Here is a 121896-nt window from a genome sequence, read left to right as displayed (position 1 = left end):
TTATACCGGAGGGCAAACTGGTTTTCTCAAAGGAGGTAGGATGACAAATTCTCTTTTGCTGCAGTAATTTCCAGAATGAACATCTATATCTTGGGTAAAAAGAAGACCCAGTTGAATGAGGATATGGAGTGCAAAAGTATCTTGGAAAGGGGGAAGGAAAGGTCAGGAGAATCTTGTTCCCTTGGGAGAGGTTGTGAACTCCAGAACAGAATGGAAGGAAACCATCTCTGAAAGCTGAACCGAAAGGAACATCAAGGGAAATCCCTCCGGAATCTGCTCCGGAAGCAGCTGTAAAACATGTGACAGAGGAGAAGCTGCCAACCTCTGTGAACAGATACTTTTCTGGCGAACAGAAGAGGTCAGTAAAAGCCTAACTCTCAGCTGGGAATCTCAATTCCAAGTTGAAAAATGTAGCAATAAGCAAACCTAAAAAGCCCACATCAAGCTGAGAAAATAATATTTCAAACTGTATAAAAATATTAATATCCTTAATATACAAAGAGTTATTAGACATCAATAAGAAAAAGATAAACTCCCCAAGAGAAAAATGGGGAAAAGCCATGAATAGGAAATTAACTTAAAAAAAGATATATAAATGACCAATAAATATATTTTTAAGTTCAATTCAGTCATCGAAGAAATTGAAAATAAATTTATTTTGAAATGTAAAAAAAAAATTGAGTTTATTTTGTTTTTTTAGTCAACTCGAGTCTTACAAAAGAGTTTTTTCTTTTATGAAAATTTCTGGTGTTTGGAAAGGATATGGAGAAAACTCACAATTGCTGCTGGTGGGGGAATGAGGTTGTGGGGGTTACAAAAGCTTTGAAATGTTGCATATGCTTTGGCCCAGAAATTCCACTTGCAGACATTTATCCAATGGAAATGAGGGTAGATGTGAGGAAAGATTCAGCTCCAGAATGTTCTCGCAGGAGGTAGTGGGCGGGTTGGCTGGACCTCAGTGCTGGATCCTGGCGGCCTGGGGCAAGTCCATCCCCCTCTATGAGCCTCAGTTTCCTCATCTGTAAAATGGAAAATGTCATGAGAATGATATAAATCAGACATGTCTAATATTTGGCATGTAACAAGTGCTCGAATTCTCAACTTCCATGTGGGAGACTCAAGTTTGATTGAATTCAATGCATAGCCACCACCTGTCTTGCATGTTGCTGGGATGCTTAACAAGTTTCAGCAAAGCTTATAGACTTAAGTAGACCAGAAAGAAAGGCCTGGCAATCTACTTCTAAAAATCAGACAATGAAAATCCTATGGATCACGATTGCCTGATCCATAACCGATCACGGGGATGTGCAGAACCAGGCAGTGTTTCATTCTGTTGTGCATGGGGCTGCCATGAGTTGGAGGCAGTTAGCAACAACCACAATGTAATATAATCAACCAATCAGTTGAGGCCATACCCGTGTACAGTGGATCCTAATCTAATCACTTCTGGGTTATAAAAAGAGCAGAACAGACACAGACACACACATGGGAAAAGACAGATCCATGTGATGACTGTCTACAAGCCAATGAACCAAGGAACATCTGAGGCTACTGAGAAGGAGACAAGGAAGGAATCGACAGAGCCAAGACCCTGATTTGGACTTCTAACTTCCAGAATTGTGAGACACTAAATTTCTGTTCTTTATGTGTGGTATTTCTGTTACAGCAGCCCTAGGAGACAGACGGGCCAAGCTGTGAGCTCTTCTGGACTCCCTGCCTCTGCCCCAGATTTTGAGCACCAGATTATGGACATTCTGCCCATGGGTCTGGCTTCCAGCTGGATCGTTGTTTTCTGCTTGTTTCTGCCTGATGTCCATCTCCAGAGCTGAAGCCTAGGAGCCCAGCCTGGCCTCCCTCAACCTCTTCAATAGGGAGCTCCCTGCAGATTGGAAGCTGGTGAGACCACCCAGGCCCTAAGCCTTTGCCAACTGCAAACCTGAGATTTCCGTTCCTACTCTCTCCCCTTCCAGTGTTGGGAACAGGAACAGCTGCTGGGAGAAGCCCCATCTAGTCTTGGCAAGACAAGATGGGATACAAATTCATCGCCTTCGCAGGTCCTGACAGCTGAGCTCTCATGAATATCAGACCTGGGCTAGAGGGTGCCTCCGTAGCTCAAACATACTCCATGGCTCCCTATTGCCCTTGTTTGCCATGAGCTTGTCCAGCCCAGCCAGAGGAGGGAACAAGGTACATGTCATTCCATCTTCAAATCCACACCCACAACCACCCCATGCCCTCACGCAGGCTCCCAGCCCCCCAGAGATTCACTGGCACAGCCCATGGACATTAGGGTCCTTACCTGCTCCATCCTGGTCCCAAGGAGCATCTAAGAAGCCATCCGGAGCGCAGGACACGTCGCTTGTACCAAGGGCCTTTTTCAATTCTGAAACAAGAGATAAGCCCCTGGACTCACTTGAGGAAGCCCAGGCATCAAAAGGCATACCTGCATTTCCCTAGAGAGCCCACTAGAGGTCAGAGAAAACCAAAACCAAACCTGTTGCTGAAGTGTCAAATGGACTCATAGTGACCCTATAGGACAGAGTAGAATCGCACCATAGGGTTTCCAAGGAGCAGCTGATGGATTCGAACTGCCAACCTTTTGGTTAGCAGCTGAGCTCTTTACCACTGCGCCACCAGGACTCCAGAGGGCAGAGGGTGGCAGCAAATATCTCAACCAAGATTCCAAAAGAAAGGCAGTCTCTCCGCACACCTGCACCCATGGCAGACATTGCAAGTCCATCCCCACACTCTTCACTGAGTTTGGAGACCACTAATCCCTCCTACCAACACAGTGCTAGAGGCAGACATCACAAGTCAATTGAAGATGGCAACTCCCCAGCATACATCAAACCTCTAGGCACGCATCAGGGTTACCTGTTTCTGGATTCACTTTTTCAATCAGAGGATAGGCTTTTTCCATTTAAAATCTACCCTATTCTGGACCATTGAGTTTATGTTAATGGTGGTGGAATGACTTCGAAAAGGAGAGCGAGAATGAGGGCCAGTTTGAAGAATATAAGAAATGTCACTGAATTGTATATGTGGAAATGGTTGAGATAGCATATGTCTTGTTATGCATATTTTCACCACGATAAAATTAAATATATATATATTTTTTAAATCCCCCCAATTCTAAGGGAACTCAGTTAAACTTGCTTGCTTCCTGTCTGCCCCCACAAACCAAGGACACACCCTCATGCTTAGCTCCCTGTCTCTGGGGACCCTTCCATCTCCTGGTTCCTCCTACCTCTCTGACTGCTCCTTCTGCGCTCCTTCTTCCTCTTGTATCCTTCAAATCCAGGCTCTTTGAGGCCCCTTCTGGTGTTTCCTCTCCTTTCTCTACACTCTCCCTGGGTTGCGGCCCCATCTGTGACACCTCCACGCCAACAATTCCGGCACCCACCTCAACCTCACTCCTGGGCTCCGTCCCCATGGCTGTCGCCCCTGCTCAATCCTGTCCTTTGCCCCCAGGACCTTGCCCTCAGCCTCCTCCCTGGCTTCCAGTCTAGCCATGGTCACCCTCTGCTCACACACCCTCCATGGCTCCCCAGTGCCTGCAAGATAAAGTCTAAACTCTTCCTCCCCAACCCCCCATCATTCGAGTCCTTACACACCCACCCTGGATGGCCTCCAGCCTCCTCTCCTCCCTTGGCCCTTCACACCATCTCTGCCTGCTACAGTGTTATGGATTGAATTTGTCCCCCCAAAATATGTGTTGGAATCCTAATCCCTACACCTGTGGAAGGGAGCCCTGGTGGCACAGTGGTTAAGTGCTTTGCTGCGATTCGAGAGGTCAGCGGTTCGAACCACCAGCAGCTCTGTGAGAGAAAGATGTGGTAGTCTGCTTCCACAATACTGAGGAACTTGTCCAAGGTAAGGTCATGGAAGCTCCACAGACACATCCAAACTCCCTGAGTGACCGAAATACCGGGCTGAGGGCTGTGGGGACCATGGTCTCGGGGAACTTCTAGCTGAAGTGGCATAACATAGTTTATAAAGAAAATGCTCTACATTCTACTTTGGTGAGAAGCGTCTGGGGTCTTAAAGCCTTGTGAGCAGCCATCTAAGACATTCCACTGGTCCCACCCCGTCTCAAGCAAGAACGAATGAAGAAAACAAAAGACACAAGGAAAAGATTAGTCCAAAGGACTAAAGGACCACAACTACCCACAGCTTCCACCAGACTGAGTCCAGCACAATTAGATGGTGCCCGGCTACCACCACCAACTGCTCTGACAGGAATCACAATAGACGGTCCTGGACAGAGCTGGGGAAGAATGTAGAAACAAATTCTAACTCACAAAAAAAGATCAGACTTACTGGCCTGACAGAGACTGGAGAAGCCCCTAGAGTATGGCCTCCAGATGCCCTAAACTCAGTAATGAAGTCACTCCTGAGGTTCACCCTTCAGCCAAAGATTAGACAGGTCCATAAAACAAAACAAGACTAAAGGGGCACACCAGCCCAAGGGCAAGGATCAGAGGCAGGAGGGGACAGGAAAGCTGGTAATAGGGAACCCAAGGTTGAGAAGGGAAAGTGTTGACATGTCCTGGGGTTGGTAATCAATGTCACAAAACAACATGTGTACTAAGTGTTTAATGAGAAGCTAGTTTGTTTGGTAAACCTTCATCTAAAGTATAATTTAAAAAAAAAAAAGATTCCAAATCCATTACCATCGAGTCGATTCCAACTCATAGCGACCCCATGTGACAGGGCTGAAATCTTTACGGAAGCAGACTGCCATATCTTTCTCCCGAGGAGCTACTGGCAGGCTTGCACAGCAGACCTTTGGGTTAGCAGCCGAGCACTTTAACAACTGCACCACCAGGGCTCCCCAGTAAAGACTACAGCCTTGGAAACCCTACGGCGTAATTCTACTCTGCCCTATAGGATCCCTATGAGTCAGAATCAAAGAGGGAAACGGGATACCTGTGGATGTGATCCCTTTTGGGATTAGGGTTTTATTTGTTATGTTAATAAGGCCATATCAGTGTAGGGTCTGTCATAAACCAATCACTTTTGAGATATAAAAGGAGCAGATTAGGAAAAGAAGCAAGGAAGCACCTATAAAAAAAACCACACCTATTGCCCTCGAGTAGATTCCAACTCACAGAGACCCTAGAGGACAGAGTAGAACTGCCCGATAGGGTTTCCAAGGAGCGCCTGGTGGATTTGAACTGCCGACCTTCTGGTTAGCAGCCACTGCTCTTAATTCCACTATGCCATCAGGGTTTCACAAAGAAGCACCGATGGGAAAAAATAGATTCCATGTAAAGATCTCCAAGGAACAGAGGAACAGAAGCTGAAAAAAGACAAGGATCTTCCCCTACAGCAGACAGAGAAAGTCTTCCTCTAGAGCCGGTGCCCCAAATTCAGACTTCCAGCCTCCTGAACTGTGAGAAAATATGTTTCTGTTCTTTAAAAACCATCCACGTATGGCATTTCTGTTACAGCAGCTCTCGGGAACTGAGACACGCAGGACACCCTGGGCATTCCCTGAATGGCCACCGCAAGCTGTTTGTCCCTCCCTTAGGGCACACAACATGGCAGCTGCAATTGTTTATTCGTTTGAATGATCTAACATGGCCAGGGAAGAGAAGAGGCATTGTGGGGTCCTCTTCCTAGACTAGGCGCTCCCCTGAGAGGCATGCCCCCTAAGTCCCAAAACTCTCAGGGGCCCCAATGCCAGGCTTGAGAAAAACAGGGAGTGGTTGTTGAATGAATAAATGTAAATTTCTGGCCCCAGTCTATTTTTCTCAACTTTTTTAATTTTTTTGATTTAATTTTGGTTTAAGTAATCCACTTTGGCATCAGCAATTGATTTAGTCCTAAGTATCTCGGCACAGAGCAGTATTCACATGGAGGAATCAAACCACCTTATAATTTTTCTTTCCACCCACCTTTTACGTATCTTCCTAACATTGGCAATGGGTTTTAATATTGTTTTGGCCTTAACAAACATTGTTTTCAAGATTTTAAGCTTCTTAAAAGGAAGAGGCCCCAGTTTTGTAATTCCACCTCCTTCTTGTCATCCCGGGAACTCCTACATACCCTTCACAGCCTCACTCAAATGCTCCCTCCTTCAGGACTCCATCACTGTCCCTCTAGGCTCCCCAACCCTGGGCCCCCTCTGCCCCAGCCCTGACTGGTGGTCAGAGGGCAAGTGTTAACAGGAAGTGAAAGGTGATAACAGCCCTAGTGGGGCTTGGTACACACAGCCAGGGCCCAGGCTCCCCTGAGCCACAGGGGCCCCAGAACTCACCTCGGTCAATCCTCTGCAGCAAGATACCCCGGATGACATCCTCGTAAATGCCCTTGACAGTCAGGGCCTGGCCACACCCAGCAAGGATGTCCCCTTCATCTTCAGGCAGCTCCTGAAACAGAGGCCATTAGAGCTGGGCTGGAGGGCAGGACTCTGGAGGCCTGAGACACAGGTTCGAGCCCCAGACCAGCCCAGATTTGCTGGGGGCCTCGGACAATGGTCTTAACTGTTCTCTCTGAGCCTTGGTTTCCTCATATATAAAATGGACTCCATGATCCATATTTCATAGGCTTGTAGGCTGTGAGGGTTCATTTATGTGTCAACCAGGCCAGGCAGTGGTGCCCAGGTGTTTGGTCAAACACTGGTTTAGCTGTCGCTGTGAAGGTGTTTTCTAGATGTAATAGACATCTGCAATCAACTGACTCTAAGGAGATGACCCTCAAGAATGTGGGCGGGCCTCATCCAATCAGCCGAAGGCGTAAAGAGCAAAATGAATATTTCCTGAAAAGAAGGAATTGTGCCTCAAGACTGCATCATAGAAATCCTGCTGGAGTTTCTAGCCTGCGGCCTGGCCTACAAATTTTGGACTTGCCAACCCTCACCGTTGCATGAGCCAATTCCTTAAAGTAAATATCTCTCTCTCTGTCTATCTACCTACCTACGTACCTATCTACCTACCTACCTACCTATCTATCTAGGTATGAAACCAAAAAAAAAAAACAAAACAAAAAAACCCATTGCCATCAAGTTGATTCCGACTCATAGAGACCCTATAGGACAGAGTAGAACTACTCTATAGGGTTTCCAAAGAGTGCCTGGTGAATTCCAACCACTGACCTTTTGGTTAGCAGCTGAACTCTTAAAGACTACACCGTCAGGGTTTCCTCTATCAAGTATATATATTTACAAAAACAGTTGATATTGAGTCAACTCTGACTCGTGGTGCCCTAGATCTGTGCTCCAAGGGGTTTCAATGGCCGATTTTTCAGAAGTAGATCTCCACGCCTTCCTTCCTAGGCATCTCTGGGTGGACTTGAACCTCAACCTTTCAGCTACCAGCAGAGCACATGAACCGCTTGCATCACCTAGGGACTCCACATTACATACACATACATGTACATACATCATGGGTAACACTGCGAAGGATGGGATTTCCAGAACACTTAACTGTGCTCATGAGGAACCTGTACATAGAAAAAGAGGCAGTCATTCGGACAGAGCAAGGGGATACTGCATGGTTTAAAGTCAGGAACGGTATGCATCAGGTTATTCTTTCACCATACTTATTCAACATGTATGCTGAGCAAATAATCTGAGAAGCTGGACTATATGAAGAACAGGGCATCAGGATTGGAGGAAGACTTATTAACAACCTGAGATATGCAGATGACACAACCTTGCTTGCTAAAAGTGAAGAGGATTTGAAGCACTTACTGAAGAAGATCAAGGACTACAGCCTTCAGTATGGATTACACCTCAACATCAAGAAAACACAAATCCTCACAACTGGACCAATAAGCAACATCATGATAAATGGAGAAAAGATTGCAGCTGTCAAGGATTTTATTTTACTTTGATCCACAATCAACCCCCATGGAAGCAGCAGTCAAGAAATCAAAGACGCGTTGCATTGAGCAAATCTGCTGCAAAAGACCTCTTTAAAGTGTTGAAAAGAAAAGATGTCACCTTGAGGACTAAGGTGCACCTGACCCAAGCTACAGTGTTTTCAATCACCTCATATGCATGCATAAGCTGGACAACGAATAAGCAAGACCCAAGAAGAACTTATGCCTTTGAATTATGCTGTTGGCAAAGAATTGAATATACCATGTATTGCCAAAAGAATGAACAAATCTGTCTTGAAAGAAGTATAGCCAGAATGCTCCTTAGAGGCAAAGATGGCGAGACTTCGTCTCACATACTTTGCACATGTTATCAGGACTGGTCAGTCCCTGCAGGACATCATGCTTGGTGAAGGAGAGGGTCTGGAAAGGAGAGGAAGACCCTCAGTGAGATGGATTGACACAGTGGCTGTAACAATGGGCTCAAGGATAACGATTGTAAGCATGGCACAGGACCAGGAAGTGTTTCATTCTATTGTACACAGGGTCGCTATGAGTCAGAATCAACTCAAGGGCACCTAACAGCAATAAAACAATATACATATACATACATTGGGGCGGATTATGTAATAGGCAAGATAAGCACGGTGCTTACCTTGCTTACTAGATCATCTGTAGTGAACAATTTCACAGTTTTTCACCACATCAAAATTTCTGCTAGATATGGCTGGCATCTGTCTGTCTTCCAACCTCACAGTGCCTTCTTACAGAATCAAAGCCTATTTTCAAATTTATAATCCCTGACAGGGACAGACTATCCAGTAAGCAAGGTAAGCACAGATTTCCTTGTGCTTACTTACTAATCTGTAGTGAACGATTTCATATGCTTTCATAATGAAAAACATGTGAAATTGTTCGTAACAGATAAGTAAGCAGTAAGCACAAGTAAGCCCATGCTTACCTTGCTTATTGGGTAATTCACCCCAATATATGTAGAATATATGTATTGTATATGTGTATGTGCCCTGGTGGCATAGTGGTTAAGAGCTTGGCTGCTAACGAAAAGGTCAGCAGCTCAAATCCACCAGCCACTCCTTGGAAACACTATGGAGCAGTTCTACTCTGTCCTATAGGGTTGCTGAGTTGGAACCAGCTCAATGGCACCTAACAACAACAACATATATATACACACACACACATTCTCTTGGTTCTGTTTCTCTGTAACCTAACACATGGGGTAAAATAACAAAGCAAATCCCCCTTCACTGGGACTAGGGTGGTCGTCTCCACTGTGACGACCCCCCCCTTCCCAGTCACTTCCTTGGTGTCCGGAGATTTCTATGAACACCTAAGTCAAACCCCTCTCTGTGCCCCTGAGCCCCACGTGGCCTGGCCCCCATGATCCCCCTCCTCTTTCCTGCCCTCCCTCTCTCTCACTCTGCTCCAGCCACATCCCCCTCCTCACCATTCCCCCAACACACCAGGCACAGCCCTGCTTTGGGGCCTTTGCACAAGCTGTGCCTGCTCTCTGAATGCCCTTCTCCCCTTCCCAGGATGCGGCTCATGCCTTCAGGTCCCTTCTCAAGCGTCATCTTCTCAATGAGACCCTCTCTAACCACTCGGCACCCTCCACCCACTCCCCATCTGCCTCCTCCATTGTCTCCAAAGCCCATGTCACCCGCTGACACAATGTGTATAAGACCCCACCCCAGGCATCACATGGCAGATGCAGGGTAACAAGTGTGCTCATGGGGGAAGCAGAGGGATTGTGGGAGCCCAGAGGAGCCATCAGCTGAGCCCAGGAGCTCAGGGAACAAAAGTTTCTAATGGTCTATTATGGATTGAATTGTGTCCTCCAAAAATATGTGTTGGAAATCCTAATTCTGATACCTGTGGATAAGGAGTCCCTGGGTGGCACAAACAATTAAGCGATTGACTACTAGCCAAAAGGTTGGCGGTTCAAACTCACCCAGAGGTGCTTCGGAAGACAGGCCTGGTGATCTGTTTCTGAAAGGTTACCACCATTGGAAACTCTATGAATCAGTTCTACTCTGACACACAGGGGTTGCCATGGGTCGGAATCGACTCTATGACAACTAACGACAACATAGTGGTGGATGTAATTCCACTTGGAAATAGAGTTTTCTTTATGTTAATGAGACCGTATCAGCTTAGGGTGTGTTTTAACCCCAATCACTTTTGAGATACACAGCCAGAAGGCTCCTTAGAAGCAAGAAAGGCAAGACTTTGTCTCACATACTTTGGACATGTTATCATGAGGGACCAGTCCCTGGAAAAGGACAACATGCTTGATAAAGTAGAGGGCCAGCAAAAAAGAGAAAGACCCTCAATGAGATGGATTGACACAGTGGCTGCAACAATGGACTCAAACATAGCAACGATTGTGAGCCGCAGGACCGGGCAGTGTTTCGTTCTATTGTACATAGGGTCGCATGAGTCAGAACTGACTCGATGGCACCTGACAACAACAACAACGTTTGAGACGTAAAAGGAACAGATTAGGCAGAGAGACAAGCAAGCACAAATGGGGGAAGATGGATGCCACGTGGAGATTTCCAAGGAACACAAAGAAGAACACTACAGAAGCTGAGACAAGGATTCCCCCCAGAGTGGACAGAGAGAGCCTTCCCCTAGAGCCGGCACCCTGAATTCGGACTTCTAGCCTCCTAAACGCTGAGGAAGAGGCAGTGGTGGTATTCAGTGGTAGAATTCTTGCCTTCCACGCCATTGTGCATGGAGTCACCTCGAGTCAGGGGCTGATTTCGACAGCAGTGAATAACAATAACCACAAACTGTGAAGAAATAAATCTCTGTTCTTTGAAACCAACCACACAGTAATTCTGTTACAGCGGCTCTAGATAACTAAAACAGGGACCCTGAGCTCAGTCACACTCAAGGAACTGCCTGTGCGGCCATCATCAGCTCACCAGTTTGCAGCCTGGCTCCAGCTGGCCCAGCACAAACGGCAGGAATATGCGCACCAGCCACTCACGGGCGAACTGCCTCTTCGCGGAGCCACCGTCTGACTCGAACTTCTGCGGGACACACCCGAGCAGCCCTCCAGCCACCGTCTGACCTCCAGGCCCCACCAGTGTGCCCCACCGGCCTTACCTTCAGTACGCGCCCCCTGACTTTCTCCAGCTGCTTGGTAGCCTGCTGGCAGTCCAGGGCCGCCGTCAGACACTGGTCGGCCAGCTGCAGGAAGGTGGCTGCAGCATCGGCCATGAGCTGTGGGAGGAGGGATGGGTGACCCCAGGATCCATGCTCCGACATTGGGGGACATTCAGTCCACTCAGGGCACATCTGTGCGCACTGGCAGAAAGCACCCTCCCTTTAAGGGATTCCAGGCCAGGGTGCCTGGCTTGGTGAGTGGAGAGCTGGCTGGAGTCCAGCTCCCTCAGACCATGTCCTTGCGCGGTGTGCAAATTGAACAACTCTGCCACTTCCACTCCTGTCCCCAACAGCCCCTGATCCTCATGGCAGGTGGAGCTTTATAAGCCATGAATCACGTATAACTCATTCATGTGGCTCTGTATTGCCACAGGACAGAGCTGGCTCCGTATCCCAGTACTCAAGTCCCTGTGGGATCTACCCTGCCCAGCTCACCAGCCTATCTCCCCCTACTCCAAACCAGGAAAAAAAACAACTTACTATGGAGTCAATTCCAACCTATGGCAATCCCACGTGTTACAGAGTAGAACTGAGCTCCATAGGGTTTTCTTGGTTGTAATCTTTACAGAAGCAGACACCAAGGCTTTCTTTTGAAACACCACTGGGTGGGTTCGAACCTCCAACCTTTAGGTTAGTAGCCAATCTCAAACCATTTGTGCCACCCAGGGACCAAAACCTACAATCCAACCTCTCTAAATTACCTCCAAATGCAACCAAACTCTCACCTCCCAGCACTTATCCTCGATGTTCCCTCTCCCTGGAACATGCTCCACTCTCATCCCCCCCACCACTGTCCCAGCGTGGAAGGCCCCTCCTCAGGAAGCACTTCTGTCCCTGGAGATCAGCCAGGCATCTCCTTAGGGCACATCCTGTGTGAGTGTCCCCCACCACAGCCCTGCCCACTTGGCATGGTCACTGCCTGGTCTTGAGCTCATGATCCTGGGGGATAAAAGGGACGGCCAGATCCCCCTCGGTCATCATGGTGTCCTGAGGTCCCCAGCACACACCTGCCAGTCATGCCCTACCACCCCCCTCCACCATCTTCACCTGCTGAGCGATATCCTGAACTCTAAAGACAAGGCTCCGCGTCCCAAGGAAGCCAAAAGGTGCTGCCAGCTGCTGCAGGCGCTCCCGGTTCCGCTCAGCCTCTCGGTAGCATATCTGCATCAGCTCTGGGTCCCACGGCATCTCCCCGAACGAATAGACCTGTGTGCCAGAGGTGGCTGGTGAGGAAAACAGACGGAAGAGTGGGGCCAGGGACCCCACTGCCAATTCACAGAAATAGAAACCCAAATGGACACATGGCATGCCCAGGTCATCACCAAAGAATGCAAAATCAAGCAAGAGCAAGGGTCCATCGTTGTTGTTGTTGTTAGGTGTCATCGGGTCAATTTTCAACTCATAGAGACCCCATGTGACACAGTAAAACTGCCTTATAGGGTTTTCATGGCTGTAATCTTTACAGAAGCAGATTGCCAGGCCTTTCTTCTGTGGAGCCGCTGGGTGGGTTCAAACCGCCAACCTTTGGGTTAGCAGTGGAGTGCTTAACCATTGCACCACCAGGGGCCATTCTAAAAACCAAACCCAACCCACTACCACCGAGTCCATTCCGACTCAGAGTGACCGTATAGGACAGAGTAGAATTGCCCCATAGGGTTTCCAAGGTTGTAATCTTTACAGGCGCAGACTGCCACATATTTCTCCTATGGAGCAGCTGGTGGGTTCAAACCACCAGCCATTTGGTTAGCAGCTGCGCACTTTAACCACTGTGCCACCAAGGCTCCTGAGGCCATTAGATGGATATAAAAATTTAGACACTGGAACGCAAACAGAAACCTGTCCACCAGTGTTCGTTGCAGCACTTTTCACAATAGCCAAGAGATAAAAACAACTAAAGGTCTATCAGTAGATGAACAGATAGACACGATGTGCTCTGTACATACAATGGACCATTACTCAGCCATAAAGAGAAATGAAGTCCTGATGCATGCTACCACATGAAGGGACCTTGAAAATATTATGCTGAGCCAAATAAGTCAGCTGCAAAAGGACAAGTATTGTATGATCTCACTTATATGAAATAAGTAAAGATATAGAAAACAAAGATTATTCACGGTTACCAGAGATGGGAGGGGGAGTTTTTGTTTGGGGGACACTGAGTTTCTGTTAATGGCAGTGGAATGTTTCAGACGAGGATACTGATAATGACAGCACAACACAAAACGTGGAATCAAGGTCACTGAGTTGTAAATGTGGAAGTTGTTGTGTTGGCAGATGTTGTCATTTGTATGTTTTCATCATAGTAAAAAGAGAAAAAAATTAAAAAATGATAAACACTGAAAAATGATAAAATGCAGTGCTGGTTTGGGTGAGGGAAAAGAGACACACTGAGTCCCTCTGGGACCTATGACGATGGCCTGATGCCTGCTCTGTGCTGGGCCCTGGGGCAACTGAGATGGAGTAATTCCACCCGGTTTTTGCCCACAAGGAGCTCAGGGTCATGTTGGAGGAGACAAACTGCAGGCAGACAACCACAGAAGTGTCTGAACACTGCTATGATGTGGGAGACACGGGCAGCTGGGGTGGCAAAGGGATTCTGGGCAAGTCCCTAGAGAAGGTGATTATGAAATGGAAATCTAACAGTGAATCGAAAGTTGCCTGGCACATAGTTGTTGTTGTTAGGCACCGAGCAGTTGGTTTCCTACTCACAGTGACACTTTGTACAACAGAGTGATACACTGCCTGGTCCTGCACCAATCTCACAACCATTGCTATGTTTGACCCCAGTGTGGCAGCCACTGTGTCAATCTACCTTCTTGAGGGTCTTCCTCTTTTTCACTGACCCTCTACCTTACCAAGCATGATGTCCTTCTCCAGGGACTGGTTCCTCCTGATAACGTGGACTCTACTTTGAGGGGGTAGCTCTTCTCCAGTCATATTTTGAGTGCTTTCCAACTTGAGGAAAGCTTGGTGGCACAGTGGTTAAATGTTACAGTTGCTAACCAAAAGGCTGGCAGTTCGAATCCACCAGGCGCTCCTTGGAAACTCTGGGGCAGTTCTCCTCTGTCCTATAGGGTCGCTATGAGTTGGAATGGACCGAATGGCAATGAGTTTGATTTTTTTTTTTTGGGTCCACCTTGAGGGGCTCATCTTCCAACACTATACAATGTTCCGCTGTTGTTCATAAGGGTTTCGCTGGGCAATTTTTTCAGAAGTAGACTGCCAGGTCCTTCTTCCTAGTCTGTCTTAGTCTGGAAGCTCCGCTGAAACCTGTCCATCATAGGTGACCCTGCTGGTATTTGAAATACCAGTGGCCTATTAGCTTCCAGCATCATAGCAAAAAATACATATATTATTTTTTTATTAGCTTCCAGCATCATAGCAACAGGCAAGCCACCACAGTACCACAAACTGACAGGTGCCTGGTGGTGCCTGGCAGGTAGTAGGGGCCCAATGAATAGCAGATGAACTGAGTTTACTTGCATCGGGCAGAACTTTATGGCTTTGGGTGTAGCCCTGTAACTGAAGCTGGGGACTGGGAGGAAGAGGAGTTTGAGGGGAAGATGACCCCAGAATGGTTTTGCTAAAATGCCTCTCCTTCTCCACCCCCCGCGTTTAAGCGGTGCCCAGTGACATAATAAACATGAACAAGGGGAATGCGCCGAGGTCCTCTATAAGTAAAAAGCAGGCTAAAACAGATTTCCGAGGTTGTTAAACAGGAAAGATACAAGATTCCTGCAACTTTTCAGTCAAGGTAACACACTGCCCCTGCTCGCCAGAGCTCACCTCCTTGCGCAGGCGCGCGCCGGAGGGGCTCCCACGCAGGTGGCGAAATAGGCGGTCCATGCCTTGCGCGAGGAGAGTCCGTACCGCCGCCAGTGCGGCCCCCATGGTGCTCAGCAGCTTCTGCGTGACCCGGGTCAGCTGCGCATCCACCTCCCGGCGCAGGCACGACTCTAAGGGGCCCTGAACTTCGGCTGAGGGCAGAATACACTGGCCTGGGGTCCCCTCCGTGAGGTGCTCCAGCAAATGGCGGGGTGGAACCGCATGGCCTCAACAGGCCAGTGTGGACTGGAACGCAGACTCTGAGCACCCGCCTCTCCCCCATTTTACAGATGAGGAAACCGAGGACCGGCCCAAAGGCTCACAGCTCCGGGGTACAGAGCCGGGATTCAACCGAGTGGCTACCTCCACTTTCTTGACCGGACAACCCAGGGCAGACCCCACCACTACCCGCGCGCCCACCCTCCCTCAGCCCCTCACCCACCCAGCCTCGCCCCTTCCTCCAGCCCGCCCCCTTCCCACAGCCCCGCCCCATCTCCGACTCCGCCTGTAGCCCCGTCGCCACGTCTCAGTCCCCGGCCAGATCCCTTCCTCGTTCAGGCCTTACCCTCCTGCCCCCCTTTTCTCTTCTTTCGCTCCCCCCATCCCCCCGTGTTCCCTTTCTTCCCCTCAGGTTCTCGCAAGGTTCCGCCCCTCCTTTCCCCCCAGGCCCGCCCCTTTCCCTTTCTTTCTCGGCCCCGCCCCTCTGGACCTAGTCCTCTCCAGGCAGGCCCCGCCCCCAGTCCGCCCCTTTCTTCCTCTTGCCCCGCCCCTCCCTTCAGGCGTCCCCCAGCCTCACCCCGCAGCCTCCTCGCCACCCGCGCCCGCAGCCGGAGCGTCTGGTCCACATCGGGACGGATCGTCCTCTCCAGGGTGGCCTGCAGTTCCTCCTTTTCGGGCTGGAAGGCGCGGAGCTCCGCAGAGACCCCGGCCAGGATGGCCGCGTGGACGGCGTCCAGAAACTGCAGGACCAGACACGAGGACCCACATGGGCCAGGGGCGCGGGGGACAGCCGAAGAGAGGGGACAGAGAGACAGAGACGGGAGATGGAGAGACAGGGAACAAGTTAAGGCAGGACAGTCGCGGGTAGGAGATCCTGGGCGGCCCGGCCTGCACCCCCCACCAGCGGCCCTTCACGCGTCCCCCACCCCGCCTTACCTCGGTCCAGGCCCAGGCGCGGGCGCGGCCGACTCCCCGCAGGCCCGGCAGGGTCTGGGAGCGCAGCGCGGGCAGCAGCTCCTGCATCAGCACCGCCGTCAGCACCTGCGGAAGGGGGCTGTTGGGGCCTGGCGGGCCAGGTGGGGCTTGGGTGTCCAGGTGCAGGCGCGCAGGTGAGGACTGACCTCGGCGTCCGAGCCCAGGGTCACGTCGTCGTCGCCAAAGTGGCCTTGGTGTTGCCGGTACAGCCTCACGGCGTCCAGGAAGGCCCGGGCAGCGGGGGCCGGGCTGCGCTGCAGGACTGAGGGGCTCCCTAGTACCCAGAGGAGCCGCCCATCTCCACCCTCCTCCTGCTTCTCCCCACCAGGTCCCTGAACACCCGAGTCTCGCCCACCTGCGGGCCTTTGTGCAGACAGGGCCCCGTGCTGGGACACACGCCCCTAGGACCACCACCCGCCCATAAGGCGCCTCTGTACCAGGTAGGAAAAGGCGCCCCCTTTAGGCAGCTGCCGGAAACCCTGATGTCTTAGTGGTTAAGAGCTACGGCTGCTCACCAAAAGATTGGCAGTTCAAATCCACCAGGCTCTCGTTGGATACCCTATAGAGCAGCTCTATCCCGTCCTACAGGGTCGCTATAAGTTGGAATCACTCCAGGGCAACGGGTTTGGTTTGTTTTTTGTGGGCAACTGCAGGTGGGGTAGGGGAAAGGGGCGTGGTCTAGGAGGGTAGGCGGGACCTTCTGGGGCCGGGCCTAGCGGGGCGGGGCCTAGAAGGAGTGGAGCCCCCAGCCGCCTCTCCAACTGGGCTTGTTTAAACTGTGTAGATAATGTTTACCTTCTTCACCTGGCTGGCCCCTCATCTTCTTCAGGCCCCAGCTTCAACTCCTGAGAAGCCCTCCCTGACCCCCAGGCTGGGCTTCCGCAGCACTGTCCCCGTTACAGTCCTGGCCACTCCTAACTAACTGCCTTCCCCAACAACCAAATTTACAGATAAGGAAACCGAGGTTTGGAGAAGTTCTCACAGGCAGCAGGGGCACGTGTGATCCCGGAGCCTGTGTCGCACCTCTGCCTAGCCTTCCCAGGACCCACCAGTGCCCCGAAGCCGGATGCCACCCTGGAGGGCCAGTTTCCAGGCACGCTGTGCCTCCCCAGTGGTTGCGAAGAAACAGAGGTGCTGGCGAGAGGAGTGCTGCAGGAAGAGGGGGAAACTCTCAGGCATGTCCAGGAGGGGGTCTGGCTCTTCCTGTTCATTGTCTCCTGAAAGCAGACAGAAAATGTCACGCCTTCACTCATTCACCCTACAGTCCATCATTCATTCGCTAGGAGAAAATGTCCATGAAATACCTAGAGCAGCCCCTGGCATGGTCTGTTGCCCCTGGCATGGCATGAGCCATAGTGATTATTGCTGCCACTGTCCTTATTCCAGCAGTACCAGGCTTGAGGGCAGTCCTGGAGAACTGTGGGCTGTCTTCCTAATGAGCCCCGAGCAGACATCACTAATCCATCCCCGCATTGTTTCCCAGCCTCAGCATCCTCCACACAGCTCCCTGGGCAGACATCACCAATCAATCCAAGATAGGGCTGAGCCCTGATTGTTGTCCACCTTTGATGGCTCAAAGGAGTCAGCCAGGCCTGAGTATGAGCTGGCACACCACTTCCTAGCTCTATGCTTAGGAAGAGAGATAGCTGCCATTAAGTTAACTCTAATTCAGGTGACCTTATGTACAACAGAATGGAATGTTGCCCCATCTTGCCTGTCATCCTCAGGTGTCTTGAATGTTTGAGCCCATCTTTGTGGCTATTGTGCCAGCCTGTCTCACCAAGGGTTTCCCTCACCCTCACTGGCCCCCTACTTCACCAGATATGATGTCCTCCTCCAGTGATTGATCCCTGCTAATAATATGTCCAAAGCAAGCAAGTTGGACGATGTTATGTTGTGATCCATAAAGTTTTCATTGGCTGATTTTTGAGAGTAGATAGCCAGGCCTTCCCCACCTCCCCCACCCCCCATCTGTCTTAGTCTGGAAGCTGCACTGAAACCTGTCCACCATGGGTGACCCTGATGGTATTTGAAATACTGGTGGTATAGCCTTCCAGCATCACAGCAATACATCTTTTGATTTCTTGACCACAGCCTTCAGTATAGATTAATCAACACCAAGAAAACAAAAATCCTCACAACTGGACCAATAAGCAACATCGTGATAAACGGAGAAAAGATTGAAGTTGTCAAGGGTTTCATTTTACTGGGATCCACAATGAATGCCCATGGAAGCAGCAGCCAAGAAATCAAAAGACGTATTGCACTGGGCAAATCTGCTGCAAAAGACTTCTTTAAAGTGTTAAAAAAAAAAAAAAAAAATGAAGATCTCACCTTTGAGTCTAAGGTGTGCCTGACCCAAGCCATGGTATTTTCAATTGCAACATATGTATGCAAAAGCTGGACAATGAATAAGGAAGACCGAAGAAGAGTTGACACCTTTGAATTGTGGTGTTGGCGAAGAATATTGAATATACCATGGACTGCCAAAAGGACGAACAATTCTGTCTTGGAAGAACTACAACCAGAATGCTTCCTAGAAGCAAAGATGGCAAGACCAAGTCTCACATACTTTGGACGTGTCATCAGGAGGGATCAGTCCCTGGAGAAGGACATAATGCTTGGTAAAGTAGAGGGTCAGCAAAAAAGAGGGAGACCCTCAGCGAGATAGATTGACACAGTGACTGTAATAATGGGCTCAACCATAACAACGATTGTGAGGATAGCACAGGACCAGGCAGTGTTTCATTGTGTTGTACATAGGGTAGCTATGAGGTACCGACTCAATGGCACCTAGCAACAGCAACTTTGATTCTGGTCAGGTGACCTAACTCTCCCTCTCACGCTGGCGAGAGTGGATGTGGGTGTTTCTAGAGTAATGTCCTCACCCGGGGAGGTTGTGCTCCCAGGGGACACTCAGCCATGTCTGGTGACATTTTCAGTTATCAGGACTTGGGGAGTTGCTACTAGCATCAAGTGGGTGGAAGCCAGGGATGCTGCTCAACACCCTACAGTGCACAGGAGGGCCCCACCACAGAGAACAATCCTCCAAACGTCAGCAGTGCTTCGGTAAGGGAGCCTCCCCACCCCATGTGGTCCCAGGAGACTAACCCGAGGGGTCTGGGCAAAGAGCGTCCAACAGGCGGAGATACTCTTGATGTGAGGTCAGGACCGTGTACCCCGTCAGGGCTGTGGAACCAAGGGGCTTGCCCCCACTTTCATATTCCTACAAAAGCCACCAGAAGAACAGGTTTAGGATTTTAGGGTGAGTCTAACCTGTGACTTCCATGCCCCAGCTTTAGACCTGAGGGAAGGTTTTGGGGAAACTGAGGAAGTTCTCCCTCCTACCTCTACGCAACCCTCATGCCTCTAGCACCCTCTATGTGCCCAGCTGATCCCAAGCACATATGAGATTATCTCACTGAATCCCAGACGCCCCATGTGGCATGGGCAGTCAGCATCCCATTCCACAGAGAGAGAAACTGAGCCCCAGGGAGGTAAGTGACCCACCTGAGCTCCCTGCCTGGGAAGTAGGCACTGCCATGATGAGCAAAGGGCCCCACATGGTTTCACCAGTGACTACGACTGAGTCCCCGCCCCCCACCAAGCCTCAGTTTACCTAGGCACGCACGGGATGAAGCGAGATGGTCGCCCACCCCAGGCCAAGCACCCAGGATGGGACTGAATTCATACTAGATGATTGAGAACAGACAACTGAAGGGCGGGAGGGCTCACTATGCTGGGAGCCGGGACCCCACACCAATGCCAGGGCAGGGCAGGATGGAGAGGTGCGGAGGCTGAGGACCAGGGCCCCGGGCTCACCTCCCTGTGGTTGAACCACTCCAGTCGGCCGTCCCCCCGCAGGACGCAGAAGCTTGGCTGCCACCGGGGCGGTTGGCCACGCAGCTGGGTCAGGCCACCTCGGTGCTCGCGAACACGGGGCAGTTTCTGCCAGGAGGGACGGGCTGACGTCGGGGCGCAGCGGGTGTCCCTCAGTCCCGACAGCGCGGAAAACGCCTGCCTGTCTGGCGCCCCCAAATGTGGGGCTGGGAGCGCTGCGTCGTGTGATTCTTCGTTTCCTAAGCACCTTATAGCGGGCCCTGATTTAAGCCCTTGCAAATGTTACCGGGTGTCACCTGCACCGCGGCCCCGACCCGGGAAGCGGGGCGCACACAGAAGCAGTTCTATGAGTCTGAGTCAATAAACACACAACATGTTCGGGAAAACAAACACTCAAGAGACCTGCCCCGCAATGGAAGTGGCCTCAGAGGCCACCCCAAGAGGTTGGACCGGTCACCGGGCTGAGAACCGGGAGCCCGAGCTCCGGTCACGGACCCCACTGCGCCGCGGACTGGGAACCGCAGCAAGTGCGGAAAATGGCTTCCGGGAAAGCTCGGAAGGGACAGCTTGTCCACTGCGCAGCGCTGAGAATAGACCCACGAGGGAACAGCCGCACCGGTTCTGAGGCTTCCGCCCTGCGCCGCCCGCCCAAGCGCCTGCATAGCATTGACACCTGCTACGACTTGGATGAAATTTGAAACATTAGGCTCAGTGAAAGAAGCCAGACACAAAAGGACAAATATTATATCATCCAACTTATATGAAATAGGCAAATGTAGAGAGAGAAAAACTTATTTGTGGTGACCAGGGCGGGAGGGAAGGGAAAGCGGGAGTCATTGTTGGTGAAGCACTGAGTTTGTTGACTGCGATGGGAAACTTGGCAACGATTGCTGGTGATGGTTGCATATGATTCGTATAATTGGTGTCACTAAGTTGTATACATGAAAAACGTTAAATAGGCAAAAAAAAAAAAAAAGAATGGATGGATGAATGAATATTTTAAAGTCGCCCCAGGTGGTCGCAAAGGTCTGGAGGTTGGAACGTGGCCAGAGAGAAGGCTGCAACTAGCAGATTCCCCCCAGCACCACCCGAGCCCACCACCCAGTTACGCCCACCCACCTTACTGCGAAACAGATGGCACCCTGCAGGCTCCTGGGGGTTCAGCTCGCGGGAGATCTGCCATAGGACGGCGGCGGCCAGCTGCCCACGGTAGCATGGCAGGAAGTTCCTCAGCAGAGTGTCCACCTGACCTGAGGGAACGGGGACAGGAGGATGGTGAGGTAGCTGGATGGGGCCGCAGGCCTGCCTGGGAGAGGGCAGGATAGCAGGGAAGCCACCGTGGCCTCCTACCTCTACCCCAAAACTGTCCAAAAGACTGCTCCAAATGCCATTCACCCAGAACCCTCTGCAGCACTTTTCCCTGTAGTGTGTGGCAACCTGTGAGGGGCGGGGGTTTAGGCGACTCAGCCTAACTTATAATTGATGCGCAACAACCAAATCAAACCTGTGACCATCAAATGGATTCCGACTCATGGTGACTCCATGTGTGTCATAGTAGAACTGCTCCACAGGGTTTTCAATGGCTGATTTTTTCAGGAGTAGATCGCCAGGCCTTTCAAAGTGCCTCTTGGCGGATTCAAACTAGTAGCCAAGCGCTTAACTGTTTGCACCACCCAACCAAACAAACAAAAAAACTAAACCCCTTGCCATCAAATGGATTCCAACTCTTAGTGACCCTATAGGTCAGAGCAGTACTGCCCCACAGGGTTTCCAAGGAGCAGCTGGTGGATTGGAACTGCTGATCTTTTGGTTAGCAGCTGAACGCTTATCCACTGTGCCACCAGGGCTCCTTGCACCACCCAGGGACCCCTTAATGCACACTGGACATCATTTAATTGTGTTTAAAGTGCACGATTTCAAGAACTTTGATGCAATTACACACCCATGAAACCATCACCACAATTGAGCAGATCCATTGCCCCCCAAAATTTCCTTGTGTCCCTTATCTAGGGAGATTTTCAAAAGCTTTCTTTTTTTATTGGTGGTAAAAACATGTATAACAAAACATTTGCCATTTCAACCAATTTTACGTGTACAATTCGGTGACATTAATTACATCCATCATTTGCAACCATCACCACTATTTCCAAATTTCAAATCTTTTAAACACCCGATCCCAGCACATGGGAACTTTCTAGAATGATGAAGTGTTCTGTATCCTGATCTAGGAGGTGACTACCCAGCTGTTAAAGTTCTTTAAATTGTCGCCTTCAGATATGTGCTCTTGACTGCATTTTACTACTTGGACTGTGGACCCGATGGCTGGAGCCACAGCAGCAATCACGTACCACAAAGTGACCTTGAGCCCGGAGGCCAGGCATGGCAGAACCTCAAGATGGAAGGAGCTCAGGCTGTAACTCTACCAGCCTGCCTACCTCAGCACATCTCTGAGAGAGAAACAAATCATTATGTTGTTTCAACTACTAAAGGAAAAAAGTCTTGACACTGGGTAAAGTAATTCGTTGAATTCTTACAATGGCCCTGTGAGGCAGGTATTGTTGCTGTCTCATTATGGGAGAACGATGCCCAGAGAGGGGCAGTCACTTGCCCGTAGTCACAGAGTGGGGGCAGAGCCAGGGTGCAAATTTGGTCAGTCTGACAGTTCTCTGCACATGCTGTTCCCCCAAAGGGAATGCTGTTCCCACATCTCCTACCTGCTGACTCCATTGCACCCCTCCAGCCTCATCTTGACCACCGGCTCCTGGATTGTGACCCAATGACAGTAGAGGTCCCCAGCAGGTGTTCAATTTTTTTTTTTAAAGGGCAGAGGGAATCGTTAGGTACTGAGTCCTTCCCAACCGCTTTTGGTCTCAAATTGGGAACTGAGCTTCAGTTCCTGGGAACCACACAGAGGGACTTACTTGTCCCTGCCCCTCTAGAAGACCACCGGGCTGGGCCTGACTGGGTCTGGGACATCCCCACCTAGGCTCAGGCCCCAACCCCATCCTGAACCCCAGAATAAGGTCATCAGAGTTAAAAACTAAAAGACAGAAACCAGTTAAATTTTAATTTCAGATATATAACAAATACTTATTTTAGCATAAGTATGTCCCTTGCAATATTTGGGATATACTTACACAAAAACACTATTCATTGCTTATCTGGAGTTCACACTGACAGTGCCAGGTTGGTGCAAATGGTTAAGCGCTTGACTACTAGCTGAAATGTTGGCAGTTCGAACCCACCCAGAGGTACCTTGAAAGAAAGGCCTGGTGATCTGCTTCTGAAAGGTCACAGTCTTGAAAACCCCTATGGAGCAGTTCTACTCTGCACACTTGGGGTCGTCATGAGTCAGAGTGGACCCAACAGCAACTTACGGCAACCCGTACTGAGTCTGACAACCCTCGTCCTGACCCCACACGCCCAACTTCTACCCCATCACCCGCCCGGCTCACCCTTCAGATGCTGCTGCTGCCGCTTGTCCAGGGGGCTCGAGGGCCGCCCGCCCATCCTGGCCTGAGCTCTCTGGGCTGTCCTGTGAGTAAAGGCCGACACCCCTATCACTCCCTCAGCCCCAGGTCCCTTGGCACAGAGGCAGCTGGGAGCAGGGCACGGGGGAGGCCCGCCGCTTCGCTCCGGAGACCAGCCTGGTCTGGAGGCAGAGCAGGCCCGGGTGCGGGGCTTCCCCCCTTTCCCCTTTCTTTCCCCACTCCTCCCCCTGCACCTGCACCCTCCCCACTCTCTGGGGGCCCAGGCTGCCTCAAATTGGTCGTTTCTGCCTTCTGTCAAGACCCGGTCTGGGGCTGGGGAGACAGATGTGTTGGCCGTCTGGCCTCAGAGGAGGGATGCCTGAGGGATGCAGAGTAGACATCTGGCAGGACCAGCCAGCAGTCATTGGTGTGTAAGGGCAGGAAAGTGGGGGGGAGGGGTGTGATGGGATCCAAAAAAAACCACTGCAGTGGAGTTGACTCCTACTCATGGCAACTCCATGTGTGACAGAGTAGAATTGGGCTATAGGGTTTCCTTGGCTGTAATCTTAATGCAAGCAGATTGCCAGACCTTTCTTCCACGGCACTGCTGGGTGGGTTCGAACTTACAGTTAGCAGCTAAGCACTTAATAGTTGCACCTTCAGTGCTCCTTTTCTGGGCTAGGATGGGGGGATCTAATTCCTGGTGTCCTTCCCCCACTGTGCTCACCACTTACTGGGCAATGACAGGGATGAGGACCCAGCTCCCACCCAGCCTCCAGGAGTTCCCAGGCAGGAGAGATACCCTCAGCCCCCGGGGTCAGTGCTGGTGTAAAGGGAGTGGGAACTGGGGTCCTTGATGATGGGTGGCGCTGGGGGGCCCTGAAAGGGAGCAGGGACTAGAGGACACTGAGGCTTTGTCCTGGATTCCTTCCTGCCCCCCAACCAACCAATCACCTCCTCCCCATTTCACCTTGTGTCTCTCGGGAGTCCCTTCTCCACAACCCGAGCCCCCCATCTCCATTGTACCCCCCACCCCCCAAACCCAAGGTTTGACCCTGACTTCAAGCACTCTGCAGCTCCCTCTCAGTCTTAGGGAAACACCGGCCTCCTCACTCCACATTCCCTCCCTCTGCAGCCCCTCAGCCACCTGCAGCTCCCTGCAGACCCCATCATCTGCCCTGTGCCCCCTCCAAGTCTTTTTTGCCCTCACAGGGCACCAGGCACCTGGAACACACCTGGACCACACCCTCCTCCCTCAAGTACCTGTCTCTGGTCTTCATCCCTCAGGCCTTGGTTTGGATGCCAGCCTCTTGGGGGGCAGTGCCTGCACCCCTGGACTAGTGGGGTATCCCCTTTGTGCTCCGACTATGCCAGTGCATCCTCCATCACAGTAGCTGTCTCTGGACTGCAGCTGGTGAGTCCTATCTCCCACCTCATCACCTGCTTTTCCAGTCCCTGGTCTTTGCTGAATGAATGGATGAATGAATGGGACTGAGTCTGCTCTCTATGCTGAAATGTGATCTGTGATCTAATGGGGGTCTTCAGGCTTCATTGAGCTGTAAGCAGCACAGGCCCGGTGCCCACCAAAGACAATGAGAGATGAGAAAAAAAGACTCCTTTAAATATCGGGGTTGCCCCAGTGCCAAAGCCTGCAAGCTGAGCCCCCAGCTCTGGCTGAGAGTGGGGTGAGGCTCCTAAGGCCCTCCCTAAGGTAATAGACAATTCCTGGGGTAGGCTCCAGGCTGGAGGAAATCTCAATGGGGGCTAACGATGATGTTGCACCAAGACCTGAAGGAAGTGAGGGGCCATGCCAAGAGGTGGAGAACTCCAGACAGTGGGCATGCAAGGTACAAACGCCGTGGGGTGGGAATGAAAGTGTCTGGTTCCAGGAACAGCAAGGAGGTGGGTGGACTGGACCGGGGTAAGTGAAGGTCAGATGGAAGGGAAAGTGAGTGGGAGGTTACAGGGGTCACACAGGGCCTCCTAGGCTGGGTGGGGAGGGGAGCAGGTTTCACCCTGAGGGCTTTGGGGAGAAGGGTACAGGAAACAGTAACACCCCCAGTGGGATCCCCTGTGTGGAGACCCTTCCCTGGGGTCTCAGTGTCCCATTTCACTTTCCCTCTTTTCGGCCCACTGCCCTGCCTCATATTACTTGGATCCACAATCAACACCCATGGAAGCAGCAGTCAAGAAATCAAAAGACTCATTGCATTGGGCAAATCGGCTGCAAAAGACCGCTTTAAAGTATTGAAAAGCAAAGATGTCACCTTGAGGATTAAAGTGCACCTGACCCAAACCATGGTGTTTTTGCCTCATATGCATGTGAAAGCTGGACAATGAATAAGGAAGACTGAAGAAGAGTTGGCCCCTTTGAACTGTGGTGCTGGCGAAGAATACTGAATATACCATGGACTGCTAAAAGAACGAACAAATCTGTCTCAGAGGACGTACAAACAAAATGCTCCTTAGAAGCAAGGATGGTGAGACTATGTCTCACATACTTTGGACATGTTATCAAGAGGGATCAGTCCCTGGAGAAGGACATCATGCTTGGTAAAACAGAGGGTCAGCAAGGAAGAGAAAGACCCTCAATGAGATGGACTGACACAGTGGCTACAACAACGGGCTCAGGCACGGCAACAGTTGTGAGGATGGCGCAAGACTGGGGAGTATTTTGTTCTGTTGTGCACAGGGTCGCTATGAGTTAGAACCAACTTGACAGCACCTAACAACAGTTCTGCCTCTGCCCATGGTGGGGGGTCGCGGCCACCTGTTACCCAACCCCTCACTGCTTCCCCTCCTACCTCCCCCCACCCCACTGTTTCTCAACCTGTTTTCAGTCCTACTTCCTCACTCTCACTTCTGGGCCTGATGAAACCGTTGGGGGAAACTTTACTTTCAGTGGTTTCAGCCACACCTCTCAGTGGTTTCAATTCCCCCCTCCGGTTCAGCCCCACAGGGCCCGCAGAGCCTGACGTGGGCCTGACATTGAGGCCCTGGGCAGCCACCAGCTGCTCCACCGGCACCTTTGTATATTCAAGGCTTTGAGAAGGCCCGCTCCTCAGGACACAGTGGTCACAAGTGACCCCATGTGTGCAGTGGGAGCTGGCCAAGGGGGTGTGGAGAGGGTGGAGTTGTGTCCCCCAAGAAGATATGCCCATGTCCTAATCCCTGGGACCTGTGAACATGATCTTGTTCGGACATAGGGTCTGTGCAGGTGTGATTAAGGGTCTCAAGGTGAAATCAACCCCGGTTTAAGGTGGACCCTAAATCCGATGGCCAATGTTCTTATAAGAGACAGAAGAAGAGAAGACACAGAGGAGACGGCCATGTGACAGTGGAGGCAGAGACAGGAGTGATGCGCCTCAAGCCCAGGACTGCCTGGAGCCACCAGGAGCTGGAGAAGACAAGGAAGGAGCCTCCAAAGGGGCATAGCCCTGGTGACACTCTTATTTTTGACTGTGGTTCTAAGTGCCCCAGCATGTGGTTCTCTGTTCTAGTGGCCTCAGGACACTCAAATGAGGGGCCCATTCCCCAGGGATGGTGCAGGCTGAGACCTGTGTCCAGGCTGGGAGGAGACACACCGGTCAAGGGTCAGGGCCTCAACTTGGGCACCCCCAGTCCACTGCCCACCAAGGACCAAAAGACAGATGAGACTCCGACCAATGTTTCTTTTAATATCCAGTTTGCTCAAAGTCATGGCCCATGAGTTAAGCCACAACCAAGCCCTCATGGCTTCTGGAAGTGCCACGTGGCTTTGCTCAAACACACTCAGGAGCATGGTGGCGAGTGGTGCCCAGCTCTGGAAGGCCCCTGCCACTCAGGTACATGTGGTCCCAACTGTGGTGTCTGCCCAGTGGGCTACAATGTGGAGTGCTTCTCGAAGGGCACAGTCAGCAGGCGGGCGGCCGCCTCGTCCAGGAACCAGCACAGCTTCCCCGTGTGCGGCTGCACCAGAGCGGCGGGGAGCGGGCTCTCCTCGTGGTCTTCCAGGATGCGCTGCGGTGGGAGGAGCAGGGTCAGGAGTCAGGGCCCTGGTGGCAGCCACCCACTTGGTGCCCCCAGCGCTCCAGAACCCCCAATGGACATGATTCTCGAACCCTGGAGACTGGATACCACCCTACTTGGCTGTCCTTGTTGTTATGTGCCTTAAAGTCAATTCCGACTCATGGCAACCCCATCTATGCCGTGTAGAACTGCTCCATTGAATTTTCAAGGCTGTGACCTTTTGGAAGTAGACTGCCAGGCCTGTCTTCTGAGGCACTTCTAGGTGAGTTTAAACCACCAACCTTTTGGCCAGTAGTTGAGTGCTTAACAATATGCACCACCCAGGGACTCCCCAGCTGTCCCAGCTTCAAATAATTAGAAGGACACAACAGTTTAATTCCAAACCAAAAACTACACCTGTTGCTGTTGGGTTGATTCACGGCGGACCCATGTGTTAGAGCAGAATCACTTCATAAGAGTTTTCTTGGCTGCAACCTTCACAGAAGATTGCCAGGCCTTTATTCTGTGATGCCCCGAGTGGACTTGATCTACCAACCTTATAGCTAGTAACCAAGCACAAACAACTGTTTGTGCCACCCTGGGACGTCTCAGTTTAATTCAGGGGTCGGCAGACCTTTTCTTCAAAGGGCCAGATCGTCAGTATTTTTGGCTCTGCAGACTATATGGCCTCTGTTGTAACCATTCGATACTGCCGTTGTAGTCAAAAGCAGCTGTGGACAATATGTGAACAAATGGTCTTGGCCGTGTGTCAGTGGAACTTTGTTTATCGACACTGAATTTGCCTTTGAGTGCAGCTCTGGCCTCATCTCATCGATTTCATCTCATGATCATTAATTCCTAAATAGCTTGTAATTGCAGTTTTGATCTTCCCTTTGACCTAAGAATTACTGAATTATCTTGAGATCTGATGTTTCTGGCACAATGACACCTGGGGTCATATTCTACCCTAAGGCCCTGGGCCAGGGCCCATGTGTCCATGACATTCTTAGAAACAGGGCCCTCGGCCATTACCTTCAGAACAGCTGCCTTGCCTTCTCCAGTTGCCACAAAGATGACAGTTCGGGCTGCGTTCAGCACAGGAAGTGTGAGGGTCACTCGCTGAGGTGGTGGCTTTGGGGAGTCGCTGATGGGAGCCACAATCTTCTCCTTCTCCTGTGGGAGGGAACCCCGGGATGCAGGCAGAAGCACAGCGTCGCTTCTACTTCCCGGGCATTTTTTCCATGCCAGGCATGGTCCATACATCATCCCCCCACCCCATCTCAACCAGCCATGGTAGCTGATTCAAGGCCGCCATTTTCAGACGGGTAAACAAGGGAGGCTCAGGAGGGTTCAGCGTCTTGTCCTGGGTTGCCCCGTAAGGTTGGCTGGCAGAGACTGGCTCAAACCCCAGCTCAAAGCATCACCCAGCAGGCAGGCAGCCCTCCCTCCAGCAGCCACAGGTGGCCAAGGCTGGGGCTTGGACTTGAGGGGTCTGTGTCATGCTCACCTGCAGGAGTGGGTGGTCTGGGAAGAGTGAGCATGTGTGGCCATCAGGCCCAATCCCCAGGATGAGCAGGTCGAAGACTGGGATGGAGTCTCCTTGGAAGGCCTGGGTTGGGGAGAGGATGGCACAGACAGGGTATTAAGGAGGGGCTCAGAGGGCACCAAGGGACAGTTGTCAGAAACAGAAATGCAAGTGGCTTTAACCCAGTGCAAAAATTGAACTGTATCCCCCCAAAATATGTGCTGGAATCCTAACCCTGTACCTGTGGATGCTATCCCATTTGGAATAGGGTTTTCTTTGTTATATTAATGAGGCCCTATCAGTGTAATCTTAAACCAATCACTTTTGAGATATAAAAGGAGCAGATGAGGTACAGAAGCAAGGAAGCACAGATGGGGGCAGACAGACGCCACCTGGAGATGGTCAAGGAACTGAGGGACAGAAGCTGAAAAGAGACAAGGTCCTTCCCCCAGAGCAAACAAAGAGAACCTTCCCCTAGAGCCAGTGCCCTGAGTACAGACTTCTAGCCTCTTGAACTGTGAGAAAATTAATTTCTGTTCCTTAAAGCCACCCACTTGTGGTATTTCTGTCACAGCAGCACTAGACAACTAAGACACCCAGGAAGGAACGCTCAGCCTCACCTGTGATAAAAGACACTCTAATCTACGAATGGAAATTCTGGTGGCGTAGTGATTAAGTGCTGTGGCTGCTAACCAAGAGGTCAGCAGTTCAAATCTGCCAGGCGCTCCTTAGAAACTCTATGGGGCAGTTCTACCCTGTCCTATAGGGTCGTTATGAGTCAGAATCGATTCGACGGCAGTGGGTTTTTTTTTAATCTATGAACTTCTGCTTTTCACCTGTCGGGCCAGCCAGGAGTCACAGATCTGGGGACACAACTGTTGCAAAGCTAGGGACCCAGGCCCACTACCAGGTCATCAGACCAGCTTGGATGCCCCAGGGCAGGGCTGTGGACTCTGGGAAGGCAGAAGCTTTCCAAGAGGGGAAGCCTCAAAGGGGAAGAGGCCTGCTGATGGCTCCCAGGAGAGTTTCTGCGGGTGACCCCTATACAATGCCACATACAGGTAACCGACATCCTGGGCATGGCTGATGTGGGGGCATGGCTGATGTGTGGGTGTAGCCTCCCTTGGGCCCCCTCAGAACTCACCTCTCTCAGCTTCTTGGCATAGTCCTCGGCTGCCTCCTCCACGGGCAGCAAGGGATTAATGGTGATCACCTGGCCTTCTGGGATAGGCAGCCTGGACAGCAGCTGGGCCTGCCAGACAGAGGGACAAAATCACAGCCACCACTCACCCTCTGTGCAGGAGCCCTCACAGAGGAGCTGCTGGACTCCACCAGGCGCCACCTCGTGGACAGTCTTCCCATTACACCTTTCTACGTGGCTTTGCGTTAATGCGCTGACCGGGTTTTGCTTATTAATTTCACTATCTGGCCTCTCCTCTCTCAGAGCCCTGTGAGGGCGGAGCCCGCTCTGCCAAGCTCCCCACTGCGTCCCCAGCGCCCAGCACGGGGTCCCACCTACAAGGAGTGCTCAACATCTGAGCAACTTTCTCTTTTATTGTTTTGTTGGCTTTTGTTTTTTTCAACCTAAACAAGTACATTTATCTTAAAGTGTTTCTAAAAAAAGTCTTAAAAAGTTGTGCAAAGTGACAAGAAAGGAACAAAATTCTGGTTTTCTAATTTGGCCCTTAGGGAGGTCGCTGAGGAAGTAGGACGCTGAGCATGCTCTGTCTCGATGTGTCCCCAGGTGCGGGTAGGACAGGTTCAAGTCCCAACTCAGTTGTGACTCGCTGAGTGACTTGGGCAGGTGAGCGGTCCTCTCTCAACCTCATAGGGTCCCCATCTGTAAAAATGGCTTGGTGCTGGCGTCTGACCTCCTCTAACTTCACACGGGGAGAGGACAATCAAGATCAACTGCCCAAGGCTGATTCCCATGAGGCCGAGGTCAGACACACCTCTTCTCTCCAACCTTTTTAACCAATACTGACGCCAACCATCACTCCCACACACTCTACTTCTCTGCTGGGTTCGATAATTCATTGCAATGGCCACACAGAACTCACAGACAGTACTCACAATTATGGTTTTTTTCTTGGGGCGGGGGGAAATTAACAGGTTACACTTCAGGATCGGAAACAACTCAGGATACGGTTTTTTGATCAGGACAGCCTCTCCTCAGCCGTGCCTGCAAGCAGGCTTCTCTCCGGCCCTTAGCCCTCAGCCTGGCCTCTGTCCTGATAGGGCAAATGTTACAAAGCTCTTTAGCTCTGCCAAAAAGTGACCAGAGGCATCCTACTCTGCCATTAAGCCTAAAGGCACTCAGCTCTCTAGCTCAGTGGGTCGGCAAGCCTAGCTCCACCAACAAGTAGCCAGAGGCACCCGACTCTGTCAGCAAGTCCCCTGGCCAAAGGCGCTCAGCTCTCTCGCTCTGTGGCCTGGGAAGCCCACCGCACCATCTCCTGCTGGTCTTCTGGTTCTGCTGCCTCTACTGCTGCCATTTCTCTGCTGTTGCTTCTCACCATCTCTGTCTCCAGGGTCTAGGAGGTTCTCAGGGCAGGGATCCTGGGTCCAAAGGATGTGCTCCACTCCTAGATCTTCTTTCTTGGTGGTAGTGAAGTCCCCCCCGCTTCCTGCCTAGTGGGATGGCAAAACTGACCAATCTCCTAATTAGCGTTCCATACCCGCACAAGGGTACCATGCACCTTGTGTGCATTATTAGCAAACTGAACAATCCCTTTGGTGGGCCACAAGCACCTTATTTGCATAGCCCCACCAAATCATTTGGTGAGAGTTACAAAACCATGGAGAAAGGCTGTATAAAAGCCATCTATCACACTGCATCATCTGTGAAACAGGAGTAACAGCAGCCCTGCTTCATAGGCTACAGTGGGGACTCATGAGATGACACGGATGAAGTGATCAGCACCAGGCTGGCATTTGGCAAATGTTCCTTCTTAGGAAAAACAAAAGCACCACTGGGTCACGCCCAGGACAAGGTAAACCCTTGTGGAACCTAGAACTGCTTCAGTGCACGAACACCCAACGTTGCTTCTCCACCAGTTTCCTGGACTCTGAGCTCCTGCCAGGCCCTCTCTACCGGGACCGTGGGTCCCCCTGCATCTACCTGCCTGACACCTCTAAGGGTCCCCTCCATCCTGCCCCCATTTCCTTGCTAGGCTCATCTTTGCTGCCAGGAGCAAGAGAACACCTTCCTCAAGGTCAGTACCAGGGGCAGGGACCATGCCTGGCTCAGGTGACCTGTGGCTCCTGGCCAAGCTCGCCCCTCCCTACCTTCCCCAGGCTATTCTCGTTCCAGACAGGAGGGGGGCTGACTCATATAGCCGGGCACCCAGGGCAGGCCACAGCTCCTCCAGCCTATTTCCCTACTTGTAAAACACGGTAGGTCCCGGACTGTGTTGTTGTTACTGTCATGGAGTCGTTTCCGACTCATAGCCACCTCTGTACAACACAAGGAAACACTGCTCTGTCCCGCGCCATTCTCACAATCTTCGCTATGTTTGGACCCATCGTTGCAGCCACTGTATCAATTTGTCTGACTCTACAGAGGCCAAAATAACAAGACCAGACACCTTAAGAGCAGCAGCCGACTTGACCACCACCGAGAACTCAGGGAAACTGAGGCCCAGGCTGCACGGGGAGGCGTGGCCGGTGGAACACTCGACACCCCCGGCCTTTGACTCCGCACAATGCAAGGCACAGGCTGCAGCAGGACGCCAGACAAACTTCTCCAGGTCGCTGGACCGGCCAATCTGTCTCACCGCCAGCCCTTTCCCACGCCATGCCCTCTTCCTACACATAGGATAAAACAAAGGTGGGATTTCTAAGCCCGCACAGCCCTCCCAGCGAAAGAGGGTGGCGTAGCCTAAGTGGGACTTTACGGCAGCCAGACGACCGCTCCCAGGCTTCTACACAGATGAAAACAGAGGATAAGGTTTGACCCTCGGCAACCCCCGTCGCAAGGATTTAGGCGGTGGCCAGGGCCCGCTCAGCAAGACCCCAGGTGGCCCCCGTACCTAGGATTTAGGGAGAGGGCAGTGTGCAACCCGATAGGACCACAGCGGCGTAGGCGGAGTATAGGCGGTAGGCGTTGTCCACCTCACTACAACGCCCGGAAGCCTCCGCAACCTGGGTTTAGGCGGTGGGCGTGGTCCGCCCTGTCATGATCCCTGGCGGCCCCCGTAGCTCTCACCCGGTAGAGGCCGTACGTGCTCTCGGCGTGATCGAAGGGCACGAGGCGCTCGTCGCAGAAACCCAGCGTCCAGCGCGCGAGGCTGGCGGGCCCGGCGGGGGCAGCAGCGGCGGGCAGCTCGCGGGCCAGCATCGAGACAAGGCTGCCGCCTGACAGGCCGAGCGCGAAGCGGGCGCGGGCTCCCGCCAGACAGGACTCTGCCCGCTGAGCCACCAGCTGCGCCAGCGAAGCGCCTAGCTCCTGCGGGCTCGAGAAGACTGAAATGAAGCCCGGGGCTGGCGCGGCCATGGCGACGGCGGCGAAGGGGAGGCGGAAGCACTCCCGCAGCCCCCAGTGCGCCTGCGCTAGGGCAGGCCCAGTCGCACGGCTCTCGGAACGCGGATGTGATCGGCCATTGTGCATGCGCATTCCAAGATGTGAAGCCGTGCCAGTGCTGGGCCGCCCGTTCTCTTACTCTATTTTCGTTTTATTAGTTCTGCTGTGTCTGACCCGACTGCTGGGTTGGGCAGGTGGAGCCGGACACAAACGCTCTCAACCTCGTGGCGTCAGGATAGGGCCAGAGGAGGACCTCGAGCTGAGGGAGCCGGAGCGGGGGATGCGGAATGAGGGAGGGAGGTGCGTTGGGCTTTGAAATACCCGCACCTTCTGACGTATTTGTTTATGATTTGTCGTCTTTCGATTTCTTACGAACATAAGCTCCAGCATGGGTGCACAACTTAAAGAATGTAATCGGTGTCACTGAATTGTACCTGTAGAAGTTATTGAGTTGGTGTATGCTTTGTCACGTGTATTTTCACCACAATAAAAATAAATTCCATGAGGGCAGGGAGATTTGTTTTGTGCCCTCATGCCTCCCAAGCCCCCTGGGCTGAGCTTTTGATGGGAGATCAAAATCTACTTGTTGAATTCCTTCAGGCAGTGCTTCCTGGGGCTTACTGGGTACCTCTGAGGTTTTCAGAAGCCACCAGCCTGGCTCTTGCCTTCAGGAGCTCCCAGGCAGGCAGTGAGTGGGCCTTGGTGTGTTAAAAAGTATTCTGAGGTTAGTAATGGGCAGAGGGCTGAAAGGGAGAGAAGGCATGCTGAGCCTGGACAATTGAAAAATGTAGTAAGTAGAATCACCACCCGTCTTCTCGGTTTGTCGTATTGTGGGTTGCATGTTGCTGTGATGCTGGAAGCTATGCCACTGATATTTCAAACACCGGCAGGGTCACTCATGGTGGACAGGGTTCAGTGGAGCTTGCAGACTTAGATTACGAAGCAAGGCCTGGCGATCTGCTTCTGAAAAGTGGACAGTGAAAATCTTATGGATCACAGCAGGATATTGGCCACTATAGTGCTGGAAGATGAGCCCAAACGTACCAACAGTCATGACCAGGCAATGTCGAAACTGCTGAAGATAGGGTTGCCATGAGTCAGAGACAGCTTGACGGCAACTAACAACAGTAAATGCAAGGAGAAATCCGCACAGTAGTGCATCTTTAAAATCAGCAGATTAAGAATATCCATCTATAATAGCATCAAAAAGAATACTTAGGAATACATGTAACAAAAGAAATGCAAAGCTTGTACACTGAAAACTATAAAACACTACTGGAAAAGATAAAACACGACCTAAGTAAATGAGAAGTCATCCCATGTTCATGGATTGGAAAACAATATTAAGATGGCAATACTCCCCAAGTTCATCTCCATCAAAATTTCAACTGCTCTTTTTTTGCAGAAATTGACAAACTGATTCTAAAATTGTTATGGAAATACAAAGGACCTATCTAGCTAAATAATCTCGAAAAAGAAGAACAAAGTTGGAGGACTCATGGTTCCTGATTTCAAACTTAACCACAAAGCTTTAGTAATCAAGACAGGGTGATACTGGCATAAGGATAGATATATAAAAAAAATCAATGGAATAGAAATGCAGAAAGAAGCCTTCACGTTTGTGGTCATTTGATTTTGACAGAAAACCCTGGGAGCTTAGTGGTTAAGAGTTCGGCTGCTAACCGAAAGGATGGCAGTTCACATCCACCGGACACTCCTTGGAAACACTATGGGATATTCTGTCCATTAGGGTCATCGCTGTAAGTTGGAATCGACTTGACAGCAACAGGTTTGGTTTTTGATTTTTGACAAGTGTGCCGAGACAGTTAAATGGGGAAAAGAATAGTCTCTTTAACAAAGGGTGCTGGAACAATTTATAACCACATATAAAACAATGGGGTTGGTGTCTGTGGTAAGCAGAATAATGCTCCCACCCAAACATGTCCACACACTTACCCATGGAACCTGTTAAGGTTCCAGATGGAATTAGATTGCTAAATTTTAAGAGATTATCATGATAGTCCCAATGCAGTCACAAGGTCCTTATAATGGAAGAGAGAGGTGGTGTGAGAAAGACTCAACCTGTCATTGCTGGCTTTGAAAATGGAGGCTTTCTAGAAGGTGGCCTCGAGAAACTGGAAAAGACAAGGAAACATTCTCCCCTAGTGCTTCCAAAAGGAATGTCAACACCTTGATTTTAGCCCCTGAAGTCCATTTCTGACTCGAAACCTTCAGAACTGTAAGATCATTGGCGGTGTTTAAACTGCTGAAGTGTATGATAATTTGTTACAGCAGCCAATAGAAAACTAGTAGAGACCCCTACCTTACACCGTAAACAAAAAGCATCTCAAAATGGATCAAAGCCCTAAAATATAAGAACTAAAACTCTTGGAAGAAAAAACAGGATAAATTATGATCTTGGATTTGGAAATGACACCAAAAGCACAAGCAGCAAAAGAAAAAAATAGATACATTTGGAGATGATGAAAATTAAAAACTTTCGTGCTTCAAAAAATACTGTCAGGAAAGTGAAAAGACAACCCACAGAATGGGAGAAAATATTTTCAAATCAAGTGTTTTATAAGGGTCCAATATACTGAATATATTAAGAACTCTTACAACTCAATAATATAAAAAGACAACACGATTAAAATATGGGCAAAGGATCTAGATGGACATTTCTCCAAACAAGATGTACAAATGACCAATAAGTACATGAAAAGATGCTCGACATCATTAGCCATCAAAGTAATGCAAGTCCAACCACAATGAGACGCCACTTTACACGCACTAGGATGGCTATACTTGCGACTATAAGGAGCCCTAGTGGCGCAATGGTTAAGCGCTCAGCTGCTAACCGAAAGGTTGGTGGTTGGAACCCACCCACGGCTCTGAGGGAGAAAAGATCTCGTGGTCTACTCCTGTAAAAATTACAGACTAGGAAACCCTGTGGGGCAGTTTACTCTGTCATATAGGGTCACTGTGAGTTAGCATTGACTCAAGGGCACATAACAGAATGGCTATAATAAAAAAGACTGTAAGTGTTGACAGGATGTTGGAGAAATCGGAACTTTATCCATTACTGGTGGAGATGCAAAATGGTATCACTGTTTTGGAAAACATTTGGCACTTCTTCAAGAGGTTAAGCACAGAATTACAGTATGACCCAGCAATTCCACTCCTACGTGTATACCCAAAAGAACTGAAAACATGCACACACACAAACTTGTACATGTATGTCCACAGACGCATTATTTTTAATAACCAAAAGGTGGAAACAACTCAAGTGCTCATCAGCTGGTGAGTGGATAAAATGTGGCGCATCCACAAAAGGACTAATATTGTATGGTCCCATTTATGACACGTTGCTGTTGTTAGGTGCTGTCGAGTTGGTTGACTCATAGCAACCCTACAGGACAGAGTAGAACTGCCCCATCGGGTTTCCAAGGAGCAGCTGGTGGATTTGAACTGCCAACCTTTTGGTTAGCAACTGAGCTCTTAACCATGATGCCACCAGGGCTCCATGTGACATGTAAAATAGGCAAATGTATAGAGACCAAAACTTATTAGCGGTTACTAGGGGCGGGGAGAGGAGGAGTCATTGCTCAGGGGCACTGAGTTCTGTTAGTAATGGTGGTGGAAGAGTTTGGGAACGGAGAGTGCTGATGGTGGCGCGACACGATGAATGTAATGGCACGGAATGCACATACAGAAATGTCACATTGGCAAATGTCATTATATGTATTTTTACCACAATAAAACAAACAGGTTGTGTAACCATACAATGGAGTAACATTAAGCCATAAAAAGGAATGAAGCATCATCGATGCATGTTACAGTGTGGATGAACCTCAAAAACATGCTGAGTGAAAGAAGTCAGACACAGAAGACCACGTATTGTGATTCCATTTATGTGAAATGTCCAGAACAGGCAAGAAGGCAGATTAGTGGTTGCCAGGAGGAAGAGCGAATGGGGAACGACTGCTAAAAAAAAAAAAAAAAACTCAGTGCCATCAAGTCGATTCCAACTCATAGTGACCCTATAGGACAGAGTAGAACTGCCCCATAGAGATTCCAGGGAGCGCCTGGTGGATTTGAACTGCCAACCCTTTGGTTAGCAGCCGTAGCACTTAACCTCTACGCCACCAGGGTTTCTAGGAAAAACCAAAAACCAAACCCATTGCCGTGGAGTCAATTCCAATTCATGACAATCCCATGTGTGTCAGGGTAGAACTGCTCCATAGGGTTTTCTAGGCTGTAATCTTTATGGAATCGGATTGCCAGGCCTTTCTTCCATGGCACCACTGGGTGGGTTGGAACCACCAACCTTTTAAGTTATTAGCCAAGAGCAAACCCTTTGTGCCACCCAGGGACACCAGCCAGGAGGGAACTTCTTAAGCTGTTTCAGCTAGTCCCAGGTTATTAGAAAAAGAAGATCCCCACTGGGCCACCTTCTCACCACAAGACCCTGGCAACAACTTCATTCCCCTCCCTGTGCCTCAGTTTTCTCATCTGTACAGTGGGGTGGGGCATGATGACCACCTCATGAGGTGGCCGTGGCATTCAAAGAGATGTTATCCAGAAGGCACACCTGAGGCTGTCTGTCCACACTGGCCACAGATTCTCCTCCTGCCCTGGCTTCTTGAAGGCTCCACCCTGCATCCCTCTCCTCACAGACCATGGGGTCCAGGACAAGAACCACAGGCTATTCGCACATCACCTGGGCTGGCTAAGGCCTTGTTCGTCTTACCCCTGTCCTCGGGGTCCCCCCTCCCAGCAAATGCTCCATCGTCACAGCCTGTCTCCCTGACACTAGCTATACCCTGAGGTGGGGACAGAGACAGTCATGATAGAGTCCATAAGTTAATGTGTGAAGACTGGTACATCAATCGAACAAACATACCACAGGAAGGCAAGGTGTTAATAATAGGAGAACCTGTGTACAGGGAGAGATGGGGGGATATGACAACTCTCATATCATGGAGGCAGCAATAGGTGGGAGCTGACCATATGAACTCTGGAGCCAGATGTCCTGGGTTTGAATCCTAGTTAGAACGGCCACCTTCACAGGCCCAGCCATTCTCACCCAGCGCTATGACCACGCCAGATACCCACATACGCAGAGAAGTGCCCTTCTGGGGTGGCTGGGCATTTCAGGACACACCTCTGTCCTGGGCCAGCCTGCTGCACCTGCCAGAACCCACAGGTAGACTAGGCATTCCTCCCTTGGGGCCATCAAGGCAGATGAGGGGCTTTCTGAGACCCCAGGGGCTGCTGGGGCGCTGCTCCCACCGTTGGCAGAGTGGGGAAAACCCTAGCCTGCATACTCCCCTTCCTGAAGTCCCCCAGTAGCCCTCGCAGGTGGGTGAGAGGCAACAGGCAGTGCAGGAAACAGCAGTGTCTGTTCTGCTCCTGTCTGGCAAGTGCGTCCCCTTGACAGCCACCAGCCCGTACCTTCTGGAACCCAGAAATGGACCTGTGCCAGGTGGGGACAGCGTGAACGACCGGGCTTCCCAGTGGAGCCCACGCTCTGCAGGTTTATTTCTTAAATTCAACTACGAAACAGAGTCTTGACATGTGGGGCTGGCAGGGGTCTGGGTGGTCAGCTCCTGACGAGGCTGGTGTGAGTGTCCGAGATCAGCCTCCAGCGAGGCTGGGAGGTGTCCGAGCCGTCCTCAGGGTTGCAAGGGATGTCAGTACTAACATAAGGTCCAAGTTGTCCGTAGTGAAGTAAGGGGGACATCCGCGGAGTCACCACTGTGGGAACCCCGGGGCCCACGAGGTCATCTCAGATATCGACCCCTGGTGCAGGAAGCCTTTCCCACTCCCAGGGGTCCCTTCAGCAGCCACTCCGAATGGGGACACTTAAGAAGCCTCCACCAGAGAGCGCATCTCAGTGGTCACATGACCAGGCCTCCGTGGCTGCCAAGCAACCAGCCACACCATCTTCTGGGCCCTCAAACAGGAGCTCCATGGAGATGCCTGATGGGGACATCTCAGCAGGGTGGGTAGTGGGCAGTGGGCAGTGGTGAAGTCCAGGCAATCACAGTCCATTCTGGGAGCTTCCGGAGCAGGAGGGGCACACTTGGGATGGGGACATGTAAAAGGTCCCAGGGCGAGATTTCCAGTTGACATTGGGATCCCCTGCCAATGCCCCCCTCCCCCCATTCTCTCTCTCTCACACACACACACACAAACACACACACCTGGGTGGGCTGGGTAGACCACCCTAGCTGCTCTGCTCAGCAGGGGTGGGTGGGACTGGCCTGGAGTTCAGAAGGGCCTCATCCTGGAACTGCAGCCAAGGATGACCTGGATGGGGCTCCTTAAGGCACCACTGGGAAGGAGGAGGGGAGCCATGGAAGGAGGCCACAGGAGAAATGAGGGGAGGCCATGGGAAAGGGGTGTGGGAGCGCTGGGAGGGGGGACGCTACAGGGTGAGGCAGGGAGGCCAAACAGGGAGGCAGGATGGTCCACAGAGGCCCCGAGGGCAGATGGGCCCCACACAGGACGCAGCTCCCAGGTAATGTTCCTTCTCCTCTAGGAAGGAGAGAGGAGGAAAAATGGAGGAGAAAGAGGGACAAAAGAAGGGAGACTGAACACAGAGGGAGACTGAGGCCAAGAGCCAAGGAGGAGAGAGGGGAGGCAGGGCAGGGTGCAGAGGAGGAGAGGTGACAGGGAGAGGCCGGGAGAGACACAGGCTGTGGACGGTGGTGAGGAGATCCAGGACCAGGTGTGGGAGGGGCCCAGGCAGGGCTGTCCAGGAGCACTGTCAGAGTGAGAAGGCACCTGAGCAGATGCGGCCATAGATGCCCTCATCCAGGGGCAGGTAGTGGCCTTGCTTCAGGTCCAGGAAGAAGAGCCGGTCAGAGGTCTGGCGTGGGTCGAAGCCCTCATGCTGCAGCCGCGTCTTCTGGATCTTAAAGGTGCCTGTGGGGGTACCAGGGCTGGGAAGGGGAACATGCATCCCCATCTGCCAGCCTAATTCCCCCTTCGTGCCCTCTCCTCCAGTGAGGACTCCCTGACCACCTTCATCACAGCAAGAGACCTGTGCTTCCCTCCTGGTCACATGTCCACCCCCATGCAGCTGCCACACAGTGGGTGAGGGTTCAGCAGACTACAGCCCTTGGACCAAATCCTGCCCACCACCTGCATTTGTGAATAAAGTTTTATTGGCACACAGCCACATCCATTTCTGTGTGCATCACTGTGGTGAAATGTGTGGTGAAATGAGTTCCTTTATGTGGCCTTTTGCCTTGGTTCTTTGGAAAAACAGCTTGAGAGGTTTTTTCCCCTAAGCCCTAAGGAGTTACCTCTGCCCTAGTTTTCTACCTCAGAGGGTTCGGTATTTTTGCCCAGGTTGAATGACATTTTCTGGGTAAACTTTTTGTCTGGTCCTGGGTTACAGCCTGCCCTGTGATTGGTGTGTACCTTGCAAGGACTGGTCAATAGACCATGCAAATGAAGTGTCTGTGGCCTACCATGCAAATGAGAAGTGTCTGTAGCTTACTGAGAAGGGATTGGTCAGTCTGTGCCCCCACCCCTCACTGGGAGAGGCCATGCCTTGAAATTGACAAGGAGTTGTATAACTAAGCACCCAGCCTTATGGTGGTTTTTCAGACTGAAAGAAGCAGAGAGAAGATAGAGGAAGTAGACAGAGAGAGAGGAGGCAAGGAACTGCCTAAAAGACCTGTAACACAGGTCAAGGTCTGTAACACTGCAGACAGTGAGAGGTGAGAGGCCCAGCAGCAGAGTCAGTAGTGACAGCTGGCAAGGCCAACTGGATGTGAAAGGGCTGTTCTGCACTGAAGAAGGGAGACTTTGCCTGCATGCTTCCTGTTCCTGAGTTGTAGCCTGTTGATCCTGATCCCAGGTTGTACCCTGCTACTTCCTTAACAAACCACTTAACTGTCAATATGTTCTGTGAGCTCTCTGTGGCCATTAGAACAGATTATCAAGCCCAGAAGAGAAGTAAAGAGTGCCATGGGAGGGTTGGCTGGTGTCAGAATTGGTACAAAGGTTGGAGTGGAGGTATGACTATTACCACCGTTTTATAATCATGGTGGTGCAGTAGTTAAGCGTTGGGCTGCTAACCAAAAGGTTGGCCGTTCGAATCCACCAGCTGCTCCTTGGAAACCCTATGGGGCAGTTCTACTCTGTCCTATAGGGTCACTAGGAGTCGGAATCAACTCAGTAGCAATGGGTTTGGCTTTGTTTTGGTTTCTGGCTGCTCCCGTGCTACAGCAAGTGCTGAGTCACGGCAACAGACCATACGGGCTGCAAAGCCAAAAATATTTACTATCTGGCCCTTATTGGGAAACCTGGTGGCGTGGTGGCTAAGGGCTACGGCTGCGAACCAAAAGGTTGGCAGTTCGAATACACCACATGCTCCTAGGAAACCGTATGGGGCGGCTCTACTCTGTCCTATAAGGTCTCTATGAGTCGGAATTGACTTAATGGCAACGGGTTTTTTGGCTCTTTATGCAAAAGTTTTCCAACCCCTTGTGGTAAATAAAATCAGTTGTCCTTGTGTCTATTCCAACTCATGGTGATCCCCCACTTGTGTCAGAATACAGCTGTACTCCATGGGGTTTTTAGTGACTGACATTTCAGAAGTAGATTGCCACACCCTTCTTCCGAGGCACCTCTGGGTGGACTTGAAACTCCATCCTTTTAGTTAGCAGCCGAGCTCATTCACGATTTGCACCACCCAGGGAACTTGGCCCCTGTAGTAGATGATTGAAGAATAGTTCTTTTAAAGATAACACTAAGGATTAATGTCAATAGATGTAAGCAAGGGAGGATACCTTTATGATCTAGAGTTGGGAAGGATTTCTAGAAAAAAACTTCAAAAACACAAATCATAAGATTTTTTTAAAAAGGAGAAATTTGTTCATCTTGAAATTAAGGGTATCTCTTTCACAAGGAACACCGTGGACAAAGCTAACAGTCAGACACAGAATAGGAAGAGAGAGTTCCGGTGTCTGAAGCTGCTAAGGGATTAACATGCAGACTGTTACAAAGAACTCCCTCAAATCACAGACAGCAACACCAGCGTACAGATGGGTGAATGACCCAGACAATCTGCAGAGGAGGAAACGCAGGAGGCCAAGATTTGCTCAAACTTCCTAGCAACTGGGGAAAAGGCAGAGAAATGAAGATGCACCACCCTTTCAGGAAGCCTAGTTGGAGTGGGGGAGTCCCTGGGCAGTGCAAACGGTGGATGTGCTTGGCTGCTAACCAAAAGGTTGGAGGTTCGAGTCCACCCAGAGGTGCTTTGGAAGAAAGGTGTGGTGATCTATTTCTGAAAAGTCAGTCCCTGAAAAGGAGCCTCGGAAGAAAGCCTGGTGATTACTTTTGAAATATCAGCCACTGAAAATCCTACAGATCACAGTTCTACTCTGATATACATGGGGCCATCATAAGTCACGGCTGACTTGATGGCAACTGGTTAGCAGGGTGGGAACAAAGAATGGAAATTGACAACAACAGAAGTAGAACCGTATGTCAGTCTCGGCATGCAGGCTTAACTGGGAAAGATCGGCAAATGGTTGCGAGTAAACAGAGGGAGCGACTGGCAGATGGACAGACAGAGGAGTCAGGGCCACACCTGTGGTGTCCATTTGGGGCAGGAGGCGCAGGAAGATGGGCCTGGCATAGGGTGCCAGCTCCTTCTGCAGCTCCTGGTACAGTGCGTTGGGGCTCAGCTGGCCGTGGGGGTCCACGATGGCTGCCATGCCAGCTTTGCCCTCTACTCCTGAGAAAGAGGCTTGGCTGAGGATGTGCCCCTTGCCCTGCCGCAAACAGGTGATCCCCCTCCACTTAGCATAGCGTTGGCCAAAGCCTTGAACGTTTTATTTACCATTCCCTACACTCCTTGCCCTTAGAGGGGCTACTTTAGTGATCTACTTTGTTGATAAGGGAACAGGTTCAACACCACGCATGAGCGTGGCTTCAAAGCCAGCAGCCCCAACCAAGCTGCCATGAGTGGTTGTCCAGGTTGTGCACTGCCCACCCAGGTACCCTGGGGCTGCCACACCCTGGTACCACCCCTCCACACACACCCCAGGACCACCTCTGCCCCATCCGACTTGCCTGGCACGGCCACTCCATACACAGCCACATCCGTCTGGGCTAGCAGGCGGCTCAGCACACCTTCCACCTCAGTGGTGGACACGTTCTCGCCGCGCCAGCGGAAGGTGTCCCCACTGCGGTCTCGGAAGTACATGTAGCCCAGCTCATCCATCACCAGCACATCACCTAGCATGGAGAGAGGGAGCGATGGGGTAGTGGGTCCTCCTGACCCCTACCCCTCTCCTGCCCTGGTCAGGCGGGCCACGCACCTGAGAGGTAGGCACTGTCCCCCTTGTGGAAGACGCTGTGGGCGATCTTTTTGTTGGTGGCACTCTCGTTCATGTAGCCGTCAAACCGGCGCAGTGGGTCCTGCTGATTGATCTGACCCACGAGGAGGCCGGGCTCACCTGGGGAGGCGCCAAGCTCAAGCTGTGAGGGGGCAGGACAAGGGGCATGGGGGGGCAGGGCAAGGGAGCAGGGTGGGCAGGTCAAGGGAGCAGGGTGGGTGGGCCCTGGGGCAGCAAGAGGAAGAGGGTGGGCAGGGCAGAGGAGGGGCCAGGCAGCCAGAGTTAGCGGGATGGGGAAGAAGTGGGTACAAGGACTGGCAGGGTAAGCAAGGCGACTGGCGGAGGTGGAGGCACAGGGGACGGTGGGAGGGAGGAACAAGGATTGGGGTGCTGAGGAAGGGTCTGCTCACCGGCCTGGCACGGGATACACAGACCCTGGACATCACGCTGCAGCTCCATCGTCTCCTCGTTGACCTTTACTAGCCGTATGGGGTACACGTTGGGCAGGATGCGGCTGTTGAAGCCGCAGGAGCCGACCTGGATGGGCAAACCAGGTCAAGAGGAGCAGGCTGGGGCTGGTGTGGGGTCCTCTCCCCTGACACCGCCCCCCCCCATCCTAGACCCTGGAAAGAGCAACCCGGTCATCACCCAGCTGTGACCAGCTTCGGCCATCTGCAAAAAGAGGGTAGTGTGTCATCTCCCCCCCAAAAAACTTATGTCCTGCCTCCACATTCCCAGCTCATGAAACCCACCTAGCGTCCTCCATACTGGCACAAAGCAAGTGGACTCTGGAGAGACATAGGGACACTGGCAAGGCCTGTCACCCTGCCCTGCCCTGTGATCAGAAATGCCGTCTGCGCACTGATGCCACCACACACTATTTGACATGTTTGTTACAGTGGTGACCCATGCCAGCATGACCAGGGACCTTTTGGGCTGTTCATTCTACAGAGACGCACGGGCTGGGGGTGTGCTGTGCCCACCTCTAGGCGCTAGGAACACAGGAATGCTAGACACAGGAGAGAATCCTGCCTGAGGGCGCTACTTTTATTATGATCACTGTTCTTGTCCTTGGCTTAGAGGAGCCTAGGAAGGAAGAGTGAGGGCCCCTGTGTAAGACTAACATGGGGGTAATAATCATTGCTACTCAGAAAAGCGTCCCTTTGTAGATGCCTACCACACAGCGGGGGCTGCTGCAGAGCTCAGGGTGTTGGGGGATTAGAACAAACTCAAGGAGCAGTTGTCTCCATTGACAAAGGAGGAAACAGGCCCAAAAGGGCACCCAACCCTGGCCCTGGGTCCCCAGACCCCTGCTCTCACCGCCGACCCACATGCGTGGACGCTGAGACTCAGAGGGGCTCAGGCACCTGCTCAGGGCACACAGCCATGCCATTGCCTTGACCTGAAACCCTTCCCACTCCGGGGAACCAACCAAGCCAAACCCATCGCCATTGAGTTGACCTTATAGGACAGAGTTGAACTGCCCCATAGGGTTTCCAAGGAGCACCTGATGGATTTGAACTGCAAACCTTCTGGTAAGCGGCCATAGCTCTTAACCACTACACCATCAGGGTTTCCCTCCCGGGAGCAGTCACAAAATTAAATGTGCACGCTGGTGGGGGCGGGGGATCTGGAGCCCTCTTGCCGGCATTCACCCCACCCTGCTGTTGCACGGCTGAGGCGGATACCGGGTCAGGCGGGGGTCCAGGGCAGTCTCTATTACCCCCATCCTGGTGCACACAAGCTGAACCTGCGTGACGGTCCAGGCCTTTCTATGGGAAGGCAGGGCCCGGGGAAACTGAGGCAGCACTATGTGGGGTGGAGGGAGGAATCCCAGGATCTACCTGTCAGGCCCCGCTCCCACCTGGAACCCCAGTTCTGCCAGTCGGGCCCCGCCCCTGCGATCTGCCCTCTGGCATCGCAGCTGCCCACCCCTCTGGCCTCCCACCGACATCTGCCCTTACCGCCCAAGCCCCAGGCCGGACTCAGTGGTCCAGTAACCTGAGTCCCACCTGCCAGGCCCCACCTCCGCCCCGCCCCAACTTTTCCGCTGGGCCCCGGGCCCTGCAGCCCACGTGGGACCCGCCCCGACCCCCCCAACCTTGCCATCCATATTGGCGATGCTGCAGTTGCACTCGGTGGCCCCGTAGAACTCGCCGATCTGGCGCACGCCGAAGCGCTGCGTGAACTCCTCCCAGATGGCCGGTCGCAGCCCGTTGCCAATCGCCAGGCGCACGCGGTGCCGCTTCTCGGCCTCGCGCACCGGCTGCTTCAGCAGGTAGCGGCAGATCTCGCCGATGTACTGGATCACCTGGGGGGCAGGCGTTGAGGGGGGAACTGGGCCGGAGAGCCACGCGCGGCGGGCTTGCTGGGGGGAAGAGGACTGCCTACGACCCGAGACCCAGACGCCACCCCACCTGCGAGCTAGGTATGAGCCGAAACCTAATCAAACAGCCCGCACTCGGTGGCGCCGGCTCTGGGCAGAGCCCTCGCCTGTGCAGTTTATTCCTGTCTACTCGCTCTGTGTCCCCCACGCCCCCACGCTGCTTCCTGGGGACCCAATATTGCTGTCGAAGGAGTCTGTGCCACATGCAGAATAAGACGGGTGTAGGAGAGTGGACGCCCCACCGGGAAGCCTTCGGATCACAATGGAAGTAGGAAGGCAAAACCCTGGGGTGATACCAGGGGCGGATTAACCAGCAAGCAAGGTATGCATGCGTTTATTTACTATAGTGCACAATTTCACCTCAACAAAAAACAGGTGAAACTGTGCACTACAGATTAGTAAATAAGCACAAATAAACCCGTGCGCACCTGGCCTACTGGGTAATCTGTCACTGGGTGGGACCACTCTGCAGCGCCTGCTCTACACTGTCCCCTGAGCTCCGCAGCTGAACTGAGCCCAGGTTGCCCGCGGGTTCCCTGCTCTTTGGCTCCCCCTGTTGGGCTCCTTCCTTCCTTGTCTCAATTCCCCACTCCCCCTCAGCTTTCTATGGTAGCCTAGTGGTTAAGTGCTATGGCTGTTAACCAAAGGGGTAGCAGTTCGAATCCGCCAGGTGCTCCTTGGAAACCCTATGGGACAGTTCTACTCTGTCCCAGAGGGGCACTATGAGTCCGAATTGACTCGACGGCACTGGGTTTCCTCGGCTTTCTAGGGTCATCTTCTGGATATCCCCCATGCCCTGGGTGTTTGTTTCAGGGTTGGCGTTTGAATGATTACTCTCACTTTGTAAATAGGGAAACTGAAGCACTGAGTTGGTCAGTGGCACAATCTATTTGAATGTAATGTAATCACCCTCCATTGTTTTCATGTTGTTAGGTGCTTTCGAGTCAGTTCTGACAGCGACCCTATGTACAACAGAATGAAACACTGCCCAGTCCTGTGCCATCCTCTCAATCACTGTTATGTTTGAGCCCATTGTTGCAGCCACTGTGTCAATCCCTCTTGTCGAGGGTCTTCTTTTTCGCTGACCCTCTACTTTACCAAGCATGATGTCCTTCTCCAGGGACTGGTCCCTTCTGATAACCTGTCCCAAGTACTCGAGACAAAGTCTCGCCATCCTCGCCTCCAAGGAGCATGCTGGCTGTATTTCTTCCAGGAAATATGTCAACTTCCATAATGTAATCTAATTCACTCGAGGCTCCTCAGGAGAAAGGCCTGGTAATCTACTGAAAAACCTGCCATTGAAAACCCTTTGGAGCACAATTCTACTCTGACACACCTGGGGTCACCAGGAGTCAGAGCTGACTGGAAGGCAACTAGTTTAATGTAATCACCTACAGCACGATCGGATGTAATGTAATCTATCGGTTGACGGCACACCAACGTAGGGGAGATCCTAAACTTCATCCCTTCTGAGTTATGAAAAGACCAGAATAGACACAGAGACACCCCCAACACATGGAGGAAGACAGACATCATGTGATGACTGTCTGCATGCCAAGGAACCCCAGAACACCCAGGGCGATTCACAAGGAAGGCATCAACACGGCTGAGACCTTGATTTGGACTTTTAGCCTCCAGAACTGTGAGAACGTGAGTTTCTGTTCTTTAAAGCCACCCATTTGTGGTATTTGTGTTACAGCAGCCCTAAGTAACTAAGAGGAGTCCCTGGGTGGCACAATGGTTAAGCGCTCGACTACTAGCCAAAAGGTTAGCAGTTCGAATCCACCCAGAGGCACCTCAGAAGAAAGGCCTCGCAATTTGCTTCCAAAACATCACAGCCTTGAAAACCCCATGAGGTAGTTCTATTCTGCACACATGGGGTCGCCATGAGTCGAATTTGACTCAATGACAACTAACAATAAGGTAAGACACCAAGCCTCAGTTTCACCACCTGGAAAATGGGTATGAAGCCTTTGCCCACTCCCAAGCAGTTAGGAGGATCCAGGATCCAGAGAGGGTTCAGCCTGGGTTAGACTCAGAACTGGCCGCTGTCCCTGTCCCCAGCCAGGGCAGCTGATCCTGGGGCCCCGGGGGAGTGAGAATGAAGGGCCTGGGTGGGGGCTGACCGTGCAGTTATACTTGACGCAGTCATCCCAGAAGCGGCTGGCCGAGAACTTCTTGCGGATGACAACAGTGAGGCCATAGATAAGACACTGCCCAATGCCCACAATGTTCCCTGTGGGGGGAGACGGGTTGGTGAGGGCTCCATGACCACCAGCCACCCACCCACCGCCCACATGGCCCGGCACTACCAGCTGAATGGTACAGGGGCAGGCAGTCATACAGCACATCCTGGGCCTTCATGCAGTAGGCGTGGTGGCAAAAGGCCGCGATGCGGTAATACCTGCAGGGGTAGGGAGGGTGCGAGCTGGGATCTTCCTCCTTGAGGGGAGAGGGGGCATGCTGGATGCTGGGGACAGTGGGTGAGGTCGGGGAGCCAATGTGGGGAGCACGAGCCACCTGGGGCGAGCTGAGGGAAGCGCGCCCAGATGGGGACACAGCACGTGCAAAGGTCCTGCGGCTGGACTGAGGCTGGTGGCTCAAGGAAGAGTGTGAGGCCGAGGAGTGAGTGGGCAAGAGGGCAGGAGGACCAGGACATAGCGGAAGTGGTGGTGCAGGCTCAGGACTCAAGAGGAGCATGGATTTTATCTCGAGGTCTGGGGCAAGGGAGGCCTGTGGTCTGAAATAGAGATTTGAATTCCCCGGTGACTGCTGTGGGGAGCAGGGGGTATTGGGGGCCAGAGTGGGGGTAGCTGCAGAGGGGCCAGGGCAGAGCTACGTGGGGAGAGAAATGGACACTTCAGGACACACCTGGAGACTGGGATAGGCCAGCCAATGGGCTGGACGCAGCGGGAAGTAAGTGGGGGAACAGGGGCCCAGGGCACTGAACCAGCTGGCCATAGGAGGGCCGTGGGTTTTGCTGGGTTGGGGTCAGGGATTGGGAGCCCAGGGTGGCCAGGCTGGAGGTCAGGGATTGGGAGCCCAGGGTGGCCAGGCTGGAGGCTCACCTGCTGTGCACGACAATGGCAGCCTTGGGCAGCCCCGTGGTCCCCGACGTGTAGATGTAGAAGAGCCGGTCTGCAGGAGAGGAGGGATGGGGGACGCTGGGGTGGCATCAGGGACAAGGCGGGGAGGTTGAGGACGGGGGTGGAGGATGGGTATCATCAGGGATGAAGACAGGGATTTAGGATGGGTGTTTGGGGCAGGCATTGCGGATGAGGGGACAGGATGGGTGTCAGGGACAAGGGGATGGGTGGCAGTGGAGACACAAGGATGGGGTGGGAGTCGGGGACTAGGGGATGGGGCAGGCAGTTAGGAAAAGGAGACTAGGTGGGCATAGGAGAGAGGGGTGGGGTGGGGCACAGGATGGTGTCAGAGACAAAGACGGGTCTGTGGTAGCTTTTTGGGACAGGCATTGAGAACAACAGTATGGGACGGGGACAGGGGACAGAATGGGGCTGGAGACAGAGTGGGCATTGGGGATTGGGGGGATGGTGGAGGAAAGATAGACAAGGAGACTGAGTGGACATCGGGGACAGGGCGGTATTGGAGATAAAAATGAAGTTATGGGGCAGGCATTTGGTGCAGGTGTTGGGGACATGGTAACAAGTAGGCAAAAAGGATAAGGGGATGGGGTGGGACAGTATCAGGGATGGAGATGGGGGTCTGGGGTGGCCACTGAGGACGAGGGGACAAGATATAGGAGACAGGGTCTGGGGTGGGTGTCGGCGATGGGGTGGGGGGATGTTGGCTCAGGGGGGCCTCCCTGACTCACCATCCATGCCCTTGCCAGGGGGGTGCTCAAGGGGAACAGTCGAGGCCTCCTGCAGCAGCGGGTCCAGTAGGTGGGTGTCAGCAGGCAGGACACTCTCAGGCTCCAGGTCCCCAGAGCAGAACTTGAGCAGGCTCTTCCCCAAGTGTCCGCTCACCTCGGCCACCGCTGTAGTCAGAGATGGGCATCACAGTCAGGGCTGGGCGGCCCTCTCCCCAGGCCTGGGGCCCAGTGTCTCCCTACCTTGGGCAACCCCAGATTCAGGACCACCCCATACCCACCCCACGCCTGCTCCAGCCCCTGCCCAGACTCACCAGCTGCCAGCTCCCCTCCGAAGACCAGGGCCTTGGCACCTGAGGTGCCCAGGCAGAAGGCCAAGGGCTCACACCGCAGGTTGATGTTGAGCAGCGCAGCCTCCACACCAGCCTTGGCCAGGCCCAGCCACAGCCCCACAAACTCAGGCCGGCCCTCCAGGAACAGAGCCACCACATCACCCGGCGCAAAGCCCAGCTGCAGGAACAAGTTGGCCACGGCATTGGAGTAGGCGTCCAGTTGCCCGAAGGTCCAGCACACGCCGCTGCCTGCGTCCACCAGGGCCAGGTGCTCAGGCTGCCGTCGTGCCACTGCCTGGAATATGTGTGGGATGGTGTGGCCGGCACGCTGGTGCTGGCGGAGCTCGCGGCGCACGCGGATCAGCACGAAGAGGCCGCTGCCAAGGGAAGGGGCGGTGTCACTGGGCGGCTCTGCCTCGCACCCTGGAGGCTTCTGGCTCCATCCCCAGTGGCCTGCGGACCCCGGGAGCCTCCCCAAGCCCAGCACCTCCATCTGGACCAGACCTACCCCTCTGAGGGCACAGGAGTTCAGGGAGATTTAGGATGAACCCTTCCATCGCCAGATCTCTAGGGGGACTCAGGGCAGGGGTCACTGACAATACCAAAGTGAGCTGGAGTTATGGATTAAATTGTGTTCCCCCTAAAATATGTGTTGGAGTCCTAACTCCTACACCTGTGAATAAGGAGCCCTGGTGGCACAATGGTTAAGTGCTCAGCTGCTAACCAAAAGGTTGGCAGTTCAAACCTACCTAGCAGCTCTTCAGGAGAAAGACCTGGTGATCTGCTCCCATAAAGATTACAAACTAGAAAACCCTATGGAACAGCTCTACTCCACACACATGGATCAGCATGAGTTGGAATGGACTTGACAACAACTAACAGCAACAACAAAACTGCAATCCTAGCCCCTATACCTGGGGACATGACTGTCTGAAAATAAGGCTTTCTTTGTTTTGTTAATTAAATCATACTCGAGTAGGGTGGGTTCTAAATCTAATCGCTTCTGGGTTATATAAAGAGCAGGTTAGTTAAAGAGACAAACACACATGGGAGAAGACAGATACCACGTGAGGACTATCTACAAGCCAAGGAACCAAGAAACACCCAGGCTGCTGACAAGGAAGGGATCAACACAGCTGAGACCTTGATTTGGACTTCCAGCCTCCAGAACTGTGAGAAAATAAACTCCTGTTCTTTAAAGCCACCCACTTATGGTATTTGTGTTACAACAGCTCTAGAGAACTAAGGCAGCCAGTATTCTCAAAGCCAGTCCTGTCCTCCTCAAGCCCAGTATGCTCTATCCTGGGACATCCTGAGTGCCTAAGTCTGACCCTCCCACAGCCTCCTGCCTGGCCCTTGGATGCCTCACATTCTGGGTCTAGCCCTGAGCTGGGTTCATCAGTTGAGTAAATCGATGACACTGAGTGTGTGGCAGAGATGGCTAAGGCGTCCACCCGCACATCAACCCCCATCCAGGGAAGAGGCTGCCCCTGCTCTCAGGTGAGGCCAGGAGCCACCTGGAGCCATGTGTGTGGGTGGGTGAGAGGGAAGGGACTCATTGCGTCTATCTGCCAGGCCTCAGGAACAGGTTCAAAGTGGGTGTGTCCCTGCTCCCTCTTCCCCACCACCTCCCCTGATAGGAGCTGGATCCCTGCATGACCATGTGGAAAAGAATGGCCACCACCCTCACCAGGCTGTGAGATGAGTGGGAATTGAACTTTTTTTTTAAAGAAATAAATTGCTTTTGTGATTCTACAGAAAAATCCTGATCAAAAGAGAGGAGAATGTAGAACAGAATTTCAAATTCTCAATGGAATCCAGACTTTCTAGAGCCACTGAGGCTGAATAATTCCCCTGAAACTATTGCCTTTAAACCTTAAGCCACAACTATTCCCTAAAGTCATCTTTAAACCAAGTGACAGTTTAGTTTTATTTAGAAAAGAATGTCCACCTTGAAGGAACCTGGAAGGCATTATGCTGAGCGAAATTAGTCAGAGGCAAAAGGACAAATATTGTATAAGACCACTATTATAAGATCTTGAGAAATAGTATAAACTGAGAAGAACACATACTTTTGTGGTTATGACGGGGGGAGGGAGGGAGGGAGGAAGAGGGTTTTTTATTGATTAATTAGTAGATAAGAACTGCTTTAGGTGAAGGAAAGGACAACACTCAATACATGGAAGGTCAGCTCAATTGGACTGGACCAAAAGCAAAGAAGTTTCCAGGATAAAATGAATGCTTCAAAGGTCAGCGGAGCAAGGGCGGGGGTTTGGGGACCATGGTTTAAAGGGACTTCTAAGTCAACTGGCAAAATAATTCTATTATGAAAACATTCTGCATCCCACTTTGAAATGTGGCATCTGGGGTCTTAAATGCTAACAAGCGGCCATCTAAGATGCATCGATTGGTCTCAACCCACCTGGAGCAAAGGAGAATGAAGAACACCAAGGTCACACGACAACTAAGAGCCCAAGAGACAGAAAGGGCCACATGAACCAGAGACCTACATCATCCTGAGACCAGAAGAACTAGTTGGTGCCCGGCCACAATCGATGACTGCCCTGACAGGGAGCACAATAGAGAACCCCTGAGGGAGCAGGAGATCAGTGGGATACAGACCCCTAATTCTCATAAAAAGACCAGACTTAATGGTCTGACTGAGACTAGAGGAATCCCGGTGGCCATGGTCCCCAGACCTTCTGTTGGCACAGGACAGGAACCATCCCCGAAGACAACTCATCAGACATGAAAGGGACTGGACAGTGGGTGGGAGAGAGATGCTGATGAAGAGTGAGCTAATTATATCAGGTGGACACTTGAGATTGTGTTGGCATCTCCTGTCTGGAGGGGGGATGGGAGGATAGAAAGAGTGGGAAGCTGGCAAAATTGCCACGAAAGGAGAGACGGGAAGGGCTGACTCATCAGGGGGAGAGCAAGTGGGAGTACGGAGTAAGATGTATGTAAACTTATATGTGACAGACTGACTTGATTTGTAAACATTCACTTGAAGCTCAATAAAAGTTAATAAAAAAAAAAAAAAAAGAATGTCCACCTTGAGCACTGTCCTATTTTACAGGATTACTTATATGGGATCAAATTGACAACAGCACCTTGAAAAGTTAAGCAACTCAAAAGTTTAGATGAGAACTTAGGGGGTAGTGAGTTTATGTTAATGGTGGTGGAACAATTTGGAAAAGGATAGCAAGAATGATTGCATAACTTGAAGAACGTACCAAATGCCACCAAATGGTACATGTAGAAATTATTGAGATGGCATATGCTTTCCTGTGTATATTTTCACCAAAAAAATATAAAATTAAAAAAAGAATTGCTTTTATAACCCAAAACCCCCTTCTACCTCCCCCTCCCTCTCTGCCTCTCCTTCCACCTCCCCCTCCATTTTCTCGTTGTAGCAGTTTGGAGAAATAGTGGTCCCCCAGACTACCCCTGTACCTCTCCCTCCATGTCCCCCTCCTTCTCCTCCCCTTCCACCTCCCCTCTGTCCCTCTGTCTCCTCCCCCCTCTCCTTTTACCTTCTTCCCTCCCTATCTACCTCTCCCCCCTCCCCTCCCCTTCATATCCCTCTCTCCCTCTCCTCCTTCCCTTCCACCTCCCCCTCCTCCACCTTCCCCTACCCCCACCCATTCCTACTTCCTCTCCTACCTCCCCCTTATCCCCTCCTCCACTTCCCCTCCATTTCCTCCCTCTCCCCATTTGCTCTCCTCCCCCACCATCTCCCCCACACTCACTCACTCCAGCCATATGACCTTCTCAGTATTCCCTGAACACACCCGCCATGGACCCACCCTCAGGGCCTTTGCACAGCCTGTTCCTCTGCTTGGAACGCTGTTCCTCCACACTTCCACGGCCCCTCCATCATGTCTTGGCTCAAATGTTCCCTATCAGGGTGCCACCCCTGGATCCCTGTTACTCCACCTACCACCTACACTCCCCTCCTCGTCTCTGTTCTATTTTTTACTCCTTGGTACATACAACCTTCAAGCACCATCGTATATGGCACAAGTGGTTTGCACTCAAGTGCTAACCCAAAAGTTGGCAGTTCAAACCCACTCAGTGGTGCAGTAGAAGAAACGCCTGGCAATTTGCTTCCATAAAGATTACAGTTAAGAAAATCCTGAGAACAGTTCTACTCTATAACATATGGGGTCACCATAAGTCAGAGTAAACTTGATGGCAACGGAGTTGTTTTGTTTTTTTCATTTTTGTCCTTGGCCTGAATCTCCCTGCCCCAGGTGGGCGGGAACTTGCATCTGGTTTATTCTGGGCACTGGGGAGCCAGCAGTGGAGACAGACCAAAGCCTCGCCCTGCCAGAGCGGCAGGGGACCGGCCACAAGGATGCTCATAGGACAGTCTGGGAGGGAGGGAAAGGCTTCTGGGGCTCCAGGGCCAGGTCTGAACTCCACAGCCTGGATCTTAGGGCGAGATTGCTCCACAGATGGGCCTGGCACGGGGACAGAAGTGGCACCAGAGGATGCGGTGGAGATGTCCTGGGCCAGTGGGCCATCACCAGGTCCCTCTGGATGCCTGTCCTATTGCTCTTGGGATGACTTACAGGCTCCTCATTAGCAACCGTCCCCGAAGTGGAGAGTTCCCTACTTAAGGGGCAAACTTTCTAAAATGTCAATTAGAGTGTATCAGCCTAGCCCCCTGACTAAAACCTTTTGTTATGGATTGAATTGTGCCCCTCCCAAAATATGTGTTGGAGTCTTAACCCCTGTACCAGTGAATGTGATCCCATTTGAGAATAAGGTTTTCTTTGTTACGTTAATGAGGCCATATCAGTATACGTGGATCCTAAACCTAATCACTTCTGAGTGATAAAAAGAGTGGCAGAATTCCCTGGATGGCACAAGGGGTTTGTGATTGGCTACTAGCCCAAAGGCTGGTGGTTAGAACTGACCCAGTGGCACGATGTTAGAGAGGCCTGGCAATCTGTGTCCATAACAATTGCAGCCAAGAAAACCCTATGGTGCAGTACTACTCTGTAACACATGGGGTTGCCATGAGTGTGAATCAGTCCTCTGTAAAAGGTTAAGAGTATAGACACAGAAACAGGCAGACACAGGGTGGAAGAGGGAAGACTGATGGTATCTGAAGGCCACAAAGGTGGATCAATGTACACCTGCAGGAACTTCAAGGACTGCCAACTATTAGGAGCTAAAATAGACAAGGAAGGGCCACACCCTAGAGTCAGGCTGTGAATTCAGACTCCTCCCCTCCTAAACAATGGGAAAAGAAACTTCTGTTCTTTAAAGCCACTCACTGGTGGTATTTCTGTTACAGCAGTACTAGGAGACTAAGACACCGTCCCATAAGAAGAGTCTGGAAAAGTCTGCACGATGCAAATGCAGCCAGATGAAAGACAACATATTGTATGATTCTGTTTACCTGAAGTTCTAGAAACTTTCATTTACATTAAGTTCTAGAACCTTCCACTTACATGAAGTTCTTGATGAGTCCGTTTATATGCATTTCCAGAAAAAGCAAAGCTACTTCGAGATCTGAGAAATCAGATCAGTGGCTGCCTGGAGCCAGGGGTGATTGGGAGGCATACTGAGGGCCAAGGGGCACAAAGGAACTCCTGGAGAGATGGAAATGTTTGCTCTCTTGAGTATGGAGGGTACCTGGGTGTGCAACTCTGTCAAAACTCCAGCTGTATAATTTGAACAGGCACATTTTATTGTATGTAAATTATACAACAATAAAGCTGTTTAATGAGTCCTTGGGCAATGTAAACAGTTAAGCACTTGGCTACTAGTCCAAAGGCTGGCAATTCAAACTCACCCAGAGGTGCCTCAGAAGACAGGCCTAGCAATCTGCTTCTGAAAGATAACAGCCTTCAAAACCCTATGGAGCAGTTCTAATCTGCACACACGGGGCAGCCATGAGTTGGAATCCACCCGATAGCAATTAACAAAAAAGCTACTTAGAACACCCTGTGAAGACCACATCCTGGTTATGTTAAAAAGGGGTCTCCTTGTCTTCCAGAGATACATCCTAAGACATATGCAGATGAAAGGATGTAAAAATGGCGTGGGGGGTGCCCGGCCACAATCGATGACTGCCCTGACAAGGGGCACAACAGAGAACCCCTAAAGGAGCAGGAGGACAGTGGGATGCAGACCCCAAATTCTCATAAAAAGACCAGACTTAATGGTCTGCGTGAGACTAGAGGAATCCCAGCAGTCATGGTCCCCAAACCTTCTGTTGGCCCAGGACAGGAACCATTCCCGAAGACAACTCATCAGACATGGAAGGGACTGGACAATGGGTTGGAGAGAGATGCTGACGAAGAGTGAGCTACTTGTGTCAGGTAGACACTTGAGACTGTGTTGGCATCTCCTGTTTAGAGGGGCGATGGGAGGGTAGAGAAGGTTAGAAACAGGCAAAATGGTCACGAAAGGAGAGACTGGAAGGAGGGAGCGGGCTGACTCATTAAGGGGAGAGTAAATGGGAGTATGTAGTAAGGTATATATAAGCTTATATGTGACAGACTGACTTGATTTGTAAACTTTCACTTAAAGCACAATAAAAATTATTTATTAAAAAAAAAATGGCGTGGGGGCAGTGTCGGACCTCCTCTAACTTCACAAGAGGGAGGGAGAATCAAGATCAACAACCCAAGGCTGATTCATATGAGGCAGGGGTCAAACATGCCTCCTCCCTCAGCCATCTTTACCAATTCTGACACCATCTGTCCCTCCCGCAGCACTCTGTACTTCTCTCCTGGGTTTGATAATTCATTGCAATGACCACACAGAACTCACAGACCATACTCACAATGATGGGGTTTATTAGGGAAGTAACAGGTTACAATTCAGGCTCAAGAACACAGTTCTTCCATCAGGACAGCCTCTTCTCAGCTGTGCTCTCTCTGGCCCCTCAGCCTCTGCCCTGCTCCAGCAAGTGTTACAAAGCTATTTTAGCTCTACTGATAAGTGCCCTGAAGCGCCCGACTTTGCCAGTAAGCCTCTGCTGGAAGACACCCAGCTCTAGCTCCCTGGGTCAGTAAACCTAGCTCCGCCAAATGCCAGGAGGCACCCTACTCCTCCAGCAAGCCTCCTGACCAAAGGCACTCAGCTTTCTCGCTCAGTGGGGTGGAAGCCCACATGCCATCTCCTGCTGGTCTCCCGGTTCTGCTGCCTCTGCTGCTGCCATTTCTCTGCACCACTTCCCCCCATCTTCAGTGTTACCGCTCTCTTGTCCTCCTGGTTCCAGGGCTACTCAGTGTAGGGATCCCGGATCCAAAGGACATGCTCTAGTCTTAGCCCTTCTTCCTTAGTGGTGGTGAGAGCCTCTCTCTGCTCTGGAATTGGCTCACATTTAAGACTAGCGGAGTGGCAAAACTGACCAGTCCCCTTGGTGGGCCACAATTACCTTATCTGCACAGTCCCAACCAATCATTTGGGTGGGAGTTATAAGACCACGGCGAGAAAGGCCACACAAAAGTGATCCATCATTCCACAAAGAACGTGCTGCTAGGACGCAGATGAGAGGAGAGGAGTGAGGGGGTGGGCAGGGAAACGAGGGTGGTCAGAGCTGACTATCACGGAAGCCGGGGCAAGGGCACATGGGTTTATACAACTCTCTCCATTTCTGAATGCAGTAAAGGGTTAATTCAGCAGGCCTGAGCTGTCCAAACCCTGCACACTCCAAAGAAAGGTCTGGTCTTTAATGGACTCCTGGAAGGTGACCTCTGAGCTCTTGGAATGTCCTCCCTAATAAGAGTATCTTTCTTTACCTGGGGCTTTGAGCCACCCTACAGAGTCTATGCCAAGAATTGGATTTATGATGGGGCCATGGGCCACCCCAGATAGTCTATGCTAACAGTGTGATTCATGGTGGGGCCTTGGCCCGCGCCAGATGGTCTATGTTAACACTGTGATTTATAGTAAGGGCCTTGGGCCACCACAAATAGTCTATCCAACAACAGGATTCATGGTAGGGGCTTTGGGCCACCCAAGATGGTCTATGACAACAATGGGATTCATGGTGGGGATCTTCAGCCATGTGGTATCAACTAATCTCTGAAGGGGCTGGAGATTGAGGTCAGCCACATGGGTGGTCATCCATGCATAGGTGACTGATCCCCAGCAAAAACCCTGGACACCAGGGCTTGGGAGAGCTTCCCTGGTGGGCAATACCCTGTGCATCTGGTCACACATCAATGCTGTGGAAGTAAGCATCTGTTCTCTCTTGGACCCTGCCCCAGCACCTCCTTCCTTTGCTGATTTTAGTCTGTGTCCTTTCTCTGATCAACTATAACCATGAGTACAATGGCCTTGCTGAGTTCTGTCAGTCCTAATGCATCATTAAACCTGAGAATGGTCTTGGGGACCCCAACACAGTATGTTTGAAATTTTCCTTAATAAAGTGTTAAAATATTAATTTTTAACCCTTTAAAAATTCCCCATCATATTTTTTTCAAACATTGTCTCAGTAGCCTACAAGGCCCCACACACACCTCTTACCTCACCGCCCTCCACCCCCCTGCTCGCTGGGCTCCAGCCTCTTGCATCTTCTTTCCCACTCATCAAAAGCTGCTTCCTGCCTCAGGGCCTTTGCATGTACAGTTCCCATTGCCTGGAACACTCTGCACCTGGCCCCACCCCCTCATCGTAGAGGTTCTTTTTCACCCTGCACATCTCAGCTCAGAGGCCCTCCCTGCCCTGCCCAGTTTCAATGACTATGTTGTTGTTGTTAGCTGCCTTCGAGTCGGCTCCAACTCAGGGCAACCTCAGGTATAACAAAACGAAATGTTGCTCTGACCTGTACCATCTTTATGATAATTGGTATGTTTGAGCCCATTGTTGGTGCTCCTGCATCAATCCATCTCACTGAAGGCGTCCTTCCTTTTCACCTCCCTGAGTTTCCCAGAACAGCCAGTAAAAGGATTTTTTGAAAGGCATTACCATACAGGGTCAGAAAAAATGATGGTAGAGAAACGACCTATTTTTGGAGGCTGGCGAGCAGCTGAATGAGAAGTAGGAGACACAGGAGGTGGAAGAAAGCTGAGTCACGGGTGGCACAAATAGTTGGCCCTCAACCACTAAACTAAAGGTTGGTGATCCAAGCCCACCTAGCGGCACTGCGGTCTGCTTCTGTAAAGATCACAGCCAAGAAAACCCTAGGAAGGAGTTCTACTCTGTAACACTTGGGGTCTCTATGAGTTGGGATCAACTCTGTGGCAATGGGTTTGGTTTTTCAGTTTGGGACTGCAGACGAGAAAGGAAGGTAAGGGATCCCTCTCACCACCCCCGTCAAAGACTGGAGGTCCATTCTCTGGAGGATGTCAGGATGGGGCACCTACCTGAAAATGAGTGTTAAGTAAATTTTGCCCTCCAGATGCTGAGCCCCCGCCCTCTCCCCTATGGGCTCCTGGAAGGCGGCAGGTCTCCCCCACTATCTGGGAGCCTGGAAGAGCCTTCTCCATAGGATCTGACCAGCCCAAGAGGAGAGATCTAAAGATGTTGCAAGTGGGGGTTTCAGAAGGAAAAAAAAAAAACTCCTGGCCAGGTGATCCTGGCATGAACCCCACAGTGACAAGATCTCCCCTCTCACATGTGCTCCAAACCAAAAAAACCAAACGCAGTGCCGTCGAGTCGATTCCGACTCATAGCGACCCTATAGGACAGAGTAGAACCGCCCCACAGAGTTTCCAAGGAGCACCTGGCAGATTGGAACTGCCGACCCTTTGGTTCCCAGCCGTAGCACTTAACCACTACACCACCAGGGTTTCCTCACATGTGCTAAGAGCTTCTAATTGGCTTTATAAACAAGGAAAATCCCTGGAGATTTCCTCTAACAGGAATGATGGAGGCTAAGATAAACAAAAAGTGGGAAATCTCTGAGGAAACGGGTCGTGCAAGGAGAAAAATACAGCAATATTAAAGTCATTAATATCCTTGCAGATGTAAAAAGGCATATATTATAGATTGAATTGTGTCCCCCCAAAACATGTATTAACTTGGCTAGGCCATGATTCCCAGTATGGTGTGGTTGTCTACCATTTTGAGATCTGGTGTGATTATCCTACGCGTTGAAAACTTTAACCTCTACGATGTTAATGAGGCAGGATTAGAGGCAGTTATGTTAATGAGACAGGACTCAATCTACAAGATTAGGTTGTGTCTTGAGTCAATCTCTTCTGAGATATAAAAGAGTGAAGCAGAAAAGAGAGGGACCTCATACCACCAAGAAAGAAGCAACTGGAGTGGAGTGCATCCTTTGGACCTGGGATCCCTGCGTTGGGAAGCTCCTACCCTTAGACTAGGGAAAGATTGATGACAAGGTCCTTCCCCCAGAACTGACAAAGAGAGAATGCCTTCCCCTAGAGCTGGCACCCTGAATTCAGACTTCTATCTTCCTAGCCTGTGAGAGAATAAATTTCTGTTTGTTAAAACCATCCACTTGCGGTATTTCTGTTATAGCAGCACTAGATGACTAAGACAGTGTATTACATCCATGATACAAGAACAGAATGCTATTTAAAAGGAGCTTTCAGGGAATGCTACATTGTCAGTTCGTCATACTCTGGTAATTTGTATGTTCTTCTGATGCTGGAACCTATGACACTGATATTTCAAATATTAGCTAGGGCACCTATGATGGACACGTTTCAGTGGAGCTTCCAGGCTAAGGCAGACTAGGAAGAGAGGCCTGGTGATCTACTTCTGAAAGTTAGTCAGTGAAAACCTTATGGGTCACATGAACATTGTCCAACTCGCTTGCTTTGGAAACATCATCAGGAAGGATCAATCACTGGAGGAGGACATCATGTCTGATGAAGCAGAGGGCCAGTGAGGACAAGGGAGACCCTTGGTGGGATGGATTGGCAAAATAGCCACACTGAGCGACCTGAGGATAAGGCAGAAGCGGACGATATTTCATTCTGTTGTAAGTAAGGTCGCCATGAGCTGCAGTCAGCTCAACGGCAGCTATCTACCTTCATCTATCTTCAGGGAATGAAAACAAAATATGCTGGAAAATTAAAATATACGTATGTTACATAGGGCTTATCATGTCAAAGCCAACTTAACTTAAAGGTTGTTTACCACATTCTTCCCACAGGCATCTGTCAGTTTGTTGTACTGTGGGGCTTGCCTATTGCTGTGATGCTCAAAGCTATGCCAACAGTATTCAAATACAAGCAGGGTCACTCACAGAGGACAGGTTTCAGCTGGCTTCCAGACTAAGACAGACTAGGAAGAAGGACCTGGCAATCTACATCTGAAAAGAATTAGCCAGTGAAAACCTTATGAATAGCAGCGGAACACTGTCTGATATAGTGCTGGAAGATGAGCCCCTCAGGTTGGAAGGCACGCGAAATACAACTGGGGAAGAGCTGCCTCTTTGTAGAGTTGACCTTAATGATGTGGATGCAGTCAAGATTTCAGGATCTTCACTCTTTGATGTGGTACTACTCAAAATGAGAAGAAACAGCTGCAAACATCCATGTACAATCTGAACATGGAATGTATGAAATATGAATCTAGGAAAATTAGAAATGATCAAGAATCAAATGGAACACATAAACATCAATATCCTGGACATCAATGAGACAAAATGGACTGGTACTGGCCATTTTGAATCAGACAATCATATGGTCTAAATGTAGAGAATGACAAATTGAAGAGGAATGGCATCGCGTTCATCGTCAAAAAGAATATTTCAAGATCTATCCTGAAATACATCACTGTCAGTGATAGGAAAATACCCACATGCCCACAAGAAGACCAGTTAATATGACCATTATTCAAATTTATATATCAATCACTGAAGCCAAAGATGAAGAAATTGAAGACTTTTACCAACTTCTTCCATACAAAATTGATTGAACATATAATCAGAATGCACTGATAATTCCTGGTGGTTGGAATGTGAAAGTTCGACAAAGAAGGATCTGTAGTTGGAAAACATGGTCTTGGTGACAGAAACAATGCCAGAGATCGCATGATAGAATTGTGCAAGACCAACGACTTCTTCATTGCAAAAAGTTTTTTTCAACAACATGAAAGTGACTATACACGTGGACCTAACAGATGAAATACACAGGAATCAAATCGACTACATCTGTGAAAAGAGATGATGGAAAAGCTCAATATCATCAGTCAGAACAAGGCCAGGGGCTGACTGCGGAACAGAACATCAATTGCTCATATTCAAGTTCAAGCTGAAACTGAAGAAATTTAGAACACATCCAGGAGAGCCAAAGATTGACCTTGAGTATATTCCACCTGAATTGAGAGACCACCTCAGGAATAGATTTGATTCCAAAGAAAGGTGATCCAACTGAATGCTGAAATTATCAAACAATATCACTAATATCACATGCAAGTAAAATTTTACTGAAGATCATTCAAGAGCAGTTGCAGCAGTACACCAACAGGGAGTTGCGAGAAACTCAAGCTGGATTCAGAAGAGGATGTGGAACAAGGGATATCATTGCTGATGTCAGATGGATCATGGCTGAAAGCAGAGAACGCCAGAAAGATGTTTACCTGTGTTTTATTGACAAGGCAAAGGCATTCAACTGTGTGGATCATAACAAATTACGGATAACATTGTGAAGAATGGGAATTCTAGAACACTTAATTGTGCTCATGAGGAACCTGCACATAGATCAAGAGGCAGTCATTTGAACAGAACAAGGGGATACTGCATGGTTTAAAGTCAGGAAAGGTATGTGTTGGTTGTTGTATCCTTTCACCACACCTATTCAATCTGTATGCTGAGCAAATAATCTGAGAAGCTGGACTATATGAAGAAGAACGGAAGGAGGAAGACTCATTAACAACCTGCGATATGCAGATGACACAACTTTGCTTGCTGAAAGTGAAGAGGACTTGAAGCACTTACTGATGAATATCAAAGACCACAGCCTTTAGTATGGATTACATCTCAACATCAAGAAAAAAAAATCCTCACAACTGGACCAATGAGCAACATCATGATAAATGGAGAAAAGATTGAAGTTAAGGATTTCATTTTACTTGGATCCACAATCAACACCCATGGAAGCAGCAGTCAAGCAATCAAAAGACCCACTGCATGGGGCAAATATGCTGCAAAAGACCTCTTTAAAGTGTTAAAAAAGCAAAGATGTCACTTTGAGGACTAAGGTGCACCTGACCAACGCCATGGTGTTTCCAATAGCCTCATATGTATGTGAAAGTTGGACAATGAACAAGTAAGCGGAATTAAATTAAAGAGGAATGGTGTCACATTCATTGTCAAGAAGAACATTTCAAGATCTATCGTGAAGTATAACGCTGTCAGTGATAGGATAATATTCATACATTTATAAGGAACACAAGTTAATATGACTATTATTCAAATTTATGCACCAACCACTAATGCCAAAGACGAGAAAGGAAATAAAGCTGAGGAAATCACCAATGGTATCATTCAAGACAACCTTCCCAACCTGGAGCCCAGAAAAGGACCACACTATAACCACCCTCATGAGACACCTCATAAGTTTCCAAAAAGGAAAAAACAGGTCACTACAAAGGATAGGAAATCAGAAGGGTTTCAGACTTCTTAAAAACAAACTTGGTGTAAAAAGAAAATAGAGAAGTGCCTTCAAATTTTAAAGGAAAATAACTGCCAACCTAGAAGTCTACATATACACAATCAGTCATGTGTAAGGGTGGAAATGAAGACATTTTTATGCATGAAAAGTCTCAAAAAGTTAACTTCCCATGCAAGCTTTCTGCAAAAGCTAATGACGATATGTCCCAACAAATTAATGGAGGAAATGAAGGAAGAGGACAACAAGGGACACAGGAAACAGGATCCAACTCAAGAAGGAAGGGAGGCTAATCTGCAACAGGATGGCTAGGGACGGACAACCCTTGGCTGATTAATGTCTCTATACCAGGTGCAGAGGGCAACCAGCCCAGCCTGAACAAGTTTGCAGGCTACAAGGAAGACTTCTCCAGAAAGATGAAACTGATAGCCCATTTGATAGTCTGAGTATTATGAGAAGAGGAAGAGACAACTATTGAGGAGCTTGGGCTTAAAGTAGAGATAAACACACTGAAAATTAATAAATATAAAGGCAACTAATAACCTCAGAGAAAAACATAAAGATTGCTCAGGAAATGAAACATGGCGATAATATACTAGATGACTCAACTGAGAATACCGTTAAAATCAAAACAACTTAAATGCTGATTACTGACCTAACCCAGATTATGATATGATAATGCTGGGAGGATGAAGAAATGGAAGAATTTGTGTGTATGCACACACATGCACGCACAGATTAAGGACTGATGGATAAAAAGATACCAAATTCTTATCTTCCATGGAAGGAGATGAACAGACCAGGCCTCAAACTAAAATAAATAAATAAGCAACAATCCAGAAAGAGGTGAGAGTAAATTCCACCAGCAAAGGGAAAATGTGGCCACTTTAGGTCACAAGCCTTGTAGAAGGCTTTGAGTCTTGCATTTTGATTCTTATGTGACTGATAAAAATTAAAACTAGGGTTAAAGCGGGAAGAAAAAAAGTCAGAAGAGGAATATAATGGAGAATGTGTGACTTTGTGAACACAGAAAATGAAGAGATCTGCAAATACTTTTGTAAATATATCTAGGGAAGGAGACACGAGACGTCTCTGAGGAGGGGAACTGTATGGTGGAGCCAGCAGAAAGAGGGTAACTTTTACTTCAAACCCCTCTGTAACCTTTGAATTTTGTACCATGTGTTATGCACATATGCATGTATTGTAAAAAATGAGTAAAAATGTAAAACATTAAAAAGTTGGCTGATTATATACATCCATCTCCCTGATTAGATCCCAATGGCCTTGGGCACAAAGGCTATGTCTTGTAGGGTGTTGGTAAAGGCAGGATCTGGGCCACATGCTCTGCCTATAAATTCCAGGGTGAGTCATGGGACCAGCCACAGACAGCCAGGACAAACTGACAAGGCTCCTTCTCACCCACTCAAGTTATAACGTAGCAAAGATGATTATCCTCAGCGTTTACTGAACACCTACCAAGCGCCAAGCACTGCGCTAACCTCATAGCCACTCTCCAAAGGAGGGCCCTAAGATCTCTTTTCAAGTCCCTTGGTGGTGCAAGTGGTGAACATGCTCAGCTGCTAACCAAAAGGCTGGAAGCTCAAATCTACCCAGAGGAGACTTGAAAGAAAGGCCTGGTGATCTACTGCCAGAAAAAGAAAAAAAAAAACAGCCATCGAAAACCCTATGGAGCGTAATTACGGGCCCAAGAGACAGAAAGGGCCACATAAACCAGAGACTACATCAGCCTGACACCAGAAAAGCTAGATGGTGCCCGGCGACAACTGACAACTGCCCTGACAGGGAACACAACAGAGAACCCTGAGGGAGCACGAGAGCAGTGGGATGCAGACCCCAAATTTTCATAAAAAGACCAGACTTAATGGTCTGACTGAGACTACAAGGACCCCGGTGATCATGGTCTCCAGACCTTCTGTTGGCCCAGGACAGGAACCATTCCCAAAGCCAACTCTTCAAACAGGGATTGGACTGGACAACGGGTTGGAGAGGGATGCTGGTGAGGAGTGAGCTTCTTGGATCAGGTGGACACTTGAGACTATGTTGGCATCTCCTCCCTGGAGGGGAGATGAGAGGGTAGAGGGAGTCAGAAGCTGATGAAATGGACACGAAAAGAGAGAGTGGAGGGAGGAAGCAGGCTGTCTTATTAGGGGGAGAGCAATTGGGAGTGTGTAGCAAGGTGTGTATAAGTTTTTGTGTGAGAGACTGACTTGATTTGTAAACTTTCACTTAAAGCACAATAAAAATTTTTAAAAAAGAACCCTATGAACCACAGTCCTACTCTCACACATGGGGTCACCATGAGTTGGAATCAACTCGAAGGCGACTGGTTGTTTTAAAATCCCCATTTAAAGATGAGGAGCGGGAGGTTCAGAGAGGTGAATGAATACATTTAAGCAAGGCCAATGAACACACACAGCAAGTTGGGGGCGGAACAACCCAGAACCAAGGCCCCTTTGCAGGGCAGTTCTGCCCCGTCAAAGCATTTATCAAGGGTTCATCATGTTCCAGGCGGCAAGCCAAGTGCCTAGATTCACACAGCAGGCGCTCAATGCATGCTTCTCCAAGGAGGGGCCTTGAGGGAACTAGGGCTCAATGGGCAACACCCCACAGGCTGGCAGGGGGCAGAGCCATGGTTCCCCACCAGCCCCTCCGGCTCCTGCAGCCAAACTCCTGACCTCCAGCCCACACCAATACAGAGCATCCGTTGCCACTAGTACCAACACATCCGAGCCCTGCCCAAGGCTCCCTGTGAGTGAACTCCATAGAGCGCCTCAAGAACCCCTTGATGGGGTACTAGTGTTCCGGGCACGATACACCAAGGTGCTTGGCCTGCTGCCTGGAACATGGTGAGTACTTGATAAACTTTTTGAGCAGGAGCAGAGCCGCTCTGCGGAGGGGACTTGATTCTGGATTGTTCTGCTCCCGACTCACTTGGACATGTTAATTCACCTCTCTGAGCCTCCAGCTCCTCATCTGACAAATGGGGATCTCAGGACCCTCCTTTGGAGGGTGGCTATGAGGTTAGCATAGTGCTTGGCACACAGTAGCTACTCAGTAAATGCTGAGGAGAGGGCCATGAGGGAGGGCTGGAACCTACAGGAAGGAGCCCCTGCAAGAAGCCGCCCCGTTATGGTTTGAATTGCATCCCCCCAAAATACATGACGAAATTTTAACCCCCATATCTGTGGATGTAATCCCATTTGGGGGTAGTGTTTCCTTTGTTAACGAGGCCATATCAATGAAAGGTATGTCCTAAGCCAATCACGTTGGAGATATAAAAGGAGCAGATTAGGCACAGAAGCAGGGAAGCACAGATGAGGGAAGATGGTTACTACCTGGAGATCTCCAAGGAACTGAGGAAGAGAAGCGGAAAGAAACAAGGACTTCTACCAGAGAGGGCCTTTAGAGTCAGTGCCCTGAATTTGGGCTTCTAGCCTCCTGAAGAAAATAAATGTCTGTTCGTTAAAGCTGGCCACTTGTGGCATTTGTGTTACAGCAGTGTTAGATAACTAAGAAAGGAACCTGGTGGGGTGATAGCTAGACACTAGACTACTAACCAAAAGGTTGGTGGTTTGAACTCACCCAGCGGCTCGGTGGGAGAAAGACCTGGCATTCTGCTTCCATAAAGATATACATCCTAGGAAACCCTATGGGGAAGTTCTACTCTGTCACATAGGGTCGTCACGAGTTGAAATCGACTCAATGGCATCCAACAACGACAATGAAGATACTCCCTGGCCATGGTAGACACAGCCTAGAAACAGGAACTAAGCACCCACCTGACCACGCTCAGGATAAACACCAGGAGAGGACCTAGAGGTTACAAGAGCACTCCTGGGGCCCCACAGCCTGACTTGTCCTGTCCCTGCCCCCCTGTCCCCCTCAAAGCATCCAGCAGGAGTTCGCCCACATGGCTGGGCAGGCAGCAGGGCTCCAGTGCCCAATTCCGGCCACATGCCCGGGTGGCCCGCCTGGCAGCAGCCTCAAGCCACCCCCACCCTACAGACAAAGAGGCCACTGTCCAGTTCCAGGCCCTTCCGGAGCCTCTCCTCACCCCCCCTCCCCGTCCCGCTCCTCCAGCCCTCTTCTGTTCCTCTTACAGCCCCAGGGCTCTGGGGCAGGGAGGGATTGCCGGGGCAAGTGTGGCTGGATTTCATGCTGCAGACACACGAGTTTGGAAAACTGGGGTGGGCTGCTTAAATATTTTCTGAGTCTATGGTCTAAAGGCAGCTCCCCAGCACCCCCCTCCCCCAGCATGGCACCAAGGCTAAGAGCACTGATTCCAGAGCCCTGCCCCTCCTTGGCTGTGTGTCTCTGGGCATATGGCCTCAACCATCTGTGCCTTAGTTCACCCACTGGTAAAATGGAATTTGTAAGTAGTGTCCCATCCTGGGTGGTAAAAACAGTTAACATGCTCAGCTGCTAACCAAAAGGTTGGAGGTTCGAGTCCACCCACGGGTACCTGGGAAGAGAGAGTTACAATCAGCAATTGAAAACCCCACAGAGCATAGTTCTACTCTGACACACTAAGATCACTGTGAGTCAGAGTTGACTTGACGGCAACTGGTTTCTCAGAGGAGATTCAGAACAGCACCTGGCACGCAGAGAAGGCTGTGCAAAGTGTATTAGTTAGCTATTGCTGTGTAACACATCCTGAAACTTACAGGCTGAAAACAAAAAGCATTTACTATTTCATAGTTTCTGCAGGTCAGGAATGAGGGCAGTGCAGCTGGGGGGACTCTGGCTCAGGGTCTTGCATGAGGCTGCAGTCAACGTGTCGGCCAGGATTGTGGGCATCTCAAAGCTTCGCTGGGAGGGGGGGGATCTGCTCTGAGCTCACTCTTGTGGGCTTCTGCACAGGGCTTCCGTACAACATGGTAGCTGGCTTCCCACACAGTGATCCCAGAGACAGGAAGGGGGCGGAGCCAGTCTTTCTATGACCTAATCTCAGAAGTGCCATCCCTTCACCTTTGCCGTGTACTATCAGAAGCAAGTCCTTACGTCCCACCCAAACACAAGGGGAGGGGATTGCACAACGGTGTGAGTTATAGCAGGTGGGGCCGTCGTCGGGGGCCATCTCTCGGGCTGCCTACTGCAGAATCCTTTGTTCATGAGATTCGGTCTTTCTTCCATCCCTGGGTGGTACAAATGGTGAAAGCACTCAGCTGCTAAGGAAAATGTTGGAGGTTTGAGTCCACCCAGAGGCAACTTGGAAGAAAGGCCTGGTGATCTACTTCCAAAAAAATCGGCCATTGAAAGCCCTATGGAACACAGGTCTACTCTGACACACATGGGGTCCCTGTAAGTAGGAATCGACTTGACGACAACTGATAAGTGGTTCCTATGTGCTAAGTCCTACGTCAGGGACCCTGAGTAAACCCAGCTCCTGCCTCAGGTACCATGGGAGACAGGGCCAGGCACAGACACATTAGGTGTATGGAGGCAGAGCTGGGTAAAGGGAGTGACTGGGGCCAGGGGGAGCCCAAGGAGGTAGGGAAGGCCTTCTCGCCACACAATAAACATACCCTGTGCTCCTGCTGGGTGACTGCCCTACACTGTGAGCAGGGCCACAGCGATGCCAAAACCAACGCTGTCTCTGCACCCTCACAGGGCCCAGAGTCTAGCAGGGGGTAAAGAGACCCAAAAATTGAAAGGCAAGAAAGCAGCCACATAAAATGATCCCAAATAATGAATGTTGCTAATGGCTACAAGCCAAGGTTTGGAGCCATGCTGCTGCCTTGGTTCAAATCCCACACCTGGGGAATCTTGGACAAGTTACACAACCACACTGTGCCTCAGTTTGTTCATCTGTGAACTGGGGACAGGAGAGTACCCACCTGTGGTGAAATGTGTTCCTTTATGTGGCCTCTTGCTTCGGTTCTTTGAAAAACAGCTTGAGAAATTTTTCCTCTAAGCCCTGAGGAGTTATCTCTGCCCAAGTTTTCTACCTCAGAGGGTTTGTTACTCTTGTCCAGGTTGATTGACATTTCCTGGGTAAGCTGTAAACAACTTGATGGTTTGGTACTTTTTGTCTGGTCCTGGGCTGCAGCTTGCCCTGTGACAGGTATGCACCTTGCAGGGATTGGTCAATATACTATACAAATGACGTGTCTGTGGCCTACCAAGAGGGGATTGGTCATTTCATGGCCCTGTTGGGACAGCCATACATTGAAATTCACAAGGAGCATATATATACACAGCCTACCCCACGGAGGTTTCAGAAAGGAAAGGACAAGAGGCAAGAGAGATGAGAAAAGAGAAGAAGCAGAGACAGAAGGTGAGGAACCTCCTAGAAGAGCTGTAACACAGGTCAAAGTCTGTAACACTGAAGACAGTGAGAGACCTGGAAGAGGCCCTGTGGTGGAGCCAGTGGCAACGGGCCCAGAAGGAGCCCTGTAGCAGAGCCAGTGGTGACAGTCCCGGAAGGCGCCCTGCAGCAGAGTTGGTGGTGATGGCAGAAACTTGCTAAGAATGCAGTTAAGAGCTGAGCAAGCTGATACACTGGCTATGAGCTGGTTAAACTAGCAATGGAGAGGCCAATAGCAGGCAGGCTGAAGGCAGAGAGGCCTGCATGACTGAGAGGGGGTGTGCATGACCAAAAGAAGGCCTGCCCAGCCGAAACGGGGTGTGCATGGCCAAGAGAAGGCCTGTCCTGAAGGGGCTGAAAGGAGGCTTACACAGCTGAAAGGGGCATGCATGGCTGAGAAGAGTTGAGAGAGCTGTCCCTGCACTGGAGAAGGGAGGGATGTCCTTTCCACTTTGGGGGAGCCTCCTAGACTTTGCCTACATGCTTCCTGATCCTGAGTTGCAACCCGTTGATCCTGATCCCGAATTTCTACCCTGTTACTTCCTTAGTAAACCACTTAAGTGTTAAGTATGGTCTGTGAGCTCTGTGTGACCATTACAATAAATTATCAAATCCAGCAGAGAAGTAGAGAGTGCTGTGGGGGGAATGGCTGGTGTCAGAAATGGTAAAGAAGTTGGTAAGTAGTGGTATGTCTGACCTCCACCTCATGGGTACCAGCTTTATCCTGATTCTGGTTCTTATCTGTAAGAAATCTTGACAAGTCTGGTGTTCCCAGAACACACCACTTTCTGGGTTTGTTGGGTAGGCTCGATTAGGTCACATGTGTAAAACACTTAGCAGGGCATCTGGCTTGAAGGCAGCTCTTGGTACATGTTAGCCATTCTGCCAGAGAGTGGCAGGGAGAGGGTCTATATAGGAGTCAGAGGAGGGTTCTCTGGAGGTGACATGACATTTAAGCCAAGAAAAATGAAGAACAGAAGGAAGAGAGATCCAGGGAGCAGGAACAGCAGGTGCAAAGGCCCTGAGGCAGGAGCAGAGACCAAGTGTGTTTCAGGACAATGAGAAGGTGTGCATGGCTGGAAGAGTGAGTTAGGGGGGAGAGGAGGGAGACAAGTCTGGGGATGTAGCCAGGGTCCTTGTGGACCATGGTAGGGAACGTGTTCTAGATTGCAAGGGGACCTGGAGCCATGGGAGGGTCCTGAGCAGGAAAGCTCAGGAGCAGTTCCCTGAGGGAGCCAGTATCACGGAGAAGTAGACCCAAGTGGTGTCACCAGGCAGGAGAAGGATCAGTGTGTCCTGGGCAGAGGGAACAGCCTGTACCTGAAATCGCAAGTTGACCTTGAGTCAGATGCAAGTACGGTGGTAGGGAGTGAGAGGTGGACTGGGGATGGGCCAACAGGGCCCCGAGCACCAAACTGAGAAGCTGTCTTTCTCCTGCAGGAGCTGGGGGGTCATGGGGAGTTGTGAATGGAGGGCAAGGTAAGATCTGAATGTCAGAAAGATCTCAGGAAGGTCACTGGAAACAGGATGGGAAGGGACTGGGGTCATGGGCACTGAGAAGAAAGTGCAGATTACAGAAGTTTCAAATGGGTCGACCTGCAGAGGGACTCCTCCCAGCTCCACAATGATCCTGCCCCTCCCTAAGACTTGGTTTCCTCATCCTTAAAATGGGTTCAGTGCCTCCACTTTCCACAAGGACAGGGTACCCTGGAGGTGCTGGGGGAGTGCTCACATGTGGAGCTGTTAAAAGATCTGCTACGATGAGAATTCCCAGCAATGCCTACTTCCCCCAAGGTTCCTGCCTCCACCCCACAGGAGGAACCCAACATCTCCTATGAGAAAGCCCCTCAGAGACTCTTCAAGAATCCCTGCACACACCGCCAGAGTGCCCCGCAGAACCCAGCTTGTAGAGACCCCCAAAGTTCCCCACAGACCCCCACATTCTCCAAGAGCACCCTGGCCATGCAAAAAACAAAACACCCAAACTTATTATTGTCAAGTCCTGGCAACCCCATGTGTTACAGAATAGAATTGCTCCATAGGGTTTTCTTGACAGTAATTTTTACTTAAGTATATTCCCAGACCTTTCTTCTGCAGTGCTGCTGGGTGGGTTCAAATTGCCAGCCTTGTTTTTTGTTAGTAGTTAATCGCAAACTGGCTGTGCCAACCAGTAACCTATCAGACACCTGTAAATAGCCCGTGGGAGACGCACGCCTTTCAGAAACCCTAAAAGTCCTGAGAGGCCCCCTCCCAGTCAGTCCTTTTCCAGGAACCCCTAAATAGAGGGTTGGCAGCCAATCAGAGTCCCTGAAGAGGCTTCAAAGACCTCCTATATTCACCAAGGCCCCACTGGCACACCCAATCCCCCACGGCTTCCCAAGCAGCCCCAACTCCCCGGAGCACCCACCACCTGCCCAAAGACCTCCAAGTTGTCCCCTAAAGCCTGCCCCCAAAATCACTGAGGTCTTCCAAGCAGCCCCAACAGCCCCAAGCACCCTAGAACCTATGAATCTCTCTCCAGAGACACCTCAGATTGTTTCCTGCAACCCCCCGAAGAGCCCCAAAGCCCCGCCCCCAGCCCCCAGCCCCCGGCCCCCCAGCCCCCGGCCCCCCAGCCCCCGGCCCCCCAGCCCCCGGAGACACTCCCCAGGCTCGCCCCCAGGCCCTCAGAGCCCTCCAAGTCACCCTCGGCCCGACCCCAGCGCGCAGTCCCACCCCGGACCCCTCAAGCCGCACTCACAAGAGGTCCCGCCTCGCTGTCTTGCAGACGATGCGCAGGTAGCGCCAGCCGCCGCCGCCCACGTACACGCCGAGCGCGGCCACAGTGCTCCAGGTCCACGGGAGCCCCAGCAGCCTCAGCAGCGCCAGCGAGGCCACGGAGGCCAAACCCGCACCCGGAGCTCGCATCCTGAGGAACAGAGGAGCGCTCAGGCCGCGTTTGCCGAGACCTCAGGCCCCGCCCACGGCCAGCCCCCACGTGGCCACGCCCCGTGTCTGAGACTGGTTACTTTTTCAGGCCAGGTTCTGCCCCCAGGCTCCGGCTCCACCCCCAGACTCCAGCTCCAGGCTCATCCTAGGCGCCCACGTTTAAGCCAGCCCCGCCCCCAAGCATGGGATTGGCCACGTCCCCAGGCGAGGCTCCGCTCCCGAACCCCGGCGCCTCCCCACGTTGGGCAACAGCTTCCTAGCTCCTAGCCAGATTCAAGCTTCCCCCGACAATCGTTGAACAGGCCCCGCCCCAAACCCAGCCCTTCCACCCCGTTAGTCACTAGGACAGACCTTGCCCCTCGCCTTGATCTAGATGCCGTTCCGGGGCCCAAGCTGCAACCTCACGACTTGGCCCCGCCCCAAGGTAGGGCCATTTCTTCCTGGTCCAAGCCTGGCCCCGACCCCTTCCCGCTTACACGCTCTGGCCTCCATGCCGCTCATTGGACTCCGCCCCCAGCTTCGCTCTCTGGCCCCGCCCACAAACAAAGCCCCACCCTTCTCCGTGTATTGCCCTGCCTCTCGGCGCGGACCCCGCCCCGCCAGGTCCAGCCCCGCCCCCAAACCAGGCCCGGGTTCCACCCCAGCAATGGCCCCGCCCTCCGGCTTCGGCTGGGTCACCAATCTCCGAGCCTAGCTCCCGCCCCGCCGGCCCGCCCAGGCCCACTCCAAGGCCCTCTTCGGACCTGTGTTGCTCACAGCCCCTCAGCCGCATCACCGTGGCCAGCCTGCCAGCCCTTTTCCGGAGGCCGCAACCATAGAGACGGCCCCGGGCCAGAGAGACGATGGCGAACGAGACCCGGGGGCTAGAACGGTCGGCCGGGGGTGTGGGGGGAAACCGCTGCTGTCTCCATGGCAACCAAGCCTCTCCCCCTCCAGAGTCTCGCAGACACAAGTGTCCCGCAGCTGGTGTACGTGGTTCGCGGGCGCTCCTGGACCGTGCTCCAGATGGCAATCGGGATCTCTGTCCCAAGGGACTAGAAAACCCCAGTCCAGACCCAGGGCCCACCTGTGCTGAATTCTTGCCCCAGCTTGTCCCAAATCCAAACCCCAAACGCTTCTCCCTCTTAAACACACATTCCAGGGGCCCTGGGAGTCCTACAGTCATAGCCTAGGGCTTCCACACACACACACACACACACACACACGCACAAACTCTTTGCCTTCGATTCCGATTCTGACTCATAGTGACCTTGTAGGACAGAGTAGAACTGCCCCACAGGGTTTCCAAGGAGCGGCTGGTGGACTGGAACTGCTTACCTTTTGGCTAGCAGCCAAGCTCTTAACCAGTGCGTCACACTCACACCCTGGGGCCCCAAAAAAGGTCCTAAATCCCAACCCCAAAGTTCCCTCAGGTAATATCCTATAAGCGGGCGGGCGGGCTGTCTGCTCCTTTCTATATCAGGGCCCCAGCTAATCCTAAATTCATATCCCCAAACCGACCCTTAACTAAATGCACCCACAGTACCCCAACGAATTTTGTAGCCCGCCGTTCTAAACTCTCACCCAGAGGCCCCGAAAGCCCTTATCCAGACCCTGGCTCCAGCTGCCCACGTCCCTGTTCCCCGGCTGACCTGGAGGTGCCCACAGACCCTCGCCGGTTCCCAGAGACTTGGGCAGGTGGCAGGCAAGGACTGCTTGGTCCACCGAGATCCCAGCAGCCAAGGCCAGGCTCCAAACCCAGCTAAGCAGCGAGGCCGCAGGCTAGCCCCCTCTGGGGCCTCGTCCCCGCAGACTCCTGGGCCCTCCCGGGTGTGGCTACCCGCCACTCTGTCCCTTCTTCCAGCTGCCCTCCTCTGCCCCCTGCGCACCCCACCCCCACTTGTTTTCTCCCCTGCTTGGCCGACCTTCCAGCGCTCTCCTTGGGAGACGGCCAGGGCCGGCTTCCAGCGCGACTTGGAGGATAGGCCCGGGCAGGCATGCAGCCCTCACTCTGCCATTGGTCCTGCGGGCAGCCTGGGAATAGTGGAATAAGGGCTGGGCGGCAGATCCGGAGGCCAGGCCCAGAGCCAGTCCCTGGCCCTCGGCTTTCTGGGTCAGAGGTCAGCAGAGTCAGCCATGACCCCATAGGACAGCTGCAATCTCATCCTGCCAGGTACCGCTATTGCAATGACCCCATTTTACAGGCAAAGAAATCAAGGACTGTAATTCTTGCTCAAAGGGACACTGCAGCACAGCTGGGATTCATTCATTCACACATGTCAGCTGATTGCTGTCCCTCCTTCCTTTTCCACTCCCCCTCCTCCCCTGCCTTTGTTCACTCCCTAATCCCAATCTCCTCCACCTTCCCCTTCTCTCCCTTTTTGTCTTCTGGTGTCTTCCTCTCCTCCCCTCCTCTCCTCCCCTCTCTACTCTCCTCTCCTCCCCCTCTCTTTATTATCTTCCTTCTCTTTCATCCTACCCCCTCCTCCCCCTGCTCCCTCCTTCTTTCTCTCCTAGTCCTACCCTGTTTTGTCCTCACCACCTCTTTCTTCTTCCTCTCCCTCCTTTACCTCCCCCTCCCCTTTTCTTACTCCTCTTCCTCACTTTGCTACCCTCTGCCTCCTCCCCTCCCTCCCCTCTACCCTCCTCCTGCCCCTCCTCCTCTCTTTCTTCCTACTCCTGGACAGCACAAATCATTTGCCAGGTTGGTGGTTTGAATCCACCCCTGCAAAAGGTACTGCAGAAGAAAGGCCTGGTGACCTGCTTCAGTTGAGATTACAGCCAAGAAAACCCTGTGGAGCACAGTTCTACTGTGTAACACATGGGGTCACCATGCATAGGAATCCATTCCACAGCAACTAATAACAATGGCAACACTCTCCCCCTCCTTTTAAAGCCCTCTCCCTCCTCCTTCCCTCCCCGTCACCTGAGTTCACTGAGCCCTGACTAAGTGTGCTTGTGACAATCTCTTCCAACCCTCCGCACAGCTCTGGGGAAGGTCTCTTCCAGCACCTCAGTCCCACATCTGAAACTCCAAAATCCAAAAGTTTCTGGAAACACAGCTTTTCCTAATGTTGTAGAGAAAAATTTGAACGCTGTTTTAAGGTAAAATAGAGAGGTTTATTAAGGGTTTAAAACAATTGCATTGAAAAGAGAACCAGGTAGTCCCAGGTCGGTTTTGCTATGCAAGTATTCTTATGGGTTAAAAAGAGGAACCAAATCACGGGGAGGGCAACTACAGGAAAATCAATGAATATTGTAATAATTACACTCTGACTTGTTACTGATTATTAATACTATAGTGAGTGATTACAAATAGTTTCACAGGATGCTTACATCATGGTCACAAGATGCTTACAAGTGTTTTTGTTATCTATCTTGCAAAAGTATCTTGTTGGGAACAGCACCCAGACAGCACTCTTCCTGAGTACATGTATTTTGAAGGGTGCAGATGATCACTTGGTCAAGGCCCTTCAGGGCGTATGGTTTCACATCCTGATTTTGACCGTCAAAGAAAGACGTGCTTTTCTCAAGAACCTTAGCTCTTAGACTAGAAATCCAGGTTAAAATTAGCGTGGTCGCCATATTATGCCTCTGTCTCACTGACTGCACTGACATTTGTGTTTTTCTGAGACACTAAATTGGTCCCAGAACTCAAGCAGAGGCCCCCTTACCTGCTCAGCCAAGCCGTTCCTTCCCTGTCGACACTTGTCCCTTTGCTGACAGGGCTGCCTGGACCACGGGGGCATCTCACACTATACAGCAACATTCACCCTTAATCACCTATGAGATCCCTGGTTTGTGCTCAGCAGCTCACCTAAAGGTTCAAACCCATCCAGCTGGACCACCATGGGTCGGAATTGACAGCAACAGGGCCTTCCTAAGCTCTGAAAAACTCCAAATTCCCAAATGCCACACAACTAATCCCATAGTGTTTGGGCGAGGGATTGAGGACATTTCCTCTCCCCATTTCACAGGAGAGGGAACTGAGGCCCAGACAGGCAGACAAAACTGAGGCTCGGGGGTTAAGCCAGGTTCTGCCCCTCTCCACGTGGGGGCCTTGGATGGCCACTTCTTCACCTCTGCTCTCTGGGTGACAAGACCTCCTTCCAGGGATGCTGTGCATGAAATGTGTATTGATTACCCACTGTGCATCAGGCTTGGGGCAGAAATGACCAGAGAGACCAACCTGACCCTTGTGGGTCTTCACTCCAAGAGTGGACCTTGTTCTCGGGGCAGGTGCACAGTAAGTGTGGGCTCAGTCTGACTCAGGTGACTGCAGTGGTCTCTAGGAAGACCTCAGGCCCCAGCAAAGGGAGTTTGTGGAACTTTCAAGAAGAACAGCAGAAATGGAGCATATATTAAAATAAAATACTGAAAAAGTCATAGATACCGTGTGGAGGTCACCGCAAGAAGAATGTGAACAGTGGGTGGAGTGAACATCTTCTCACGGCCAAGTTCAAATGTCCAAGTGTCTGAGTGTCCTGTGGCAGCCGTAACAAATGACCACAAGCTGAATGGCTTAGAACAACAGGAATTCATTCTGTCACAGCTTGGAGACCAGAAGTCTGAAGTCAAGTTATCAGCAGGGCTGTGCTCCATCTGGAAGTTGTAGGGGAGGATCTTGTCTCTTCCAGCTTCTGGTGGCTCCAGGCATCCCTGGCTTTGTGGCTGCGTCACTCCAATTTCTGCCTCCACTTTCACATGGCCGAGTTCCCTGTGTGTGTCTCTGCCTTCTCTTCTTCTGTCTCTTCTAATAACACCGGTCATTGGATTTAGGGCCCACGTGGATAAGCCAGGATGATCTCATCTCAATGTCCTTCACCTGATCTCATCTCAATGTCCTTCACTTAATCACATCTGCAAAGACACTTCTACCAAATAAGGTCACATTCACAAGGAGTCCTGGTGGCACCGTGGCTAAGCACTTAGCTGCTATGCAAAAGATCAGTGGTTGAAACCAACCAGTTGCTCCACAAGAGGAAGACGGGGCAGTCTGCTTCCAAGGTTTACAGCCTTGGAAATCCTATGGGGCACTTCTACTCTGTCCTGTAGGGTCGCTATGAGTTGGAATTGATGGCAATGGGTTTGGTTTGGTTTTGGTATTCAATCCACTACAGTAGAAGAAAGAGAGCAGGGGTTCTAATCTGGGGTGATTCTGCCCCTCGAGGGACACTGGACAGTGTCTGGAGTGTCACAGTAGGAGGACGTTACTGGCACTGAGTGGGTGGAAACCAAAGATGCTGCTCAACACCCTACACTGCACAGAACGGCCCAACTCCAGAGAATGATCCAGCCCCAAGTGTTGCCAGGGCCTCGGTAGTGAAACCTTGCATTAATTATTTGGGAATATATTGAGTTCAATCCCTAGCTCGCACCATGTTGTTGTTAGATGCTGTCAAGTCAGTTCCAAGTCATAGCAATCCTGTGTACAACAGAACAAAACATTGCCTAGTTCTGTGCCATCCTCACAGTTGTTGCCATGTTTGACCCATTGTTGCAGCCATTGTGTCAATCCATCTCATTGAGGGTCTTCCTCTTTTTCACTGACTCTCTACTTTATCAAGTATGATGTCTGTCATGGATTGAAGTATGTCCCCCCAAAAATGTGTGTATCAACTTGGTTAGGCCACATGTGGTTGTCCTCCATTTTGTGATTGTAATTTTATGTTAAGAGGATTAGGGTGGGATTGTAACACCACCCTCACTCAGGTCACCTCCCTGGTCCAAGGTAAAGGGAGTTTCCCTAGGGTGCGGCCCGCACCACCTTTTATCTCTCAAAAGATAAAAGGAAAGGGAAGCAAGCAGAGAGCTAGGGACCTCATACCACCAAGAAAGCAGCACTAGGAGCAGAGCGCGTCCTTTGGACCCAGGGTCCCTGTGCCTGAGAAGCTCCTTGACCAGGGGAAGATTAAGGACGAAGACCTTCCTCCAGAGACAACAGAGAGAGAAAGCCTTCCCCAGAGCCAATGCCCTGAATTTGGACTTTTAGCCTACTTTACTGTGAGGAAATAAATTTCTCTTTGTTAAAGCCCTCCACTTGTGATATTTCTGTTATAGCAGCACTAGATGACCAAGACAAAGTCTTTCTTCAGGAACTGATCCCTCATGATAACATGTCCAAGGTACGTGAGACAAAGTCTCACCATCCTTGTCTCTAAGGAGCATCCTAGCTGTAATTCTCCCCTACATACAGCAGAATAAATTCCCAGTGGGTTAGACAATATAAACCAGGGTGATCCTCCATCTTCTGTGATATTCCTCCTGTCTCCCTTCCCACTCTGTGTGGATTTAAATGTGTGCTGTGTGCTAGGACCTCAGTAGGTCAGTTGATTAAAGATGCAAGGTGTCTTGGAGGTTGATGGAATCCCCTAACCAAGGGCTTCTCACCCGGGAGTAATCCTGCCCCCCAGGGGACAGTGGTGATGTCTGGGGACATTTTTGGTTGTCAGACTGGGGAGGTGCTACTGGGTAACCAGGGATGCTGGTCAACACTCTACAGTGCACAGGATGCCCCCACCACAGAGAACAATCCAGAACCAAACAACAGTGTTGTTTTGAGCCTCAACTCAGCAAACAGTGTTGAGGCTGAGAAGCCCTGCCTTAGCATGAGAGACCTTGTCTGTATGTCTATTCATCCATCCATCCCAGTGGTCTCAACTGAGGACGATTCTGCTCCCCTTCCCAGGGTATACTTGGTGATATATATGGAGAATTTTGTGGTTGTTACAACTGGGGGGAGGGGGAATGCTACTGGCATGGAGTGGGTGGAGGCCAAGGAGGCTGCTCAACCCACTACCACAGAGGACAGCCCACCACAGAGAATATTCTGGAACCAAATGTCAGCAATGCTGTAGTTTGGAAACTCTGGGGTGGAGGGAAGCCCTGGTCGGGTTTAAACCGACTCTGCACCCCAACAGATGCCTTTTGTTGTGATGATTCAGCCACGAGAATCTTTCTCTTTCAGGTAGGGCTTCCCTGTAGGATGGGACCAGATTTCCCTGACCCTGTGGGGCTGCTCTGAGGACAGGAAGCCTGTGTCTCATGAACACTGAAGCAGTGTGCCACGATCCAGGTCATTTTGCTCTTACTGACTTCTTGAATTCACAACTGGCTGGGACTTTGCGGGGTTCTGGTGACATGAAAAGAATCTGGCCCGGACATTGGTTTTGAATGGAATGAAAATGGTCATGTCAGGAAAGGTCCCCTTCACAAGGCCTTGAGGGTGTGAATGAAACTCAAGAATGGGATTTTGCAGTTTTCCTTTTATTATTTAAAACCAGTGCTAAGAGTTTCTTCAGGGTCTCCTGTGTTCTCCTAAAAGCAAACAAAAACCACATGATGACCGCATGTGTCAGAGTAGAACTGTGCTCCACAGGGTTTTCAATGGCTGATTTTCAGAAGTAGGTCACCAGGCCTTTCTTTCAATGTGACCCTGGGTGGACTAGAACCTCCAAAGTTTCAGTTAGTAGCCGAGCGACACCCAGGGACTCCTCTATGCTTTCCTGCCCATTACCCATTGCCGTCAGATGGATTCCAACTCATAGCAACCCTGCAGGACAGAGTAGAGCTGCCTCATAGGGTTTCTAAGGAGCAACTAGTGAATTCAAACTGCTGACCTTTTGGTTAGCAGCCGAGGTCTTAAGCACTGTGTCTCCAGGGCTCCTTATGTTTTCCATGTCCCTGAAGAATCCTCTAGACCAGGTAATCTGGTTAGCTATCACCACATAACAAATCACCCCAAACTACCAATAGCTATCCACAACCCAAGTGTCTATCAACAGATATATGGATAAGCACGATGTGGTCCATCCATGCAATGGAATATCATTCACCCATAAAGAGAAATGAAATCCTTAGCCTTGTGGGGCAACTCAGTCAATTAGTACAACATAGTCCATAAAGACAATGTTCTACATCCTAGTTTGATGAGTAGCATTTGGGGTCTTAAAAGCTTGCAAGCAACCATCTAAGATAAAACTTTTGGTCTCTACTCATCCGGAACAAAAGAGAAAGAAGGAAAACAAAACACAAAGAAGAAATTAGTCTACAGAACTAACAGTCTATACAAACAATGGCATTACTTACCTTGAGACCAGAAGAACTAGATGGTGCCCAGCTACCACCACAAACCATGCTGACCAGGGACTCAAATAGATGGTCCTGTATACAATGGGAGAAAAATGTACAGCAAAATTCAAATTCCTTAAAACAAAACAAAACAAAAAAAGCCACACTTACTGGACCAGTAGAGACTAGATGAACCCCTGAGCTTATCACCCTGGGATACCCTTTAAGTCTGTAACTCAAACCACTCCCAGAGGTCACCTTTCAGCCAAATGACAGATTGGTTCATGAAATAAATAAGTACCACCTGTGAGTACTTGTGCTCCTCTAAATAATCATCTAAATGAAAGCAAACGGTAAACATTTTCCCTAGATCAAAAATGAGAAGGAAAGGAGGGACAGGGAAGCTAGATTAAGGGAAACAGAACAACCAGAAGGGAAGTAATGAGAATGCTGATATATTGTGAAAAGTGTAAACAATGTCACTGAACAATATGTATAGAAATTGTTAAATGAGAACTTAATTTTCTGTGTAAACTTTCACCAAAAACACAAAAAAATATTTAAAAAAAAAAAAAAGGAGAGAGAGAGAAATTAAGTCCTAATACATGCTACAACATGGAGGAACACTGAAAACATTATGCTGAGTGAAAAAAGCCAGACACGAAAGGCCACATATTGTGATCCAATTTATATTAAATGTCCAGAACAGGCAAATCCGTAGAGACCAACATTCATTAAAGGTTACTAGGGACTGGGGGAAGGGGGAAAAAAAAAAAACAGCTCACTGCCATGGACCCCATTCAACTCATAGTAACCCCGTAGGGTTCCCAAGGCTGTAAATCTCTACAGAAGCAGAATGCCAGAGACTGCCACATTTTTCTCCCAAGGAGCTGCTAGGGGTTTTGGACCACCAGCCTTTTGGTTAGCAGTCGATCACTTTAACCACCATGCCACCAGAGCGCCTTTGCAGGGAGGGGAGATGGGGAGTTATTGCAAAAAGGACACTGAATTTCTGTTTGGGGTGATGAAAACATTTGGAAATGGATAGCGGTGATGTTTCAACAAACAGAAGGAGCGCTGGAAATGCTCACTCATCTATGCCAAGAAATTTGGCACCAAACAAGAAGAAGTGGTGACAGCTGCACAACACGGTGAATGTAATTAATGCCACTGAATTGTACATGTAAAAAACCAAGCCAAATCCATTGCCTTCAGGTCGATTCCAACTTGTAGCAACTCCATAGGACAGAGTAGAACTGCCCCATAAGGTTCCCAAGGAGCGGCTGGTAGATTGAAACTGCCAACCTTTTGGTTAGCAGCCAAGCTCTTAACCACTTTGCCACCAAGCCTCCAGAAAAAAAAAAAAAGGCAAAAGTTTTGTCATATATATATGTTGGTGTTGTTAGGTGCCATCAAGTTGCTTCCAACTTGTAGCAACCCTACGTACAACAGAAGGAAACACTGCCCAATCCTGTGCCATCCTCGTAATTGTTATGCTTGAGTCCATTGTTGCAGCCACTGTGTCAATCCACCTTGTGGAGGGTCTTCCTCTCTTTCACTGACCCTCTACTTTACCAAGCAGGATGTTCTTCTCCAAGGACTGGTCCCTCCTGATAATATGTCCAAAGCATGTGAGATGAAGTCTCGCCATCCTTGCCTCTAAGAACCATCCTGGCTGTACTTCTTCCAAGACAGATTTGTTCGTTCTTCTGGCAGTTCACAGTGTATGGACAGTTCATGGGAAGAACACGCTTGGCATTTCTCAAGATGAAAAAACTGAAGAAAAAATTCAAGCTTCGAGTTGCAATATTGAAGGATTCTATGGGGAAAATATTAAATAATGCACGAAGCAGATAAGAAGATGGAAGGAATACACAGAGTCACTATACCAAAAAGAATTGGTCGATGTTCAACCATTTCAGGAGGTAGCATATGATCAGGAACCAATGGTACTGAAAGAAGTCCAAACTGCACTGAAGGCATTGGCAAAAAAACAAACAAAAAAAATCATTGAGTGTCTTCCTCTCTTTCACTGACCCTTTACTTTACCAAGCATGAAGTCCTTCTCCAGAGACAGATCCCTCCTGATAGCATGTCCAAAGCATGCATGACATAGTTCTCTCCATCCTTGCTTCTAAGGAGCAGTCTGGTTGTACTTCATCCAAGACAGATTTGTTCATTCTTTTGGCAGTCCATGGTATATTCAATATTCTTCACCAGCACCACAATTCAAAGCTGTCAATTCTTCTTCGGGCTTCCTTATTCATTGTCCAGCTTTCACATGCATATGAGGTGACTGAAAGCACCATGACTTGGATCAGATGCACCTTAGTTCTCAAGGTGACATCTTTGCTTTTTAACACTTTAAAGAGATCCTTGCTGCCAATTTGCCCAATGCAATGAGTCTTGATTTCTTGGCTAGTGCTTCCATGGGTATTGATTATGGGTCCAAGTAAAATGAAATCCTTGGCAATTTCAATCTTTTTTCCACTTATCATGATGTTGCTTATTGGTCCAGTTGTGAAGATCTTTGTTTTCTTTATGTTGAGGTGTAATCCATACTGAAGGCTGTGGTCTTTGATCTTCGTCAGTAAGCACTTCAAGTCCTCTTCACTTACAGAAAGCAAGGTTGTGTCATCTCCATAACACAGGTTATTAACCAGTCTTCCTCCAATCCTGATGCCCCATTCTTCTCCATATAGTCAAGCTTCTCTAATTATTTGCTCAACATACAGATTGAATAGGTATGATGAAAGGATACAACCCTGAGGCACACCTTTCCTGACCTTAAACAATGCAGTGTCCCCTTGTTCTGTTCCAATGACTGCATCTTGATCCATGTACAGATTCCTCATGAGCACAATTAAGTGTTCTGGAATCCCATTCCCCACAATGTTATCCATAATTTGTTATGATCCACAAAATTGAATGCCTTTGCATAGTCAATAAAACACAGGTAAACATCTTTTTGATATTCTCTGCTTTCAGTCAGGATCTATCTGACATTAGCAATGATATCCCTGGTTCCACATCCTCTTCTAAAGCAGGCTTGATTTAGTACCATAGGTTCTTGATCATGTGTTACTTTCTGAAATGGTTGACATCAACCAATTCTTTTTGGTATAGTGACTCTGTGTATTCTTTTCATCTTCTTTTGATGCTTCTTTCGTCATTTAATATCTTCCCCATAGAATCCTTCAGTATTGCAACTTGAGGCTTGAATTTTTTCTTCAGTTTTTTCAGTTCGAGAAATGCTGAGTGTGTTCTTCCCTTTTGGTTTTCTATCTCCAGGTCTTTGCACACGTCGTCATAATACTTTGCTTTCTAACCACCCTTTGCAATCTTCTATTCGGCCCTTTAACTTCATCACTTCTTCCTTTTGCTTTAGCTACTCGACATTCAAGAGCAGGTTTCAAGAGTCTCTTCTGACATCCATTTAGGTCTTTTCTTTCTTTCTTGTCTTTTTAATGGCCTCTTGCTTTCTTCATTTTTGATGTCCTTGATGACATTCCACAACACACCTGGTCTTTGGTCATTAGTGTTCAATGCATCAAACCCGTTCTTGAGATGGTCTCTAAATTCAGGTAGGATATACTAAAGTTTGTACTTTGGCTCTCGTTGACTTGTATAATTTTCTTCAGTTTCAGCTTGTACTTGCATATGAGCAATTGACAGTCTGATCCACAGTCGGCCCCTGGCCTTGTTCTGACTAATGATATTGAGCTTTTCCATCGTCTCTTTCCACAGATGTAGTTGATTTGATTCCTTATGAATAGCAGTGGAACATTGTCTGATATAGTGCCAGAAGATGACCCCCTCAGTTTGGAAGTCACTTAAAATATGACTAGGAAAGAGCTGCTTCCTCAAAGTAGAGTCAACCTTAATGACGTGGATGGAGTCAAGCTTTCGGGGCCTTCATTCGCTGATGTGACATGACTCAAAATGAGAAGAAACAGCTGCAAACATCTATCAATAATTGGGGTGCGGAATGTACAACGATGAATCTAGGAAAATTGGAAATTGTCAAAAATGAAATAGAACACATAGAGACCAATATCCTAGGCATTAGTGAGCTGAAATGTACTGGTATCAGTTATCATGAATTGGACAATCATATGGTCTACTACGCCGAGAACGACAACTTTAAGGGGAATTGCATTTGTTGTCAAAAAGAACATGTTAAGATCTATCCTGACGCTGTCAGTGATAAGATAATATCCATATGCCTACAATAGTTAATACAACTATTATTCAAATTTACGCACCAACCACTAAGGCCAAAGATGAAGAAATTGAAGATTTTTACCAAATTCTACAGTCTGAAATTGATTCAACATGCAATCAGGATGCACTGATAATTACTGGTGGTTTGAATGCGAAAGTTGGAAACAAAGAAGAAAGATCTGTAGTTGGAAAACATGGCCTTGGTGATAGAAATGATGCCAGAGATCGTATGATAGAATTTTGCAAGACCAATGATTTCTTCATTGCAAATACCGTTTTTCACCAACATAAATACAGATTGATTAAGTATAGTGAAAGGATAGAACCCTGCTGCACATATTTCCTAAGCTTAAACCACGCAGTATCCCCTTGATTTGTTCAAATGACTCTCTCTTGGTCTATGTACAGGTTCCTCATGAGCACAATTAAGTGTTCTGGAATTCTCATTCTTCACAATGTTATCCGTAATTTGTTATGATCCACACAGGTGAATGCCTCTGCACAGTCAATGAAACACAGGTAAATATCTTTCTGGTACTCTCTACTTTCATCCAAGGTCCATCTGATATCAGCTATGGTATCCCTCCTTCCACACCCTGTCCTCAATCTGGCCTGAATTTCTGGCAGTTCCCGGTCAATGTACTGCTGCAGCCACTTTTGAATGATCCTCAGCAAAATTTTATTTGCGCGTGATATTAATGATATTGTTCGATAATTTCCACATTCAGTTGGATCACCTTTCTTGGGAATAGGCATAAATCTGGATCTCTTCCAGTCAGTTGGCCAGGTAGTTGTCTTCCACATTTCTTGGCATAGACAGTGAGCACCTCCAGTGATGCATCTGTTTGTTGATACATCTCAATTGGTATTCCGTCAATTCCTGGGGCCTTATTTTTTACCAGTGTCTTCAGTGCAGCTTGGATTCTTCGTTCAGTACCATCGGTTCCTGACCATATGCTACCTCTTGAAATGGTTGAACATTGACCAACTCCTTTTGGTATAATGACTCTGTGTATTCTTGGCATAGATAAGAGAACACCTCCAGCGCTGCATCTGCTTGTCAAAACATCTCAATTGGTAGTCCATCAATTCCTGGAGCCTTGTTTTTCACCAATGTCTATATTTTACGGCAAAAAAAAAAAAAAAAAACAGTGATCTATTACTTCTCAGGCTCCACTGAGCGCATGGGGGGCCTGGGGAGCTCCTCTCCTGGTCTCCTAGAAGGCTCAGTACATGGAAAAATCATTGAAATGGCAAACGTTTTTGCTGAGATGGGAAATCACAGGGTTGGTAGTACCTGACTTAGGACGAGGTTCCACCCCAACAACTTCATCATAAATCGGTTCTGATGTAAGTTGAATACCTTTTTGGGTTTTTAGTTTTCGTTATTATTGCCTTTTATTATTATCAGTATCTTTATAAATCCAATCTTTATTTGTTTTGGGGGGTTGGAAACATTACATGTAAACATCTGCTAGTGAACATCTGAGAATGATAACATCAGCAAATTACACTGCAACATTGTGTGTAGTACAAAACAAGTCCTAATTGTGGTTCCTCCTAACTCAAATATGTTCTAAGTCAGGGACTACCTGTAATTAGTAGACCCTCTGCTAATCAGGATTACTCAATGTCGTGGTGAAGAAGCACATATATTTCTACATCATAATTATTAAAAGATTTGGACAAATGTATGTCTGTATAAAGGAGTCCTTGGACGACAAAAACAGTTCAGCAGTGGCTTACTAGTCAAAAGGTTGGCAGTTCCCACTTGCTCAGAGGTGCCTTTGAAGACCTGGCCATCTGCTTCTGAAAGGTCACAGCCTTGAAACCTCTATGGAGCAAACAGAACCACCAGAATGGACGTAATGAGAATGCTCACACATTGTGAAAAATGTAACCAGTGTCACTGAACAACTTGTGTAGAAAGTGTTGAATGGGAACCTAAACTGCTGTGTAAACCTTCACCAAAAACACAATATTATTTAAAAAAAAAAAAAAAAACCAAACCTGTGGAGCACAGTTCTACCCTGTACACATAGGGTCACCATGAATGGGAATCAGGACCCACTGGACAGCATCTGCACACATAGGGTCACCATGAATGGGAATCAGGACCCACTGGACAGCATCTAATATGTAGGTATAATTGGGTTTCTTTGTGATCCTGTGATTTCATATTTAATGCACTGGCAGCACTCCCCTGAAAAGGGGGGTCACAGGCACAGCCTGGGGTGGGAACTGCTCCCTGTCCTTGGAGGCCCCAGAATAAGGTCAGAGTTTAAGCAGATTAGTGAGGTCGTAAACTGGCCTTGTAGACTCTTAGTCCCGGGAGAGTAGCCAGCTGGCCCGGGCCAGGCAGGGTCCCTCTGCCCCATCCTCTGTGCGGGTCATGGCCGCCCTGTTCTCTGGCCGTGTCCTGATCCGCAACAACAGCGACCAGGACGAACTGGACACAGAGGAGGAGCTCAGCCGCCGGCTGGAGAACCGGCTGGTACTACTGTTCTTTGGTGCAGGGGACTGCCCGCGGTGTCAGGCCTTCGCACCAGTGCTCAAGGACTTCTTTGTCAGGCTCACGGACGAGTTCTACGTGCTGCGGGCAGCCCAGCTGGCCCTGGTGTATGTGTCCCAGGACCCCACGGAGGAGCAGCAGGACCAGTTCCTCAGGGACATGCCCAAGAAGTGGCTCTTCCTGCCTTTCCAGGATGACCTGAGGATGTGAGGCAATGGGGAAATCTGGGAGGGCTTCCTGGAGGAGGGGACATGCCCAGGAAGTGGCTCTTCCTGTCCTTCTAGGATTACCTGGTATCTTAGTTTGTTAGTGTTGCTGTAACAGAAATATCACAAGTGGGTGACTTTAGAGAATAGAGATGTATTTTCTCACAGTTTGGGAGGCTAGAAGTCCGAGTTTAGGGTGCCGGCTCTAGGGGAAGGCTCTCTCTATCCATTCTGGGGGGAAATCCTTGTCTCAGCTTCTCTAGCATTCTTCTTGGTGTTCCTTGGAGATCTCCACGTGGCATCCATCTTTCCTGCATTTCTGCTTGTTTACTTTTGTGCCTAACCTACTCCTTTTATATCTCAAAAGAGATTGGCTTAAGACATATCCTTCATTGAGTATGGCCTCATTAACGTAACAAAGAAAACCTTATTTCCAAGTGGGACTACATCCACAGGTACAGGAGTTAGGATTCCAACACATATTTTTGGGGGGACAAAATTCAGTCCCTAACACCTGGGTAGCGAGATCTACGAGGGCTTCCTGGAGGAGGAGCCGTCTCTGCTGAGAGTCAGATGTTATTTTTGTTTATTGATTCATCTGTTTCACCCAGAGTTAATGAGCGCCCTTGTATGTCAGCCCATGTGTGGGAGCTGAGGGGTATAGTGAGGGATGCAAACCTGCTGCTATCCCCATCCCCTGGGGAGCTTACAGAGGGTGGTGCTAGACACAAAAGAAAGACTTAAACAGATAACAAACTTGCTCTGGAAGACAAGGTATAGGATGCCACATGGAACTGTAAAGGGAGGCCTGCCTGAGATTGGGAGGTCAGGGGACACTTCCCTGAGGACATAGCTTTAAGCAGAGACCCCAAGGAGAAGGGAAGATAGGAGGAGCCTATCTTGCAGAGCCCTTTGAAAGTTAGTTGCAGACAGTGAGGAAAGGGGAGATTCCAGGCAGGCCCTAAGGTCAGAGAAAGAACAGCCAGTTCACAGAACTGTAGTTCCTGGTATGAGAGTGTGGACACCTCAGCCAGTATGGACTTGAGTCCCATTGCAGTGGGAAGCCATGGAGGGCGGTGGAGCGAAGAGGGAGGTGGTTGGACTCAAACTTTACAAAGAAATGCCCAATAACCAGTATTTGTCTTAGTCCCTAAGACTGCTGTCACAAAATACCACAAAATGGGTGGCTTTAAAGAGCAGAAATTTATGTTCTCACGGTTCAGGAGGCTAGAAGTCTGAACTCAGGGCGCTGGCTTTAGGGGGAGTCCATATTTGTCTATCTCAGCTTCTAGTAGCTACCAACATTCCTCAACTTATACGTGCATCTGTCTCTGTTATCTGTCTTCCTCTTCCCCGTGTGTGTGTGTCTTTGTATCTATTCTGCTCTTTTTATAATTCAGAAGATTAGATTCAGGACCAACCCTACATTGGTAACGTCCCTGGTGTTACAAAGGGTTTGTGCTCAACTACTAACCTCAAGATTGGTGGTTTGAATACACCCATTGGCATCATGGAAGAAAGGCCTGGCAATCCACTTCCGTAAAGATTATAGCCAAAAAAAACTCTGTGGAGCAACTGTATTCATAACACATGGGATAGCCATGAGTCAGAATTGACTTGACAGCAGCAGGTTTTGGTTTGCTCTTCACTGGTATGACCCCATGGAAAAACCTATTTCCAAACAGGATCATATGTAGGTGTACAGGAGTTAGGCCTTCAACATGTATTTTGGGGGGACACAATTCAATCCGTAATAGTATTACAGTTTGTGGCTGTTTTAGAGCTTTCCCCCTTTCCGCAGCAAGACCTACTTCCATCTTCTTTATCCCCGCCATTTCATTATGGAGAGTTTGAAACACAGAAAAATTGACGGAAGAGTACCCTTAAACTCACAGGGATGGGTAACCCCTCGCTCTACTTGCTTTATCTACACTCCTAATTCTTGGGGAGCCATTTGAAAGTTAATTGCAGACTACTTCCTGTTATTTTATCACCTTGGTTAATTTTGTTACACAGCAAGTTGCACATTTTGGGTCATCAGTTTGGACATTTGCTCCCTCACTTCTGCTGCCCTCTGTAGCTAAGGAGGTTCTTTCTCCCCAGACAGGCATATTTCCCACCCTGGGCCAGAAATGCCGGCTAAGAGGGCATCAAGGCCTAAAGTTGATGTCACTGGAGTCAGGGTCCTCTGAACAAAACATTCCCCCAGACTAGTATTGAACAGAGAGTGAGCTAGTGAGTCCCCTCCACACACACACTCCTGTGTAGCATTGCCAGATAAAACACAGGGCACCTTGTGAAATTTGAATGTCAGATAAACAATGAATGCTTTTTGTAGTATATCGCAAATACTACATAGGATACACTTACATTCTACCACCCATCTGTCAGTTTGTCATACTGTGGTGGCTTGCCTGTTGGAGTGATGCTGGAAACTCTGCCACCAGTATTTCCGATAACAGCAGGGTCACTTATGGTGGACAGGTTTCAGGAGAGCTTACAGACTAAGACAGGGTAGAAAGAAAGGCCTGGTGATCCACTTCTGAAAATCAGCCTATGAAAACTCTATGGATCACAACAGAATAATGCCCGATATAGTACTGGAAGATGAGCTCCCTAGGCTGGAAGACACTTAAACATTGAGCATTGAACATGCTCACGAAGATGGAACAGGACCAGGCAGTGTTTTGTCCTGTTGTACATGGGGTCATCATGAGTCGGAGCCAACTCAACAGGAATTAATAGCAGCAAAAACATAAACCAACCAAATGCCACTAGCTGTCATCGAGCTAACCCTGACTCATGGCACCTCCGTGTGTGTGTCGGAATAGAAAAACCATAGGGTTTTTTCTTTCTTTCTTTTTTCTTAAATATTTTATTGAGGTTTTGGTGAAAGTTTACACAGCAGATTAGGTTCCCATTTAACAATTTCTATACATATTATTCAGTGACCTTGGTTACATTTTCTACATTGCATCAACATTCTCATTACAGTATTTCCATTCTGGTTGTTCCATTTCCATTATTCTTTCTTCCCTGCCCTGCTGATCTTTTTGTCTTTGCTTTAGGGTAAATGTTGACCATTTGGTATCATACAGATGATTTTTTGTTGGTTTGTTTTTTTTATAAAAGGAGCACAGTACTTACAGGCGATATTGTTTATTTCATGAGCCAGTTTGTTATTTACTTGAAAGGTGAACTCCTGGAGACGTTTCAGTTCAAAGCTTAAAGGCTATCTCAGGGTAACAGTCTCGGGAGTTCCCCAGGTCTCTGCAGGTCCAGTAAGTCTGGCCTTTTTTAAAGATATTGAGTTTTGTTCTGCCATTTTCTCCCATTCTATCCAAGATCATCTATTGTGTCCCTGATCAGAACAGTCAGTATTGGTAGCCGGGCACCATCTAGTCCCTCTGGTCTCTGGATAGGTGAGGCCATGGTTCAAGTAGGCAATTGGTCCTGTAGACCAGGTTCTTCTTTGAGTCTTTGGTTTCCTTCTTTCTCTTTTGCTCCAGGTGAGTAGTAAAGACCAGTAGTTGTATCTTAGATGGTCACTTGCAAGCTTTTAAGACCCAGCTGCTGTTTATCAAACTAGGATGTAAAACATAAACTTTGTAGACTATGTTGTGCAAATTGACCAAGATGTCCCACAAGACTATGGTCCGAAGCCTTCAAGCCCAGTAAACCAATCCTGTGAGGTGTTTGGTTATGCCTAGGAGATATCTGCAGCTGTGCCCCCTGCTCCATAGGGTTTTCAGTAGCTGATTTTTCAGAAGCTGATTGCCAAGTTTTCTAACAACATACTTATAGTAAAAAATTATTTTTTATTTGCAATTCAAATTTCACTGTGTGTCTTAGTTTCTTAGTGCTCTTGTAATAAATACCACAAGTGGGTGGCTTTAAAGAGCAGAAATTTATTTTCTCACAGTTCAAGAGGCTAGAAGCCTGAATTCAGGGCACCAACTCTAGGGGAAGGCATGCTCTCTGTCAGCTCCGGGGGAAAATTCTTGTCTCAGGTTCTGTAACCCTGATATTCCTCGGTTCCTGGGTGATCTCCACGTGGCGTCTCTCTTTCCCCGACTTGTGCTTGCTTCTCTCTTTCTTTGTGCCTAATCTGCTCTTTTTGTATCTCAAAGTGATTAAGTTTAGGACACACCCTACACTGATATGGCCTCATTAACATAATACAGAAAATCCTATTCTCAAATGGGATCACATCCACAAGTATAGGGGTTAAGACTTCAACACATATTTTGGCAGGACACAATTCAATCCATAACAACCTCTTATCCAGCTCAGTTTATGAAGTTAATCACTATTCATTCATTCATCTCACAAACATTTCCTGAGTGCTTACTCTGTGCCCCACACTGTTTCCTGAGTGCCCCACTCTGTGCCCCACACTGGGGACACCAGTGAACAGAGATGGATGTCCGTGCCCTTGTGGAGCTGATATTCTAATAAGGAGAAAATGATAAAGAGGAGCAAATAAACTATGCTGTGTGTTGGATTCTGAGGAGCGCCAGGAAGGAAAACGCAGCACAGTAGAGAAAAAAGAAAGAATTGTGATTGGAGGTTGCGTGGTATCTGCCTGAGTCGGCTGTCTGGGGAGCACGTTCCAGGGGAGCGCACAGCACGTGCAAAGACCCCAGGGTGGAACCGAATTCGGGGTATTGGAGAACAATGGGGAGACCAGCGTGGCCGGGCCTATATATTCTGGTTCCCCGCATGTTCCCAGCCCCGCCCAGGGGCTGGCGCACAGAAAGTGCTCCATTAGTGCTTGGAGGAGGTTTGGGTTGCGCTCTCCCCAGGCCCACGTCCTGACCCCACGCTCCCGCAGGGACCTGGGCCGCCGATTCTCCGTGGAGCGCCTGCCCGCGGTCGTGGTGCTTAAGCCGGGTGGGGACGTGCTCACGCGCGACGCTGCCGACGAGATCCGCCGCCTGGGCCCCGCGTGCTTCGCCAACTGGCAAGAGGCCGCAGAGCTGCTGGATCGCAGCTTTCTGCAACCGGAGGACTTGGACGACCCAGCCCCGCGCAGCCTGACAGAGCCGCTGCGCCGCCGCAAGTACCGCGTAGACGCGACGCCGAGGGGCGGCCCTGGGGGCGGGGCCGGAGGGTTGTTCTGAGCCCCCGGGAGGGAAAGGACCGAGACAAGGGGTCGGAATCTGAAATGAGAACCCCCGGGAGTGGGCGAGACCCGGGGCTGTTCTAAGCCCCCGGAATGGCAGGGCTGGTGACTATGATGAGATCCCCGAGAAGGGGCGAGGGGAGATCAATTTTAAATAAAGGTCGCTGGACCCAGGACTCGCCAGTGAGGGGGCGGGAGGGGGCATGGGTTTTGAACCCACTCTCAGGAGCGGGCGCGGCGGGGGGAGTGCTCTGAATCCCTGAAGCGGGAGGGAGGGATGGGGGGAATCTGTGATGAGACACCCCCCAGCGGGTCCCCCGGAGACGTAGAGCGGGGTGGGAGGGGACCTGTAAGGAGACACCCCCATCCGTCTGTCTTCTGGGCCCACTCCCGGGAGGGGCGGGGCTGGGGGCGCCAAGGTGCGTCCGAGCCCCTGGGTCAGGGCGGAGAAGCCTGGAGAGCTTTTCAAGCGTCTCCGGAAATATTTGAGACCTGGGGGACCGGGGTAGTTAACGGTTCCAAAACCGAAAAATGTGAATATAAACGTGAAATTCAATCTTACTCTGTGTCAGCGTCTTTGTTTGCAAAATTTAGTGTCTCATACATCTGGACTGGATGCCGGGGTTCAAATCCCAGCCCCACACTCTCTCGTAGTGTGACTCAGGGGAGGTGACTTAACCTCTCTGTGCCTGTTTCCCCTTTCATAAAACCGGGTTATCCCAGATCCACCTCTTTCGGTGTTTCAGACGATTTAACAAGTGAAAGCGTGCCGTGTGTTCAGGACAGTATTCGGTACAAAATACCCAGCACGGAAAAGCTGGCTACTACTACCTTAATAAAAAGCCCTTTTCCTTTAGAATAATTGGCCGTTTCGATTTTGCTCATTTCCCAAGAATTCCCAAGTACACTCCTTGAGTGTTGGAAACGCTAACCAATCATATATAAATGCGCTGCTCACATATTTCATGCTGAAAATTACAAAAATCTTTTCAAAAACTATTTTGAGAACACATTTATAGTTAATACGGATTGTATTTTAATATTTGGCTCCATTGTGAGTTGGAGCCCTGTTGGCGCAGTGGTTAAGAGCTCGGCTACTAATCAGGAGATCGGCAGTTCGAATCCACCAGCCGCTCATTGGAAATCCTGTGCGGTAATTCCATTCTGTTCTATGGGGTTGCTATGAATCGGAATAGGCTCAACGGCAATGGGTTTTGGAGTTTTGTGTGTGTGTGCTGGGGCACCTCACTGCCAGCTAGGACGGAGAGTCTTCCAGGTGGAAATCAATCTGTATCCCACGTTCCTGTCCCAAGTGTCCCCGTCAACCTGTCCAGCTGCGTCTTGGGTATTCCCGGGGGAGGCAGCAAAATATAAAAATTAAAAGCTCTGGTCTAAAGCCACGTCCTGGCTGTGTGACCACGTCCTGGCTGTGTGACCATGGAACAGTGGTCACTCTCGGTGCCACATTTCCCTCACCTGGAAATAGGAATAACGTGGGGCTCAGTGGTTAAAGCGCTCGGCTGCCAAGCAAAAGGTCCGCGGTTCGAACCCATCAGCCCCTCCGAGGGAGAAAAATATGGCAGCCTGCTTCCGAAAAGATTTACAGCCTCGGAAACCCTATGGGGCAATTTTGCTTTGTCCTATAGGGTCGCTATGAGTAAGGATCAACTCACTACCAGTAGGTTTTTGGTATTACCTTGCAAATTAAGCCGAAAAGCCTCCACGCAAGAACGACTTCGCTTTGCCTCTGTCACCTCCTGGCGGCGGCACGGGGCACCGGCAGCCTTCAAGGGAAGACATTTAGAAACGTCTGAGCAAACTGCAGGACAAACATCGTTACTATTATTCTGGCCATCACCCAGTGCTCAACCTTTCTCACCGAGTCCCCTTCCTGCACCCGCCTGGCGCTGAATATTATTCAGGAATAAATTCAGCCATAAGTATCATTCAGCCATAACGTTGTGGGTAAGAGCTATGGCTGCTAACCAAAAGGTCGGCAGTTCGAATCCACCAGGCGCTCCTTGGAGACTCTGTGGGGCAGTTCTACTCTGTCCTATAGGGTCGCTATTAGTCGCAATCAACTCGACGGCAGTGCGTTTGGTTTTTGGTTTTTCGATTCAGTCATAAAGAGAAATGAAGCACTGATTCATACTACAACATGGATGAACGTCAAGAACATTATGCTCAGTGAAAGAAGCCAGACACAAAAAGACAAATATGGTCTGAAACCACTTATATGAAATGTCCAGAATAGGCAAATCCATGGAGACAGAAAGTAGATTAACGACCTTCCCCCTTAGTGACTGTTTATGGATGTCTTGGGGGGGGCGAGAATGTTCTGGAACTAGATAGAGGCGATGGCTGCACAGCATTGTGAATATACTAAATGTCCCTGAATAGTTCATTTTGAAATGGTGAAATTTATGTTATCTGAACTCTATCTCAATTGAGGGGGGGCAGGAAGGAGGGAAGGAAGGTGGGTGGGAGAAGGAAAGGAAGGCAGACAGACAGAAAGGAAGGAAGGACTAAAGCCCAGCAGGAAGGGCTGCGGTGCGGGTTGGGGAGGGGTCAGGGAGGAAGGAGGTCACGAGATGTCATTTACCCATAGGCTTGAAGGAGGGGTGCGCGGAGGGGAATCAGCCAATTTCCGGGTCCCTTGGCTGACACAGGAAACCCTGGCTAAGTGCTACGGCCGCTAACCAAGAAGTCAGCAGTTCGAATCGGCCAGGCGCTCCTTCAAAACTCTATGGGGCGGTTCTACTCTGTCCAGTAGGGTCGCTAGGAGTCGGAATCGACTCGAGGGCAGTGGGTTTGGTTTGGGGTTTTTTTTTGGCTGACACCGAATTTAAAAATATATGTATTTTAAAATTTGTTCAACACAACAGAGAACCCCTGAGGGAGCAGGAGAGCAGTGGGAAGCAGGCCCCAAATTCTCATTAAAAAAAAACAGACTTAATGGTCTGACTGAGACTAGAAAGACTCCGGAGGTCATGGTGCCCAGACCGTCTGTTAGCCCAAGACAGGAACCATTCCCAAAGCCAACTCTTCAGACACGGATTGGACTGGACTATGGGATAGAAAATGATACTCGTAAAGAGTGAGCTTCCTGGATCAAGTAGACACATGAGACTGTGGGCAGCTCCTGTCTGGAGGGGAGATGAGAGGGCAGAGGGGGTCAGATGCTGGCTGAATGGACAGGAAAATAGAGGGTGGAGATAAGGAGTGTGGTGTCTCATTGTGGGGGAGAGCAACTGAGTGTTTGCATGAGAGACTGACTTGATTTGTAAACTTTCACTTAAAGCACAATAAAAAAAATTTTTTTTTAATTCGTTCAAGTAAAAAAAAGAGAGAGAGAGAGAAACAGCAACAACCACAAGCAAGTCGGCGCTTCTGGGCGGCGGCGGGCGCACCTGTAGCGCTTAGGAAGCTGTGGGGCGGGGCTTAGACCCTCAGTCCCTTCAGGCCCCGGAGGCCGCGAGGGGGCGCCCGCGGCGGGCTCGGGGCCTGGAGGCAGAAGAGACTTTGTCCCAAGTTTTCTCCTAGCTTCAGTGTCCCCGCCGTGCCCCGGAGCCCTGTCAGACGCCCCCCTACCGCCCCCTGAGCACGGAACCTGGGGACCCCTTCCCCGCCGGGACACGAGGACCCCTCAAACTTCTGGACACCCCCCGCTACCTGCCCCCTTCGGAACTCCCTCGGGGAACCTCGGATACCCCTAACTGTTCTGCCTCCTTTTTGCCTCCTCGACTGCCTCCTTAAACCCTAGGACTTCCCCTGGACCGTGGAGCCCCGGATCCCGGCCCCCATGGCCCGGTCGTATGGCGGCCGGGTGCTGGCCGCAATGACCTTGCTGGGCATCCCAGCGGCCGTGCTGGCGGCGCTGGGTGCGCAGCTGCTGTTCCAGCTGCAGGCGGGCCGCGCCGAGCTGCGAGGACCCCGCGCAGAAGGCCTGGCCCCCGGGCTGGGCGCCGGACCCGGGCTGCCCGAGGACGCGGCTGGGGCACTGCTGCCGCTGGCCGCCGCTCTGGCCGCGCTCGCCTTGGTGCTGGCCCTCACCTGCCTGCTGCTCGCCGCGCTTTGTGGCCACCTAGGCGCCGAGATGGCGCGGGGGCCTGGCCCCAGCAGGTAGGGGCGCTCGGCGCACAGCCCGGAGGGGAGGCCGGCTGGATGTTGGGGAGCCGCTGGCCGTCTGGGCCTCAGATGGTGAAAAAACTTCCACCCTTCATCCCTCCCTCCCCCTTTCTCTCCTTCCCTCCACTCGCCCCCTCCATTCTTCCATTCCTTCCCTCCTCCCTCACTCCCTCTCTCTAACCATCCATCCATCCCTCCCAGCCTGCCTCCCTCTATCCTTCCTTCCTTGTCTGACTCCCTCTAACCATCCATCCGCCCAGCCACCCATCCACTCATTCCTCTTTCGTTTCCTTCCTTCATCTCTATACCCACCTACCCACCCATCCACTCACGAATCCATCCACCCGTCCCTCCTTCATTCCCTCTCTTGCTCTCTACCCACCCACTCATCCATCTTTCTGTTCATTCATCCATCCACTCATGAACGCATCAATCCACCCATCCATCTATCCGTCCATCCCTTCCTCTCTCTCCCTTTCTCCCTCCATCTCTTCCTCCCTTCATCTATCCCCCCTCTTTATTCCTCCATCTCTTTCTCCCCCCATCTATCCCTCCCTCCCTCCCGCTATCCCTCCATCTCTTCATCCTATATTTGTTGAAAATTTTCAGCAGGTGCCTCTCCTGCTGCGACCTCATTTACAGATAAGGAATCTGGGATCAGGCAGTGTTCTGGTCTGTGAAATGAGGGCAGTCAGGTGCTGAGCAAGTGTCTGGCAAAGAGTAGCTCCCTTGTGAGAGCTGGATGTTTGAGTGGAAGGATTTAGACACATGGGTTATGGGGGTGGGGGTGGGTGGATTGGAAATGGATGGATAGATGGATGGGTGGGTGGTAAATAGGAGGTGGATGGGCAGGTGGGTTAAGGATGATGAATAAATATTTTCTTAGTCCCCTAGTGCTGCTGTAACACAAATACCACAAGTGGATGGCTTTAAAGAACAGACTTTCATCTTCTCACAGTTCTGGAAGCTAAAAGTTCAAATGATTCCTTCCTTGTTGGTAGCCCCAGGTGTTCCTTGGTTCCTTGGCTTGTAGACAATACTCACACAGCGTCTGTCATCCTCTCTGTGTGTCTCTGTGTTTAATCTGCTCTTTTTATAACTCAGAAGTATTGGATTTAGAGCCCAGCCTACTCAGATATGATCTAGTAACATAACAAAGAAAACCTTATTTCTAAATAGGATCACATCCACAGTTATAGGAGTTAGGATTCCAACACATATTTTGGGGAGAGGGGACACAATTTAATCCATAACAGGTGGTGACTGTTTAAATGAATGGATGGATGGATTCGTGGGGTATGTTTAAATGGATGGATGGATGGTGGGCAATGGTTGAATATTTGATGGCGATGGAAGAATGGATAACTAGTGAATGGATGGTGGCTGTTTAAATGAGTACATGGCTGGCTGACTAGCTAGCTGGCTGGATATGTAGTTGAATTATTAAAATACATCTTTGGGTAGTTGGATGGATGGGTAGGTGGGTGGATGGATGAATGGACAGACAGATAAATGGGTGGGTAGATGGGTGGTTAGATTCATGTAAGGATGGATGGATGATACATGGATGGATATCAGAAGAATGGGTGGTAGATGGATGAATGGTGAATGGGTGGACTGATGTATCAGTGGTATCTAAATGGTGGATGGTTAGATAATTGGGTGGATGGATGGATGGATGGGTGGGTGGGTGGATGGATGGATGGATGGTGGATAAGTGGATGGATTCAAATGTGTGGGTGGGTGGCAGTTGGGTTCTCACATGAATCCCAGGTCCCCCAAAGCTGACTGTTCTCATTCAGGCCACTCCCCCACCCTCCTCTCACTGACTTCCCTCACCAGCTACACCTCCTGAGGCCTTTTCTTCCTTCTCCACGTCCCTCTTCCAGGTGTGACTGGTTTCTCTATGATTGCCGCCTCCTCAGGCATGTGGCCCTCGGCCTCTTCTGCTGCGGAGTCTCTGTCTACTTAGCAGGTGTGTGCTGAGGTGGGGGGAGGACTTGGGGTGCAGGGCCTTGGGTTAGGGTGGCCAGGGGTAATGACGAGGGTCAGCTCTGGAGCCAGCCTACCTCAGTTGAAATCTTGCCTCTGATATTTTCTTGAGCTGGGACCTTGGAGAGATTCCCTCTGAGCCTCAGTTTGCCCATCAATACAATGGGGATGATAACTGTTGTGCCTTACAGAATTGTTGAGGGAATTCTAAATTAATCCATAAAACTTTGTGGGTGTCACTGGGCCCTGGCGGGGTTTCCATAAACATCAGCTATTGTTGAAACATTTTACTTTCTTTAATTCTATACCTGTAGTTGAATAGAAGTTTCCAAGTCCTAGGTGGTTCCTAGACATAGTGTTTCACAGGTGTTAGCAAAAGCTGTTTGGGTTACAAACAGCAGATATTTCAGCTCAAAATGGTTTAAGAGAGAAAAATTACTCTTTATACACCAGAAATGAAATTTTATTATTTCGTTTTGTTTTTACTTTTTTTTGTTGTTGTTGCGGTGAAACTATATATAACAAAAGGTACGATGGTCCAACAATTTCTACAGGTACAATCGAGTGACATTACTTTCTTCAAGTTGTGTAACCATTTTCACTCTTCTTTTCCAAATCATTCCACCACCTTTAACATAAATTCAATGTCCCCTGAGCAAAACCTCCTTTCTCTCTCCCTCCCACCCCTGGTAACCAAAAATAATCTTTGGTTTCTATTTGTCTATTTCATGTAAGTGGGATCATACAGCATTTGTCCTTTTGTGACTGACTTCTTTCAGTCAGCATGGTGTTTTCAAGGTTCATCCAGGTAGAGGCTTTCACTGGGGCTTCCTTTCTCTTTACGGCTGAGTAGTATCCCATTGTATGGATAGACCACACTTCGCTTATCCGTTCATCTGTGGATGGACTAGGAATGAGATTTTCAATCCCAAAATATGAAGCAGAGTAAAAAATAACATCTCAGGTGCTAGGAAGGACACATTCATATTATCTTTCCTTTCCCGACTTGAAATAACTTTTCTTAGACCAACTTTCTCTCACCCAGATGAACTGGTAAAAGAATCAAATCATCATGATTCTTTAAACAGACTGGACATCTTATATTTTGTTTTAATCTTGAAACACTCACTGATGGTGCCGCAGACTCAGTGCTCAGGATTATACTTGGGTCTCTGCCAGCCCTAAAACAACCTGCTTTATCAAAAGAAAAAAGAAAATACTCAGTTGAATGATAAACCAGGGGTGTGCTATTCCTGTATTTTTTTTTCTTATTCCCACAAAAGGCAACTAAAGGTAAAATATATATTGAAAATACATGTTTAGGGGATGAGAGCCTGGGGTTCATTACGGGAATTTTGTATAAAGGGCAGGGAACTCTGCATAACTTTTGTTGTTTGACTTAATAGAACGCTCACAATGTGTTTTTTTTTTTTTTTTCAAAAAGGAAAGTTGGGTGGGGCTCCTGGCTCTGAAGAGATTAGGAGGCATTGGCTTCAGGTGTGGCTGGAGCCAGGTGTTCACATGAGGGAATTAGAAATGCCTCTCACTTCACTTCTCCATCTGATAGAGACGCCTGTATCCATAAAGGTTTTTGGCACGATGCCTAGAAACTCAAACCTTTTCACGGGCCAGCAAAAATGTTGGAGGCCTAAGAATAAAATATCCTAGTTTTAAAGAACGAGAAAAATCACAAAGGCCAAAAAAAAGTAACATTACATCAGTCTCATTAAGCATTAAACTTGGAATTCATTCACCTCCCGTTTAGATGTTTTGTGAGATTAAGCAACCACTTAGCAAGAATTCTCCAGCCAAACATTTGTTCACCATTAGCCAGGGTTAAAAGAATGGCTATAGAAGTCCTTTCAAAAATGTTTAGAGCAAAAATAAGGCCTTGACCTGGTTTTAATATGCCTGATATGATGCAGTGTGGCATCTTCAAAAGCGAGACTGGGTAGAGCCAGAGAAAGCATCAAAACAGCCCACTTGGAGCCAATGAGTCCCCATCAGCTCTGGGCTTCTATTAGCAGTGGCTGCAGAAAGAGAATTCCTCTAGCTCCTACTCCGAGCAAAAGTCTCAAGGCTGACTCTGATTGGTTAAGCTTGAGTCATGTGATATCCCTGCACCAATCACAATGACTGGGGGAAGCAATGCTGTCATTGGCCAGGCAAGGTCCCATGCACATCATTGATGCCAAAGAAGTGGGTCAGAAAGGTGGGTCAGTACTTTCTAGACCCAGTTACTGAGGCGAGGGTGGGGACTGGACCAGGGGTCCTCAACAGGGACCAATTCTGTCCCAACCCAGGGGACACTTGGCACTGTCTGGAGACATTTTTGGTTGTCACGACTGGGTGGGGGGTGATGCTACTGGCATATAGTGAGTGGAATCCAGGGATGCTGCTAAACATCCTACAATACACAGGACAGCTGCCAACAGCCAAGAATAGTGCCAACTGGACACCAGACAGGGCAACAGAGGAACAGGACAGGTCCTCAAGGTCACCTTGCTGACCATCTTGTTGTTCCGGTCAGCAAACTGAGGCCAGAGAGGGACTGTGATCTACCCAAAGTCACCGACACCTGGGGTAGAGTGAAATGTGTGCCCTGTCAGGAGAGGGTCCAGGGTGGAGGGTGGGCATCCAAGACTAGGGTAGCAGGGTGGCTGCCTGCTCAGGGCAGAACTAGGGTGCAGGGTGAGGGGAGGGAGGGTCATGAGGGCAGAGCCAACATGCCCTAGGCCATGAGCCATGGAAGCCAAAGCCAGGGGCTCCAGAACTGGAAGACCAGTTTGTGTGTGTGTGTGTGTGTGTGTGTGTGTACTAAAATACATATAAAACTTACCATTTTACTACTTTGTTTTTTTCCTTTTTGTCCATTTCTGGGCTCCCTATTCTGTTCCACTGATCAATTTTTCTATTCCTGCATCAATACTACACTTTTTAAATCACATGGTTTTCATAACAAGCCTTGGTACCAAGGGCAGTACATCTTTTCTCTCATCTTCTGTAATACCATGGTCTTAGAAATACACTATGCTCTTAGAAATAAATTTTAGAACCAACTTCTCGGCTTCAATGAAAAAATTCTCTTAAGGTTTTTATTGCAAATTCATTGAATTTATTTGGAAAGAATTAACGTCTTTAAAATACTGAGTTATGCCATCTACAAAGTACCTTATCATTTGTCTAGTTTCTTTTGTGCTTTTTTTTTTCCTTGTTGTTTTTGTTGTTTTAAATTGTGCTTTAGGTGAAAGTTTACAGCTGAAGTTAATTTCTCATACAAAAATTTATACACATATTGTTATCTGACCCTAGCTGCTCTCTTTATAATGTAACAGCACACTCCCCCTTTCCACCCATGTTTCTTGTGTCCATTCAACCAGCTCCTGTCCTTTCCTGCCTTCTCATCCTGCCTTCAGACAGGAGCCGCCCATTTGGTCTCATGTATCTGCTTGAACTAAGAAGCACACTCTTCATGAGTATCATTTTATGTCTTCTAGTCCAGTCTAATCTTTGTCTGAAGAGTGGGCTTCAGGAATGGTTTTAGTTCTGGGTTAACAGAGCGTCCCAGGGCCATGGCTTTGGGGGTTCCTCCAATCTCAGTCAGACTATTAAGTCTGGTCTTTTTACAAGAATTTATGAGTTCTGCTCCACACTTTTCTCCTGCTCTGGCAGGGACTGTCTGTTGTGTTCCCTGTCAGGGTGGTCATTGATGATAGCCAGGCACCGTCTAATTCTTCTGGTCTCAGGCTGATGGAGTCTCTGGCTTATGTGGCCGTTTCTGTCTCTTGGGCTAATATTTTCCTTTTGTCTTTGGTGTTCTTCATTCTCCTTTGCTCCAGGTGGGTTAGGACCAATTGATGCATCTTCATTTTAACCATTTTAAAGTGCACAATAGAGTGACATTTAGTCCATTCACAACGTTGTGCAGCCACCACCTCTATCTAGTTCTAGAACATTCTCATCACCTCAAAAGGAAGCCCCACACCCATTAGCAGTTGCTCCCCATTCTTCTCTCTCCCAGCCCCTGACAACCACTGATCTGCTTTCTTTCTCTATAGATTTGCCTGCTCTGAACATTTCATATCAATGGAATTATACACTCTGTGGCCTTTTGTGTCTGGCTTCTTTTCAGTATAATGTTTTCTAGGTTCATTCATGTTGTAGCTTGTATCAGTGCTTCATTCCTTTTAATGACTGAGCAATATTCCACTGTATGGATGGACCACATTGTTTTTCTTCACTCATCTGTTGATGGACACTTGAGTTGTTTCCACCTTTTGGCTTGTGCAAAGTGCTGCAGTGAACATTGGTGTACAAGTACCTGTTTGAGTCCCTGCTTTCAGTTCTCTTGGGCAGATACCTAGGCATGGTATTGCTGGGTCATATGGTAATTCTATGCTTAAGTTTTTTGAAGAACCACAAACTATTTTCCAAAGCAGCTATCCCACCAGCAACAGACAAGTATTCCAGTTTTTCCACATACTCGCCAACACTTGTTATTGTCCAGTTGTTTGATTTTAGCCATTCTAGATCTCTGGGTGGCACAAACAATTTGCACTTAACTACTAACCTAAAGGTTGGGATTCGAACTCACCCAGCAGCACTGCAGGAGAAAGGCCTGGTGATCTGCTTCTGAAAAAATTACAGCCAAGAAAGTCCTATGGAGCAGTTGTACTCTGTAACACATGGGTCACCTTGAGTCAAAAGCAAGTGAATGGCAACAGGTTTTTGGTTTTAGGGGGTAGGAAGTGGTATCTCATTGTGGTTTTGATTTGCATTTCCTGAACTAAGGATGATGAGCGCCTTTTCATAAGACCTGGGTTTTCAAGGTGGCTCTGAGCTCATGGCTGGGTGACCTTGGGCCAGGGACTTCCTTTCCCAGCCTCAGTTTCTATACCTGTGAAGCGGGATCACTTCTGTGGTTTCCTAGCTGGGCAGCTTTGGGGAGTCCCCTAACCTCTCTGGGCCTCAGTTTCCTTATTTGTAAAATGGAGATGGAGATGATGATGTATTGTAGGAGGTCAGAGGACCAAATGAATTCACGTATGTGCCTGGTATGTTGTGGGGTTTTCTGTGATGATTCCCTTTTGGGGGGAGCCTCCTGAGGGCTTGGTAGCTGATGTTTTTCTTGAATGAATAAATGAGAGTCATTTCCCTCCCCAGCGCTGTCCATCTACGCTCTGCTGCTCTTTGAGATTGAGACGGGCGCGGCAGCTGCCTCCATCCTCGGCTCAGGTGCCCTGTTCCTGGTGGCCGTGCTGACCCACACTCTCCTCCGTGCCGCCCGGGCTACTCGCCATGGCCTCCACGAGCTGTCCCCGCCACCCTTTGAGGACGACCCCACTCGTCTCACCGAGGTCTCCAAGGCCAGCCCTAGGGCTCAGCCCCAGCAGGGTACCCTCCGCCATTCCTCCTACTTGTCCTGCCCGGAGCCTGGGGTCCCCCTTGGGCCCATGGTCACCACCACAGCACCTTCAGCCCTGGGGGGAGGCCGGGAAGGCAGCCTGCCTGCATCCCGGATGCACCGGACACTGCCGGCCGGCACAGGGCCCTGGGATGGGGTCACCCATGACATGCGCAGCATGCTAGGCCACAGGCTGGGGGCCATGGGGAAAGACTCGACACTAGTGTGAGCCCAGAGGTCAGGGATAGGGGTCTGGTGTCAGGCAGCAGGAAGAGGACTCTGTAGGGATAGGTCCAGGCTTAGCCGCAGTAGCAGTACAACTTGATTCCCTCTTGGTTCACGGCATCTCAGGATCTCACGCTTTTGTCCTCAAGGAGAGGAGCCCTGGTGGCAAGGTGGTTAAATGCTCAGCTGCTAAACAAAAGGTTGGCAGCTTGAACCCACCAGCTGCTTCATGGGAGAAAGATGTGGCAGTCTGCTTCCATAAAGACTTATAGCCTTGGAACCCCTATGGGGCAGTTCTAGTCTGTCCTACAGGGTCACTATGAGTCAGAATTGAGTCAATAGCAATAGTTTTTTTGGTGGACCCTCAAGGATGCCTCGTGGTACAAAATAGCTGCCAGGGCTCCAGCCTTCACCTCCTCACTTGGAGGGAAGGGCAGAGGCCAGGGCTGGGTCAGTGCCTTCAGAAAGCCTTCCTGGGAGGCCTTGGGACCATCCTGCTTATACCTAACTGGCCAGCACTGAGCCCCACGGTCACACCACCCTGCAGAGGGAGAGCTGGGAAACATGGCCACCCAGAATGCATGAAGTTCTGTTACAGGCAGGAGGGAGGGTGGGGACTCAGGTGGCAGTTCTCTGAATGCCTCCATCTATTTTACAGATGAGGAAACCGAGGTTCCGAGAGAGGCAGTGACTCATCAGGGGGCTCACGGCCAATACTGAGCATCAGAGCCAGGATTCGAACCTGGGTCCTGTAGCCCCCATGCTGCAGACCACGCAAGTTTCAGACTCTGCGATTCCCTGCTGCGCCCCCTGGGCCGGGAGCGTCTGAAACCCATGTGCCAAGTTCAGAGCAGCCCAGGGCCAGAGACATGCCTGCAGGTGAGGGGTTCCCCTCCCTGTGCCTCGGTTTCCTCATCTGTAAAATGGGTCAGGAAGTGGTTCCTCCTCAGGGCTCCCACGAGGGGGACATGTGTGACTGACTCAGTGTGAGCCCCTCCAGTGCCCTGTGCACAGTAGGTTCTCAATCTTGCCACCCAACCCTGTGCCACTGTTAGGGGCAAGGCGGGTGGCTGGTGGCTGGGCTCCCACTGCCTTCAGGAAAAGGGGGACTGATGGGCAGTTTCTGGGGCTCCTCGAGCTGACAGGACTTGGCATAGATAAGAACAGAGACCCAGGGGTCTCCAGAGATTCCCCACCCACCCCTGTCCCGCACAGCCCACAAATAAACTCAGACTGTCCACTGTCTCTGCATCACTTGAGGGGTAGGGTGCAAGAGCAGGGTGGGGGCAGGATGTGCCCCTTGTAGACCCCAGTCTGGAACCCCGAATCCCACCAACACTCAGACATAGTAACTCCCCCTAGGGGTAGGGATGGCCCGGCCCCCATTCCATTGCCTTTGAGTTGATTCCGACTCATAGCGACTCTCTATCTATAGGACAATGTAGAACTGCCCATAGGGTTTCCAAGGTTGTGAACCTTTACGGAAGCAGACTGCCACATCTTTTTTCTGCGGAGAGACTGGTGGGTTTGAACCACCAACCTCTTGGTTAGCAGCCAAGCGCTTAACTACTGCAGCACAAGGCTTTTTGCCTGGTCCCCCACCCTCACCCAAATGGAGAAATGTCCTCAGAAGTCTCCCAGCTTGTCCGTTCTCAGCCATGGGGCTCCAGAGCCCAGGGAGAGGAGAAGGCCCCACTAAGACCCCACCCAGTGGACAGAGAGGCTCAGGGAGGTGATAACACCCAACAGGGGGCTGGTCCCTGAGCAGACCCTAAGCTGGTGAGACACAAAAAACTGATGCCTCACCAGGCTTTGTGCCTCCTCTCTGGCCCCTGGGAAGCTGGGCAGACCTCCTAGAGCCTCCATTTCCTCCTCCGTGGGGTGAGTCAAGAGATAACAAACGTGAGCGTCTCACTTGGCGTACCGCATTTGGGGAGATGCAGTAAGCATTGGCTCTTAGAGTGGATGAAATCAGAATAAACAGAACATCCTTGTGTGTGTCTAGTACTGCAGGCACCAGCGAAGCGCTGTACCAGCCTCAGCTAATTCTCAGGAAAACTCCTTTCACAGATGGGGAAACTGAGGCCTGAGAAATGAGGCCACTTGTGCATGTCAGAGCACATGGTGGTGGTGGCTGGAACCCCGCCACGCGGGGCTTCTGGGATGGAGCAGGTGTCTGGGGCACACTGGTGTCTCAGGTTTCTAAAACACTCTGGAAATGGGGCAGGGTCCTGGGGTCTCAGGGAGGGTGGGGATGGGAGGGGAGAGAGACAGAGAGCCCCGGCTGGCTGCCTACGAGGAATGTCTTTGACCTGTCGGGGGAGCTAAAAGCTAAATACTGGGGTCCCAGAAGACCCCTGACCCCAGCTCAGAAGCAGAAGGTGCTGGCCTCATCCTCAGGGCCAGGAGGAGATGGGGGCACAAATTTTAAGAAGGTAAAATCCTTGTTCGCTCGAGTTTTTTGCAGTGTTATTCACAACAGCCAGAAGATGGAAACAACCCAAGCATCCATCAACAGGTGAATGGACAAACACCTTGTGGTCCATCGATACAATGGAATATTACTCAGCCATAAAGAGAAATGAAGTCCTAACATACACTGTGACATGATGAACCTCAAAAATATGATGCTTAGTGAGACAGGCCAGACACAACTGGCCACATAGTGTACGATTCCATTTATGTGAAATATCCAGAACAGGTAAATCCATAGCCATGGAAAGTGGATTAGTGGTTGCCTAAAGCTTGGGAAGGAGCCCTGGTGGCTCACTGGTTAAACACTCAACTGCTAACTGAAAGGTTGGCGGTTAGAACCCACCAGGGGCTCTGTGGGAGAAAGACCTGGTGATCTGCTTGTGTAAAGATTACAGCCTAGAAAACTCTATGAGGTGGTTTTACTCTCTAATTTAGGGTCATTATGATTCGGAATCCACTCAAGGGCACACAATGAGCTTGGTGGAGGGGGAACGGGGATTGACTACTAACAGGTACAGGGTTTCCTTTTGGGGTGATGAGTATGTTCTTGGAACAAGACAGAAGTGGTGGTTGCACAACATGGTGAATGGACTAAATGCCACTGAATCGTGCACTTTAAAACAGTTAAGTCTATGTGAGGTGAAATTTGCCTCAATTTTGAAAATGTAAGAATGTGCTCACTCTTGGGCTGGTGCTGGTGCAGGCTCAGCCGCTGCTGGGAAGTGAGCACCTCCTTAAATTCTGTGCCCTGGGCACCTTGCACCTCACAGTAGTCCAGTCTCTGCTCCTTCCCCTGAGACCTCAAGCTGAAGTTCAGCAAACTCTGAAAGGTTTTGGGAGGCTCCTGGGAGCGCTGCCCACAGCCTGGCCAAAACCCAGCCCCATTCAGCCTGCCCTGGACAGGGAGCTGAGCATCTTTGTACAGAGCAGAATCAGGTGGGAAGGGATGAGGCAGGCCCGGAACTGGAGCCAAGCGTTCAGGTCACTGGTCTCAGAGGAGACACATGATCAGGGTTTGGCATGTTCCAGGACAGCCCTGGTTCAGCAACAGTCATGGGACCTGCACCTCAGTTTACCTTCATAAAACAGGAATAACAGCTCCATCCCCAAAGCACAGCCAGAAGGACCAAATAGGAAAGGGTACCAAGAGGTCCCTGGATGTGGTAAATGGTTTCCACACAAATACTAACTTAGATGTCGGTAGTTCAGACTCATGTACCAATGCCGTGGAAGGAAGGCCTAACAACCTGCTTCTGGAAAGAATACAGCCAAGAAAACCCTGTGGAGCAGTTCTGCTCTCTAACACCTGGGTCGCCATGAGTCAGAATTGACTCGATGGCAGTGGGTTTGGTTTTGGTTGGATCGTCTCAATTATTCCACAGAGCAGCTATCAGCATTCTGGTGCATTTTAGGGCGTAGTCAATGTCTTTCAAAGATCTTATCTTGGTTTGGGGTCTCCAGAACCAGACCCTGAGATGATTTGTGAGCATGTGCTTTATCTGGGAGGCAACCCAAGGAACCCCCTGGGGGGTAGGGGGCTGAGACAGGGAAGAAAGGAGAGCTGTAAGAGGCGCCAAACACTGTAGGCAACAGGGGCTCAGTTTGGCTGGGGACTTCAGGGAGACAGCGTAGAGCACACACCTCAGAATGGTCCCACCCCGAGGGGCGAGGAAGCTGGGCTGTTTATTCACGTCCAACCTAATTTGCATTTCCTGGAAAACAGATTCCAGGATGAGGATTTCAGGGCCTATGGGGTATCTGAGAATTGATCCCAGGAAGTCCCCCTGGGGGATGGGGAATTGAGACAGGAAGGAAAGGAGCCCTGCAGGGAGCGCCAAAGAGCGGATAATGCCATGGGTAACCAGGGCTCCAACCCAATGGGGACCTCAGGAGCATACACTTCAGAGTAGCCCCACTTCAGGGGCAAGGGAGCTGGGGCATATATCCTCTGATTCCCATCAGGCATTGGTGAGAGCTGCTTCCGGGGCTGTTAACTCCTTGAACTTCCTGCCGTCCCTATGCTGGGGTGGATACACTCCTGCAGCTAGAGGAGGCCCTAGGCAGAGTTCCAGGTGTTTGTCCTGAGTGACCTTCACCATGCACAGATGGTGTGGAGGTAATGGGGGGCACAGGAGGACACATACAGCGTCCAGTACTCCAGATACGTTCCATTTTTGCAACAGCAGGCTTAAGTGGAATATTGAAAGCACTTAACCACACTGTGTATTGATTTTTGAAGCTACTGGCTTTTGGATTCTGACCATGTGCCAAACACCATGCCTGACCCACACACTCATCAGCTCTAGGTGTTACCATTATTGTCCATGATACAGGAACCAGTGTCAACCCAGAATGTAAATGGAATGGAAGGTAATTGCTCGAGGCAGGCACTGATTTGGGGGCAGAGAGCGGTGGGGACCACAGCTAGGCTCTGCAACATTGGAATGCAGGAAGTGTGAGGTTACTGGGATTTGCTCCATCCACCCTGCTTGGACCTCGGCTGCAGAAACCTCCCAGCTGCAGAGGCCTTTCAGAACTGAGAGGTGTTTTTTGCAGTGGTCTGTAGGGGCAGCCAAGAAACACAGCCCCAAGGCTCCATGCTGTGAAGACTTTGGCAGTTTCCATTGTAAAGACGGGAAACCTGAGACTCACAGAGGTTAAGCCACTTGCCCAGGGTCACCAGCTAGTGAGCAGTGAGGAAGAGAGAGGGTATTTCTGCAGAAAGACCCACTTGGTACCCAGCCCCCCTGTGTTGCCTCACTCTCAGCACCCTGGACCCAGCAAAAGGCAGGAAGGACCAACACCCTTCTTGGACAGAGGGCTGTGGCAGCCAGAAGCCTATTTCATCCTATGTCAGGTCAGCCTGGAGCATGGTGCCCCAAACTACCCAGTCCTGTGGGGTCTAGGACCGATGTGGCCTTAGTCAGGGCTGGTGCACAGCTCCCTGGAGGGAGGGGTTACATGCAGAAGGTGGGGATGTTACAACACTGAGTGATGGTGGCAGGATGGTGCTCTGGGGGCCCAGTCACACAGGGCCACCCTGGAAAGTGATCGGGGCCGGTTTGGGGTGGCCAGGATGCCGGCAGGGAGAACAAACAGCCTTTGCTTCCCGTAGGTCAGATCAGGTTCTGCAGTGGCGCCAGGCGGGTGGGGAGGGGTCCAGAAGGGAGGAGTGCAGGGAGACACCGGATGCAAGGTGACACACAGGCGGGAGAAAGGAGGGGGGGCCACACACCCACCCACCTCAGAGGTAAATGGGTGGCATCTCCAAGCCAGCTCAAGTCTGGGGAAGCGTACGTTTTGTACTGTCTCCCCACCCTAGACTCCCAGGATGGGGCTGTGAACTCCCTCAGACCCTCTGTCTCCCACTTCAGACCCCCAAGGCAGGGCTATGTGTCCCCCGACAAAGCCCCCAGGGCAGGATCCTATCCCCCTCAGACCCCCAGGTCAGGGCCCTGCCTCCCTGCTCAGACCCAAAGGCAGGGCTACATCTCCCCCCTCAGCCCCCAGGATAGCGCTGTTGGACACAAACTCCTGGGTGGGACACACTCACACACACCCCCACATACCCCCACAACGGAAAAGTAATGTACAGAACAGCCTAGTGGTCAAGCGTGCAGGCTATGGGTTGAAATCCCAGTTGCGATCTTAACTTCCCCTACCATAGTTCCCCTATATGGTAACAAAAACAAGCCTTCCCTCCAGGCTGTGTGTTCTGTATGCAATGTGATATAACTGGTGACTATTTATATGGCTTGAACTGTGTATCCCCCCAAAAGATATGTTCATGTCCTGACCCTGGTACCCATGGAGATGACCTTGTTGGGAAACAGGGTCTTTGAAGATATTATCAGTTAGGTTAACATGAGCTCCTACTAGAGTGGAGTGGGCCCTAATCCTATCTGACTGGGGTCCTTCCTTATTCAAGAGAGACAGGGAGACACAGGGGAGAAGGCCATGTAACGACAGAGGCAGAGATTGGAGTGATGTGGCCACAAGTCCAGGAATGCTTGGAGTCACCAGAAACTAGAAAGAAGAAAGGAAGGACCCTTCCCTAGAGCCTGCAGAGGCACCGAGGCCCTGTGGACACCCTGAATTTGAACTTCTGGTCTGCAGGGTGGTGAGAATAAACCTGTTGTTCTAAGCCACCCAATGTATGGCCATTTGTACAGCAGCCCCAAAGGACTAATATACTATTACTGTTAGTCACTGCTATCATTCACAAGGGGCCCTGGTGGCGCAGTGATTAAGCATTTGGCTGCTAACCCGAAGGTCAGTGGTTTGAATCTACCAGCCACTCCTTGGAAACCCTATGGGGCAGTTCTACTCTGTCCTATAGGTTCACCATGAGTCGGAATCGCCTTGGCAGCAACGGATTTTTCGGTTTTATCATTCCCAAAGGAAGGCCAGGACTGGGTCATCTCTGCCATCAAAAAACGCTACCCAGTCACTCTCAGCCTCAAATTCCCCTTTAGTACACTGGGAGGCCCAACACGCTGCCTTCCCTTGGCCTGCAGGAGCTCTGTGATCCCCTCTCCCCCACCACCAGAGTCCCCCAGGTGTGCGGGTGGAGGGGGTGAGGTCCAGGCCAGGATCAGGACTCTAGAGGGCAGGGCAGCAGTGTTTATTGCCGGAGGACACGCCTCCTCCCAGCACCATATAGTTTGACACAAATGACTTGAAGGCACTGGTTTCTGTCTAACCCCACCCCTGCGGGTGGGGGCCCAGGGGTAGAAGTCGCCTCTGTCCCCTTTGTCTCCCAGTAGCCTCGCCCCACCCCCTCCTCCAGGGCTGGGTTGACAATGGGGCTCCCTGAGTGCTGAGACACCGAGGTTCCCAGGAGGCTCCATGGCCAGGCTGGGGGCACTGGCTGCAGTGTCAGGCAGGGGCTCCCGGGGTGGGCGAGGGGCTATGAGACGCTGGGGGGCAGGCGGGCAGCTGCCGTCTTCTCCACCACAAAGCCGTAGTTGTACTGTTGGGGAGGGGGTGTCACAAAGTGAGGGAGGGGCTGGGGATGAAGGGAAGGCCACAGGGAGTGATGGAGGAATGGCAGGTAATGGGGGGCCAGGGAAAGATTAGGGTGGGGGGTGTCCCAGCACCTGGCCCTCTCCTGCCCCAGCACCTACCTCCTCCTCAATGTCTGCCAGTGACTTGATGGTCAGGTCAGCAAAGGCAGAGAAGGCCTGGTGGGCAGAGGCAGGTCAGTCTTGCATCCAGAACCCACCTTGCCACCCGCTATCTCCTCCTCTCCAAGGAAGCTCCCCACCCAACATCTGCCCCCTCCCCCGCCCCGCCTTGGACTCCACACTACCTCAACCCTTTCCCCAACCCAAGGAATGTTCCAGAACCTTTTGTGAAAATTATGTTCCTCAAATACCCCGTGTGGCCCCAGGTGCAGAAGGCCCAGTATGTGTGCCAGAAGCTGCTGAATATGGGGTGTAACCCCTCCTGGATCCCCTGTGCCTAGGACAGGGATGGGGGAGTAGACTCACCAGGGGGCCACAGCTCTTGCCCTCGAATCTGGGGTGCAGCGTGAAGGGAACCCCATCCATGGCTGAGGAAAGTATGGGGGAGGGAAGACACTGAAGTGCTTGTTATCCACCTGCCCTGGGGGGCCACCCGGGCATCAAACAGGCATCATTTGAATCTTGGCTCTGCCCCTTCCCAGCTATGTGACCCCAGGCCTCAGTTTCCCCTCCTGCACTTACCTGAGATGCCATAGAGGCTGGAGCCCTCATAGATGGAATCATTCCTCCGTAAGGTGGACGTCCGTGAGCCTAGCCGCGAAAGTGTCCGCTCTGGGAAGCTGCCCTTGCTGTGGAGATGGGGTGGCTCTGGTCAGGCCTGACGTACCCCCACCCACTGCAGCCCTCACCCCCACGCCCTGGGGCTCACCTGGGCTGGCCCGGAGGGTCCAAGGAGAGGCCCTGCATGTCCCGGCTGAGCCCGCGGGGCTTGGGCACTGGCCGCGGGGCCTTGGCCTTCTTGCACCAGATGGCAAAGCCACCCATATCCCTGGAAAGGAAGAAAAGAGGGAGGGAGTGTGGCCAGTCCAGGTGGAAAGGCCCGGAAGAGAGGGACCTGGACTAGAGGCCGGGGGCCCACGTTCCAGTGTACAGGCAGGGTGAGTTCACCAGGCAGGAGGAACCTGAGCCTCTGGCTGATCCATTATTCTAGGGATATTTGTTTCAGCACCTCAACCCACACCCTAAGCACATTCTCTTGCTGTTAGTTGTTACTGAGTCAACTCTGACTCACCGTGAGGTGATCCCACGTGTGTCAGAGTAGAACTACTTCATAGGGATTTGAGGGCTGTGACCTGTCAGAAGCAGATCACCAGGTGTTTTGTTGTGGAGCCACTGAGTGGTTGGAACCACCAACCTTCTGGCTAGTAGTCGAGTGCTTAGCCATTTCAGCCACCCAGGGACTCCTAGCAACACAATATCTGATGCTTAATGCTGGCGCCCATCACTGTTCTAGAACACACCAGCTCATACACTCCTCACAATGGTCCTATGAGACTGGGACAATGGTCTCATTTTTAAGACACAGAAACTAAGAGCTGATGGCAGGGACAAGAACTCGAGGCAGTACCTGAGCGCCAGAGAGGCCCATACAGGAGTTTAGAAGGGCGGGAGGGAGGCTGGTGGCTGGGGAGCCCTACCCTACTCGTAGGTATCCAGGCACCGTCTTGGTCTTCCCGCTCAGGCAGACGTCAAACACGGCCATGTCTGCAGCCCCCAGGGGCACCAGCTTCACACACATGCGTTTCTTCTTGGACACTGAGGCCCCTGGGGTGGGTCGGGGAAGTGAGAGAGGGAAGCAGGGAAGGGCAGGAGTGCCCAAAGAGGGCTCCAGATAGAGCTTGAGCCTGCACAGCTACTGGAGGAGATGGGTTAAATCAAGAGTGGTATAAGCATAGGAGGGGGCACCAAGCAGCCATTAGGAGTCATTACCATTTCCCATTGAGTTGACTCCAATTCACAACAACCCCGTGTGTCAGAGCAGAGCTGTGCTTGGAGGATTTTCAGTGGTTAATTTTTTCAGTAGATTGCCAGGCCTTTCTTTTGAGTCGCCTCCAAGTGAACTCAAACTTCCAACCTTTCAGTGAGCAGCCCAGCGCATAAGCTATTTATTCTACCCAGGGACTCCTTAGGACAGGCTGATCTTTGGTGATGTGGACAGGCATTCATGGGGCAGCCATGGACACCACAGTGAGGATGCCCAGCCAGGTGTCCATCCTGGCACTCCAAGCCTCACTTTCCCTCAGTCCTCTAACCCAGAGATTGACCAGCCACGGGCCACGAGCCAAATCCAGCCCAAAACCTGCTTTTTAATGTCCCAGAAGCTCAGATGGTTTTTATATTTTTGTTGTTAGCTGTGGTCAAGTCGGCCCCTGACTCCTAGCAACCCCATGCACAACAGAAGGAAATACCGCCTGGTTCTGCGCCATCCCCGTGATCAACTGCGGATTGGACCATTGTGATCCACAGGGTTTTCACTGGCTGAATTTCAGAAGGCAATCTTCAGGCCTTTCTTTCCGGACCTTCTCAGTCTGGAAGCTCTGCTGAAACTTGTCCAGCATCATAGCAACATACAAGCCTCCACTGACAGACGCACGGTTGGGCACGAGGTGCACTGGCCAGGAACTGAACCTGGGTCTCCCACATGGAAGCAATAATTCTACCATGGAACCACCACTACCCGCTTTACACTTTTAAAGGGTTGTGTCTTAGTTACCTAGCACTGCCATGACAGAAATACCAGAAGTGGATGGCTTTAACAAACAAATTTATTTTCTCATAATTTAGGAAGCTGGAAGTCCAAATTCACAGCGCCAGCTCAAGGGGAAGGTTTTCTCTGTCAGCTCTGGAGGAAGGTCCTTGTCTCTTCAGCTTCTGCTACCTGGTTCCTTAGAGATTTCCACGTGTGGCTTGGCATCTATCTTACCCCAACTCTGCTCTTTTGTGTGCTTGTTTAATCTCTTTTATATCTCAAGAGACTGACACAAGATACATCCTACACTAATCCTGCCTCATTACATAACAAAGACAAGCCATTCTCAAATGGGATTATAACCACAGGTATAGAGGTTAAGATTTACAGTACATATTTTGGGGGACATAACTCAATCCACAGAAACTCTGGTGGCGTAGTGGTTAAGTGCTACAGCTGCCAACCAAAGGGTCGGCAGTTTGAATCCACCAGGCGCTCCTTGGAAACTCTATGGGGCAGTTCTACTCTGTCCTATAGGGTCGCTATGAGTCAGAATCAGACTTGACAGCACTGGGTGGGCTGGGAACTCAATCCACAACAAGTTGTAAAAGAAAAATCTCACGGCAATCCCAGATGCGCAGAGCAAACTCCTCCACACGGTTTTCAAGGATGTGACCTTTTGGAAACAGGCTAGGCAGGTCTGCTTTCTGAGGCACCTCTGCGTTGGTTAGAACCGCCACTTTTTTGGCAAGTAGTTGAGTGCTTAACTTTGCACTACTCAGATGCCTGGTCACAACCTTAAAAACCCTACTCACCAGTTTTACTAGGTAACACATGGGATCTCCATGAGTTGGAATCGACTAGATGGCAACTGACGATAAAAACAAAAAAGAGAGATAAAGTATATGCAACAGAGACCATCTAATCTGCAAAGCCTAAAAAAGGGCTATTACCTAGCCCTTTACAAAAAATAGTATCAACTTCCGTATCAATAAATATATCCCAAGAAATCAAACAAAGATGATAGGATCAGGCTGGGAAATGAGATGGTTTGAAAGAGGAGTGGTCAAGGCTGGGACCGGCATGGGTGGTCTAGAGGAGAAGGAATTAGCTACGTGAACAGGAGGGAAAGAAAGAGCGTTTCAGGCATGGGGTACTGCGCGTGCAAAGGCCTGAAAATGAAAAAAAGAACTGCGCGGAGGCTCCATTTGGCCACGGGAAAAACTGACTGACCCTTACTCTGAGCCAGAGACTGTGAGAATCGCACAGTTCAAACCAGGGCAGGAGACATCGCACCGCCCCAGAATACGGTTGGGCCAGCCCCCTCATCACCCGGTACACCGAAGGGGCTCCCAGCCTGGGCGTAGAGGACGCGCGCCTGTCATTCCTCCCCTCCCCCGACGCAGGTCTTACTGGAATCCTGGGGGTCGCAGACCGGGGAGAAGCCGGGTGGAAGGGGACTTTTGTCCACCAGGACCTGGATCTCGGCCACCACGTTCTCCTGCGGGTTCTGGGGGACACGGCGAGGGTCACAGGCCGGGGCGGAGGGGGGACAAAACGCCCGCATCAGGCCTCGCGAACAGACGGGAGCGGCGGGCGGACCCCGGAACCCTCGAGCGCGGGCGCCCCCTACCTCGAGGCTGCCCAGGGGGCTGAGACACAGAAAGTAGCCGGATTTCTGCGCGAAGCTCTTGCTGAAGCTGGCCGGCGTCCCCTCGACGGTGCAAGAGATCTGCGGGGTGGGCACAGGTCAGCTCCAGGTTCCCACCCGGAACGCCGCCGCCTCGACCCCCATTCAACCCAGTTCCCCGATGCTGCCGCCTCAGCCCCAATTCAACCCCCGCCCCCCGACGCCGCGCACCGCGCTGAACCCTCGCGGCGGGGGCGCCGAGGCCGATGACCAGGCCAAGCCGGCCAGAGGCGCCGAGTCGTTCCCGGGCCCCGAATCCATCCTCCAAGCCGAGCGCCGAAGGTTGGAGACGGCCTCTGACCCAGGAGCCGCCGCCCGACGGCCTAAATCCAGCGACGGTCCGAACTACAACTCCCAGAGGGCCCTGCGAGGGCGGTGGCCCCAGAGGCTTGCAAGTGCACATGCTCAGGGAGACACCACCCAATTGCGTGGGCACACGGAGCCACTCCCCTCATATGTAACCCACGTGCGCCCGTGAGCAACGTTTACGGAAGAAGTCTCTCTTCTTATTCGCCACTAGCAAGTTTAGCCGGACGTATCGTCACAGCAGAGCGCAAAGGGACGCGCTCCCTGACTACATTCCCCAGAATTCCTTGCGGCAAGCTTGGCGTGTCCAAGTTTAATTGTGATAAGTGAGGAAACTAGTTTTAAGAAGCCTATCCAAAGGCAGTTAGCATGGGGTATACAACTTTTAGTTTAAATAACAAAAAATATAGGTCACCCATGAGCCACGAAACCTTGAGCATAACTTGAGGATTTGTTCACAGGTACATTAAAACTAACTTGTTGCCATGGAATCGACCCCAACTCATGGCCACCCCCGCGTGTCAGAGTGGTACTGTGCTCTATAGGGTTTTCAGTGGCTGATTTGTCAGAACTAGACTGCCAGGCCTTTCTTTCGAGGCACCTCTGGATGGACTCGAACCTCCAGCCTTTTGGTTAGCTGAGCGAATTCACCATTTGCACCACCCAGGGACTTTTGTGAGTCTTAAAAAGTGAGGTTTGAAAGTATTTAGTGGTAACACGCTTTCACAATCCTTGGGGGGAAATATGGAAAATTAGGAAACAATATTTTCTACTCTTCACTAGTTTCCAGTTGTTTTTTTTTTTACAATTACTTAGGGCATGGGAGCTGCCTGTTTTTTGTATAACCTGTGACCTAAGGATAGTTTTTATGTTTGCAAATAGTTGGTGGAAAACCAAAGTAAGAACTTTTTGTGACACTTGAAAACTATATGAAATTCACGAAATGAATTTTGTCATGGTGAAGTGAACGTCAGTGCCAGTAACACCCAAAAACAAAAACCAGTCGCCATCCAGTTAACCTCAATTCCTGGCGACTCCATGTATGTCAGAGCAGACCTGTGCTCCATAGGGTTTTCGAGGGCTGAGTTCTTAAAAGTGGATCGCCAGGCCTTTCTTCTGAGGTGCCTCCGAGTGGAATCAAACTTGAAACCTCTCGGTTAGCAGCCGAGTGTCTTTGCCCTTTGCACTACTAGAGACAATCTGGTGATGAGTTACAGAGGCAAACACCCTGTGAGTTCCCCTTGAAGTGCTCGTTATTCTGCTGACTAAGTGGAATGTGCTCTGAACGACAACCCTCTACCATGGCTAGTAAAGAGACCAGAGACTTAGAAAGCGATCCTGACTGAACAGAAGGGCTCGGGACATGTCTGCAGCAGATCAAGGACACCCCGTAGCTGAAATGTCTTACGGGGGGGCATGAAGTATACTGCCTAAGAAACTAGTGCTTCTGGGACCTGAGAAACTGAAAAGGAGTTGGGAAGAAAGCAAGAATGTCTGTGATTCACCCTGAGACACAGCTGCCCACTCGCTGCTCTCTGCAGGCGGCAGGCAACGGATTAAATTCTGGACTCATCCCTTTTGGGAGAGTGAGAGCCAGGGACACATGCCTTCCTTCAGACCCAGGAACCCCCTTCTGGGAATCCAGCCTCAGGAAAGAATGTGATTGAATCCAACACCTAAAAAAAAAAAACCCATTGCCATCAAATTAATTCTGACTCATGGCGACCCAATATGTTACACAGAGAACTACTTCATAGGGTTTTCTTGGCTGTAATCTTTAAGGAAGCAGATCGGCAGGCCTTTTTTCCATGGCGCTACTGGGTAGGTTCGAACTGCCAATCTTTGGGTTAGTAAAACCAAAACCAAACCCGTTGCCATCGAGTCCATTCCAACTCATAGTGACCCTATAGGACAGAGTAGAACTGCTCCATAGAATTTCCAAAGAGTGCCTGGTGGGTTTGAGCTGCGACCTTTTGGTTAGCAGATGTAGATCTTAGCCACTATGCCACCAGGGTTTCTGTTTTTAGGTTAGTAGTCAAATGCAAACCATTTTCGCCATCCAGGGACCTATATTCAACATCTACCAAGGAACCCTGATGCCGCAATGGTGAAGCACTCACTTGCTAACCAAAAGGTTGGTGGCTTGAACCTACCAGTGGTACCATGGGAGAAAAGACTTGGTGATCTGCTCCAGTAAAGATTACAGCTAGGGGCAGTTCTAGACTGTCCTATAGGGTTTCTTTGAGTCCGAATCAACTCCACAGCACAAAACAACGAAAACAAAGAGCATTGGTGGGTAGCTGGAATGTTCTCAACACTGACAGATGACTTTATCTAATCATCAGGACCACCCAGAAGGAGCTGTGATCAAGTACGTCCTACAATGAAAACAGAGCCTTAGGGGTGAAGAGCTGACACAGGGCCAAGATGGGGTCTGAACCCAAGTACACCTCCCTCTGAAGCTGTCAACTAATAGGTTCTCGTCAAGCAGACTAGTGAATTGAAGTCAGCCAGACACAGGGTTGGAAGAACAGAAAGGTTTTTGTTTATTCACAGTTTGCAAACTAGGAGACAGGCAGGATCTCATGACCTAAGGCTGCCAGCTCCCTGAACCAGGGCAGACTTGCTCCTTTTATAGGGTGTGACATACATATGCATGAACAGTGAGGGGGAGGATCTTCAGTCTTTGGATGCGTGAACAATCTGCATAATTTTAGTCAATGAATTTTTGCACATGGCTTTAAAAATATTGCACACAGCCCTGAAAAAGTGGCGATGGCTCCTTACTCCCACCCCAGGAAGGTCATATAGCAGGCAGATTCCGAGTCAGCTTCGGCCTCTTGCCAGGAGAAGACAAGAAATCTGGGGATTCAGCCAATGATGGTGAAGTGCTGTAAATGTTGAAACAAAAATGTGGCAAGAGTAGACTTTTCTGGAACACAACTATTAAGGGAATGGTTAACAACCCTTTTAATAACCCTTTCATAACTGCCTGCTTCACCTCGAGGGCAGGGTCCTCACCCTTGGTACTGCTGACATTTGGGGTTGGATCATTCCCTGGGGTGGGGGTTGTCTGTCCTGTATATTATAGGGTGTTGAGCAGCATCCCAGGCCTCCACCCATTCAATGCCCGCAGACACCCCCTGCCCAATCGTGACAACCACAAATGCCTCCAGATATTGCCACGTGTCCCCTGGGCCAAAATCACCCAGGTAAGAACCACTAGAATAGACAGATAGGGCTAAAGCAGGCTTTCCCCGCCACAGCACTGCTGATGTCTGATGTTTGGTTTGGAACATTCTCTGTGGTGGGGGCCATCCTGTGCACTGTAGACTGTTCGGCAGCATCCCTGCTTTCTACCCAGTAAATGCCAGTAGCACCCTCTATTAATACAACCAAGAATGTCTCCAGACATCACCAAATGTTCCCTGGCAGGCAGAATCTCCCCCTTCCTCCCTGTGAGAACCCCTGGCCTAGAGCCTTTCCACAAGGTTCCCAGGTGGCTCAAACTGTTTGTGCTCGGTGGTAACCAAAAGGTTGGCGATTTGGAGCCACCTGTTACCGGCATAAGGTTCTTGCCTCTCACAGGTCAAGAATGAGCAGGTAAGGCACGTAGTTTTCCACAGGAGCAAAGCTTTATTGAAGAGGCTTGCAAGCGGAGACAAGGAGGGCCTAGAGCAATGCTTATCCCCATCTCACAGAACAAAAGACCGCCAGAGTTTTTAAAAGTTCTTGGGTGGGAAAAGATTCATGTTTATTCGCAGGCACAGGCAGGGATATGTTAACTAAGGTGCGTGAGCAGCAGCTTTCCAAGATGGCTCCTGTCCCAGAGGCCTCTGGGATTCGTAGCAGGACTTATTATGTGGTGTCGCGCCTGCACAGTCTCTCACTCCCTGGGTTCGATTCCCTGGCTGGGGCTGTAGCCCCTCACTACCCCTGGTGGAAGGTCACACAGTGGTCACAGGTGGATGTTCTGTGCATGTCCCTGGGCCTGGTTTTCTCCAGCTGCTTCTGAAAGCTAACTTTAAAGAAGTTTGTGTGCTATTTTTAGATATCCTGCCCCATTGTTCTGGGGATTGCCTTTGTTTCTGAGCCCTGGCCTATTTCTTATTACTTTGTTTGCAAATCTGGGGCCCCTCTGTTCTCTGTCTTACTAAGTCTCTAGGTTCCACACTCAACCCCCTATTACCTCCCTTATAAAAATTACCTCCCTTATAGCATAGCCTATTTCTCTTTTACTTGCTTCTCCTCTAACCACACCAGTCTCTTTGCTATTTCTCAAACAGGCACCCTCCAATCTCAGGGCCTTTGCTCCTTGTCTTACACCCAGTGGTGCTGCAGAACAAAGTCCTGTCAACCTGCTTCCATAAAAACAACAGCCTATGGAGCAGTTCTACTCTGTAACACACACGGTTCAAACCACCAACTTTTGGGTTGTGCCACCCAGGGACTCCAGAACAAAAGGTACAAAAACCTAAACATTTCAACTTGTCTGTTCAACAGGGTCTGTTTAATGTCTGAATACAAACTTCGGAGCAAGCAGATAAATCAAAACATGTATGCCAGCAGAAATGTTTTTATGCATACCAGTGAAGCCAGAGGAGATAAGGATTTCAACAGGGGAACCCGAGGTGGAAGCATCCAAACCTCTTTAACTCTTTTCGAAGAGCCTCTTTAACTCCATCAAGTCTGGAGAATAAAAACAATTTTGAAACACCTCAGTATCCCACTACCACATGTCT

The 121896-nt window shown here is 50.3% G+C and overlaps 6 protein-coding genes across 11 annotated transcripts; 2 read left to right on the top strand and 4 right to left on the bottom strand.

Annotated features, from left to right (window-relative positions):
- Positions 1-683: 683 nt before the first annotated feature.
- NIBAN3 (niban apoptosis regulator 3) lies at positions 684-23552 on the bottom strand. Of its 2 annotated transcripts, XM_049877378.1 has the most exons (15): positions 23331-23552; positions 20995-21125; positions 19858-19983; positions 19147-19261; positions 17085-17252; positions 16182-16297; positions 15997-16101; positions 15638-15800; positions 14803-14993; positions 12064-12222; positions 10957-11073; positions 10773-10880; positions 6263-6374; positions 2300-2383; positions 684-1019 (listed from the first exon to the last, which is right to left on the bottom strand). In XM_049877378.1, the coding sequence occupies exons 1-15, from the start codon at positions 23383-23385 to the stop codon at positions 907-909; spliced, it is 1863 nt and encodes a 620-aa protein (XP_049733335.1). In that variant the 5' UTR covers positions 23386-23552; the 3' UTR covers positions 684-906. The 2 variants fall into 2 exon arrangements, with proteins under 2 accessions (XP_049733335.1, XP_049733334.1); XM_049877377.1 differs by lacking the exon at positions 10773-10880 and having other exon boundaries at positions 23331-23534.
- Positions 23553-27001: 3449 nt separating this feature from the next.
- PGLS (6-phosphogluconolactonase) lies at positions 27002-33400 on the bottom strand. The gene is made up of 5 exons (XM_049877375.1): positions 33065-33400; positions 30002-30109; positions 28840-28941; positions 28365-28505; positions 27002-27344 (listed from the first exon to the last, which is right to left on the bottom strand). Exons 1-5 carry the CDS (start codon positions 33350-33352, stop codon positions 27207-27209), a joined length of 777 nt encoding a protein of 258 aa, XP_049733332.1. The 5' UTR covers positions 33353-33400; the 3' UTR covers positions 27002-27206.
- A 2629-nt stretch (positions 33401-36029) lies between these two features.
- Positions 36030-75111, bottom strand: SLC27A1 (solute carrier family 27 member 1). 5 transcript variants are annotated; one of them, XM_049877370.1, is made up of 13 exons: positions 73846-74949; positions 72915-73082; positions 50273-50667; positions 49962-50126; positions 49195-49264; positions 48439-48530; positions 48253-48362; positions 45842-46051; positions 44151-44277; positions 43723-43860; positions 43475-43639; positions 42990-43136; positions 36030-40309 (listed from the first exon to the last, which is right to left on the bottom strand). In XM_049877370.1, exons 1-13 carry the CDS (start codon positions 74265-74267, stop codon positions 40152-40154), a joined length of 2367 nt encoding a protein of 788 aa, XP_049733327.1. In that variant the 5' UTR covers positions 74268-74949; the 3' UTR covers positions 36030-40151. The 5 variants fall into 5 exon arrangements, with proteins under 5 accessions (XP_049733327.1, XP_049733328.1, XP_049733326.1 ...); XM_049877371.1 differs by lacking the exons at positions 36030-40309; positions 73846-74949 and adding an exon at positions 75007-75111 and having other exon boundaries at positions 40318-43136; XM_049877369.1 differs by lacking the exon at positions 36030-40309 and having other exon boundaries at positions 40318-43136.
- A 12656-nt stretch (positions 75112-87767) lies between these two features.
- Positions 87768-93394, top strand: NXNL1 (nucleoredoxin like 1). The gene is made up of 2 exons (XM_049875839.1): positions 87768-88093; positions 92928-93394. The coding sequence occupies exons 1-2, from the start codon at positions 87768-87770 to the stop codon at positions 93214-93216; spliced, it is 615 nt and encodes a 204-aa protein (XP_049731796.1). The 3' UTR covers positions 93217-93394.
- A 3322-nt stretch (positions 93395-96716) lies between these two features.
- TMEM221 (transmembrane protein 221) lies at positions 96717-106305 on the top strand. Its single transcript, XM_049877365.1, has 3 exons — positions 96717-97340; positions 99236-99321; positions 104502-106305. The coding sequence occupies exons 1-3, from the start codon at positions 97021-97023 to the stop codon at positions 104969-104971; spliced, it is 876 nt and encodes a 291-aa protein (XP_049733322.1). The 5' UTR covers positions 96717-97020; the 3' UTR covers positions 104972-106305.
- Positions 106306-112050: 5745 nt separating this feature from the next.
- On the bottom strand, positions 112051-117206 carry MVB12A (multivesicular body subunit 12A). The gene is made up of 9 exons (XM_049877366.1): positions 117020-117206; positions 116792-116890; positions 116572-116668; positions 114107-114233; positions 113338-113457; positions 113151-113257; positions 112935-112996; positions 112569-112625; positions 112051-112414 (listed from the first exon to the last, which is right to left on the bottom strand). The coding sequence occupies exons 1-9, from the start codon at positions 117107-117109 to the stop codon at positions 112352-112354; spliced, it is 822 nt and encodes a 273-aa protein (XP_049733323.1). The 5' UTR covers positions 117110-117206; the 3' UTR covers positions 112051-112351.
- Between the last annotated feature and the right edge of the window lie 4690 nt (positions 117207-121896).

This window comes from Elephas maximus, chromosome 3, assembly GCF_024166365.1.
Source record: "Elephas maximus indicus isolate mEleMax1 chromosome 3, mEleMax1 primary haplotype, whole genome shotgun sequence".
In the NCBI taxonomy this organism is placed as follows: domain Eukaryota; kingdom Metazoa; phylum Chordata; class Mammalia; order Proboscidea; family Elephantidae; genus Elephas; species Elephas maximus.
This window is presented reverse-complemented; position numbering and strand designations above follow the sequence as displayed.

Coding starts and splice junctions, on each gene's coding strand:
- SLC27A1 (XM_049877369.1), bottom strand. CDS start 74,267: ATGACTGTAGGACTCCCAGGGCCCCTGGAATGTGTGTTTAAGAGGGAG. Junction 43,640..43,722: donor GGACAGTGCCTACCTCTCAG/GTGCGTGGCCCG, acceptor TCTCCATGCTAG/GTGATGTGCTGGTGATGGAT. Junction 43,137..43,474: donor GTATGGAGTGGCCGTGCCAG/GCAAGTCGGATG, acceptor CCTCTTTCTCAG/GAGTAGAGGGCAAAGCTGGC.
- TMEM221 (XM_049877365.1), top strand. CDS start 97,021: ATGGCCCGGTCGTATGGCGGCCGGGTGCTGGCCGCAATGACCTTGCTG. Junction 97,341..99,235: donor CGGGGGCCTGGCCCCAGCAG/GTAGGGGCGCTC, acceptor TCCCTCTTCCAG/GTGTGACTGGTTTCTCTATG. Junction 99,322..104,501: donor AGTCTCTGTCTACTTAGCAG/GTGTGTGCTGAG, acceptor TTCCCTCCCCAG/CGCTGTCCATCTACGCTCTG.
- PGLS (XM_049877375.1), bottom strand. CDS start 33,352: ATGGCCGCGCCAGCCCCGGGCTTCATTTCAGTCTTCTCGAGCCCGCAG. Junction 30,110..33,064: donor GCACGTACGGCCTCTACCGG/GTGAGAGCTACG, acceptor TCTGTCTGGCAG/GCCCAGCTGCTGTCCAGGCT. Junction 27,345..28,364: donor GCAAGGCAGCTGTTCTGAAG/GTAATGGCCGAG, acceptor CTCCCACCGCAG/CGCATCCTGGAAGACCACGA.
- NIBAN3 (XM_049877378.1), bottom strand. CDS start 23,385: ATGGGCGGGCGGCCCTCGAGCCCCCTGGACAAGCGGCAGCAGCAGCAT. Junction 21,126..23,330: donor GCAGCAGCAGCATCTGAAGG/GTGAGCCGGGCG, acceptor CCGTTCCCTCAG/GTCAGGTGGACACTCTGCTG. Junction 17,253..19,146: donor TCTTTGCCCAGACCCCTCGG/GTTAGTCTCCTG, acceptor GTCTGCTTTCAG/GAGACAATGAACAGGAAGAG.
- NXNL1 (XM_049875839.1), top strand. CDS start 87,768: ATGGCCGCCCTGTTCTCTGGCCGTGTCCTGATCCGCAACAACAGCGAC. Junction 88,094..92,927: donor TTCCAGGATGACCTGAGGAT/GTGAGGCAATGG, acceptor ACGCTCCCGCAG/GGACCTGGGCCGCCGATTCT.
- MVB12A (XM_049877366.1), bottom strand. CDS start 117,109: ATGGATTCGGGGCCCGGGAACGACTCGGCGCCTCTGGCCGGCTTGGCC. Junction 113,258..113,337: donor GACCCTCCGGGCCAGCCCAG/GTGAGCCCCAGG, acceptor CCATCTCCACAG/CAAGGGCAGCTTCCCAGAGC. Junction 112,626..112,934: donor GCAAGAGCTGTGGCCCCCTG/GTGAGTCTACTC, acceptor TCTGCCCACCAG/GCCTTCTCTGCCTTTGCTGA.